Source organism: Lithobates pipiens, unplaced genomic scaffold (assembly GCF_037356315.1).
Source record: "Lithobates pipiens isolate NorthernLeopardFrog02 unplaced genomic scaffold, aLitPip1_a1.2 Scaffold_25, whole genome shotgun sequence".
Lineage (NCBI taxonomy): Eukaryota > Metazoa > Chordata > Amphibia > Anura > Ranidae > Lithobates > Lithobates pipiens.
The window spans coordinates 39,477,319-39,621,497 of NW_027507787.1; the positions used below are offsets into that span (position 1 = coordinate 39,477,319).

Below are 144,179 nucleotides of genomic sequence, written 5' to 3' on the forward strand. Positions count from 1 at the left end.
AACACTGGCACAGTTCTCTGTTTCTGAGCTTGGACCAATGTACAGTAGTATATTTAGGTTTTGTGCTGCCCTAGGCATGACTAAACTTGTGCACCCCCTAATTAAATTATGACCCACCCCTTCCTGTCAAGGCTACACCCCTTGCTGTTTAAGACCCGTCCTGAAATTTTTGAGTGGGGACACTAGTTCTGTGGGCCTGGCGGAGGGGGGGGGGGCAATGGATTCCCTTAATTTGCATAGATTTCCTCTCACTTTCTGATTGGCTATGGGGCAGGAAGTGAAAGGAAATCTCTGCAATGGGACAGGGATGGTAAAAAATAAACTGACAGGGGCTATAACCCTCCCTTTTTCTATCCAAAATGAAAAAAAAAAGAAGTGTTGCCTTACTGAAAATGTTATGGCGAGGACTAAGAAGATATAACCATGGCAACGGTGCAGCAGAAAACATACAGCACAGTGAGGAAGGTTTGTGGTCCAGGATGTAATTAGAAGCTCCCCCCTCCCCCACAGTTGCAGAATGCCAGCCGCCACATACCAGAAGCAGTTAAAGCGGTAGTAAACCCGCAAATTTTTTTTAATTTTTTTTTTAAACCTGCAAAGCAAAAGGCATAATGAGCTAGTATGCACCGCATACTAGCTCATTATGAAATACTTACCTTAGAACGAGGCCCCGACATCTGGCCCGATCCACGCCGAGGGAGCTGACATGCTCCCTCAGCATTTCTTCCGGGTATCGCGGCTCCGGCGCTGTGAGTGGCCGGAGCCGCGATGTCGTCACTCCCGCGCATGCGCGCGGGAGATTTCAGTCCGGCCGGTCGGCCGCTGCCGGATTTTCACGGCGAGAACCCCCTTGTGCGCATGCGCCGCTGCAGTCAGCGGCGCATACCGAGGGGAATATCTCCTAAACCGTACAGGTTTAGGAGATATTTTTTTTACCTACAGGTAAGCCTTATTATAGGCTTTCCTGTAGGTAAAAGTAAAAAAATTGAGCATACAACCACTTTAAAAACGAAGGAAAAAAGTTATTCCTGCGCCAACTCAAATGGTTATAGAACACGTACTGCTGCACACACTGGGGGAAATGTCTGAACCCAAAAGAGATAAATTTAAAGAGGTAGTGATGCGCTGTACATAGAGAATAAAGTGCTATAAGTCCTAGTGCAATAAAATAAATATACAAAGTAGGTGTTGGCAGTTACCAGACTTAGGCATGTAGAAAAAAAGTACATATATCCTAGATGTAAACTGCTGGTACACAAAGTTAAAATAATAATGGTGTAATAAAATTGATAAACAAAGCGAGTGCCAGAGAACAATTTCATATATCCCAGGTGTAAACTGATAGTAAAAAAAAAAAATTGATAATAGAAAATATTAGATCATACATATAAATTCTTAAAGTAGTACACACAGTAGTATACACAAGCATGTATCAGAGTGTCCATAAAAAAACCTCCTTCTAAAAAAATTCTATCTATCTATCTATATATATATATATATATATATATATATATAAAATATATATTATATATATATATTAGTGCAGTATATATAGTAAACCCAATAATAAAGTGCTATTGCTGGTAAACAAAATTCTTGCAAAGTGATGCTGGTGCTGGGTGACTTGTTAGATCCTCCATGCTTATTAACCACTTTCAGACCGGACCAATTTGCTGGTCAAAGACCAGACCACTTTTTGCGATTCGGCACTGTGTCGCTTTAACTGACAATTGCGCGGTCGTGCGACGTGGCTCCCAAACAAAATTAACGTCCTTTTTTTCCCACAAATAGAGCTTTCTTTTGGTGGTATTTGATCACCCCTGCGGTTTTTATTTTTTGCGCTATAAACAAAAATAGAGCGATCATTTTAAAAAAAACGCATTATTTTTTACTTTTTGTAATAATAAATATCCCCCAAAAATATATAAAAAAAACATTTTTTTCCCTCAGTTTAGGCCGATACGTATTCTTCTACATATTTTTGGTAAAAAAAATCGCAATAAGCGATTATTGATTGGTTTGCGCAAAAGTTATAGCGTTTACAAAATAGGGATAGTTTTATAGCATTTTTATTAATAATTTTTTATTATTTTTTTTTTACTAGTAATGGCGGCGATCTGCGATTTTTATTGTGACTGCGACATTGTGGGGGACCCATCAGACATTTTTGACACATTTTTGGGACCATTGTCATTTATACAGTAATCACTGCTATATAAATGCAGTGATTCCTGTGTAAATGACACTGGCAGTGAAAGGGTTAACCAGTGGGTGGCAGTGTAGGGGTTAAGTGTTCCTAGGGGTGTGTTACTAACTGTGGGGGGGTTGGGCTTTCATTTAGTGTACACTGATCTCTGCTCCAATCACATGGAGCAGAGATCAGCGTCACTAGTTGCTAGGCAGAATGGAAAAATGTTGTTTATACAGCATTTCCTCCATTCGGCCGCTCCGTGAGACGATCGCGGGGATGCCCGCGGCGATCGAGTCCGCGGGTCCCGCGACCGGACTCACGGGGGTCCCGACCAGCGCGGGAGCTCCCGATGGCACGGCGGCAACGAATATTGGACGTACATGTACGCCAATATGCCTGCCCGTGCCATTCTGTCGACGTACATCGTCGTGCGCTGGTCGGGAAGTGGTTAAATATATGAGTGTCCCCTTACCTCACAGCGTGTAAATATGTGTCTTTAAGGTCCTTGGTGACCGTCCTAGCGTGGTAGCCCAGGCTCTTGTTTGTAAAGGTGTCCTGCCTACAGTTAGCGTCCCCTTTAAAAGCAACCTGAGGGTGTCCGGGATGGATGGATCTCGCCAGTGGAACATAGGTGGAGATTAAGAACAGGAGGCATGCCCTATAGTGTAGTATATTTAAAACGTATTTTATTCAGTTCAAGTAAAAAAGACAGGTACTCACATAGACATGAATCAGAATATTGCAGTGTAAAAACGAGCAGCGAGCTCGATTTCGTCACTTCCGGTGTCTCAGTCCCGACGCATGTTCGTCACAATCACGTGACTTCATCAGGGAATCCCCAGTCAGGTTGTCCAATAATTATAACTAGCTATCTAACATTTGTGAGTGCGGTAAGTCTGTATACACTATAGGGAGTGCTGAAGGACATTACATTACACCAGCCCTGTACAGGCTAGGCAGGTATAGGGAGGCCTTTACATAACTGGTACACATTTATCCTTATAATTTGCAGCATATCAGCTGCCTACATTAGCAATCCTAATTTAAACAAATCTACAGGTATCCTTTAAATTATTATTGATTTATTTATATATTAAGTAAAGATTACGGTCGGCACAGCTGTTTGCACAGCAGATGAAAACCACCTGGCAAGAGCCCAGTGTAAATTCAAAATTTGTTTGGAAGTGAACAATCTGGTTTCCAGTCAATATTGTTTTAGGCTTCTGGGACATCTGACAAAAATAATATTTTGCTTACACAGTACTACTGAACATAATCTCATGAGAATAGATTGTAAAGTATACCGAAAGTATAAACTTTAATTTTCTTTGATTTAATGTATTTAAATTGATTAATTTGGTATGGATTTAAGACGTAATCAAGCAGAAGAGCATTTCATAAATCATACATACAGAACTGGCACCACTGTGGAAGTTTAGCTGAAGCAGATTATAATTAGCTTCCAAATGCCGTTCTGATCATTTTATAAAGTAAATGTTGGGCTTCATGACAGACAGATTGGGGTTGATTTAATAAAGGCAAATAGACAGTACATTTTGAAAAGTGTAGTTGAACTCTGTAAGTGCAGTTGCTCCAGAGTGCTTTTATTTCTGCATTGTAATTAATTCTTAGAAACCTTCTTTTAAATATAATATAAATAACTTGGTAGAATACCAAAATTAGGAGGAATCCAGACCTTATTCTGGTATACCCTATAGCCTAACTCTTTAATATCTCCTGCACTCCTCTATATGCATCTCCTACACTCCTTTATAAAAGTTTTTCTGCGCATTCAAATTCATGAACACTCAACTATAATTTTTAGATTTTCTTCCTTTTTTATTCCTTTTTATTAAATTTTAAGTTTATCTGTAATTTTACCTGTGTTTATCTGTGTTTTGTTGTGATTTTATGAATTTTGAGTCCCCGATATACAGAATGTATATATACAGTACAGAGTAGTGTCCAACTCTTCTTTCGGCAATAGATAACAGGCTTAACGCAGGCGCAGTAAGCAATCAACTGTTCTGCCTTGCGTGATTAACATCAACGCTAATAGAGGGCATTCCTTCAACAAAAATGGCGGCGAAGTTCCGCGCATGCGTGTTGGAACACTACACCCTATATAAAGGAAAAGTGTATGCAGATGGCCGCTCCAGATGACGTCTGAATGACGAAACGCGTAGGGCGTGGCCAGACAGCGTACACCTCTTGCTTAGACGGCGAGGCAGCCGAGCGGGACTTTTAAAACCGAGCAACATAAGAAAACGAATTTGTACTGAATGTTTGTGAGTAATTTTAAGTTCATATAAATAAAACCTCATTTTGCAAACGTACTACACCATGGATATGCCTCTTCCTTGTTGCATATAACGTGGCACGCTATACCAACGGAGGAACGAGGGACTCCCAGGACCACAGCAGAGAAAAGCCAGAAAGCAACACAGTGGCTTATACTGTGGAGGCTGATCCACTCCGGATGGGGCTATACCTCTGGTGAGAGCAATTACATAAGCAGTCACCGAGCACTGGGAGCAGCAGTTGAAGTCACCCCCCCCCCCCTCCCTTTTAAAGACACTCACAGAAGAATTTTTTCACAATTTTTTCACTGTTTTTTCACTATTTTTTATTACCATTGTTTTTTATTACCATTATTTTTTAATCAATTTTTATCACATTTTTACCTTTTTAATATTCATTATTAATTTTTATAACTTCCCAGTTTGTTCACCTTCTTAATTTTTCTTTTTATTCCATTTATTCACAGACTATTTGTCACATGGTATTTAATATGTGCACCAATTGATATATGACATGCAAAAAGGACAATTGATCGTATATTTATTTTATAATTGAATCTGTGCATTTAAACACTGGCACCTGCTTTTTTCACTGGCACTTGCACTTTAATATTTTAACTTAGGAGTTTTTTATGGCTTATTAATACTTATTAAGAAGCATATATATATATAGATAATTACTAGAGATCACTGTTAGGCATAACACAGATAGGTTTTTTTATTTATGTTTTTATTTATTTATTTACTTACCAGCACGCTGAAAAATGTATACAAACTATAATTATTTATTTATTTTGAATCTAAAACGGTATAGCGCCAAGTCTATTTCCCCTCTTATTTCAGTTGCTCCAGAGGTTAGTAAATGACGTAGTTTCACTTTGCAAAGAATACCCAATCACATGCAAGAAAAAAAAATGCATTTTTGCTTGGAGGTGATTGGATGGTGGAAGTCAGCAGAACTTCTGCTCATTTACTAAACTCTGGAGAGTTGCAGAGTGCAACTGCAAGTGTAGTCTATTTTTCTTTAGTAAATGGATCCCATTTTCCTTCTGACGAGGATCATTTTCAGTCTTCATGGAGTGCTAGAGAGATGCCCAACCTATTTCCCTAGTATTACATTGATTTGCTTGATCGTATATTTATTTTATAATTGAATCTGTGCATTTAAACACTGGCACCTGCTTTTTTCACTGGCACTTGCACTTTAATATTTTAACTTAGGAGTTTTTTATGGCTTATTAATACTTATTAAGAAGCATATATATATATAGATAATTACTAGAGATCACTGTTAGGCATAACACAGATAGGTTTTTTTATTTATGTTTTTATTTATTTATTTACTTACCAGCACGCTGAAAAATGTATACAAACTATAATTATTTATTTATTTTGAATCTAAAACGGTATAGCGCCAAGTCTATTTCCCCTCTTATTTCAGTTGCTCCAGAGGTTAGTAAATGACGTAGTTTCACTTTGCAAAGAATACCCAATCACATGCAAGAAAAAAAAATGCATTTTTGCTTGGAGGTGATTGGATGGTGGAAGTCAGCAGAACTTCTGCTCATTTACTAAACTCTGGAGAGTTGCAGAGTGCAACTGCAAGTGTAGTCTATTTTTCTTTAGTAAATGGATCCCATTTTCCTTCTGACGAGGATCATTTTCAGTCTTCATGGAGTGCTAGAGAGATGCCCAACCTATTTCCCTAGTATTACATTGATTTGCTTGCTCTGGAGTTTTACACTGCTTTGGGAACTAAAAAATTGTGTTAATAGAATCCAACTGGATTACCATCAGAAGTAATAGTCTGAGAAATCCAACTATTTTTTGAGGTATGTCATTTACTATCAGGACTGATTTGCAATAACTTAAAAAACAGAAGTATGGGTTTGGGGTTTTTTCCTCCAATATACTTATCTAGGTAGTTCGGTCCAATGCTACATCTGTCCCCCAGCTAATCTACACTGAGAATCAAGCGATCGAAACATCGCCGATGGCTCGGTTCTCACAGCTCCCCGAGCAGAGGGCTGCTGACTGTCAATCAGCAGCTCTCCGCTCTGCTCCTCCAAGGTCACTGGAGCGCTGAGCTGTGGTGGGGCGGGGACCGGCCATCTCAGCCTCTCCGCGGCTCGCTGTGAGACTGAGACAGGTATCAGTCCAGACACCTGGCAGATCTAGACTTTATTGTTGGGACGACGCGGTGCCTGGACTCACTTCTGTAATGTAAGCATAGAGCGTATTTCAGCTGAAAACAGGTCACAGGAGCACAAAACGAATTGCACTCCTGTGACCCATAGGAGAAGCCCAGCCAAACAAGCTCAGGCTGGACTTCTCCTTTAAGGTGGGCACTCTAAACCAAATTATCATGGCTTTTTCAGCAGTCACTGTAACAGAAAATGTCTACCTTTATATGTTTGTCTAAATTAAATTTTTCTTTAACTTCATCTTAAATTTTCTATCATCACTTCATTTATTTTTATTCTGATTTAATAAAATACAGACAGTAGTTCAAGCGGGTTTTAAAAAAAGAGGAAACAAATGATAAATTTAAAGTTTCCACTTTTGCAGTCTTTTTGACAAAACCCCACTTATATGTTTGTTATGTGTTCCCAGTCATACAGCATGCCTGAAAAAAAATATATCTTACAGTTTAGCTGTTTCTCAGAAGGAGGTGTCATGGCTGACTACAAGGTCTTTAGAACAATGTTATGCCACTTACAGACGATCGGACATTCCGACATTAAAATCCTGGATTTATTTCCAACAGATGTTGGCTCAAACTTGTCTTGCATATACATGGTCGCAAAATTGTTGTCAGAAATGCCAAACGTCAAGAACACGGTGACGTACAACACGTATGACGAACCGAGAAAAATTAAGTTCAATAGCCAGTGCGGCTCTTCTGCTTGATTCCAATTATGGAATTTTGTGCATCGGAATTGTGTACACATGATCGGAATTTATGACAGCGGATTTTGTTGTCGGAAAATTTGAGAACCAGCTCTCAAATTTTGCTTGTCGGAAATTCCGATGGCGTCTACACACAGTCGGAATTTCCGACAACAAGGTCACATCGAACATTTGTTGTCGGAAATTCCGACCGTGTGTACGTGGCATATGAGTGAGCCTGTCACAAACAGTGTTCAAATCTAGTAAAAAGTAATAATGAAGATCTGCCTGCACAGTACAGACAGGGTTAATTAAATATGGCAAACACAGCCTCCCAGCCCCAAACAAAGAGAAACTAGAAACAAAGGAACTTATGATTTTGTATTGATTGAGGGTCCAGCATAGTGCATCTAATACCTAGTACACAGTGGCGGAATTATAGGGGTCGCCAAGATCGCCATGGCGACCGGGCCCCTTGCTGCAGGGGGCTCGAGGGCCCCCTGTACTTCTGCGATAGGAGGGAAGGCTGAGAGGAGCTCACAATCATCAGCCGAACTGAAATCGGCACTGTGCAGCAGCTCCTCACATTAGGCTTAGTGAAAGCAGTGTGTGCTCTTTGTCTCCCCCTAGAGTGCAGTACCCGCCAGGAAGAGGTAAATGTCTGCTGTTTTTTTTTAATAAGCCTATCTACTGTATTTGTGATTGTATGTGTGTGTGTGAGCATGCTTGTATGAGTGAACATGCTTGTATGTGTGTGTGTGAGCATGCTTGTATGAGTGAACATGCTTTTATGTGTGTGTGTGTGAGCATGCTTGTATGAGTGAACATGCTTGTGTGTGTGTAAGCATGCTTGTATGAGTGAACATGCTTTTATGTGTGTGTGTGAGCATGCTTGTATCAGTGAACATGCTTGTGTGCGTGTGTGTGTGTGTGTGTGTGTGTGTGTGTGTGAACATGCTTTTATGTATGTGTGTGTGAGCATGCTCGTATGTGCGTGTGTGTGAGCATGCTTGTATGTATGTGTGTGAGCATGCTTGTATGTGTGTGTGAGCATGCTTGTATGTGCATGTGTGTGAGCATGCTTGTGTGTGCGTGAGCATGCTTGTGTGTGAGCATGCTTGTATGTGTGTGTGTGTGTGTGTGTGTGTGTGAGCATGCTTGTATGTGTGTGTGAGCATGTATGTGTGTGTGTGAGCATGCATGTGTGTGAGCATGCATGTATGTGTGTGAGCATGCATGTATGTGTGTGTGTGTGAGCATGCATGTATGTGTGTGTGTGAGCATGCATGTATGTGTGTGTGAGCATGCATGTATGTGTGTGAGCATGCATGTATGTGTGTGTGTGTGAGCATGCACGTATGTGTGTGTGTGAGCATGCATGTATGTGTGTGTGAGCATGCATGTATGTGTGTGTGTGCGAGCATGCTTGTATCTGTGTGCGTGCATGCTTATATCTGTGTGCGTGAGCATGCTTGTATGTATGTGTATGTGTGTGTGAGCATGTATGTGTGCGTGTGTGAGCATTAATGTATGTGTGTGTGTGTGAGCATGCTTGTGTGTGTGCGTGTGAGCATGCTTGTATGTGTGTGAGTGTGTGTGATCATGCTTATATGTGTGTGTGTGTGAACATGCTTGTATGTGTGTGTGAGAGCATGCATGTATGTATGTGTGTGTGTGTTCATATATGTATGTGTATGTATGCATGTGTGTGTGCATGTGTTTATCAGTGGCGGTGCATCCAAAAGGGTGCACAGGTTCCACCCCCTCTATGACCAATGGATAGATTCATGCATAGCATAGCATGAATCTATCCATGGCCACCGCTGCCACCCCCATATTTAGGTGTCTGGTTCCTTTTGGGGTGCCGGGTACCTGAATTACAGCGGCGGGGGGTGTTTTTGTAGCGCCTGATTAGAGCCATGGGCTATAATAGGCTTCAAAATAGGTGAACTGCGAGCGCCATGCTTGACGCTCACAGTCTACCCAGCCAGGTGTGTTAGAAAAGTGAATTAATATTCACTTTCCTAACACTGAACCGCCTCTCCACCAATCAGGTGTGCGGGTCTTTTACCCATCACTTGATTGGCTGAAACGATAGACACAGCTATTGGACGCCCATCAGGAGGAGAGGACGGGAGATGAGGATGGCAGTAGCTGCATGGAGGACCCCGCTCATGGCCGTTACCCGCTGCCCCACCAAGACAGGGTAAGTGGCGGGCAGACAGTGAGCGGGCAGTGGGGATTCACAGTGGCAGCATTTGATGGGCACAGTAGCAGCATTTGATGGGCACAGTAGCAGCATTTGATGGGCACAGTGGTAGCATTTGATGGGCACAGTGGCGGCATTTGATGGGCACAGCGGTGGCATTTGATGGGCACAGCGGTGGCATTTGGGCACAGCGGCAGAGTTTGATGGGCACAGTAGTGACATTTGATGGTACAGTGGTGGCATTAGATGGTACAGTGGTGGCGTTTGATGGGCACAGTGGCTGTAATTGATGTTTTTTAAATCGGTTCCTTTATATGCAGCCACCCACTTGGGACTGGGCCCTGGTGTTCCACCATCGGGCTCGGAGAAAAGAGCCCTGTCCGGAGGTCGGGGGGGGGGGGGGGCGCCATGGTTTCCTGCATCGGGGCCCTGAAGGTTCTAGTTACGCCACTGCTAGTACACACTATTCGTTTTTTTTGTTCAACCCAGCAGGCTGAACAAAAAAAACTGAAGTGCATGGGAGGAGCTGCTGTAACTATGCAATGTTAGTACAGTGATCTCCTCCTCGCTGAGCTATTGTGTTCTGACAGGAGGGCGGCCCCCCGCCAGTACACACTGGTCAACGCTCTGTGTAATGGTTTTGCACAGAGCAGCCCAGATCCTCCTTTTCTCTGGTCCCTCGCCGACGCTCATGGCCCCTCCCTCCTGCTGAGCGCCCCCCTAGCAAGCTGTTTGCTATGGGGCACCTGAGCTGAGCCGCTGCTCTGTGTGTCCATTCAGACATGGAGCCACAGCTCAGCCCCACCCTCTCTCTCCCTATTGTCTCACTGACTTTGATTGACAGCAGCGGGAGCCAATGAGGAGAGAGAGTCCTGGACAGCCGAGGAACATCGTGCAACATCGCTGGATCGATATAGGGCTCAGTTAAATATAAGGGGGGCTGAGGGGGACTGCTGCACTGCACACAGAAGTCTTGTTATCTTAATGCATAGAATGCATTAATATAAAAAGCCTTCTGCCTTTAGAACTATTTTAAGACATATTGAACAACTGCAGTGTATATCATTTGACAGTTGAGAAATTATGGTCTATTTCAGGGTTTCTCAACCAGGGATCTGTGGAACCCTAGTGTTCCTTCAGAGGTTGCTAGGGGTTCCTCTGGCAGTAAGTGATTTCTGCCTCTCAGATGAGTAACCACTGAAACCAATGATCTTTTAGCTATCTGTTAAGGGGGGATTCTTCCTAATGACCACAAATGTAAGGAGCATTCTTCACACTGACCACCACACTAATGTACTGGGAGCTGTAAATATAATAATTATTAGCAGGGGTTCCCTAAAAAGAAAAAAGTTATTTCAAGGGTTCCTTCTTGTTCAAAAGGATTGCAAAGGCTGGTCTGTAGGCATTGGCTGCAAGCTGGTCCCTATTACACACATCCTTGAGGAGCACCAATATTGTGGCAAGGTTAACGAGTATGTCAAGACAAAGTTAATTAAAAGAAAAAAAATATATATATGCAGTACATTTCTGTAATGCATGCACATTTCCCTGTGTGCTGTCAGCTTAGTATCTTTTGCCAAACTACTTATCCACTCCCACTCTTAGATTTCTACAAGATAAAGGCTAATCATTCTGTATTCCAATATAATAACTAGGAGGGCTCTTTCAGATAACACAGAAAGTTTCACACAAGACACAGGACAGCTCTGAATTTCTAACAATTTATTTGCACTTATCAAACGGACATAACAAAATGGTTCCAATGGTATGTTAAATAGACCAAAAGGAGCAAATAAGAGAAGTTTATTATTAGGGTTTACTTATACTTTAAGACAGTGGTGCCCAACCTTTTGAAGAGTGAGGACCACTTAAGTGACTTGATAACTGGTCGCAGGTCACAATGAGTGGACTCTGGTAGGCGAGTGTAAACGGACAGCAGTTTGTTTACATTTGCTGCTCCATAGAGGTGAATAGAGGGTCTAATTGGGTCGGATCGATTGTGTGAAAGGGGTCTAAGGCTACTTTCAAGCTGATGCGCTGGGTTTACCCCAGCGCAGTGCACCTGTGGCTTTCCTGCAGGTTAGCTGGACTTTGCCATAGGCTTCTATTATATCCTGCAGGTGAAGTGCTTTTTTTGAAAGTGCACCAAACCGGCAGGTAATAACAGAAGTCTATGGCTCAGTGCAGGTACCCTGAAGGTGCACTGCGCTGCACCTGCAAATCAGTTTAAAAGCAGCTCAGTAAGCACTGAAGAACAGATACGCCCTGATATACATTGTGATTTTAGTAATAAACTTAACTATAATAATAGTCTTCCATTCAGGTATCGCCAACTGTTGCTGTCCCAGACAGAGTGCATTTGGTATCACTTCACCTGTGACAGGAGGCGTTCCCTACCACCACCTTCATTCACAACGCTGATGCTCTGAGATTGCCGTCCAGCTATCCCAGAGCAGGAGGTCGCGGGCCACATCAGAGGGCTCCGCGGGCCACATGTGGCCCCCCGGGCCACTGGTTGGGCTCCCATGCTTTAAGAGATTTGAATGTTTCATTTGCAAAGTCTTTCTAAACATTATGTGATGGATTTAAAGCATTGATGTAGTTGTTGCTTGGTACGTGTATCCAAAGTAATTGTGAAGCTCTCCCATGTCTCAAAGAAACAATACGTAAAGGAGAGTTTTGAACTATCTGTTGCCAAAATCATTTATTGGTTGGCAACCACTCAAAAAAAAAAGGTCTGCCTGTGTTGTGTTGCGTTTAAAGGCAATAATTTAAGTTAGTGCAATTTTAATGGAGATATAGAGGTGCAACAAAAAAAAATAGAATATCATCAAAAAGTTAATTTATTTTGATAATTCAATTCAAAAAGTGAAACTCATATATTATATAGATTAATTAAACACAGTGATATATTTGAAGCAGTTCTTTCTTTTAATTTTGATGATTATGGCATACAGCTAGTGAAAACCCAAAATCTTGGGTATGCTACGTGATCCGTACCGCAGTCGAAGTCCGCACATCACTGATGTCAGTCGCAGGAATATCACAGAAATCACTTTCTGTGTCTGATGACAAACTTGAGTGATAGCCATGAATGGCTATCACTTAATTCTGCAAGTGATTCTGTATCGCTATCGCTGTTTTCCAGCATGTCATAAATTGAGCTAGAGGCGTGCTTTCTTGATGACATGGTCGTTCTGCAGTTTCCAGGCAGAAAGTACAGTAAAACTGCAGGCAAGGGCACTGGATAAAGCACTGGAGGCAAACTGAGGTCAATTTATTAGATACAGTAATGTAATCCAATAAGATTACAATGTATGGTGTGTGTTGTGGTTTATACCTTTTGAATCTGCCGCTGGTTCCACCCCTCTGCATTGCGACACTCGCAGGAAAGCCGGAACACACAGAGGATCGAGTGGAGGAACCGGCCGCCGTACACATCGGGAGTACATCGTGGGTTCCCAGGGACAAGGTAAGTAACCTCTTCCAGGATCCAGCAGAGAAATCCCGAGTGTGGCTCAGGGTTACCGCTAATGGTACTGAAATCTCACCCTGAGCCACACTCGGGAACACCGCCAAGGAGGTTAAGCAACTGACCCTCTTAGGCCGCGTACACACGCGGGGACTGTTCGCCCAACTTTGTCCGTCAAACAGTTTCGGCAAACAGTCCGCTCAAAATTAGCATGGACGGACATGGCCACACACGACGGACGAACAGTTTGCTGAAACCGTGCGCGATGACGTGAACGGCACGTACGACGGGGCGAAAAATACGACGTCCTATACACTGCATTATAACTTTCGGCGTGAAAATCCTTTCTGAGCATGCGCGCAACTTTGTTTGACGAACAAGCCTACACACGCGGGGACTGTCCGCTGAAACAAAGTTTCAGCGGACAGTTTTTCGGAATTTCCGAAAAACCTTGTTCAGCGGACTGTTCGCTGAAACTGTCCGCTGAAAGCCCACACACGAGCGGACTGTCCGCTGAAACTTGGTTTCAGCGGACAGTTTCAGCGAACAGTCCCCGCGTGTGTACGCGGCCTTACAGCTTTTTTCCAGATGAATTGACTAAACCAGTGTTTCTCAACTCCAGTCCTGAAGGCGCCCCAAGAAGTCATGTTATCAGGATTTCCATTATTTTGCACAGGTGATTTGATCAGTTTCACTGCCTTTTAGGAATTACCACAGCTGTTTCATCAGAGGGAAATCCTGAAAACATGTTGGGGCACCTTGAGGACTGGAGTTGAGAAACCCTGGACTAAACAACTCGTTAAAGTTGAAAAAGTAAACTTTCCCTTCAACCAGCAAATAAACCTCAAATCCAACAGATTTTTTAATGTAATTTTCTTCAGTAGGGAAATATTTGCCTATAATATTTTTATATTATCATACCCATAATAATAATTTAGCCCACACAGTCCCTGCTCCTCCTGAAGCCAGCATCATTTTGTATGTCCTTCATTTTGTATGTCCTAGTGTCTTCTTCCTCACCCATATTCCACCCACAATGGACATCATCCAAAATCCCTGCGTATGCGCAGAACAACAGAGCTAAGCCTTACTAAAGGCAAACTGTTAAGTGCACAAGAATGAGTGGTGATGCTGGAACTTGAGCTGATGCCACCCTGGCAAAGCTCTGTGAAGATTCTGACATAGCATTGAAAGGATAGAAAACTTCTCTGATAGAAAGGTGTCAGAACACACAGTGCATCTCGGTTTGTTGCATATGGGGGTGCTTAGCAGCAGACTGGACAGGGTGCCCACTCTGACCCATTTCCACAGCCAAAAGTGGCTACATTGGGCATGTGAGAAACAGAACTTGACATTGGACAATGTTCTGCTGGGAAACCTTGGGTCCTGCCATTCAAGGGGATGTTAATTTGACATGTACCACCTACCTAAACATTTTTTCTGACCAATTACAACTCTTCATTCAAACTGTATTCCCTAATAGCAGTGACTTCTTTCAGCAGTATAATGCACACTGCCACACTGCAAAAATGGTTCAAGGATGGTTTGAGGAACACAACAACAAATTTGAAGTGTTGACTTGGCCTCCAAAGTCTCCAGATCTCATTCCAATTGACCATCTGTTGTGCTGGAGAAACAAGTCTGATCCATGTAGGCCCCACCTTGCAACTTACCGAACTTAAAGGATCTGCTACTGAAGGCTTGGTTCCAGAGTTCATGCCTCGATGAGTCAGGGCTGTCTTGGCAACAGAAGGAGGACCTACTCAATAATATGTCGGAGGTCAAAAATGTATGGATGATCATTGTATGTATTTAAACAAAACCCTGTTTCATTGCTTTGCTAATAATAATAATAATAATAATAATAATAATAATAATAATAAAGTAAGACCTCATCTGGAATGTGCAGTTAAGTTTTGGGCACCAGTTCATAAAATGGATTATGGGGAACTGGAGAAAGTGGAGAGAAGAGCAACCAAACTGATATGAGGCATGGAGGAACTCAGCTATGAGGAAACTGAACTGAATTTATTCTCTCTGGAGAAGAGGAGATTAAGTGGGGATATGATCAACATGCATAAATACATAAGTGGTTCATATAGTTATCTTGGTAGTGAGTTATTCACTTTAAGGTCATCACATAGGACAAGGGGGCGCTCATTACGTCTGGAGGAAATGAAATTTCATCTCCAAATACGGAAAGGCTTCTGCACAGTAAGAGCTGTGGAAATTTGGAATAGACTCCCTCAAGAGCTGGTTCTGGCCAGCTCAGTAGATTGTTTTAAGAAAGGCTTGGATTCTTTCCTAAATGTTCATAACATAACTGGATACTATCATGTACAATGCCTTGCAAAAGTATTCACCCCCTTGGCTTTTTAACTATTTTGTTACATTACAGCTTTTAGTTCAATGTTTTTAATCTGAATTATATGTGATGGATCAGATCACAATAGTCTAAAATAGTCACAATAGTCTAAGTTGGTGAAGTAAAATTAGAAAAATATATACGTCAAACTATTTTTCAAATAAAAAATAGTTAAAAAACTGATAATTGGCATGTGAGTATGTATTTTACCCCCTTTGTTATGAAGCCCATAAAAAGCTATGGTACAACCAATTACCTTCAGAAGTCACATAATTAGTGAAATGATGTCCACCTGTGTGCAATCTAAGTGTCACATGATCTGTCATTACATATACACACTTTTTTGAAAGGCCCCAGAGGCTGCAACACTTAAGCAAGAGGCACCACTAACCAAATACTGCCATGAAGACCAAGGAACTCTCCAAAAAAGTAAGGGACAATGTTGTTGAGAAGTACAAGTCAGGGTTAGGTTATACAAAATATCCAAATCTTTGATGATCCCTAGGAGCATAATCAAATTTATCATAACCAAATAGAAAGAACATGACACAACAGCAAACCTGCCAAGAAATGGCTGCACACCAAAACTCACGGACTGGGCAAGGAGGGCATTAATCAGAGAGGAAGCACAGAGACCTAAGGTAACCCTGGAGGAGCTGCAAAGTTCCACAGCAGAAACTGGAGTATCTGTACATAGGATGACAATAAGCCGTACGCTTCATAGAGTTGGGCTTTATGGCAGAGCGGCCAGAGGAAAGCCATTACTTTCAGTAAAAAACAAAATGGCACATTTTGACTTTGCGAAAAGGCATGTGAGAGACTCCCAAAATGTATGGAGGAAGATGCTCTGGTCTGATGAGACTAAAATGTAAATTTATGGCCATCAAAGAAAACGCTATGTCTGGCGCAAACCCAACACATCACATCACTCAAAGAACACCATCTCCACAGTGAAACATGGTGGTGGCATCATGCTGTGGGGATGTTTTTCAGCAGTCGGGACTGAGAAACTGGTCAGAGTTGAGGGAAAGATGGATGGTACTAATTACAGGGATATTCTTGAGCAAAACCTGTACCACTCTGTGTGTGATTTGAGGCTAGGATGGAGGTTCACCTTCCAGTAGGACAATGACCCCAAACACATTGCTAAAGCAACACCTGAGTGGTTTAAGGGGAAACATGTAAATGTGTTGGGGTCAAAGCCCAGACCTCAATCCAATAGAAAATCTGTGCCCAGACTTTACTATTACTGTTCACAAGCGCAAACCATCCAACTTGAAGGATCTGTAGCAGTTCTGCAAAGAGTAATGGGCAAAAATCCATGTGGTAAGATGTGGCCAGCTCATAGAGACTTATCCAAAGTGACTTGGAGCTGTGATAGCTGCAAAAGGTGGCTCTACAAAGTATTGACTTTAGGGGGGTGAGTAGTTATGAACATACATTTTTTCTGTTATTTTGTCTTATTTGTTGTTTGCTTCACAATAAAAAAAACGGAAAATTGTATACTTACCTTTCCGTAATTTTCCTTTCCTGTCGTATCTTCATGGCAGCATACACTCTGGGTTGTGACTCCGCCCCCACAACCTGATAGGACCACATAGCTATAAGATGAAGATACTCCCCCCGCCCCGGTATTCTCTGTATATATGAATCACCTTTGTGGGTGGGATATTGTATGCTACCATGAAGATGCGACAGGAAAGGAAAATTACGGAAAGGTAAGTATACAATTTTCCGGTTTCCTGTCGCATCATGGCAGCATACACTCTGGGGATTAACTCGCAGACTGGGTGGGAGATGCAAAGGTAAACATTTATTAGCAAGGAATAGAAGAGTTGGCTTAAATAATGGACTTTCCCAATTCTACTGTTGATAGCTGAGCTGAGTCCACCTTGTAGTGAGAGATAAAGGTGTTCCTGGAGGACCAAGTGGCCGCTCTGCAGATGGTTTCTACTGAGACCCTACAATACGCTGCCCAGGAGGTGGCCACTGCTCTGGTGGAATGAGCCCTCAGGTCTTCAGGAATTTGCAACTCACTCAGCAAGTAGGCCTTCACCAACCAGGAGGCAATGGTTTGGGCTGACGCTGCTTGACCTCTCCTAAGGCCATAGGGAATGATGAAGAGGTTCTCCGATCTTTTAAAGGATTTGGACAGGGAAAGATATTTTATGATGTTGTCCCTTACATCCAGAGGATGAGGGTCACCCTGGTCTGTGTTAAGAGCTGGCAAGTTGATTTCCTGGTTGAAGTGACAAGAGGATGCCACCTTTGGGATAAAGTGATTCAAGGGTCTTAGAACTACCCTGTCCGGATGAATGATCAGATACGGCTCCTTAATCAGTAATGCTTACATCTCTGAAACTCTCTTCGCTTATGTGATTGCGACCAGGAAGGTGACTTTTAGTGTCAGGTGCCAGAGGGAGATGTTTTCCAGCGGAAAACAGGGTTCTTTGGATAGTACCTCTCAGATGACCGATAGGTCCCATGTTGGAAAGGAAGGCTTCCTAGGTGGTCTTAGTTTAAGACAGGCCTTCTGAAATTGCATAACAAGGGGATTGTGAGCCCATTTAACCCCTGTCAGGGCGGATAGAGCTGACACCTGAACTTTCAGAGTACTAGAGCTAAGACCTTTTTCTAAGCCTGATTGCAGGAACTCTAGGATCAGAGGAGCCGAAAGGGAGGACAGATCCCGGCCAAGGTTCTGAGAGAAGGCAACAAACTTCTCCCAGACCCTGCGGTAGGTGCAGTTGGTGGTAGGTTTTCTGGCCTGGAGCAGGGTATCAGCTACCTTCTGGGAGCAGCCTTGACATAGATACCTAGCCCTCTCAGCCCCCAAGCCATCAAGTGCAGCTTCCCAGAATCTGGATGTAGTAGCTGGCCCTGGGAGAGCAAGTCGGCTGACGGGGGAAGAGCAAGAGGGTCTGCCGTGCTCAGTTGTAGGAGGGTGGTGAACCATGGCCTCCTGGGCCAAAAAGGAATCACCAATGCCGTTGATCTCTTAAGCCTTAAGAGAAATCTCGCTATCAGGGGAGTCGGAGGGAAGATATACCCAAGATGGAAGTTCCAGGGTTGCTGGAGGCAATCTGTCCCCTCCGCTAAGTGAAAGGGAAACCTTGACAGGAACCTTCGGCATTTGGAGTTTGCCGGAGTCGCAGCAAGGTCTATGTCTGGTTGACCCCAGGTCTGGCAGATGAGGGAGAAGGCCTGAGAAATCTCGCTATCAGGGGAGTCGGAGGGAAGATATACCCAAGATGGAAGTTCCAGGGTTGCTGGAGGCAATCTGTCCCCTCCGCTAAGTGAAAGGGAAACCTTGACAGGAACCTTCGGCATTTGGAGTTTGCCGGAGTCGCAGCAAGGTCTATGTCTGGTTGACCCCAGGTCTGGCAGATGAGGGAGAAGGCCTGAGGGCTCAGGGACCACTCGTTGTTGGAGGTGAACTCCCTGCTGAGCGCGTCGGCTAAGATGTTCTCGACCCCCGGGATGTAGGTCGCCCTCAGGTCTGACAGGTTCAACTGTGCCCATTCAATCACAGGGAGAACTTCCCGCATCATGGAGGGACTCCTGGTCCCCCCCTGTCTGTTTATGTAGGCGAAAGCAACCTTGTTGTCCATCCTTAAGAGGACCTGCTTCCCCCTTAAAAGGGAGCTGAAGGCCAGGAGAGCCTGGAGGGCCGCCCTCATCTCCAGCACGTTCGATACCGAGTCCTGTACTTCGAAAGGCCAACGGCCCTGCGCTGCATGGGACTGGTAGTGGGCTCCCCAACCTTCTAGACTGGTGTCCATGGTCACTACCTCCTGAGGAGGGATGACTATGTGTTTGCAATTGTTTAAGTTGTGGGGACGAGTCCACCAACGCAATGAGCGCCTGACTGTCTCCGAGATCCGTATCGTCTGGGTCATGGATGAACCATCCCACTGATGTAGGAAGGAGTTCTGCAGAGGTCTGTGTGCCACTGAGCCCAACGGACCATAGGAATGGTCGCCGATGGGGAGCCTAGAAGGCTGAGGCATACTCTGGCCGACAGGGATCTTGCTAGAATGGCCTTCTTCACCTTCCGGACCAACAGGGAAGACTTCTCCGGAGGCAGCTGCACTGTATTCAACTGGGTATCTAGTTGGGCTCCTAAGAAGATCATTCTCTGGGTGGGCCGAGTCTGGCTCTTCCCCCAGTTTATGAGCCATCCCAGATTCTGCAGAGTGGAGACGAGGATCTTTCGATACTGTAACAGCGACTCCCGGCTGTCTGAGAGGAGGACAATATCGTCCAGATAATGGTGGATTCGCAGCCCCCTCTCCCTCAGATGCGTGATAACGGGAAGAAGGACCTTTGTAAAGGTCCTGGGAGCTGTAGAAATTCCAAACGGAAGACTTCAGAACTGAAAGTGTCTGTGGTTTAGCGAAAAACTGAGGAACTTTTGGAGTTCTGAATGGATAGGGATATGGAGGTAGGCATCCTGTAGATCTATGGAGAGCATCCAGTCTCCCAGATTTATGGTCTGGAGGATAGACTGGAGGCTCTCCATTTTGAATGCTTCTACCTGGATAGAGCGATTTAAGTTTAGATCCAGGACCGGACATAGGTCCCCTGATTTCTTTTTTACTAGAAATAGAGGGGAATAGAACCCCCCACCTCTTTGGGATGGGGCACCTCGGTAATTGCTTCCTTTTGGAGCAGATTCTGAACGTATCGGGTCAAGGCTAACCTCTTGCCGGGATGACGGGAGGTTTGTTGGGCAAAAATGGTCCCCCGGGGGAAGTCACCTGAATGACTATCTGTGCCCGACGCGAACGGTGGTTAACGTCCAGGGGTCGCTTATTGTTTCCGCCCAGACCAGCGTGAACTTTGAGAGTCTGGCCCCCACCACTGCTGGCTGGGTGAACGCACCTTCAAAAGGACTTCTGGTCAGTAGATGCCGGGGTCCTGGGCTTCTGGAACTTCAGGAAGAACGTTTGAGGGGCCTTCCAGTTCCTTCTGTACTCCCTACCAGGCCTGTAGGACTTGGCATCCCTGTACCTGTCCGGGAGGTTACGCTTAAAGGGAGGCCTCTGAAGCTTTGGCTTTCTATCCGAGGGGATAAGCCCTGATTTTCTGCCAGTGACCTTAGAAATAGCAGAGTCCAATTTTGCGCCGAAAAGGTTCTCGCCATCATACGGGATGCGGCACCAATTGGACTTGGAAGCAGGATCTGCCGCCCAGGGTTTGAGCCAGAGAGCCCGTCTGGCCATTACCGAGGACAACATAGCCCTGGATGCAGACTTAATAGCATCCACAGATGCCTCTGTCACAAAATCCCCTGCAAGGCTTAGTTCTTGCAGGGCCCTATCTATCTGGTCCTGATCAGCGCCTTGGATACAAGCTTTTCTGTGCTTGCTGACCAACTGGCAATAGCCTTACCCACAGCGGCAAGAACCACTGCTGGCCTGCATACGCCTCCTGCTGCTAGGTAAGCTCTTTTGAGATCAGTATCGATCTTCCTATCCAGGGCGTCCTTGAATGACACGGCGTCCTCGATAGGGAGTGTAACATGCCTGGCCAGGCGCATGAGGGATGCATCCACCACTGGCAGGGACACGAGAGATTTAATTTTAGCCTCCTTTAGAGGATATAGTTTGGCAAGCCGATTGTTGAGACTTGCTTTCTTCTCGGGTCTCTGCCACTCGTCTCTGATAAGTTTCTCCAACTCATCAATGAAGGTGAAGGCTTCAGGTTCTCTCAACAGGTTCGGGAAATATTTTCTCCTTTTGGGTTGGGCCTCCTGGGGTTCCTCCCAGCTAATGGCCCCCTTCACTGACCTCACAAAAGGCTCTATTAGGGAGAAGTCAAAGCCCGCTGAAGCCTCTAGTTCTTCCTCATCTGAAGGAGAATCATGCTCTCTGGAAGTACTTGGGGGAGCCGGCGAAGCACCACGTGGAGATAACTCCGTGTCCGGAGCGGCACGTGGGGCAGAAGACTCTGTGAGCTCTCTGTGTTCTTGCCCTTTCTCTCTGGTGGCTTCTTCAAAGCACCTGCAGCATGCCAACATATCTGGAAGGGCTATGGCCCTGCATACCCAGCAGGTATTTTCAGAAGGATGGGAGTGGCGTGCTGGTGAATGGCGCCTCCGGTCAGGGGATCTTCTTCGGCGGGAATGGCTGCGCCTTGAACGAGACCTGGAGCGACTTCCTTTCCCTGAGCGACTTCCTCCACCGAATGGATCCGCCTATAGCCAAAGCGGCTTCTTCTATGCGAGGAATCTCTGCGAGATGATCTTGCGGACCTGATGGGGCTAACCATTTAGGTAGCGCTAGTGCGTCCTGCTCTCTTTTTCAATCTTCTCTACTTACCAAACTCCTCCCCCCTTACCTATTATGCTGGTGGTGATCTGCTGGAGCAGTGGTCTCCATGGATAGGGAACAGAGGAAGCCTGAAGACACAGGTAACACAAAAATGGTAAGGAAGATAAAGCCATAACAGAAACAAGAGGGGAATAGAGAGAAGAAAAATACAGGGGAGATACCTACCAAACAGAGAGGCAACACTGGGAAAGAAAAAAACAGAAATGCAGCAGTCGTAAAAATCAGCTGAGCACAAAAAACAGGCAAAAAAGGCATCTGTGTTAAAAAAAGGCATCTTCCCCTTTTAAAATTGGAGCCAGGGTCATGTCCCGCCCGCACTTCCACTCAGGCGAGGCTAGAACCTGGCTGGGGCGAAGCGGTAAGAGGGCGATGATCCATGCGGTCCCAACAGGTGAGGAAAAATAAGAGAATACCGGGGCGGGGGGCGTATCTTCATCTTATAGCTATGTGGTCCTATCAGGTTGTGGGGGCAGAGTCACAACCCAGAGTGTATGTATGCTGCCATGATGCGACAGGAAAAAACATTTTCAAAGTTGTGGGCATGTTCCGTAAATTAAATGATGCAAATCCTCAAACAATCCATGTTAATTCCAGGTCGTGAGGCAATAAAACACGAAAAAAACCAAGGTGGTGAATACTTTATCAAGGCGCTGTATATATAGGACAATACATGTATGTATACATGTGTATATATATATATATATATATATTTATATATGTAATAAAAAGTGAAGTGTCATAATTATTACGCAATCCTTCTTGTACTGTAAATGAACCATTTTTACATTAAAATTGAAAGTCTTTATGATTTTTTCTAAATTATGAGATACTTTCAAAGATGTCTGACTACTAAATACATGCAGGAGCTGTCCTATTTCTTTTTACAGTAATGAGGTTGATCAGGTGGTAATCATGAAGGTAGACCCTTCCACCTAGCAGTCAGTTTCAGAATGTTTGTTTCTTTAGAAGGTAAGAATTTGCAATGCAGTTTGCTCAATTTCTGCAAACTATATATCTGACCTAGAGGCAATTATCTTCTTCTCAACAAAAGCCCAACTTCATTCAAAACTTTTTTTTTGTTTTAACAGAATGGGGAAGGGTTAGACCACCTAGCACTTTTTATATTGTTTTCTGTGACACCATGAAGGAAATTCCACCTTTAGTTTTTATGCACATGCCTATAGTTTCTAGAAATATCTTGCACAAGCAGTGTGCTCTCTTTATGAATACCACATGATCCTAAAGGGAGCTGTACATTAGCATATACTTTGCACATTAAAGAATGTAGAGAGAAAAAACTGCCCTTAGCTATGTTATGGAATCCCATGTTTTATTAATGAAGTCCCAGACAGCCAGTTAATGTTCAGCTACGTGACATTCAGCACCTTACAATGTGCTTTCTGTGACTGATTGTAACAAGGGTGAAACTATGACAATGATGGTGTTAAAACTCTTAAGATCAGTTAACGAATGAGATAAACCATCCACGGCTTGTGCAAAATTTTACTGGGCAGCAATAAACACACTCTAACGAGGAAATTAAAATGTTAACATTGATCTAAAATTGAAATTATATGCTGAGATGCATACAGGGAGCATTGGAAGCAAATCTGATTTCTTTTTATGAGGAGGTAAGCAAAACTTTAGACAAAGGAGTGGCTGTGGACGTGGTATAGTTGGATTTTGCAAAAGTGTTTGACACAGTTCCCCACAAACGGCCAATGTGTAAGGTAAAAAATCTACAGGCTTGGAAAAATCAGTTTGTAAATGGATAGAAAAATGGCTAAAAGACAGAATTCAGAGAGTCGTGGTTAATGATTTTTAATCTGAATGATCTAAGATTAATAGTGGTGTACCCCAAGGTTTAGTGTTGGGACACTTACATTTTAATATCTTTATAAATAATATTGGGTCTGGGATTAAAAGTACCATTTCAGTCTTTGCAGATCACACCAAACTATGCAGTGGAATAACGTCCTTATGGGATGTCTCCAACTTACAAGCCGCGACTTTTAAGCACTTTTAAGCACTTTTAACCACTAGACGACCAGCCTCTGCTGTTATACTGCAGCAGGTTGGCTCACCTGGGCAAATCGCCATAGGTATACGGCTGCTTTAATAGCACTAGGGGGTGCGCGGGTGCGATGATGAAGCCAATGCGCGTGGCCGGCGGCCATGATGGGCACCGGGCACTCGCTATCACTCCTGAGAAAGACAGAACAGAGATCTTTTAATGTAAACAGACATATCTCTGTGCTGTTAGGGGAGAGGAGATTGATCTGTTTTTCATACTAAGTATGAACAACGATCGGTCTCCTCCTCCAGTCATTCCCACCCCCCCCCACAGTTAGAAACACTCCCTAGCACACACAGTTAACCCCTTGATTGCCCCCTAGTGTTAAGCCGTTCCCTGCCAATGACATTTATACAGTAATCAGTGGCTACAGGCATACCCCACTTTTAAATACACAATGGGGTTTGTTTACTAATGCTGGAAAGTGCAAAATCAGGCTCACTTCTGCATAGAAACCAATGTGCTTCCAGGTTCTGTTATCAAAGCTTAACTGAACAAGCTGGGGTTACAAGCTCATTGCTTTCTATGCAGAAGTAAGCCTGATTTTGCACTTTCCAGCTTTAGTAAATAAACCCCATTGTGTACTTAAAAATGGGGTATGTCTGTATTTTTTAGCTCTAATTGCTGTATTAATGTCAATGGTCCCAAAAAAAGTGTCAAAAATGTCCGATCTGTCCGCCACAATATCACAGTCCCAATAAAAATCGCAGATCGCTGCCATTACTAGTAAAAAAAAAAAAATGAATAATAAAAATGCCATAAATCTATTCCCTATTTTGTAGAAGCTATAACTTTTGCGCAAACCAATCAATATACGCTTTGGCGATTTTTTTTTTTTTACCAAAAATATGTAGAAGAATACATATCAGCCTAAACTGAGGAAGAAATTTGTATTTTTTCATTTTTTGGGGGGATATTTATTAAAGCAAAAAGTAAAAAATATATATATTTTTTTTTTAAATTGTCACTCTTTTGTTTATAACGCAAAAAATAAAAACCGCAGAGGTGATCAAATACCACCAAAAGAAATCTCTATTTGTGTGAAAAAAAGGACGTCAATTTTATTTGGGTACAGCGTTGCATGACTGTGCAATTGTCAGCTAAAGCGACACACAGTGCCATATCGCAAAAAATGGCCTGGTCATTAAGGGGGAAAATCCTTTCTGGGGCTGAAGTGGTTAATTGAGCAACTGTGTGGCAAATGAGGTTTAATGTTGATAAATGTAAACGTATCCGCTTGCTGAATGCCCCAGACAGATATACTGCTGCGGGGCGGCCACTTTGTGCTGGATCACATATCTGACTCCTTACATAGGACTAGTCTGACATCTCAGATCTCTGTTTGGAATGGATCAGTGTCAATCTATGCTGCACAGTGAGACCAGACCGGGAGTCTGAGATGCTCAGATCCACCCATAGCAGTGAGCTGTGATGAAATCATGTCACCACTCGCTTTACTAGAACTACACAGGGGAATGTACAAGAGCGGTGGCCAAGGGGGTAAAGGACACAGAAGACCACTGGTCTTATGACCAGAGTGTAAGGGGAACACAGGGCTCATCATAGAGCAAACAAAGCTGGGTTTCTGACTTGCAAGGGGACTGTGCACTATAATAAGGAAAGGGATAGTTGGCACTCAGGATGACATCCAAAATTGTATTCCTTTATTAAATACATGTGCAGAGCTGTAAAACAGATGTTAGTCCTTAGTCATGGCCTGGACTGTGCACTATAACACCAATAAATTGTTTAAAGGTATGGAAGTACCTCTCTCTCTCTCTATATATATATATATATATATATATATATATATATATATATATATATATATATATACATATACATATACATATACATATACATATACATATACATATACATATATATATATATATATAGAGAGAGAGAGAGATCCATATATATATATATATATATATTTATTTATATTTATACAGTATATATACAGTAACTCACAAAAGTGAGTACACCCCTCACTTTTTTCTATTTTTTTTTTTTTATTATATCTTTTCATATGACAACACTGAAGAAATTACACTTTGCTACAATCTAAAGTAGTGAGTGTACATCTTGTATAACAGTGTACATTTGCTGCTCCCTCAAAATAACTCAACACACAGTCATTAATGTCTAAACTGCTGGCAACAAAAGTGAGTACACCTCTAAGTGAAAATGTCCAAATTGGGCCCAATTAGTAGTTTTCCCTCCCCGGTGTCATGTGACTCATTTGTGTCACAAGATCTCAGGTGTGAATGGGGAGCAGGTGTGTTAAATTTGGTGTTATCGCTCTCACTCTCTCGTACTGGTCACTGGAAGTTCAAAAGAGCACCTCATGGCAAAGAACTCTCTGAGGATCTGAAAAAAAGGATTTGTTGCTCTACATAAAGATGGCCTAGGCTATAAGAAGTGCCTGACCTCTAAAATGCTCTTCTGGAAGAATGGTTAAACATTCCCATAGACACACTCCTAAACCTTGTGAACAGCCTTCCCAGAAGAGTTGAAGCTGTTATAGCTGCAAAGAGTGGGCCAACTGCACCCTACCGACTAAAGCCCCATACACACTATCAGTTTTTCTGCTGAGTTTTTCCCTTCAGGTTTACCAAAACCATGTAGTGCAAGGACCTGCCTGATTGCATACAAATTGAAACTCCTAAGAGATATATATATATATATATATATATATATATATATATAGAGAGAGAGAGAGAGAGAGAGAGAGAGAGAGAGAGAGATAGCAAAATAATTCTGCTTTAGGCTCCATTCACACTTATACGACTCCACTTTGGAATGCAACTTTGACTCAACTTTGGATGGGTACAACTTGGATAAGACTTTTGGCTTTGACCAGTGATAATGGACAACTGTTGCACAACTGTTGCATTGTATAACATTCAGGTATGACTTTTGTGCAACTTTTAGTGTTAACATTGAAGTCTATAGCCCTCATGTTGCATAAAAGTCAGACCAAAGAAGTGCATGAACTTCTTTGAAGTTGCTGCAATTTTAATTCACACATATATGAATGGTTATTATTTGAAAAAATGGGGAACAACTTGTCATACCACTTTGATGTCCAACATTGCATGACAAGTCGCACAAGTATGAATGGAGCCTTAAGCCAGTGAAAATCTCTCTGAAATCTTACTGCAGAGGATTACACAGAGCTCAAATAAGATAAATGGAGTGGCAAGATTGCAGTAATTAATTGATAGCATTAGTAGCTCACTGATTGCTTTCACTTGACGCCTGCTTTTACATGCTGCTACACACTGGAAATTTAATATCCAGTGCAACCTAAATCTTTAATAAAAACACAAAAATATTTTCCTAATTAAACAAATATAATAAACAGGCTTTTACATTCACCTCAGTCATAAATTAATTTAGGGACAACTCCACAACATACACAAGAAAAATCACATATTATTATTTATTTGTAGATGTTTATTGAGCATTTTACATTTTTACATTTTGTAAAAATGAAAAGATGATACTTTTATAAATATACAAGTTGTATAATATTTGAATACATGTATAAACAGATTATGAGTAATTTTATAAAAATTATACATATGGAATCTGAGTATGTAACAAAGGTATTTTGAACAGTTTTTGAACCAGCAAAGATACACTATTCACAGAATAATCAGGGTAAACAATCTTTTCAGTCTTACTAAACTGACAAGATTTGTAACAAAAAAAAGAAAAAAATGATGCAATATGTTATTTACACTTTACAAATAAAATACATTTCCAGTTAACCCCAGAATGTTACTCCAGTGCAGGCTTTCCACCGCAGGAAGCCAGGATTTTATAGATAGGTTTTTAAACAGTCTAAATGTAAGTACTTTGCCTGGCCATACATTATACAATTTTCTTTTTCAATTTTTCTTTAGATTTACCAAAACCATATAATATGAGGTCAAACACTTTCAATGTGTATGCTATCAGGCAGGTACATGCAACTACATAGCTGAAGGTAAATCTAAAGGAAATTGAATAAGAAAATTGTATAGTGTATGGCCAGCCTAACTCTAAAGGCATTCGTATAGTTTTCTTTCTCTCAACTGATCCTAGAGGGAGCCCAGGTTTAATTGGTGGTATTACGCATATGGGCCTGAGTTTAACATTTGTCATAGACATCAGATCATCTATGACCAGTCCTGATTAAAGATAGCACCACAGGTTTCACATGCTCCCCCAAAAGCCTCTCTAGGCTAAGACATGCAAGCATGGGGTGATCCCGGCATGCATGTTTATGTACTGTCTGAGAAAAAAAATGAAATCAATAAATTGCCAGGCGATCAGATTATGCCCGCATATCTGACCTTCCTGTATTGTCATTGACCTGTTTTATTTTTTATTTTTGATCTTTAAAGTGTTTTTCTATATTTTTGGATGGATTAACTTGTAAATAGTCTAAACGTTCAACTACAATACGTATCCTTTGTGTGGCACATCATATAAAAGGTAATGGTTTTTGTACAAGCAACCAATTTTAGCCACTAACTATGCACACTGTCCTGTTCAACAAAAATGTACAACTGCTTATACTGTATATTGTGTTTATACTGTATGTATTGCTGTCTCTGGGTGGCTTTATTAACTACTGAGTGTGTGCTACCCTATTTATCACTATTTATCGCCTCCCATCATCAGACAGAGCAAAAAAAAAAAAAGGCATTCATAGATCCCTGAAGCCCATACTTGAGAATACAAGAGTGTTAATAGGCTCTTATGATTGAATATGAAATAATGGACAAATTAAGACTTTTTTAAAAGAATATATTCACTATCATTACTAACTTTCCTGCTCTTTTTGATCCTTGTTATTACCAGTAATTATTTTATTACTGGTGGTTTTTACAGCAAAAGTGTGACTAAAAAAGGATATTTTTTTTTGTCTTAAGAGTAGCAATGAGTGAATTTTTAATATGTGGATTAACTCATCTGAAACCTATTTATTGAGATTCATATACATCTTCATACAGTTCCCTCGCACAAGGTTCAGCTATTTACAGCTTTATTTACATTACTTTATTAATGTACAGATTAAAAAGGTATTTTCTCTAAATCAAAGTGCTATGTACAGTATAACAAAAATGCAAACCATAATTGTGGGAAGTTTAGTTAAACTATGCACAAAAAAGATGAAAAAAATAAACATAAAAGGGTGCAAATGGTGATGTTGGTTTCTTTTCACTACATGCAAGACACTGTTTATCCAAGCTAGTTTGGAAACTGAAATGGATAAATTAAATGGCTGAATTTTAACAATACAATAGTAGGACGTTAAATGCAATTCTGAAACTGAATGGAAAATTGTAAATATAAGCAGTGTTATACTATAGAGTATGGACCAACCAGGGGTACTCACCATGTGAGTCAGTGAGAGTGATTTACCAAACAAGCTGAGAATGTTTGATTATACTGGAACCAAATCTTGTTAAGGACTCATCAATAGGAAACTAATTTGTCTAAATTCCTTGTTAGGCTGGGTTCACACTGGTGAGCTGTTAGACATTGCATTTGATTCACACCGCACTGCTGTGCAGATCACATGCGACAACTGTGCGATGTGAATTCAGCCATACAGGTTGTATGGCTGAATTTGCATCGCATTCACATTAAAAAGAGTGCAGGACCCGTTTTTTGGTTCGCCCTGGAACCGGATCGCATGGGTGTTTGGATCCCTGCACCATTTAACAGTTCGCACTGCGAGGTTCACATATAGCAGTGTGAACTGCCTGCGAGTCCTAAGCGATGCGGGAACCGGTACTGAAATCGCACTGGTTCCCGCATCACACTAGTGTGAACCGGCAAAGGGATTTATGGTTTGAAAAGTGAATTTCCACTTAGCCTAGTGGATGGGGGAAAGCTGAGTGAAAATTCACTTTGCAAAAAATGGCTAATCACCTGCAAGGAGATAATAAAAAAAAAAAGATTCTTGCTTCCACATGATTGGACCATAGACATTAGTAAAGCTTTACTTCATTCATTAATCTAAGCAAAAATTCACTTTGCAAAGTAAAGTAAAGATTCATGCTGTACTCAGAAGGGACGGGGTTCCCCATCAATCAGGAAGTCTTATATAGCCTGATCCTTGCCCAGATGTTGCATTGAGCCATCTAATCAGCCTGACCTTATCTGGTGAAACTGTTAAAAATTGCACACCCTAAGCCCTTGTACACACCGTCAGAGATTTTGACGGAATGTGTCCTATCGGACTGTTTTGTCGGATATTCCGACTGTGTGTGGTCTCCATCGGACTGTTTCCGTCGGAATATCCGACGGACCAACTTTTCCAACTTGCCGGTAAAATTTTCTGACAAAATGCTCCGATCGGACATACTCCGATCATGTGTAGCCTACTCCGACGGACAAAGTGCCACGCATGCTCAGATCAAATTCCTAGACCAAAGCTATTGGCTACTAGCCTGAACGTAGTCCCATCATAACAAATTAACGTCATCACGTTATGTACAATCGGATTTTCCGACAACTTAGTCCGACCGTGTGTATGCAACATCACTTCCGGACCTCTTCCGGAATTAATCAGTCGGAATTACTCTGACGGATTTGGTTGTCGGAATCTCCGACCGTGTGTACAAGGGCTAAGAAGACCAAGGCTTGACAAGATAGGTCTCCTTTTACCCTATACAGTATATATATATACCGGTATATAGATATATAGATATATATCTATTGATATATATCTATATAGAGACTTTTAGGCTGGGTTTCGCCAGACTAGGTATGTGACTTAACCCGATTTTTAGCTGTTGGGAAACTGGATAATGAATATATGCAAATATTGAAAAAAATCTATTTAGCATGATGCACTATAAAATATGCACTATAATTAAACAGTAATGGTGCAATGACCAAAAATAATTGTAATTTACTTGTACATATAGTATTTTACATTTTGTTTTTGTTTTTTTATGTATTAATTCATTTATGATAAAAAAAATGTTAAGTGCTGCATGCATAATATACAATTTATTTTTTTTGCTTACATTTTACATTAAAGTACTGTATTTTTCAGTACTATGTCACCAAAGCCAGTGTTTTTAAATTAAAAATAATTTGGCGTGATAAAATATTGAAACAGGTATGTACATATATTTGATAAAGTGAAAGTGCACCCTGTGCTATAAAAGAGTTGTATAGCTAGGAATGACAATTACAAATGCTTTGGTCCCCCTTTTGATGAAATGGGCTTTAATAATTCATTGGGGGGTTATTTACAAATGGAAAATCCACTTTGCATTACAAGTGCACTGCTCTAAATCTCTAGATTGCTCTAAATCTAAGGGGTAGATCTGAAATGAGTGGAAGCTCTGCTGATTTTATCATCCAATCATGTGTAAGCTAAAATGCTGTTTTTTATTTTCCTTGCATGTCCCCCTCGGATCTACAGCGACTTTACTTTCAGTGTAATTTCAAGTGCACTTGCAGTGCAAAGTGGATTTGCCTTTAGTAAATAACCCCCATCACGCCTCTCATTCCAATAATGAATGGATGAAAATATACAGGAAATATTTGTTAAAACCCTATCTTTTTCATTACCTCAGATAGTGTCTAACAAGATCTATGCTTAATTCTAGAAGAACACAGGGGTCCACCCTTTGGTTCTTTTACACCAGTAAAATGCTGAAGAAATTGAAGGAATGAAGTTATAACTCCCGTGTTCTAACTGAATCAGAACGTGAGCTGCCTGGCAGCCGCCGACACTACAGCGTGGATCTGATTTCTAAGAACTATTCAAGATGTAATTAAAAAAATGATGTGCGATTTCCAAAGCCAAACCACAAATTTTGTTAGCTATAACTATTCTTTGAATGATTCTTTATTTCTGACAATATTTCAATGATGTGATTTTTGTGTTTCTCCTAAAATAGGGGCTATAGGTAATAAATAATAAGACTTTCACAGGAGCACAAAGATAGCAAGTGTGATGTAGTGTAAGAATATAATTATTTCAACAGGCCAGTATAATTTTACAATAAAATTTTCTCTCATCACTAACCTCATTACATACATTCTACGTACAGACCTACATAATCCAATCAAACTTTCCTGTACATTCTTTATCTGTCTTTTATTTCATCCTTTTTCTTTTTGTGTACCAACTGAATCTTCACATATCATCATCTTTTCTAAAGAAAAGAAAAAAAATAATAAATCAAATACACATAGTTTTTTTTTACATTGTAAATAATAAACTTATTAACTACCAATCTACATAAAAAGTTTTATTACAGATTGCAGTTTATATAAATAGTAATTTTGGTGTTGAGATTTCTGAAGCACAGTGATTGTCAATTTATATTGTAGAGGTTCCCCATCACAAATGCAATAGAATAAAGTGATTGTAAAGTCTTGTTTTAAAAAAACAAAACAAACCTGTTATACCTACCTGTTCTGTGTAGTGTTTTTTCACAAGGCAGCCCAGATCCTCTTTTTCTCTGGTCCCTCTTTGGCTCTCCTGGCCCCTCCCTCTTTCCACATGCCCCCATAGCAAGCAGCTTGCTATGGGGGCACCCAAGCCAAGACACAGTTCCCTGTTTTCTATTCAGACACAGAGCCGCAGCCTAGCCCTGCCCCCTCTCTCTCCTGATTGGCTAGCCGACTTTGATTCACAGCAGCAGTCACCAATGGCACCACTGTTGTATCTCTGCCAATCAGAAGGGAGATCCCGGATGGCCACGGAACTTGTGGAAATCGCTGGATAGAGAGGGGGCTAAGGTAAGTATTAGGAGGGCAGCTATGCACAAAAGGCTTTTTATCTTAATGCATAGAATGCATTAAAGTGGATGTAAACCCTCTCCTATACTCAGTGAAGTGAACAGCCTCAGATGATACACAGGGATGAAACAAATATCCCTATATAAGTTTTACATGTATAGCTGATGTCTTCAGCTTGCTATATTCTTTAGAATTCTTACATTGTGTTAGAATTTTTACTCCCTCATTTAACAGTAGGAGTGTAGTCTTGGCATACACTGTGTGACTGCTGATTGGAGGAAATTATAGGCAGAAGAACAAAGATACTTTCAGAGCTGTGCTGTGAAAAGACAAGCTCTCTGCTAATCTATTTATAGCACCCACCCGACACACATTTCAGGATGGTTTTTGTGCTAAAAGAGGAACGAAACAGCAGAAAGATACGGGACTCAGGGCTTTGGAGAGGGATAAGTAAACACTACAGATACTGCATATGTGCCTAGGTCAAAATTCATGAATCGGGTTTACATCCAAATTTAGATAAAAAACCCTTCTGACTTTACAACCCCTTCAATGACTATCAGAGGCTGCTGACATACTAGGGGGGATGATGGTCAGTGACTGTGGACATGTGGACATGCTACAGGTGTGGTTTGAGACTGGAGACATGCTGTAGAAGACAATGAGAGACTGGTGATGTGGTACATGAGTCTAGAAGAGATCACTGATATTACTCCTTTACAAATCAATGTTTCCACTACAGGCTGCTGCACTACCAAAGGGCTTCATGTGACCTTAAAGGCTGGTACAAATGAACTGGCTGACATTCAGCCCATGTGTACAGCAGCCTGTCCAACAGAAGCCGGTCTAACAGCTGGCTTTTACCAAACAAGCAAGCTGGAAAACCAGCATCTGATCAACGCTTGCAACCAATGGCTGTGAGCGCTGATCAGTGTGTTCTGGCGGGGGCAGTCCCCCTGTCAGATCACAATAGCTCAGTGGGGGAGATTGCCGCACTAACATCACTTAGTTAGTATGGTGATCTCTCTGATTTTTTTTCATTCAGACTGCTGGGATGCATAGTTTGTATTTGTGAACTATGGAGTATGTAGACAAGTGTAAATGGTACACAGAAAGCTGAAACTATAGTATGTGAACAGCCAGCCTGGTAGTATACCTGTGCAGGGGGTAGATATATTACTTCTCAGGTGTTGGGCGTGAAGGATCATTTTTTATTTCAATATAAACTTACATTTTAAGACATTTTTATATAATTGATCTTTTCCCAACAATGTGATATTGCATCGCCTTTGTGCCCTGCACAGCTGCCTTTTACCTAATTTATTCCCTGCAACACCCTTTAGGTTAGCAATATTAACCACCACTATAACGAAAAAAAGGTTTACCTATTTAAGACATACAAACTGGCCCATGCATGTTCTCTGTTGATATTCTGTCCAAGGGCGATCATTGAATTTCTGTCTCTTCTTTTAATGTCATTTTGCACAATATCTGGCCTATGGAAGCAAGGATATAATGGGGTTATAGCATAGCACTGTAGTGGTATAGTGATTCTGTAGTATCAGTATTTATATAAGTTCCCATGAAAGAAAACACAGAATTAGGATTGCATACATGATCATCAAAATTTTCTAGGAAACAAAATACGGAAGACTTTATATGTCAGGAACATATTTAGATATAGCGAAACTGATCACAGGTCTTATGAGTGGACTGCACAGAGGCTTGCTATCAGTTGATTGCATACCGGAGTTATGAAGATTTGGAGTTTTCTTTAATGCTGAATTCCAGACAAACAACTAAATAAATATATGAAATACATATCAGCCCGGCTGTTTTACCTGGCAAAGGATTTGTATTTCTGTCTGTATTTCACTCACATCAGTCCCTACTCTCAAGGAGCCCACAATCTAAGGCCCCCATTCATATACTAGGGCCAATTTTGGACAGCAGCCAATTAACCTACCTGCATGTCTTTGGAGTGTGGGAGGAAACCGGAGTACCCGGAGGAAACCCACGCAGGCACAGGGAGAACATGCAAACTCCAGGCAGGTAGTGTAGTGGTTGGGATCTGAACCAGCAAATCTTTTTACTGCTAGGTGACAGTGCTAACCACTACACCACTGTGCCGCCCTATTTTAGATGAAATCCAATAAAATCTAATTTTTCATAAATGTAAGCCAAAATGTATTCTGCTACATGTCTTTGGTAATAAAAATCCTGTTAAGTGTATAATAATTGGTTTGTGTGATCACGGACAGATGTACACAAATGATCATGTACAGATGTGCGCAGGGGATCACAGACATATGTGTGCAGATAATCATTGGGACATGTGATTTTACTGGGACATATGTTGCGGACATGTGTTTTGGGGACATGTATTGTGGGGGACATGTGTTTTGGGGACATGTGTTTTACACTGTGTGTAACTATGCTGATGATCAGTGTGTAAAAAACTGTAAAAAACAGCTCATATACACTGATCACCAGCCAGCTGCAATGATCCATTCTCCTCTCCTAACAGACAACTAATGTGTGAGGAGAGGAGAGCCAATCGCCTAGAAACCGGCTCTTTGTTTACATCACATGACGGCTGTGATTGGTCATGTGATCAAGAGGGCCAATCACAGAGCCCTCCTGCCGATCTGAGATGCGTTGTGTCTAGGTGACACGAGCGCATCGGGATTGTGCCACTGCATGGGCCCACGCGCAAGCGATCCCCCTCCTTCTGAGGGACATTCCTGAACGTCCACTCAGGAGAGAGCACCCACCCGGCCGTACATATGCAGTGGCTGGGTGGGCAGTGGTTAAATCTGAAGTTTTACTAAAAGGATTTTTAATCCTACAGCTTTAGTGACCTAACTTCCTTGCAATTAGGTATGGGCCACATTGTGTAGGCAGATAGATCCTGGAGAAATCCTCACTGCAGGGATGCCGGTTCCCCTCCTGGCTGTGAACTTCCGGCACTGCGAGGGTTAATAGCTTTGGATCTGCGAGCTGAATTCAATTGAGAAAGATCCTGACAGGAATCCACCCCCTTCCCCATTGACAAAAGTTATTTCATTGCATGTAACATGCAATGAAAAATGTCACCTGTCTCGAAAACAATGAAAAGAACTTTACACAATGGAGTAGGGGTAGAGGTAGCAGGTGCCTGTTGGGAACTTTTTCTATTGAATTCAGCCTGGAGACACAAAGCTACTAACCATTACAGTGCTGGAAATTCAGAGGAAGGAAGAGGCCCGGCATCCCTGCAGTGAAGATTTATCCCAGATCCAACATGGGACATGCTTAAAGCGGAATTTCAGTCATTTTTTTTATCTTTCTGTCTATTAAATCTTCAAACATTTTTTTTTCTGACAGTAAATACCTTATACAGCCCACTTTCTGTTTTTTGTCTGGTAAAAAGCCTAGGCTTATGACATCATGCACAGCTCTTTCTCTCCCTCTTGTGAGCGTTTGCCAGGAAGGGAGGGAGGATGAACCATAAAAGGGCCAATGAGAACTGCAGAGCTGGAGGTGTGCCTCCTGTGCCTCTGTGTAAATCCAGTAAGTGAACAGGCAGCAGCTTCAGCTGCCAACAGTTAAAATGATTGCAGCCAGACTCAGTGGAGGGAGATTTCTGCAGCATATTTGGCAAGTACAGAATCACAGTATATATAAAATAATATGGAGGGAAACTTCAGAATGGCAAAGATGTTTTTATTACAAATTATGTGAGCAGACTGCAGTTCCTCTTTAATTACAGGTAAGTTAGGTCACTAAAGCTGTAGGGCTAAACATTATTTCCTCAGCTTCAAGGAATACATGTTTTATCCCTTCCATAAATTGTGACTGGCTAGTAAAATCAGAAGCAGCACACTGAAGAGCTCATCTCTGCTCTTCTCCTATCATCATGGTCCTTGTTAGAACATGAGCACTGTACAACAACTGACTGGCTTCTTGTGCTGCTTCACCCTCTCTGAGCCCTGCTGTATAGAAGACTGCAAGCGGAAAGTCAAATTCAAGTATCTACAGTGCTTGCATTACAAATATATTTAACCACTTGCTTACTGGGCACTTAAACCCCCCTCAGTCCCAGACCAATTTTCAGCTTTCAGCGCTGATACACTTTGAATGACAATTGCGCGGGCATACAACACTGTACCCAAATGAAATTTTTATCATTTTTTTTCCCACAAATAGAGCTTTCTTTTGGTGGTATTTAGTTACAGCTCGGAGTTTTATTTTTTGCTAAACAAACAAAAAAAGATGCAAAAAAAAAAAATTAATGTTTTAATAGTTTGTTATAAAATTTTGCAAACGGGTCATTTTTCTCCTTCATTGAAGTGCGCTGATTAGGCGGCACTGATAGGCTGCACTGGTGGGCACTGATGGGCTGCATTGGTGGGCACTGATAGGCTGCATTGGTGGGCACTGATAGGCTGCACTGGTGGGCACTGATAGGCATAGTTAAGGCGGCACTAATAGGCACAGATAAGGCGGCACTGATGGGCACAGATAAGGCGGCACTGATGGGCACAGATAAGATGGCACGGATGGGTGGAACGGATGGGCACTGATAGGTACCACTGATAGATGGGACTGATGGGCACTGATAGGTGGCTCTGATAGGTGGCACTGCTGGGCACTGATGGGCGGCACTGCTGGGCACTGGTAGATGACACTGATGGGCACGGATATGTGGCACTGGGGTGCAGCACCTTTGAGGCAGATTGTGGGCACTGCTGGGTGGCACTGTGGGTGGCACTGCTGGGTGGCACTGTGGGCACTGCTGGGTGGCACTATGGGCACTGCTGGGTGGCACTGACGGGGGGCACTTACTTTTAGTACATGTGGCACTGCAGGGGGCAGGTGGGCACTGGCAGGGGGCAGGTAGGCATTAGCAGGGCTGGCTGTGATCGGGACTGATGTCCTGATCACGGCCGCCGGTGATCGGCTTTTTTTTTTCTCCTCGCGCTGTCAGCGCGAGGAGGAATAATAGCCGATTACCGGCTCCGTTATATCACATGATCAACTGTCATTGGCTGACAGCTGATCACGTGATAAGGGGTCGGGATCGACCCCTTGCATGGATCGGTGATCAGGCGAGTCTCATGGGCTCGCCGATCACAGAGCGCGCCGCGCGCGCCCCTCAGGGGGCGCGCAGGCCGCTCGTACACGGGACTACGTCTATTGATGTCGTCCCGGAAAAGGAGATCCGCGCTGTAGCCGTCATTTGGCTATAGCGCGGATCTCAAGTGGTTAATGAAGAACTAAAACCCACCGAACTACATTAATTTGTGTCTTTAATATCTGCCTGGAGTTCAGCTTTAAGTTGGATTCTAGTAGCTATTGCTTGGATAAGATTCCATCAAAGACAGATAAGATAATGAAATCAATACACGATATTTCTTTTATAAGCATGCCAGCAAGGAAACAATTTTCTGCAGCTGAAGGTAAAGCAATAAAACATTATGAGGCAGAGATATAAAAGTCCTTTTCTGTCAAGTGTGAGTTAACTAAGTGGGGTCAAAAGAACAGCTAAGGTCTTAAAAAGGCATGTTTAAACAAAAACATAAGGAAATGCACTGGACATGCTTCTGTCTGGGATTTCTTTAACACAGAACAATGGAAGGAAATTCAGATGTTTCTTCCAGCTGTAAATGTGACATTATGGATGTGTTTGACTATTTCCTCACTCACAATGTACAAAATGTCATTTATACTTTCCTCACTATTTACTGTATGTCCGTTAAATGATGTTTGGAATATAACATCACACCCTTCAAAGTTTAGGCAAAATAAATTGTGGATGGTGTTTAAGAAATTCTCTGTTTAGTAAGATTGCACATTTTAATTGTTTAAAGCAATAAGTTCTATTAAAAAAAAAGGGAATGTAAATTGGACGTTTCTTTCATACAAAAAAAAATGGTTGGCAAAAAGTGACAAAAATATCAATCTCCAAGCTCTAATTCTTTGTTTCTGGCATCCTCTATGCAAAACTGCAATGGATTTGACCACCCTGTCACAGAGTCACATAATGGATCATTTATTCTTTAGTGGAACAGGTGACTAGTTTTCTTTTAAGCAACTGGCTGAATGGGGGTATATGAGCTGGAGATAAAGAAAATGTTTAGATATACTTTGATGATATTATAAAAGAGCATATACAAGTTGACTACCCTCAGACACCATCATCACCTGGCAGGTCTACAAGCATAAAGACTGGACTTGTACAAAAGGTTTATGTCAATGTAGAGAGGAGGAAATGAGAGGTACCATCATTGCTTATTTCATGCAAAACCTGCCTAATTAACTATTCCCTCTTCTTCCAGTGGTGTTGGGGTTCTCCCTCCAGCTCAGAATATTCGCCCCATCCAGCAGGAGAAAACAAGCAACTGCCATCTCATGTCTAAGCTTCAAATTGCATCTGAAATGTTTCATGTCCTTACAATCCTAATACAGGTTACCTTCACATAAAATATACAAGAGATATTGCACAACAAAAAAAACTACTAAAACTTGCGTGATGATTAAGTGACTATATCAATAAACAGAGGAATTGCTCCTCCCTTCCTCCCTTTGTAGTAAAGTAAATGAAAAATACAGAAGCAAGTATGAGCCTTCTTTCAAATATCAGGAGCTGATCTGGAACCTTAATGGCCAAGTACTGATAAGTAAAATTGCTTTATTTCCACAATGCACATGAAAATAGCTTTCAAACAATGCTTCACTTGTGACAACCCATACTGTCCTGCAAAGAATCAGCACCTCTAATTTTAGGTAAATTGTTTTTCTAATATGATGTTATCTGATTCAGCTCTTACTCCTTGGGCACTCTCCACATCCAATATGACAGCACCGGGGCACAGTTGTCGAGGTCTGATATGTGCTGTTTTTTATGGAATGTATATTATACATAAATACCCAACTGTGCATTCGTCTTTAAGTTATCTTACTGGCTACAGGTTTGCTTTCAGTGGAACTTAAGCTTCATAGGATGGTTAAATTTGCAGGCATAATCTTCCAGTCTTTAGGCAAAATGCTTAGCCAGGGAGTGCATTAACAAAAATGCTTGGCTTAGACATGATGGTAGAAAAGGGCAGCGCAGATATGGAAATGTGGACAAGAGGTCATGATTTTGAAATGATGGTAATATTTCAGGTTACCTGTAGAGCTGAGGACAGGATCTCTTCAATGACGCTGAGGATAATCCTAATTTATTCTGATTCTTTTTAGTCTTCTTAAGAAGATCTCGGACACGTCCCCATGGATGGAGATCCAGCTAACAATTAAAAACAGAAGTTACTCCAACATCCTCACCACTTAAGCCTCATAGTTTGTATCTATATTGTTGTATGTATCACAATACACTGCATTTGACATAATGACTTTGGGGTTTACATAGTACAACAGTATTACATCTTTTACGCTACACATAATTATATTTGGTTTCACATGGTGCAGTGTTGCAGGATGTTCTGCCTTTAGTTCAGACCTGACCACTATAACACTTATTCAAGGCAAACAGGCTAATCCTGCCAGAGAATTCAAGCTGAGTTGAAAGGCAAATACTGCAGGTTTAGGCATGTTGTGACATAACGGAGGAATGTCTAAACTTGCAATAGGGAAAAAGACACATTCCTTTAGTCAGAAGCCATGGTTGACAACCCTTGTACTTCCCTTTCATTAATGTTAGTATAATGTATTAAAGAATCACCCACTCAAACTAATATTTAATTTTTTGTATATGTAAGGGGAGTTAAAAATATAGAAAATTTCTTATATCTCTTGGGGTTCTACTGGTCAGATATGGGCTTGAGATCTTGGGTCTGCAACCTGCTGTGCAAGTTCTGAGGGGTTATCATTTTCTACTGGATTTTGTACATATTTTATATTACTGTGACTGACATCCCATGAGCTTCCTTTGTATTGATGTTAGTGTCATAGGATCACCCACTTAAAGTGATATTTGAGATTTTGGTAGGTGCTGGGTAAATTAAAAACATGACAGTTTATTAGAACTCTTGGGGGTTTCACTGGTGAGATCTGGGCTTGAGTTCCTGAGTCTGCATACCTACTGTGCCAGTTTTAAGGGGTTTCCATTTTCTTCTGGATTTTATATGTATTTTATATTATAGAGAATGTAATAGGAGGTACAAGAGATGGATGTGAACACTTAACATTCCATACCTGCAGGCCATTTGTAACCTCTTGGAATCCCCGTGTCATACCTTGTTACCTTTAGGACATGAAAACTGTTGGTTTTTGCTCCTGCAAAGCAATCTTCCTTAATGGAAGATTTTTTTGACCAGACTTCCAAGGAGGCCTAAATGGTCTACAGGTATGAAAAAAAAAAATTGAATGAACACATCTACCTGGGCTCGTTGACTGCATTGGCTATTTTCTGGAAAAATGTGAATTTACCCCTTAAAAACAACAAAAAGAACCAGGATCTGCTTCAGAACACCCGACACCACCTGCACCTAAAATATCACTTTTAGGCGGGTTGACCCTTCAGATATGCATGCATACCTAATGGCTGCTGCTAAGACTTTGCTATGCATAAACTTTATATGCAAGCAAAAGTCACTGTTCTTCTACTGGAGAATCAATCCAGGTGATGGATTAACCATACTACAGACTGCCTGCTATCCCCCGAGAGGGACTTGCAATGAGTACAAGAAAATTCATGATGAGCTTACAGTTTCTATTGTCCACCACTACACTGGTTTAAAACATGCTACTGATCAGGTATAGGATGTGTGCCTATTTTAAGTAAAACATTTGAAAACCAAAAATGTCAAAGACATGGTGGCTATAATGATGTTGCCAAATTAAAGAAAAGTGAAAATCTATTGTGTTTTGTATTTTTGCAGTTGATAAATTTATATTATACAATTATATTCTGTTTTAGTAACTTCATCCTCTTGTTTTCCACTGACTTTACTGGATATTGCCTATACTTCTCTATATCGTGATAGACTCTGTGCGCTTTGTGCATCAAATCTAAAAGGAAAGTGCGTTTCTTTAGATTCCAGCCCTTAAAAAAAATACAAATAAAAACGCAGGGGTTGCTACAGGCAACTTGCTAGTTTAAACAGTTTTTGATAAATTGAGTCTGAGTTATTAAATTATGAAATTATGCAGTAGCTGAGCAAAGAGTGGTGGGGTGTGACAAAAGCCTGACGTTTTTGTCATAGAGATTTTCCAACATGCCATTCCAACTGATCAGGGAAAGTTACCAAGAAAAAAAAGTATAAATAAAAAGCAGATGGAAAAATGGCGTGAGTCAGGAAAAAGCAGATGGAAAAATGGCGTGAGTCAGGAGATAAGGATAATTGTTATAAGAGTGGACAGATCTATCACCTTAGTTGAAACTGATGAGGGATCTGTGTATTACTACCCAAAATTACAGTCAGCAGATGTTATAAGAATCAGGGAGTTTGGATTTCTTGGGTGACTTTTGTCACACTCCAATTTTTCGTTCTGTAGCTGCTGCATGTAGACTTGTGTGGACAGATCCTAATTGAAAAAGTAACCTTTCTACCGATATTTAGATTTTTTGTTTTTTAAATGTCTTTTAGGACAGCAGGTTAAAACCAGATGCAAGGCCTTAATCAATGAGAATTGAGAATATCTGATAATCATGTACTACGGATCTTGAAGTGTGATGATTAAAACATCATAAAAGCTTTTTAAAGGAAAAATTCAGAACATCAGCTGCATACACATCCCAGTTCCAGAATATTATTAGACCCATTTGAGAAAGTCACTTCAAAGACTATTTATCCAGCTGTGTGTTGTTTTATCTAAAAATACAGTTCCAGTTCCAGATGTCATCCGGTTCTAAATGCATCATTTAGTATCATTTTATTTTCCTTTGAAGATGTTAGAACAAATAAGTGTGTTAGGGTTTACTTGGGTTTATTCTAAAGTAATGCACCAATTTCAAGCATTGCTTTTGATAACTGGACCAAGTAGGGGCTATCATCAGAGCACTAATGATCACCAGAACGCATCAGAAATGCATGATTTCACACACAAGAGAAGAAGATTAGTGTTGAAGTGTTGATCCCATCAAGTCAGCACTTTGAGACAGATTTGTCACCACTCACTATTCTGAGAGACTTGAGTGTCTATGGCCAGCCTTGGAAGATTAGTATTTAAGATTGCAAGATATCAAAGTTTAAATAAGTTTATATATATATATATATATATATATATATATATATATTGAACAATTCCAAGGGTAGCCAGGGCACTCTATGTTTGAAGTAAATGTCCAGGTGCTCACCCGCAAAGAAATCCATATTAATCCATATTAATCCAAAACTGGTTTAGAGGCACTCACATATCTTGCAGATTAGGAAGATCAAACACAGCAATGTTTTTATCATCAGCTTTTCGATGAAGCTCATCTTTGACAAGACAAGAAAGATGGACTGAGCTTCATCGAAACATTGACAATAAAAACACTGCTGTGTTTGATCTTCCTCATCTGCAAGACCCGTGAGTGCCTCTGAACCAGTTTTGGATTTACAGGTATATATATATGTATATATATATGTATATATATTTACAGTGTTTTTCTTTACCATAATAATTTTTTTTTGTTAACTTGCAATGTGCTGGCCTAGCTCCTATGTCCCTCCTCTCACCTGTCTACGTAACCTTTTAAATATCAGTAGGTGGAGAAGTTGAACAGCATGCTATAGAGTGTCACTTGATTGACAGTTTTGAGTCTGATGGGGATGCTGACAACACATAAAAGATATCAACACCCAGCAGCAATCTCAGGGGATTGGAATGTCCACACAAGGGAGGCATTCACAGGTAAATAGTAACAGGTGCATCTGAGCCACTACCTCCCGTGCAATGCCTGGTGAGCCTCAAGAACACAACACTCAACTTGGGAAGTCTCTGCAAACCTCCATGTAATCCATGCAAAAAAGGGAGAAAGGCTGGTGCCATGAAAGTCGGATAAAACATAAATTATAGTAGTCAAAAATTAAAAATGTGTTCAGCCATCAGGACTTAATCATGGCTCAAGGTAAATAACATGCCTGAAATATGTAAATGTAGTAAGATGCACATATAGTCTTATGAGAAGATTTTTGTTAAAATGAATGGTCTCCTTGGCCTCTCCAGATACAGGCATAGCCTGGACCTGTGAGTGTATATTGTAGACATTATCCATGAGAGTGCTATTCAGAAATGAAGGATGTACAGTTTAGGTATATCTCCGGGGAATCTTATTAGGGATCCACAATCAAGTTTGTTTCTCCATTAACTGGGACATACAGTAGAATTTGTAAGGCAACACCATAAAATATGTTTTAAAAAATGATTTACCTTTTTCATATCTTGTTCCAGTGGTGCAAAAGCTTCATTGAAATTTCTGTCCCAGCCCAGCTTACTTTCTTTGTCGTCACATTTTAGTTTAGTGAAAGGCTTCCTGACTCCCAGTATGTTAGGACTTCTCCAACCATCTAACTGGACGTTGTTTCCTACAACAGTACACAGAGTTACAATGGTACAATATAATGTTGTAATTTTTACGTATATCATGGTCTACACATACAGCTGTAGGTTCAGTAACCAAACAAAATCTCACCTTTTTACTGATCTACAAAAATTAGCATATGCTTGTATTACATCTCTGTTCCATGTACTGTATACACCTGCAAAGTGGGCACTTTATATTTAAAATGAATAAATAATAAAATGTTGGTGCTGGTCCTTTCAGAATGGTATATTCTAGTCTGAATGTTAAACTGTAGAGGCCGGATACTTAGTGGAGTTAGAGCCAGACAGGCACTTGAGCAAAAGGAAACCACTGCCTGGCTTCGGTATAGGGACAACCGCCAGCCTCCTTTAGTTGTGCATTAAAATAGAACTGATCTTGTATTTCAAATTTTTCAGCCAAATCAGGATAACACCCACCTTATATTTGTTATGTGTTCCCATTCACATAGTACAGGCATACCCCACTTTTAAGTATGCAATGGGGTTTATTTACTAAAGCTGGAAAGTGCAAAATCAGGCTCACTGCTGCATAGAAACCAATGAGCTTCTGTCGGTTTTGAAGTGCGTCTCTTGAATGAAGGCGATGTCTATCTGAGATTTTTTCAGTTTGTGTAGGAGCATGTGTCTTTTCTCAGGCACGTTTAGCCCCTTAACATTAAAAGACATCACTCTAATGTTATCCATTGTCATTTTCCGGGGGGGTGCGGTTGGCGGGGTTGAGTAGGGATAGAGAAGTTTAAGAGGTTAGTAAGGGTTAGAAAGAAGGTAGGAAAGTAGAAAAAAGAGAGATCAGGAAAAGCAATATACTTTGGGCTGAGAGCCCAAGTTCCGCTTTAACTTGCGGTATCAGCATATAATGCACAGGGGATGAGAATTACACAAGCTATAATCTCACTCTCCCCTTATCTTGTGTAATACCCCGTTTCCCTCTCCCCTCCCCTCTTGGTTCATGTTTCGGCCACTTAGCTATTTGCCCCGGGCAGTTGATGTCAATGACATTCACTTAGATCCAGGCTACATTGTAGCGCAGAGTCAACATCGCCACTATGTTATTCACTGTTTAATACTTTAGCCTCAATAACATCTGGTGCACAGAGTAACTGTGAATCAACTTGCCTTCTGTTATATTACACATTTACCCCACATTTACCACAGTCCCCCTCCGAGGGGAAGATACTCGGCCCCTTCAGTGAGCACAGCCGGCACCCCTCCCAGACACCAGAGTAGCCGCTCCCCACGCCCACAACTCCCGGTAGGCAACAAGGATAAGTCTAGTGTCTGGTCTTGTGTTCCTCCTCTCATTTTATTTTGCTTATCTTACGCCTAGAGTTGTGTGTGTAGGGGGAGGCCAGGGCTCCCCATAGAGCTCCCCTCGTGTTCGGTAGTAACAATTGCACCGGGGGATTCCCTGTAAGAGTTCCGGTGTGAACAGCGGGAATGCAGGGGAGTAAAAACTCAGACCAAGCTGTGCTGCACGGTGGGTGGGCGGCAAGTGGGCGGGTCTCATCAGTGGCCACCGCCTTGTTGGGAACAAAAGTGTGTATGGGTTTCGCCCTCCTGTGCAGATTAACATGGTCACAGCCCTCTCCAGTGCATGGCTTAGGCATGGGGGGGAGGGGTCTCCTCCGGCACAGGCGGCAGGTGTTCCTGCAAGTTGATTCCGAGCTGCTGACAATACTGTAGTCTGTACATTTCCGCTACGGGGAAGGTCAGGGAGGTGGCGGGGACAACCAATCTTACACACCTAACAGCCTCAATTTCCAGGCTTTAAGGGGAGCGTACTCACATCTGAAAGGTGTCACAGCTCTCAGTTTGCTTCCAAGGATGGTGCTCTCGGTCAGCGGCGGCCTCTATGTTGCCCGGGCGGGGGGTCTCCCCTTCTCTGTGCCGGCGGGTGCTGGCGGTTGGGGGAACGAGGAAGGAGAGCTAGCCAGTTGGGTACCTCGATCGGCTGCGTACCAAGGAATCCAAATAGGGCAGGCAGAGATGCTGGTGACCGGAGGGTGAAGGATCCTTGGTTCTTCTGGAAAGTCACCGAAAGCGGGTATCCCCATCTGTATGTAACATCATGACGTCTGGAGAGGTCCAGTAATGGTTTCAGTAGAGCCCGCCGGTGCAGTGTGGCGCGGGAGAGATCCGGGAGTATTCTAATGGGAACTCCATCAAACTCCAATTCTCCTGCCTCCCAGGCTTTCCTGATAATGTGTCCCTTCTGTGTGTAGTGATGGAGTTTACAAATCATGTCTCTGGGTCTCGCTGGGTCTGCCGGCTTGGGACCCAGCGTTCTATGTATGCGGTCAATCCTCACATGCGTGGGTAGTTCCACTCCGTCAATGCTGCGGAAGATGGCAAGTGCCGTTGCAGCCAGATCCATAGCTCCGGTGGCCTCTGGTAGACCTCAGAGCCGGAGGTTATTCCTCTGGCTTCGGTCCTCCATATCTTCTTGGTGTAATTGTTGCTCCACCAGGGCTTCCATGTGAGACTCTTGTAGTTCTTCTAGTACTGGTATCAGTTTTTCTAGGGAGTTCACAGAGGATTCTCCGTTCGTCAGCCTGGACGTCAGTCCCTTTATCTCCGCTCTCACCTCCGCGATCTCCTTCCTGTGCACTGCTTCCACAGTGCCAATTAAGGTAACGATGTCCGCCTTTGTGGGGAGTGCTCGGAGCAGGGCGCACAACTCGAGGTCCGCTCGGCACATGAGAGATGAGGGTTGTGGTGAGCTGTCAGGGATAGGATGAGAGCTTGATGGTGCAGCTAGAATTGACTCCGGTATCTCCGGCTCTATAGCGAGGGTAGGTGTACTCTCCATCATTTGGGTCTCTAAGCCTGCACGTGCGTCCGCCATTTTAGGGTCCGGCAAGTTCACTTGGGAGAGCTGAATCAATCTCCTAATTTCGCTCGATGGCGCAGTTGGAGGAGTGGGTTTTGGATGCTTATTGTTCCTCTTGGTTGTCCTCTTCTTTGAGGAGTGCATGCTGTGTTGTATCCTGTTGGTATAGACGGGGTAGTCGGGAGATAGCCAGGAGCTCAAGGAAAGCACGTCTCTATTCAGCCATGACCAGGCCATGCCCCTCAATGAGCTTCTAACCCCAGCTTGTTCAATTGGTAATTTGGTAATAAAACCTGGAAGCTCATTGGTTTCTATGCAGAAGTGAGCCTGATTTTGCACTTTCCAGCTTTAGTAAATAAAATAAACCACATTGTGTAAATGTGCAGAACTGTCTGTCCTAACAAAGGGTTAACAATCTCAAGGACTGGGTAGTACACTGTATGTTGATGCACAAAACATACTCATTTATTTTAACATTGCCAACTATTCTAAGCAATGGAAGTATGTATGAACTTGCTCAAAAGAAACAACTAGAAAGGTAAGAAACATAAAAAAACACAAGCCCCCCCCCCCCCCCCAAAAAAAAAAAAAAACATATACAGTATTTGTAAGTATGCTACACATTATGCTGTGTGAATGGGAACACATAACAAACATATAGTTGGGGTGTCTTGAACCTAACAGCAAAGGTAGAACTCCATGTTTCTAAGCAGAAGAAACATTGTATGTGTCTTCTGTCTAGCAAATGTTTTCCTTGTGTACACTGCCTGTGATATATGCCCAGAGTACACCCCCAGCATCTGTAGGGTTGCCAGTAAGGGAGCATGAGCATAAGTTAGATCATTGCTGGCCACTCAATGTCTGAACATAAGGACATTAAAGTGGTTGTAAAGGCTGAAGGTTTTTTACCGTCATGCATTTTATGCATAATGGTAAAAAACCTTCAGCATGCAGCTTCTCCTGCTGCTCCCCCTAAATACTCGCCTGAGCCCGATCTCGATCCAGCAATGCGCATGAGAGCTGCTGTCCAGGCTCTCTGTATCCTTATTGGCTGAGACACAGCAGCAGGAGCTACTGGCCAGTGAGGAGGTCTTATAGAGACACAGAGCAGGGCTCGGGAACTAGCATGCATGAGTGCCCCCATAGCAAACGGCTTACTATAGGGGCATTCAGTGGTGGGAAAGAGCCAGGTGCACCAGTGGGGGAGGATGCACAGACCATTACACAGAGCAGTTAAGTATACATTGTTTGTTATTTTTAGTACCACTTTAAGCACTCTCTGGGAGAGATACTAAAAGTATACCAGCACATCAACAATAAATGTGTTCAAAAATGCTAAATGGTTTAATAAATGTAACATTAATGTTTATGGTATATTGGGCATACAATTGCTAATCTTCTACGGAAAATGCTAGTTGCCTGGTTGTGATACTAACCCGCTAGCTTTAATGATTTCTGACTCAAGTATGCAGTAGACATGTGCATTCGTTTTCGTCCGAAAGCATTTTCGTCCGAATTTCAGCTATTTTCGTTTTCGTTTTGACAAACGATAACGAAAGCACAAAATCCGAAAAACGAAAGATCCGACATAAATAAATGCTTTATTTTCGTTTTCATTGTTACAACAGTTCGATATAGAATAGGAGATTCGACATGACTCTGACAACAATCTGTGTCTATAGAACCTATGTTCGAATGTGCCTAACCTTACCTCTATTAGTCCAAGATTATATAGAGAAAATATTCGACAGAGAAAAAAGATTTGACAGAGAGAAAAGATTCTGCAAGATACTGTCCTAAAAAGTGTTTGGGGACCCAGGTCCTGCCCCAGGGGACATGTATCAATGCAAAAAAAAGTTTTAAAAACGGCCGTTTTTTCGGGAGCAGTGATTTTAATAATGATTAAAGTGAAACAATAAAAGTGTAATATTCCTTTAAATTTCGTAGGGGGGGGTTGTCTATAGTATGCCTGTGAAGGGGCGCATGTTTCCCGTGCTTAGAATTGTCCCTGCACAAAGTGTCATTTATGCAGGAAAAAAAGTCCTTTAAAATCACTCGCAGCTATAATGAATTGTCGGCTCCCGTAATACAGAGAACACTCATTGAAAGTCATTGATAAAAAAATAAATAAATAAATAAAAAAAAAAAAGCGTGGGGGTCCCCCAAATTCAATTACCAGGCCCTTCAGGTCTGGTATGGATATTAAGGGGAACCCTGCCTCAAATTTAAGAAAAAATTTGACGTGGGGTTCCCCCTAAATATCCATAACCAGACCCTTCAGGTCTGGTATGGATATTAAGGGGAATCCCGCGTCAAATTCAAAAAAAAATTGACGTGGGGTTCCCCCTAAAAATCCATACCAGACCCTTTATCCGAGCACGCAACCTGGCAGGCCGCAGGAAAAGAGGGGGGGGACGAGAGAGCGGCCCCCCCTCCCTCCTGAACCGTACCAGGCCACATGCCCTCAACATTGGGAGGATGCTTTGGGGGTCTGTGACCCCTCAAAGCACCTTGTCCCCATGTTGATGAGGACAAGGGCCTCTGCGGGCGGGGGGCTTATCAGAATCTGGAAGCCCCCTTTAATAAGGGGACCCCCAGATCCCGGCCCCCCCCCTGTTTGAAATGGTAAGGGGGTACAAAAGTACCCCTACCATTTCACAAAGAAAGTGTAAAAAATGTTTAAATAAAACAAACACACTTTTGAAAAATTCCTTTATTAAAAATAAAAAAATAAAAAAAAGATTCCAGCGGCGGTAATCCACTCTTGCTATCCATCGACGGACGGTCATCTCTCCAGCGATGTCTAATATCATCCAGCGCAGCGCAGCATCCTTCTTCTGTCTCCGTGGAGGAGACACTACAGACATTCCGGCGGCTGACGTTTGTTATATACGGAGGGCGGGGCCACCCGTCACCTGACCCCGCCCCCCTCTGACGCAAGGGGAAACCCGGGGTTCCCTGTGACGTAGGGGTGACCCGCACCCCTCTGATGTAACACAGGCAGGTTTCCGTTACATCAGAGACGTCAGCCGCCGGAATGTCTGTAGTGTCTCCTCCACGGAGACAGAAGAAGGATGCTGCGCTGCGCTGGATGATATTAGACATCGCTGGAGAGATGACCGTCCGTCGATGGATAGCAAGAGTGGATTACCGCCGCTGGAATCTTTTTTTTTTTTTTTTTTTTTTTTTTAATAAAGGAATTTTTCAAAAGTGTGTTTGTTTTATTTAAACATTTTTTACACTTTCTTTGTGAAATGGTAGGGGTACTTTTGTACCCCCTTACCATTTCAAACAGGGGGGGGGCCGGGATCTGGGGGTCCCCTTATTAAAGGGGGCTTCCAGATTCTGATAAGCCCCCCGCCCGCAGACCTCCACAACCACCGGCCAGGGTTGTGGGGATGAGGCCCTTGTCCTCATCAACATGGGGACAAGGTGCTTTGAGGGGTCACAGACCCCCAAAGCATCCTCCCAATGTTGAGGGCATGTGGCCTGGTACGGTTCAGGAGGGAGGGGGGGCCGCTCTCTCGTCCCCCCCTCTTTTCCTGCGGCCTGCCAGGTTGCGTGCTCGGATAAAGGGTCTGGTATGGATTTTTAGGGGGAACCCCACGTCAATTTTTTTTAAAATTTGACGCGGGGTTCCCCTTAATATCCATACCAGACCTGAAGGGTCTGGTTATGGATATTTAGGGGGAACCCCACGTCAAATTTTTTCTTAAATTTGAGGCAGGGTTCCCCTTAATATCCATACCAGACCTGAAGGGCCTGGTAATTGAATTTGGGGGACCCCCACGCTTTTTTTTTTATTTATTTATTTATTTTTTTATCAATGACTTTCAATGAGTGTTCTCTGTATTACGGGAGCCGACAATTCATAATAGCTGCGAGTGATTTTAAAGGACTTTTTTTCCTGCATAAATGACACTTTGTGCAGGGACAATTCTAAGCACGGGAAACATGCGCCCCTTCACAGGCATACTATAGACAACCCCCCCCCTACGAAATTTAAAGGAATATTACACTTTTATTGTTTCACTTTAATCATTATTAAAATCACTGCTCCCGAAAAAACGGCCGTTTTTAAAACTTTTTTTTGCATTGATCCATGTCCCCTGGGGCAGGACCCGGGTCCCCAAACACTTTTTAGGACAGTAACTTGCAAATTAGCCTTTAAAATGAGCACTTTAGATTTTGAACGTTGGAGTCCCATAGACTTTAATAGGGTTCTAAAGTATGCTATATACTAGCTCCGTCGAATCTTCTTTATACATTCGACAGACACCATAAGCCTTCAAAGACAGATTCGACCGTAATTCATGTGGATTTTCGGACGAATGCAATTTTTGAACGAAAAATGAAATAAATAAAAACGAATTTCGGGAGTAACTAAATAAATTAAGTTTTCAGACGAAAACGAAATTCCGAAACGAAATATTTTACTCTGCACATGTCTAGTATGCAGACCAAAAAAGTTGTAAGTAGTCTTTATCGGTCTACTTGTTCAATGTTAGTGATTCAAAATATTAAACCAGGCACAGGCAACTAGCATTACCAAGAGAACTCAGCAATGGTAACCTGTGTGACTACATTCTTTTAACTTGAATTTTCTTCTCCGATTATGGATTATATAATAAAACAATGATTAGGTATACCAGGAAAAGTATCTGTATAGCGGAAAGTAAAGACAGCCATGCGTGGAACAAAATTTGGCCAAATTCAGCAGGGACCGGCTGAGATTCTATTAGTGTATGGGCAGGCTGATTGCACTTAGGTACAAACAGCCGGTCACATTTTTTTACATTCGATTACGGCTAAACACGCTAGCAGTAATCGTGATCTGCTGGCCCGGAATGCTCCCCGCACCCCTTGCCAGCAGAACACAAAAGCGCTGTGGTAGGCATTTCCCCATCAACACAAACTGTGACGATGGAGGAATCAAGTGATTTTCTTGCGATTTTCTTTCCTTCCATCCGTGGTGGAAGGAAAGAAAATCTAGTCATCTATGGGCTGCTTTAAATTTAACAACCAACACAATTAATTCCGAAGCCCAGAAACTCAGCAGTGACTTTATTAGAAATTTCCAGGTTGTTACATCATTTTTAAATGCCTCAGGTATATCTAAGTGTACTTTTACCCCGGAAGAAATATTTATGTATGTATGTATGTATAGCTAGCTTTACAGAACTAGTTAAAGGATACGCAGGCTTATATTGTGCATATAAATGGTGTGCGAATCATCTTAAACAAAATATAGCGAAAACTACAGAGTATAAATGAAGCAGCCAGCATTTGTGGACTGTAACACAGTAAAAGAGTCTCATCTTTTTTTCTATTGTTCAGTTGCAATCTATCAGGGTGTGTGAAAGAAGACAAACTGATAAGAAACCAACCTTTGTAGCCAAACTTTTCATAGTTAATGCCAATTTCTGGGATCATGGAGAGGTCAGATTGGTTTCCACTTTGTACAAACATACTATGCGGCCGGTTCCTCCTCATAGGAAAATGCTTCTTAGTCTCCTGGTACGGGCTGAGCAAAATATTCGCTGCTCCACAGGAGCAGTGCTGTCCAAAGTACTCCTACACCAAGGAGAGAGGAGGCATGTGAGCTGTTACATCTCAGTTCTTCCAGTCAGGGTTATGATATCATGCTCACATTGCTAGCATTCCTAAACTAAGCCCCTTCTAATGGAATTCCTCGATCTTCTACATCACCAATTTCTTTATTCTCTTCTGGGAAGGCAGGCAACCTTGATTGATGATTTGACAGTGTGTATATGTTACCATACATTTATGAAGCTGAGGTATGTTTATGTGGAAGGTTATCTGGATTCTAGGCAATCTGCTCTTTACCTCCTGCCAGTAATCTAAGCATTTAATGTGATAAATAATAGATACACGCATTCTAGGCTTTCCACAGTGGCAGGTAAATAGGAAGGTTGGCAGTGTATGGGGGCAAATGCTTTCAAGGCCACTGGTGTAATTGCCCCCCAGGAACATTGCTAATAAATTAAGGTTTCCTGCATTGCTGTACATACCCCCTATCCATTCCGACCCTGCGTAATACTAACTACCTGCAGTACCGGGAAAAATGGCATTGTTCCAGCACGGCTTTTCAGCCAGTCAAGGATGGTGAACATAAATGCTTGAAGTTATATAACTGATTACTACCTACTACTATGTTCTTACCTACAGTAAACAGTTACTGAAGTTCACAGCAGCCATGCCTACACTGGGCATAACCCATATATATATATATATATATTATTATTTATTTATTTATTTATTTATATAGCATATGACAAGATGCTTTTCAATTTCTAAGGGGGTTAAACACATTATGAGGACAAAAGGGATTAAAAAGTGTTGCTTATCCTGAACCAACCTACTTAAAGCTTGAAATATGTTACACGGTGCTTAAAATGAAATGTATTGATAATTGCTGCTGAAAAGTAATCTGTCACAAAGAAAAGTATTTGTGTAAAAAACCTTAATGGGGGGCTTGGGTTAACAGGGGGCTTTTGCCCCACAGGCCAGTACTATTAGTATTCATTGGGTAGGAAAAGAGATATTATTCAGATCTCAGTCACTGTGGGATCTGCAGTCAGTGACAAACACATGGTAGTTTTATAGCTACCTGCTCCCCTTTCAAACTTGTGATCACAGGACCTGACATATGGAAGACTTCTAGCACCATTTTTTTTTTTTGTGGCTCTAAGATATCAAATGACTACATTCCGGTAGCTTCAAAGAAAGCTGATGCTGGAAGAGGTGAAAACGTTTGGTGAAATAAACCCTTTAAGAACACCCCCCTTTTCGCAAGACCTCCCAACCACCGCAGCACAAGGACACTTCCTGCATTGTCTACTTTCTTTAGCCCACAAAAATCTGTCCCTACCACTAAAGAGCTGGTTGGTCATTGTGTGGCATCCAGGCCAAAGGTTCCCAATCCTCCCCTAAAATGATTTTTGCCACTTTGCGCCTTCTGGACTGAATTTCTAGGCTAGTCAAGGGAAATCTGCTGTATTCAGCTTTACTGTGCATGTCGTCACTTATCTGAAATCTCTGCTAGACTTCTCATACAGATATTTTGCTTTGTGGCAGGTTCCCTTTGGTTAATCCAACAAATGTATTCTTAATTATTGCTAAATAACTATTTTTCATTTGCTGGCTAAGTAAATATTAAGCTAACAATAAAACATAATAGGACAGTGCACTGGAGAGCCTGACACTTTCAATTTCGTAATTAACTTTCATAGTGAACTTGGTATTCATGGTTCTCTTACCTCTTTCATTTGTTTCATTCTATCTTCCTTTTGCAACACAAAGATTTGTTTTTGCAGCTTTAAATTATGCTCCTGAAGCTGGCCAATTTTTTCTATAAGCTGGCAAATATGCTCCAAGTATCCAAGTCCTGAGCCGAGTGCCTTTGAGGCTCCCTGGTTTACCTGTATAAAAAGTAATATTTGATTAAATTCTCCCAAAAAAAAAACTACAAAAATCCTATTTAGAAGAAAATCTATTTTTCTCTTTGTTAAAAAAAAAAAAAAGCCTTTAGCACACTACTGAAAATGACAAAGAGGTGTTTCTGAAAGTTAAAAGGAAGGATCACAGCATTTAACCAGATAAAACGTGTTACAAGGTTACATCAACAAAAGATGTGTAATGATGCATGGCACAGCCGATCTAATGATAGAGTGCTTGAAATAGGCGAGGTTCACCTTTGCGTTGAAGGGTCAAACACACTACTTGTTGTCACCTTTGACCTACACACTGCAATTTCCAGCTAGGAGGATATTGCTAGGGAATGCCTAGTCATTTTATCTGTAGTCTAAGTCCATCATTTCTATGGAAATGTTCCCAGCAATAGAGATAACCTGGGATGTGGGTAACTGGTTTATCCTACTTTAAGTGAATCTGTCAACAGGAATTAACTCTGCCAGTCAAGTAGATGCATTAAAGGAATTGTAAAGGCAAACTTTTTTTATCTTAATGCATTCTACACATTGAGATAAAAAATATTCTGTGTGTAGCAGGCCCCATCAGTACCCCCCCAACACTTACCCTGAGAGCCTTTCCTGTCCAGTGATGTCCACGATTCATCTTGAGCATCCTAGAATCTACTCCTGATTGGCTGCAGCACAGCTGCAGTGCCATTGGCTTCCACGGCTGTCAATCAAAGTCAATTAGCCAATCAGGGGAGAGGGGGCGGGGCCGAACAGCAGCTGTTTGTCTGAATGGGCACACAGGGCTGCAGCTTGGTTCGGGTACCCCCACAGCAAGCTGCTGGTCTATGGGGGTACTCGTCAGGAGGGAGGGGTCAGGAGAAGCAAAGAGGGACCTTGAGTAGAGGAGGATCTGGGCTGCTCTGTGCAAAACCAATAATAAAGGTTTCTGTATGGCTTGTGGATACCACTGGCCAATCAGACAAGTTCAAGGGCAGACAATCATTTTTGTTATGTATTGATTGATATCTCTGTAAAGAGAATCACCTTTAAGTGTTACTAAAGCCACAACAGTAAAATCAGTATATGCAGTAAAGCATGCTTGTTATACTCACTGTGGAACCTCAACGGCTTAATCCTCCACATTGTGTAAAAAGGCTGCTTGACCCTGTTTTATTTGATCCTCCCCTACACTCCCCAAACCATCTCATGAGTCATGATTGAACAGACCCTTGGGGGCAAGCTGCACATGCTTGGTTTGATGTGTATTACTAGAGGTTTTTTTTGTCTTGGGAGAGTGCATGTGATAAGCACAGGGCCAATCAACAATGTCCAGACAGAGGGTAAGGGGTCCTGCAGCCTCATAGGACAATCAGGGGAGAACTGCTGATGAGAAAAGGTATTTAGCAGTTTATATTTACTAAAACTATAGCATTCCATGTTCTGTGTACTGTGGGAGACCAGATATAGTGAATGCAGGGTCCTGGCTTTAGTAACACTTTAGAGATGTATTGAGGTTCGCAATGTGCTAGTTTCCACGTTTGTCCACCACAGGAAATTTGTGCGTGCAATTTTAAATAATGCTTTTTACCAAAGAACCTATTACAACACTTTGGTAATGTGCTTTGTTTTTATTGTTCTTATAGAATGCATAGCATTTCTGCAGAGCTCCACACCCTACACCAGAAATTACACAGCTTTTTTTTTCTACAAAAGGCATACTAGTTCTTTCCTTGCTGCCAATGTCATCACTTTATAAAAATAACCAGGCTGATTTGTGGAAACAAGCTTTGCTCATTCTCTTTACACTCTTCATCTCCTTCTACAAAAGCAGGAAGTGAACTCAAAGCTTTCCCATAACAAGCACAGTATTAGGGAAATGCCAAACCAATGACTTTCCGTTCTGTCCATTATGAGTGGACCAGGGAGAAGATCAAATGTTCAGCAACAATATCACCCAGGGCACCCGATGACTGCACAGGATTTACACAAATTCTTCACCTGGGTGAAGTTACACAAGTTCCGTTCTGGATTATTTAGAATGTATAAAATAATGTTCTAAATATGTTGCGAGGTGGAAATATTTTCTTCCATAATTGGCAAGCTCTGGACAATAGGGTTTTTCACAGGGTTTACAGAGGTCACCCTTTTATAGTATTAATGCGTCTATATAGGACATGCAATGATAGGTACACTTTATGTAGATGCTGATTTTCGATGTAGTATGGCTTTGGTTAGGCCTATATATATATATATATATATATATATATATATATATATATATATATAAAGAAAATCGCGCTGGAAACAAACCTAACAATTGTGGCTGCAACTCAAAGTGAAACACACACAAAACAACAATGGATAAAAAGTAAGCTGTGCTCTTAAAGTGACATATTAACTAATTAAGTGAACACGAAACAAAAAAAGGAAAAACAAGAAGTGATTGAAAATGTTAAAGAAGTCCCAAACAGTGAAACAACTTATGTAGAGTCTTCCAATATCTATTGAAGATTCTGATGGTTCCTTCAATGAAGGACGAACCAGCCACCACAGGTTCAGAGAAAATCTTGTGACTTTATAATAAGAACACAGTGAATCCATCACCACGCAAAGTACACGCTTACCAGCTGCACAAGTTTAAGCACTTGGGGCTAATACCTGGCCAGGGCCTTTTTCTCCTAAGACTGCAGATGTTTGGTCTGGTCAGATGACATAATAAGCCGTTTTGGTCAGGAACGTAATTGATGGTAATTGGTGGTACAGCCTATGGGCCCATGCGTGGTTCAAGTAGCGATGAGGCGATGGCAGCTCAAAAAGAATGAGCAGGGAAAACTGCCATGGTATAACATGGTGACATCAGCACGTCGTTCCTCCCGATGCATTTCATCACTAATCAGACGTCGTGCTGGGGCACAATGTCAGATTAGTGAAGAAACACGCATTTGAAGGAAAAGGTCCTGGCTGGGTATTAGCCACAAGTGCTTAAACTTGTGCAGCTGGTAAGCGTGCACTTTGCGTGGTGGTGGATTGACTGTATTCATATTATAAAGTCACAAGATTTTCATTGAACCTGTGGTTGCTGGTTCGTCCTTCATTGAAGGTACCATCAGAATCTTCAATAGATATTGGAAGACTCTACATAAGATTTTCACTGAACCTGTGGTTGCTGGTTCGACCTTCACTGAAGGAACCATCAGAATCTTCAATAGATATTACATAAGTCACATGTTTCACTGTTTGGGACTTCCTTAACATTTTCAATCACTTTTTATTTTTATATATATCAGGCAGCATGGTTTGAATGGTAGCAATATGGAAAAAGAACTAAGAATAGAAGAATAGCTTTATTGTTTTTACCTTGTTAGATATAATATTAAAGTGTTTTTTAGCTTTCAACATAAAAGTAGAAATCCTTCTAAATGGGGAATAATTGTTTAGCAGTTCCCCAATATAATGCAGCACTTAAGCACTTAGATGTGCTGCAGCTCCCAGCAGGCATTATCTTTCTATGGAGGAGAAGACCAACACTTCAACCACCTTGCAAATTGATTAGTTCCAGTGCATTGTGAACTTTGTAGGAATGAATGCTAAGCAAACCCTTGTCTTGAATTACCCTATTCAACCAATGTCCTTAGCGTAAACCAAATCTATGTTCACTATCCCATAGTGCTTTGTTTAAGGTCCAACTCCAGGCATAGAGATTTTGAGATGAGAAGTTCTGAAGTGTAAATGAATGTTACTTATGCTCAGGTGTAATACACTGCGAGTTCACGGCACTGTACTTTAAAATCAATAAGTTTCTTTATACTAGCTCCCACGACATTTTAAGGCCACTCTGAATATAATAGCCTATCCACTTTGTAAGGGAATATGCCCCAGAGTTTAGTGAATGTGGTGAAGTTTTACTATGCAAAAAATAAAAAAAATCTGAAAGTTTGACCAATATGTATCTACTTGGATCGATATGAGGACTGACCACTCCAAAGGTCTATTGACAAATATCATATGGACTGAACTTGGGGTCCATCCCTCTCAGTGTCTACCCTACTCCCTTCCCTACCCTTGTTTATCCTCTTCTGCTCCATCTGTCTACAAATCTTCTCTCTGCTCTGTTTCTCTTTTCCATTCAGCTCCTCACTAGACCCTATTACACAGGATATTTGAATATTTATCCCCATACTCATACACAGATTTATCCTATGACTCAAAGAATCAATATACAGCATGGGTACCCTTCGGACCCCACACATCCTATTAACTTGGTTGTTGAAGTATCTTCCCAGTGATTGTGTATACTTTGACTGGCCAATTCCTGTACTGAAAATGTTCAATAACCTTTACTATTTAAAAAAAGAAAACTTACCTAAATCTCTGTGCCTGGAGTTTTGTTGTAAAAATACTGCATTTTGCAGCACATTGCATCAAAATTTTTAAACCAATCAATTTAATTCCTATCCTGTTTACTGTGTAATGTAGAGGCAGCTAGTGATCAAACCCAGTATTACCAGTTCTCCAGCTCTGAAGGCACCACATTCTATAAAACAAAAACATCAGTGCCCAAACCAGACAATGCTGCTAACCTACTGTCTGATATCAAATTAAGGTTTCATATCATTGTGGACTGGTAACATTTAATGGGCATCAATTCATTGCCAAAATAAAAGATTTTATAGGATCTGCAAGCCACTATCCTTGGGCCATATTAAAGTGTTACTAAAACCCAGGACACTGCATTTACTATATCTGGTCTCCCACAGTACGTAGAACATGGAAATGCAATTATTTTAGTAAATATAAACAGCTAAATACCTTTTTTCATCAGCAATTAGAGCAGTCTTGTCAGTGTCTGGTTAAAGCTTGTAGAAGGAGTTTTCATTCTCCCACGATTGTCCTATCAGGATGCAGGACCCCTGACTCTTTGTCTGGACAATGCTGATTGGCCCTGTGCTGATCATATGCACTGTCCCAAGGAAACAAACAAAACTCTCTAGCAATACACACCAAACTGAGCATGTGCAGACTGTCCCCTTGCTCTGTAAATATCAGGATTTATATTGGAGTCAGTGGAAGAAGGAGATGATCAGGGGAGACAGGATCAAACAGCCTTTTTACACAATGCAGAGGATTAACCCCTTAGGTTCCACAGTGAGTATAACAAGCATGCTTTACTGCATATACAGACTGATTTTATTCCCCATACACACGGCCAGACATTCCGAACACAAAATCCGTCTGATTTTTTTGACGGATTTTTGGCCAAACTTGTCTTGCATACACACGGTCGCCTCAAGTTGTCGGAAAATCCAATCGTTCGGAACGAGGTGACGTCAAACATGTACGTCGGGAGTATAAATGGGCCAATAGCCAATAGCTTTCATCTCTTAGTTTATTCTGAGCATGCGTGGTACTTTGTCCGTCGGAATTGTCTACACACGATCGGAATTTAAATGATTGGATTTTGTAGTCGGAAAATTTTAGACCCTGCTCTCAAACTTTGTGCATCAAAAAATCTAACGGAAAAAGCCTGATAGAGCCCACACACGATCGGATTTTCCAACAACATAATCCGATCGGACTTTTCCATTGGAATTTCAGACTGTGTGTATGGGGCTTTACTCTTGTGGGTTTAGTAACACTTTAAAGCGGAGGTCCACCCTAAAATGGACCTCCGCTCATCGGAATCCCCCCCCCCCTCCGGCGCCACAATCGGCACCTTTCAGGGGGGAGGGGGGTGCAGTTACCTGGATAATCCAGGTAACTGCACCCACTTCCGGGCTAGCTCTCTGCGGAACGGGGCGTACGTTACGCCCCCGTTCCGCAAGCGCCCGCCCCCTTCAGCAAGTGCCCCGCTGCCTGCTGGGAAACACACAGCTCCCAGAGGCAGCGGGGACCGTCCGGATTGCGCCGCGCGGCTCGCGCATGCGCAGTAGGGAACCGGGAAATGAAGCCGAAAGGCTCCATTTCCTGATTCCCATACCCAAGATGGCGGCGGGACCCGGCAGCCGAGCGAGCGATCGGCTTCGGGTGCCGACATCGCGGGCGCGCTGGACAGGTAAGTGTCACTATTTAAAAGTCAGCAGCTGCAGTATTTGTAGCTGCTGGCTTTTAAAAAAAAAAAAAAAAAACGCGGAGTCCCGGTGGACTCCCGCTTTAAGGTTCTCATAGAAATTATTCATTATCTGCAATTGTGAACAGTTGGTCAATAGCTGAGCTTGCTAAACATATAGAAGAACTTGTAGCCCAGTAGCACCCAGGCAATACATATTTGTAGGGTACACGTGTGTATGTGTATTAAGTATAAAATAATAAAATTATTGGTTACCTTATAATTTCCTTGTTTGATTATGGCCCTGTATCCATGTGCATGTTAGCTAATTACATCATTACTATGCTTCTAACTATGGGAAGCACTTCATATTTCCAGAAACAACATAAACACACATAAGGTGAACATATAAACTCCCATACTAAGCCCTGGACTCCAGTTTGCATCGCTTTGTGTTTGTGAATATCATCCCCGCCCACCACAGTTATAATACATGGCTTCACAGGTCAACACCTTATCTAAACAGTGGTATGCTAGCCTACACATGTCTTTTTTTCCACAGGGAATTAAACCTTTTATGCCGTTGCTGCTACTATTATGTCTTTTTGTGGACATGCAGCTGGCAGCACAGCTGTATGTTTTGCCCCAGGTCAATAAATAAGGGATCCTTTTGATGTGAATGGAGGGGTGTCATAATCATCTAGACATGAGGAATGGACTAGGAACTTTACAAAGTGTTAATTTATTTCTTTTCGGTCTGCCTGACAGTGTCATCCCCTCAGCTACATTAAACATTAAGTTAGCAAAGCCATTACATCGCTCATTCACTGCCAGGTATCTCTATGTTCCCTCCTATGCTTATCTAAGCAGAAAATGATGATAGAATTGAGAGGTTAGGCCTCTGCACTATTTCATTGTTGCTGTAGTGCTGAAGCAGCAACATGTACTGATAAATTATTACCTAACATACAGAGAAGTGTATCTTTTATTCTAGATTTGACTAATTATTGGCAGGGACATGCACATACCCAGTGAAGGCATGATATACAGACAGGGAATTACATGCAATGTCGTACTATATAATGCTGTTTTAATAAGCACAATGCTTAGCATTGTCTGCAAAATGTACTCTTTAAAATATTAATACTACAAGTCATATTCAAAGGAATTGTTAAATTCCATTATTTCAGGGGCTGATTATTTACATATTATTTGTGATTCAGTGCCCTTTCTGGCCAACAGTATTTTATTTATTTATTTATTTATTACAGGTACTTATATAGCGCCATCAATTTACGCAGGGCTTTACACATATATTGTGCATTTACATCAGTTCCTGCCCTCAAGGAGCTTACAATCTAAGTTCCCTAACTCACTGTAGCGGTCTCTCTGACTTCCAAGGGCCTGATGGTGACCCCCCCCCCAGAGCCAGGGACAACTGACATTCCTCCTCAGGGTGCAGGTTACCAGGCATAGTGGGTGTGTGCAGGGTGGAAAGATTGTTCGCCATTCACTTCATTCGTAAAAATTAACAAAGAGATTTTATTATCTCTTAACAGGAATGGTGGGAGAGGGGGACAGGACACCATTAGGCAAATGCAATAGCAACCAGGCAAACTCCGCAGACAAAAATAGAACTAGGCAGACAGCAATACAGAAAAATGGTCTTTAAGCTGAATGCAGCAATCTGCATCTTTAGCAACTGCTGTCTCCTATAGCAACAAACTTCTCTCACAGTTATCCCACTGTAGATCTTCCAGCTTAACTCAGAGTATCCCACTATAGATCCTCAAGCTTAGCTCGCCATCTCTCACTAGACTTCTTGGACAGTCAGCTACCTGCTGGATCCCTCGAGTTTCACCCATAGCTAACCGGTGTACTTATCTTCAAGCTTTACTCACAGCTACCCGCTGTATTTCTAGATGAGTCTCCACTGAAGCTTTCCCACTTGTTTCACCGTTCTCCAGCTAGTGAAGCGTCTGCTCTGGTACTCCTTCAGAACTTCATCCCTTCCAAACTTACCTCTGGTAAGAGGAGTGGTCGTCCCTTCGGCAACTGCTTCTCCTTTACCTCTGACAAAAAACAGGCTCCACTCGGGCTGAGCCTCCAACACACGCGGTTCTGTCCCAGGCTTCAGACTTAACCTTTGCTGCTCCTCCTTTGCAGAACCCTGAACTACTGGATAGGCCTCACATAGACCTAGCAATAGGACTCCCAGATATTCCTCAGGCTTCAGGCCTAGCAGCCAGGAGCTGTTTGACATTCATCCACTCCGGCCCTAGCCACCCAGGACTAGGGTGCTACATTACATTTATACATACAAATACTAGGGACAATTTAGACAGGAGCCAATTAACCTGCCAACATGTCTTTGGAGTGTGGGAGGAAACCAGGGGACCCCTGAGGAAACCCATGCAGGTCCAGGGAGAACATGCAAATTCTAGGCAGGTAGTAGCGTAACTGTGATTTGAACCACCTACCCTAGTGCTGCTAGGCAGAAGGGTCAATACAATTTCCTCTTGAGGCTGATGGCACATGGTGTATTTCAAGCATCAATTACCCCCCTTTTTGCTACAATACTTTGCTGCTAGGAAAACCATAATGATTTCCTGTAGGATCGTTAGCAGCGAATTTTTTAAAGCAATTTGCTGCTGAAGTGCTCAGTTATTGAGATTCATCTGCGTTTCAGCTCACCAGCAATAATGCTAGTAACAATCACTCCTAATGATTTTCTATGAAGTGTGAAGTGAAGTGCAATCATTATGCTAAGCTACAAATTGGTGAAGGAAAGTGTTTTGTAGCAGAGCACAACCCAATGCTGTAGGAAATCATCAGTAGTGATTTCATCCGCTGTTAATAAAAATATACTCATGTGCAAACCAATAACTATCAATGGTGAGTAGCTGCCAACATGAAATATGTTGCCACACAGTGATAAATAAAAATAGCTAAATGTGGCGCTCTCTCAGTGATCAAAGTACTAATGCTATATAAATCATCAAATGAAATGGTAACCAAATAAATAATTCATCAATGGCAAAAATAATAAAGTTCTAAGTGCAAATGATCCTCAATCCAGAAATTATTCATACATAAGTGTAAACATTCACAATGCAAAGTAATGATATATAATCAAATATAATGGTGCAATAATAATCAATAAATTAATAAATAAATACAAAATACTTAAAGTGCAATAATAACTTGTGACAAAAAGTTCAAAAAGTGTTCGGCGCAGTCAATCTTCAGTGCACAGGAATAGGTCATAGACAGTGTCAAATATCACAGTGCAAACCAATATATCAGATTCCTAAATAGTGCACTGAAGATTGACTGCACCAAGCACTTTTTGGACTTTTTGTCACAAGTTATTATTGTACTTTAAGTATATTATTTATGAATTTATTGATTATTATTGCACTATTATATTTGATTATATATCATTACTTTGCACTGTGAATGTTTACACTTGTTTATGAGTGTTGCTTTTTTTCCTCCTGGTCATGTGGCCACCGCTCCCAATGCCATCACAAACAGTGCAGGATCAGCGGCCACTGTTGACCCCACATTGTACATGATGGTGTTGAGATTCCACCCACATTCCAGGCCTGGAACAAGGAAGATTGCGGGAGCTTAGAATATGATAAGATAAAACAAACAGTAATTCAGAAATATATGGGGGTACACACCCTGATGACTTTTTTTTAATAGCCAATTAGAGATCCGCTTTGGACACATTGATAAATCTATTTACATTAAGGCTGGGTTCACATATGAGCATGCAGTGGCTCACAGCAGGAGTCCAGAGCGTCCTTGTTCACTGTTTCAGGTCTGATTTCAGCCCGAATTTTTGACTGAATTCGGACCTAAAACAGACCAAAAGATGCACAGAGCTCCTGTGCAAATTGCACCGGAGCCGCTGCAGAGATATGTGAACAGGCTCCATAGAGAGCCGGTCACAATCTCCTGCTGTGCGAACTGCCTTTTTCCAATTCGCACTTGTGTGAACCCAGCCTAAAGACTAACTCTAACCAGTCTGTGATCCCATAGGAGAGATTTCCCCTCATTTAATGTCAGGGCAGGAAGTGATGGAAAGTTTTTCTTCAGTGGGTACGCAGACTGCAACTAATTTTTTTTTGCAGTAAAGTGGTGAAGAGTTATCACCTCCTGCAGGTTATGTCTTCCCAAGCCAGTGCCATCTGTTTCCCTCTTTTCTTGTCCATATGTCACATATATCTATAAGATTGTAGTTACCCCTTAAGAACAAACACTATCCTTTACTAAGTCAAAGATTATAGGACATAGGCTCTTCCTTTCTTGTGTACATGCAGACAGGATATCCTCTGGCTGTCATGCAGACTGTGTTTGGGAACATTTCCTTTTATCGCAGTATATCTTCTAATCCTTAGCATCACTACCACATAAAAGATCACTTTTCCAGGTGCAATATAGTTCAAGAGCATACCTGTAGTTGTGTTTATAATACTCCTGTAACACAACCTATGTAGACTTGTGTTTGTGGTTTGGAAACAGTGCTGGGGCACAAGTCACCAGAGAAGGACCTTGCACCCAGAGCTTATGGTACACATTGCAATGTAAGATTCTTCATTCAGGCTTAGAATAACCCCTATTTGTGTTAGCTAGGCTAAAGCTAGCCAGACACTGATCGATTTCCATCTGGATTGTTTAGTAAATGACCCTCACATGCGATATCTCTTGACTGAAAAATCAAAAGAGCCAGGAAGAAAATTATTGGCCAAACAGTATCGTTATTGGTTGAACTAGATGGTCTTGTGTCTTTTTACAACCAGTCTAACTTTGTAACTATGTAAGTACCTGCAACCAATCAGATGCAACCGTTGTTAGGGTATTTTGACAGCTGACAGGGCCTGCTGTCAAAACACAATAGTGGGAATATAGTGGGAGAAATCAGTTAGTGTATGGCCAGCTCAGGTTTTCTCAACACATCCATGATAGATCAATTAAATCCTTAAATAACTCCAGTTTTTGGCGTTCATAGCAGACATAGTAGTTCAAAAGACAGTTGACAGAGTGCCAGATTCTTCACTCCCCTGTTGACTTTTCTTTAACAGGCTTGGCAAGTTGTATGGAATTTGCACTGTGGTCTTTTGTAGGTATTATATTTTTCAGTTTCGTTGAACCATGAAGTAAAAAGACAGCCAATACAGAATTTTAAACAATACAAATTACCTGAATGCCACAACATGAATGGAATTGTTTGTCATTGTTCTAGAATATATTTATGAAAATGTCAGGTGCTTTCCATCTTGAAATGTTTCTTAGAAGCCAAAAACTTCAGCGCTATGTGTTTAATACAACATAAAAAATGTGCACATGTACACACTACTAGAAATAATGGGCTGCCCCATGCGTGACACACGTTTCCGTCTGAGAAACAGCCGATACACGCAGTGTGAACAAGATTTTAGGGTGTTTTGGTATGTCAAAAGTTTATTGATTTCATTGGACGGTCTTAATTTAATGCATATTAATTTGTGCAATAATGTGCATTAATGCACATGCATTTACACAATGCATGAATGTAAATGAGATCCTAATCTGGGACATAGGTCTAAAAAACAGCTAAAATATAAGTAGACTTGTGTCCACACTGCTGTATATATGAGAAGTACCAACTCTTGGAGACACTGTCACTGTCTCAGTCTCAACATTCTCCCCAGGATCCCCGATCACACCTATAGCCATTAGTCTTTGGAAGGCGGATGTAGAGAAAGGAGCTTATGTAGAAATGAGGAGAAAGGCAAAATGAAATGTATATAAAGCTCCATATTGAGAAATGAGGTACAAACAGGCAAAAATAAAATGGTCATTGCTGGCATGTTCCATCAAGAGATAGGCTGTCTCTTGAAAAAGTCATTAAAAAACAAAAATGTTTTGAGAATACGATGTTGGATTTATTATTGCTTGTTTGTTGATTATTGCTCAACAAAGAGCTTTTTATACATTTACGTTTGCCAGTTATTCTTGTCTCTACGCAAGCTCCTTTTTCTACATACATCTTCCAAAGAATGGCTGCACAGTTATCTACAGTTTATGGTATATACTTAGAACACATGTCACATATTTTTTTGTTGTCTGTGCTCCCATTAGGGGGATTCGCGCTCTCTATTTGTTTTGTTTACCATTATCATTGAAAGTGAAAGAAAATTGCAAAGTTTGGGTTTTTACCAGAATAGTAATAGAAGGCAAATATTTCAATGGGGACATTAGTTCTGGCAACCCTGGTGACAACCAGGGATTTTCTCATTTAGGAGCAATTCTCTTCCACTTCCTGTTTTGGCTAAGGGACAGAAAGTGATGGAACTCTACCCAATGGGACACAGATGGCAGAAAAACCTGACCAGGGTTAAACTCCCCCCTCACACTACTCAAAATGAGCAAAAAAAGTTTGCATTTAGTTCTACTTTAACTTAAGTACGTGTTTATCAGTAGTTCACTTTTTTGTTCAGATGGGTTTTGACAAAGTTCTGCACAAAGGAGCTTAAAAAAATGTTTACCAGTGTATTGTATAGCTGCTTGTGATATTTGGATAGTTTTTTGGTGTTTATTCCTTTGTGCACGTTCCATTGCTAGCACGAGGATTGGTGTGTATATTTAAAATGTTTCCTGTCAATATTCTCCAGTAGCCAGTGGACATAAAATACATCATTCACTGCAAAAGTTTATTTACTGTCAATTTGCTGAAGGCCCAAGTTCGTACTCTGTATTATCTACCCTTTGTTTCACATACAATTCTATCTGCGCCTGTTTTAGTAATGTATCTATGCTTTGTTTCCCTTAACTAACAAACATGACGTAACAATGATAAATTTACCACGATTCCCCCTTGGTTTGTGTAGAACCCCAATTCCCTGCGGAAGGCACAAAGCATTGTTTAAGTTGGATTTCTTTCCATAACATCCTAGTAGTCAGGAATAAAAGGCACTGCTGGGAACAACATCACAGCAGGATTATCCCCTTCTTGTTTCTGGCTTCCTCTAAGATGAGGTTCAGGATATGCTCAAAGACCTGATGTTCTTACAGCCTTAGTACTGGATTATCTGGCCGAATAAAGAGGAAGTCACAACAGATTGTAAATTGAACATACTATGTTTCAGTCTGAATCTCACCTGTTTATCTCAGAGCAATGTGAAATAAGTAAATGGGTAGTGTATTAAAAATTAAAAGGTGCAAGATATTCCATGGATGATAACTTTTACCCTGTTTTTGCGCTAATAAAGATTTCATATGTGGTTATGAAGAAATGTGCTGGTTTTTCTACATTTTTTAAACGGAAACAATCGAGTACTGTCCTAGATACTTTTTTTAAATTTGCACTAATATCCAATTTTTTTAGGATAAGCTTTTGGGGTGTGCCCCCTTCTTCTCTACATTTTTTAAGACATTGATAATGAGAATCAAGCTTTTACTCATACATAGGCTGAAGACAAAAGACTGACAAGCCTGCCATTTTCCATAAGATTAGGTATAGCACAGTAAAAACCTTCTTAGGGGGCATGGTTCACCCTCCCTGGTCTGGTTTGTTTGTGTAATGTAGGTGCACTTGAAAGAGGTGGTCCCAGTCATGGTTCACTTGTGGTCCAGTACAGTTCCAATCACTGTGAGTGGACACCATGTCTGAATACAGAACTAGATAGATCACTATATAGAGTACAGAAGCAGGGATCCCTTTGGTCTAGTTGGCAGAGGTGATGATGTAAGTATTCCCAGGAACACTGGACTATAGTATAGTGTGAATGTGAACCAGTGAATTGGGAGAGGGGACAGTCAAACTCGGGCATGGTTTTGTTCATCCATGCCCAGTGTGAGTGCACTCTTAGAGCAGAAGGTATTTACATGTCCCATTCCATCACATACCCCAAAAAGAAAATGATTCCTTATTGCAGGACAGTAGGCGGGGCATGAAAATTGTTAATGCACCATCATCCAGATGCACATCCAGAAAAGCTGATGTATAGTGCAAATATAGTCTCATATTATGGAGACATTTATTTCAAACCTGGCTCTATAATATTATACTATATTTGCACCATGACCCAGTGTTTCTGGATGTGCATCTGGATGATGGGGCATAAAGGAATGATTTGGCTTCATCCACTGTCCTGAAATGAGGAATAATCCTATATACCTCTAGTTTTAAGGAGGGTTTACTGTTCTACAAACTGAGTAATTAAAGCCATGTATGGTTATACTGTCTCGTAAAGTTAGTTAGGTATAGTAGGAGTAAAAAGCACACACATACAGTATATGTTCAAAACTGGAAAGAGAAAAATGTTTATCTTTTCTAAGGCAAGTACACGGAGTCTCACAGAGAGTGAGCGGTAGTGGGACATTCTGTAAGAGCACTTCTGATAGTTAGAAAAAGCAGAAGAACCTAATACTGCCCCTCTCATGGTCAAATAATTGCTCAGATGTTGTACTCAAAATTGGTTATATGGCCTGCAATAATTACAAGCCATATATAGAGTATCCCTTTTTATAGAGTAAAAATTATATTTCCCCTTGTGCTCCTGTCCTGTTGATCAGTCAGTTTTGTGTCAGCCTACTCCTAGGTTTCCCCTAGAAGATGGAAAAGTAGAAATCTGCAGGAGATCACTGAATTCAGGAGATAAGAAGATGCAGTTCACAGAACTTTCAGTACATGGGGCAGGATTGGGCATTAATTGGGGTGAACATAATTTAACATTCTTTACTTGTATACCTCACTCCACCAATAAGGCCTCCAACAAGCTTTAACACAGACATGACTATAAGCCTAAACAGCAACAAAAGTACTGTACAAGAACATGGGTAATGTAAGGTGATTCAAGCTTATTTTATAATGAATTGCTATATGTTTTCATGGTTACGATTTTTAAAAACTCAAAACATGAATTCTGAATTTCATTCTATAAAGTATTGTCATTGTTTACAATGAGGTTTTGTGGTCTACCTAGTCTATCTTGAAACATAATGTGTTCATGCACGTTTAATATAATTCTGCAATAGATTTTTTTCCCTTTCATGCTGCTGGAATAACAATGTGCTTGCTATTTCCTACACAGGAAATGATGGGGTTTGAGAGAATACGAGTTACACGAAAAGATATAAAAATAAAAACTTAGTGTTGAATAAGTAAGCACTGTCCATGCCTTTGTGTCTAGATAGCCAGCTGGTAACCCCAGGCACAGTTTCACCATCTGCATTTTAAAGGATGAGTAATTAAACCTTGGGAAAATTGTTATAAACGACATTTTAGGCAGCCACTTAAAGCTGAATTTTAAAGTAGAAGTGTGGGATTGTAAAAAACATACATACTTACCTACCTGATTCAGCATCGGTTCGATGCTACAGCTGTTTCCTGCCGCCTCTAAGCCTGAGAACTGACTGATCACGTGTTGGAAAATCAAAGGGTATTGACTGTACAGTTTCATTCCTCTTAAAAAGTACAGTTCAAAAATATTTTCCCATGAAAACATTGGTTGAACTAGATGGACTTGTGTCTTTTTTCAACCAGACTAACTATGTACGGTAACTATGAAAAGGAAAACATTTTCTATTCAAAATGAAGTTCTTTGTACTTAGGCTAAACAGATGCATCTTCACAGAAATATTATCTTGCCTGCAGCAGTGACATATTTTTTATCCTCCCTACTACAAGCATACAGTCTGCATCGAAATCCAGGCAATACAAACAGCATGGGTCCCACCAACAGTATTTCTCTGCTGATGCAAGTTCCTGAGTCTGTGCCAACTGCTCACACATGTTCTACTCCTCTAACTTATACCCTGTGTGCACAAAGGTAAACGCAAGCAACTGTATATGCTTGCACTAATAAGCATCTAGAACAAGCTTTCTCAACAAAATGTCTGTGGAACTCTAGAGTTTTGTCAGAGGTTGCTAGTGGTTCTTTGAGCTGTAGTTTATTTACGTCCAACCCATCTGATCGGGCTTGAATAGTTGCATGTCCAAAGGCACTTGGCAGAGCCAGTGGAATGACACCAATGATCTTTTTAACTGTCTGTAAGAGGGGCATTCTTCCCATTAACAACCAGCATAAAGGGAGGAATTCTTCTCACTTACCACCTATGTAAGAGAGGAATTCTCCCCCTGACCACCAATGTAAAGAGGCATTCTTCATGCTGACCACTTATGTAAGGAAGGCATCCAAGGGTTCCTGTGGAGTATAAAGTTTGGCAAAGGTTCATCTAGAACACACTTAAACATTTTTGTTTTGGATAAAGTGAGGTACGGTTAGACTTTCTTGTGGTTTTATAGGTGTCCTCATTTCAATCGTTTTTCCAGGGTTCATGTACAGCAGTGTTCTTTTCATACCTGTGTTACCAGTGTACTCAAGAAGATGAGTACAGTTAATCTGTGGTTGAACAGTGCTCAGCCAGCCTACACAGAAAATACTGGTCAGCATACACAGGCTTTTAGAGTGAATGTCCTCACCTCCGCAACATCTCCAGAATATGCCCCTTTTTAACAAATGACACCACAAAGCTTTTTATTCACTCCCTGGTTATCTCTTGCCTTCACTACTGCAACTCTCTCCTCTTTGGATTACCTTTACATAGGAATGCTGCTGCCAGACTCATCCACCTTACCAACCATTCAGTGTCTAGTATGCCTCTCTGCCAATCCCTCCACTGGCTTCCGCTCACCCAACGAATAAGATTCAAAGTACTAACAACAACTTATAAAGTTATCCACAACTTTGCCGCCAGCTACATCACTAACCTGGTCTCAAAATATCAACCAAACCGCTCTCTTGGGTGCTCCCAAGACCCCCTGCTCTCTAATTCACTTGTCACCACTTCCCATGCTCGCCTCCAGGATTTCTCCCGAGCTTCTTCCATCCTTTGGTGCTCCCTACCCAAATCTGTCCAACTATCTCCTAATCTATCCAACTTTAGACGATCCCTGAAAACCCTTCTCTTTAAAGACGCCTATCCTGCTTCTAACACACTGTGTTTTTCCATCAGCTCATCCCTCACAGTTATTACCTTTTGTATCAATTTAGCCTCCCTCCTAGATTGTAAGCTCTAACAAGCAGGGCCCTCTGAATCCTCTTGTACCATATTGTATTGTAACTATAATGTCAGCCTTAATTTTGTATTGTGCTGCACAAACTGTTGCCGCTATTTAAATCCTGTATGGTATTAATAATAAAAACATCAAATGGAAGATGTTGAGAGTTCCTCTGTTGGCCACTCAACATTTTGAATGATTGCAAAGACAACTCTGCAATTTCACAGCACAATTCATCGTTCTGTTGAGGTAGATATATTTATTTGATGAATAAAAAACAAAACTGTTTGGTAAAACAACTAGATTACACAGACAGATTATTGCTTGCCTGTCTGATTTATTGTATGCATGTCTAATCGCCTAGGATCAAGCATAACGGGCATGGCACAGAACAAGTTACATGTTTTATTTTTCAACTGTCGTGAAGGATTACTTACGTAAAATAAAATGATAATTTTTTCAATGCATCACGGGTATTTTACCATGTCCCTGGAACGTATGTCACCTTAGAAATCTGCACATGTAGGGTCAGTATTACACAGAGGTTATCATCTGATCTACTATGAGTAAACTCAGAGAGTCACAGAGTAAACATATCATCCAATCCTTTAATACCGTTTAATTTCTTCAGTGATGTTTACTGTGTTCTCATGAGATTAATGTCATCTGAAAATAAATGTTTAACCAAATACAATAACTCCTGTCACAATTTACTTTTTTTCTTCTACAGATAAATTACAAGATTGCTTTAAAGGCTCAGCGACGGTACAGTTTGAACATTAAACAAGTGTTTGTCTGTCAGCATTTATTTCTCCAAACCTGAGCTTCTGAAGTATGGAAGCAAAAGGGGCTGGGCGGGCGCCAAACTGTTCCTAAAGCCCCATTCAACAATAATGTTTGTACTGACTTGAAACTTAAATTATTTACACATTGTTGAACCTGAGTTGAAAAAGTAGATTGATGTTTATTCAGAATAAAACAATGTAGGCACAAAGGTAATCAATTGACGCAGCAACGCATTCCCCATATATTTCAGTTATGCCATTTTTAAACCTTTACAGTGGTTTGTTTAAATATTACTAGCCAAATGTTCTTTGTGTATTGTGTCATATTGGTCTGTTCCATGTGACCTCCAATGGCCACTAATTAGGGACTGCTTAGAAAGGTGGAATGCTTTTGAGTTCTTAAATAGGAATGTATGGATTGAGGTACAATGCCCGATCTAGCCTAATGACGGAAGTCACTGCATTTACAAACCTACAATGTACATGACTCCAAAAGCTTTTTCTTGAAACATAATCCTTCCTGTTAAGATTAGGCACAGAGAAGCTCTAATTTGCTAATTTGTCATCTTCCTTCTTTAGACCTTATGCTTTAAGTGTGTGTATAGTCTAAACCTTTTTTTCCTAGTTTTGTGTAAAGTAGTGAAGGATTATAACCCCTATTAAGTTTGTATTGCTTCTGTGTTGTCACTGTAGAGAATAACGCTTAAAGCGGTTGTAAATGCTAAAAGTTTTTTTACCTTCAGTGTGCAGCTCCCCCTTCAGCCCTTCTAATATTTACCTAAGTCGGATCCTGATCCAGTGATGTGCATGAGAGCCGAGGCTCTGACGGGTCTCTCTCTTTTCATTGGATGAGATACAGCAGCAGGAGTCATTGGCTCCCACTGCTGTTAGTCGCAGCCAGTGATGCGGGAGCAGGGGGCAGGAACTAAGCTATTGTAACCAGTAGAATGTGGCAGAACGCTGTGCAGGGGGCAGGGGCTAAGCTCTGTGGACATAGAGAGCTTGCTCAGGAGCAAGCACACATAAGTGCCCCCCAAGCAGGCAGCACTCGGTAAGGGGGAGGGGCCCAGATTGCTGGCAGCGGACTCGAGTGGAGGAGGATCAGAGCTGCTATGTGCATAACCATTGCACATTGCAGGTAAGTATGACATGTTTGTTGTTGTTATTTAAATTTTTAAAAAAGACTAAAGCTGGATTTCAATCCATGTAAGGACGCTGTGGTTGTCTACCAATCAACTTCTGTTCAACTACCCTGTCGGTTTTCACTGCTCGATCAGTGCTAGAATGCAATGCTAGTCAGTGTATTGTGACAGTGGGGAGGTCTTAGTCTTACCACTGTCAGAATATAATAGCATAGCGGGGAGGATTGGATGTGGATGGGGGAATCAAATACATTTTTTTAATTCAATAGGCTGGTCAAGCAAAAAAATAAAAATAATCTATGTATGGCTTAACTACCTAATAAAATGTATATTAAATGTTTATTCAGCAAATTATTTTACACAGAGCAGCTTACTTTTTGTTTTTTACACAGATATCCCATTTATCAAGAGCAGTCCATGTTAGCTAAGGCCAGTCCATAATAGCTCACAGAGAGCTCAGTCCTAATGCCAGCCTTGCCAAATTGTAAGTCCAGGCCCAGGATGAGTATATTACGTAGGGCACTATGCCAACTTCATGATACTAAATCACTTTGTTTCTCTGAGCCAAAAAATTCAGGTTTACTTTACCAGTGGAGTAAGCTCCATAAAACACAGCGTTCTGCCACATTCTACTGGTTACAATAACTACAGTTATCCGAGAAGCTCAAATATTTTCTTTTGTCAAAAAGACATGGTTTGTCAGATGTCCAGAATGCACTTATTCAACAGGCCTAGCTGCCAATGATTAACTATTATCAACCTCTGTAGTGTTAGTTTGCCTCTTCGTACTGGGAAAAGGTTTCTTCTACCTTTCAGGACTGTACACAGATGCTCCTAGGTGAAATTGCTTTGTTAAAATCTTTCTTTACCACTCAGACCACACTAAAAGGCATTACGTGTGCCATGCTTGTTATGCTATGTAACCACTATTGTTAAATCACACTGCTGGCTGACTGTAATCATTAGAGGGGAAAGAGAGGTGCTTATTTCAACAACCTGCTAATTTGAAGGCAAGGTTTTACTGTACAAGACATTGAAAGACTCAGACAGCTGGCTAGAGATCCAAGCACTGGTTGATCAAAGAAATCTTTTGATTAGTCAGCAGCATTGTTTCCTTGATAGATATGGTGCTTATTACAGCAAACAGTCTAATACGATACTATCCTAAACCTGTAACTCATCTACCAGATATATAGAAAGCACAAGGGCTGCCAGTGGTACATTATCATTGTTTCTTAATCTTTACAGTGTCATAAAGAGATGGAACATATAATGACAGCGTGATGACCTATATTTTATCAAATAATGCCATTAATAAGTTCTGGTGCTGGGTGGCCAAAATAAAACAGAGATTACAGGAGGATATTTTACCTTGGGTGCCTCTGTTAAGCACATTATTTTGTGTTGTGTTGAGTACAGTATGGCCTTGCCCCAGCATTGTTAAAGCAAGAGTAGTTAAAACAGCAACATAAGCAACCAGTACAAGGGACATTACTTACCTTGTGTGTGTGTGATGTGTCCCTTGTGCTGCCTTCTGGTTTAGTTGAAATCTTCATACCACCCAACCCCTGCTGCCATAATCTTCCGGTGCAGCAGAGGTTAATAGACCCAAGGCAGCTATGACAGGCACTCATCAAGAGTGCCTGACTAAGCCTGCCCCTTTCACCCAGCTCCTCCATTCACAGAAGCTGTACTATGCTACTTACTAATAAAAACCTTTGTAAAAGAAAAGTGTCCCTCCCCATCTGTTCAGGTGACAACCATACATTTTGGATTTCCTCTGACTTTCTGTAAGAGTGTCTAAAACAATGAAATTATGTTTTGGCCCTAGATACACTTTAAGTTTGTATTCCTGAATATGAAATGACTTGGGGAAAAAAATTTAATTGTGCAGTATATGCAATTATCTGTCCCAGCAGAATCAAAGAGATCAGCAGCACCAACACCTAGACCTCATAGCAAAATCTAACAAAGGTCCAACCACTTATCACTCAAGTCAAGCAGCTGCAATTGCTGCATAGATACTTTATGATACACACTTTTCCACACCTGTACAGTCTAAGAAGTGATCTCAAGTTGAGTTCAAAAATCCATTCCCAGCCTTAGGCTATCTACTAAATGATATTTATGTCACTTTGTACAACAGGCTTCGTGTATGAACATGCCGCAAGTAAGAGCTATCACAGATTTCCCACAACTACCAATCTTATTCAGTTCCGCATCAAAAAAGAAAGAATAAGAGTTTTAATTTTAAGTGTTACTAAGAATCAGTACAGATAGTTTGATAGTTTGATAGTCTTTAGTTGACACTGAAAACAACAGATCCTAGGGCATTAACACACTAAACTAAACGATTTGAAAATGTTGACACAACAAAATGTGAGAAGATTTACTTTAATTATCCAATCATGGAAGAAAATCCCCGCCATCTCCACATGCTTGGATAACTGAAATAGAAATCCACACAATTTGTTGCAAGAACATTCCCAAATCCTTTAGTTAATCAACCTCAAGAAATCAACATCCCAAAACGATCAATTTGAGCATCACTAATTTTCTAACAGACATATCAACTTGGATGTCACACCAGTTCTTCAAACTCAATCTATCCAAAATTTATATCCAATTTATATATATATAAAAAAATATTAAAATTATTATTATTTTGGAAACTGCGTGTAGCACTTTGCCTTGTTGACCCGTATTTCTCAATTCGTTTTGAAATCCATAAACATATTCTAAGTTCACAAAATGTATACATATAGCAGGCAACAGCATAATCAGTTAGATATACATAATATAGATATCTTCTTACCTCACTCAGTCGACAACATTCATCCATATATTCATCTAGACTGTCACTTGTTTGGCATCTTTTCAACTGATGCAAACCCTGAATTTCATCAAATGTGTCCTTGTAAAAGTCATTCACAGCTTTTGTATCTTCCTCTATTGTGGATGAGAGTGCTGTACAGTACAATGTGTTGTCTGTGCAGTCATTTTCATCACTGCATGGTGGCAAATCCAATTCCTCCTCTTCCTGGCAGTCAATAAAATCTTCTATGGTGTTTTCTTGGTCTTCAGCATTGTCTTTGCCATTGTCATTATACTCCTTAGAGTGTTCAGTATTAGAGAGAAAGTTATTGGCGTTGTCTACATGTGTACCTGCATTAATTTCCATGTGGCCTACAGTTGGTGAAGATGATGCGCTGAGCACCCCTGAATCACAGGAGGAATCTCTACTATGCATCACAAAACTCTTCTCTGATCCTTTAGGTGTAGAGGGTGAGTTGGCTCCACTTGGCATCTCAACTCCAGAATCTTCTGACTCAAATTTATACAGTCTTTTGAACTGCTGAAGGGGATCAGATACCACCATCCCACATGTGCTGGATTCTTTAACTGGCACATCTGATGGACAGTCTGAAGCTGTGTCTGTGTGAGCTAAGGCATCTCCATTTAAACTCTGAGATCCAAATTGGTCACTGTCATAATCATGTATTAATTTCTTCATGTGAGTCAGAACTACCTCTCCATCTGAAGAAATGCCTTTCTTTCCTGACCAAAAAAAAAAGAAAAAACATATTCAGATTACAGCTACGTTAGGTTGCAGCAATAAAAGTTCATAGAATTTAGATGCTGGGCTTTACATTAAAGCAGGGGGCGGGTGGGGGCAGGAGATGGGCTTTAAACTTCAGGCTCTATGCTTTAAAGTTAGCAGTTAAGTTAAAATAGTCTTATCAAAATGTGTTCATATTTTTAGAAAGAAAAGGTACCGGTAATTCCATTACTGATTGGGCAGAGATGTGTTGACTCCAACAACTTCCCCCATCTCTCAAAGGTTCCATTGGCAAGCATTTAATTCAGCTTTCTAGCATGTAAATTTGAAACATTAACTTTAAGGTGGTGCTGGCAATAAAATTTAGCTGTGCACATTTTATAAACACAAAGATTTTCTGTATGTCCTCAAATGGAGTAGTCCAATTCGTTTTTTTTTTTACCTTTTCGTTTGATGTATATGTGATGAATTTGACTGTGTAGCTCCAATACTGCAAATGAAATTCTGTAGAGCCTCTGAGAAATTCCATCATCAGTAAATGGACATAGTCTATTGGCTTACTTTCATTAAATGTGCCATCTCACAACTTTTATAACGTGTGAATAAATATTCATGACATACAACCATTTCACACATTACAAACAAATTTTGTCCGCTGTTTCCTTGGAGGATCATTACAAATAGTAACATTGTTCATTATCAACCTTATAAAATCATATACAATCTTATACAAAACTCTATTCTGTACTTTGCCATCGTGCAAAAGAAAATATCCACATACATCATATCATTGCTGCACTGAACACATTCACAAATGCATACTAATACACTCTAATGCCTCAAAAACACTGGACTTTCTGCCAACAAAACCATGGAATTTTGTCCAAAAGGTGTTGGCCCAAACTTGTCATGCATACACAAGGCCACACAATTGTTAGCCAACAATAAAGAACATAGTGATATACTACGTTGTTTTTCAGCTCTTTAGCGCTAGCCTTTGGGCTCCTTCTGCTAATTTCGTGTTAGTAGAAGTTTGGTGAATGTTGATTCGCACTTTTAATTTTGCACTTTTAATTTTGCATTTGTTTCTGAGCGGCCGTTCGTCAACCAGCCATGTTTCAGAATCGGAGGAGATAACGTGTTATTTTTTATTGGCCTTGAAGTTATTGCTTTGACATTTTTCTTTGGTTGAATAATGATTTGATTATTTTTCTATATTTTTGGATGCATAGAATGCACTTTTTAGATAGCATGTCTAATTTAATTGTTTTCTTTTTTTTTAATGCACAATAAAAAAAAAAAATGTGTAGAATAACACTTGGCTATGTGTTTCACTTCAAATGACAGTTTGGGAGTAGGCAATTACATTTAAAAAAATACAAAGTAAAATTGACAAGGGACACCAACACAGTTGTATCTTTGAACTTAAAAACTACGGCATAAGGGTGTTGTGGTAACTTGCCCCCCCCCCCCCCCAAAGAAAAAGCATAATAATATTATTCTTGATATAACTATAAAAAAAAGCCTTTTAAAATTAGTTTGCAATAACTCCATCAGTATCACCAGCAAAGCAGCTTCATTATTACTCCATTAAAAAAAAAGGGAATATGCACTGCATTTGGAGATTTCATAATTTGCCACGTCATGAATGTGAATTCTCCATTACAAATGCTAGTTTACAAGACCGACCACTTCTGACTCGTCTTTGCTTCCGAGCATGCATGTTTGTACTTTGGACTTTTGTCCGATGGACTTGTGTACACACGCTCGGAAAATCCGACAACAGACATTTGCTGTCAAATAAGTTATCATTTTCACCCCCATTGTTATTGCAAAGTCAAAATGTATTTCTCGTGTCATATCACTGTTAGCAGAGGTATAGATTGATGTTAGTTGTTTGGCAGGAAGGTCCTTCATACAGGAAAGAGAGCACCAAACCTGTATTAGATCTAGGAAATGATTAACCCCTAAAAAATGTTATGGTATCCATGGGTTCTGAGGGGGTCCTCTTAATCAGGACTAAAATACTATATATATATATATATATATATATATATGTGTGTGTGTAGGGGTTGGGGTGGACATGGTGTCACAAATACTCCCGCATAGCCACCATCCCCTAAGACTATGCGACAAAAAACCCCAAAAAAACGAAAATTGAGAAAGGGAGAAAAGATTATTTAAGTGAAGATAAAAAACAACTTGTGAACAATTCTTACAGGATCACCATGTAACATAGCACCACCGAGCATCTAGGTCATACATTTAGGTTTCAACATAGCTGTATCTACATACTGTGACAAAACAGCCCAAATATATATAATATTTTGTATATCTGCAGAAAGTATCGTTTCATAAAATTTATGAATTCAAGAACAGTATTGAATGAAGAAGGAAGGGGGAGAGGGAAGGAGGAAAAAAAAAAAAACATGTGAAACAAATGCATTACTAAATTTATCTTCAATTTCTCATGCCAAACTATATTACTTATATATTGTTTATTAATATTTTTAGAATTCATGTGATATCCATTGGGCTACTCTCAAGGCCCTGACGAAGCGGATCTGTCTGCGAAACGCATAGGCCATATTTTCTCAAATTTTTCTGGGACTGGCACACCCTGACTTCAAAATTCCAAGACTGTAACTAATTTTAACTTGTCTATGCTCAGAAGTTACTGCCAGAAGGCAGATGAATAAAGTTTGTATATTTTTCTCTAATTTAAGTATGTGTTTCTTTTATTATACTCCTCTGAGGCACAATTAAAGTCCCATTCTGTCCCAAACTCCCTTTTTTTGAAACATAGTCGCATATATATATATATATATATATATATATATATATATATATATATCAATAGGAAAACAGTGTCATCAAGTGATGTTCAGACAGACTTTGCATGTAAATGTAAGGTCTCCTAGATGACAGCCCCCCAAATTACAAAAAAAATGTTACAGAGGGGTGCCAAAAATGAGGCATTGTAGAAAAAAATACTTTCCCCTGATCCCTGCTCGAATCCACTTCCTCTAGCAGTGGGCCATTGCTGTAAACATCTCCCGAAAAATCTAGGTCCTGAATATTCCATACAAGAATGTACTCTCAGTATTATTCTTTTTATTTATTTATTTTTTACAATGTCTCATTTTTGGCACCCTTTTATAGTTTTTCATTTTGGGTGTAGTGGGCTATCATTAAAGCAGATTTTTATGAAAGGTCTGCTTTAAGGTAACTTAGGGTGCATACGTATATTGTATTGTAACCCTGATGAAGACCCTTACTACCCCTGAAATAGATTGGCATTTTAAAGCCGACCTTCAGTCATTTTTTTCATCTTTCCATCTATTAAATCTTCTGCCCTTGTTGTTTTAACTTTGATTAGTAAAACATTTTTTTCTGCCAGTAAATACCTTATACAGCCCACTTCCTGTTTCTTGTCTGGTAAAAGGCCTAGGATTATGACATCATACACAGCTCTCTTTCTCACTCTGGTGAGTTTGCCAGGATGGGAGGGGGGATGAGTCATAAGAGGGCCAATGAAAGCTACACGGCTGCAGAGCAGGAGGTGTGACTCTGTGAGTCTGTGTAAAACCAGGAAGTGAAAAGTCAGCAGCTTCAGCTGCCCACAGTTAAAATGACTGCAGCCAGACTTAGTGGAGGGAGATTTCTGCAGCAAATTTGGCAAGTACAGAATCACAGTATATTGAAAAAAAATATGCAAAGTGGTTGGAGGGAAACTTCAGAATGGCAAATATGTTTTTATTACAAATTATGTGAGCAGACTGCAGTTCCTCTTTAAGATACATTGAACAATAATCATTCCTGGACTCTTCTGTTTGGTGTACTCTTACCTGTATTTCTGATACATTGATATAACAGCTTTTACTGGACAATACCCACCACAGGGGCATTTGAATTGTACTACTCTGAAACTCTTATGCCATGTACACACGGTCGGATTTTCAGGCAGAAAAAGTCAGACGGAATCTTTTCATCGGATATTCCAATCATGTGTGGGCCTCATTGGACTTTTTTTTATGAAAATTCAGACGGACCTAGAAATAGAACATGTTTTAAATCTTTTTGACGGAATCAATTCCTATCAGGAAAACCATTCATCTGTATGCTGTTCCGACGGACCAAAAACAACGCATGCTCGAAAGCAAGTACGAGACGGTAGCTATTGGCTACTGGCTATTTGAACTTCCTTTTCCTAGTCTCGTCGTACGTGCTGTACGTCACCACGTTCTTAACGATCGGACTTTGGTGTGATCGTATGTACACACGACAGTTTCACCGTCTGTCGGAACTCAATCGGAAAAACCTTTAGAGTTTATTTTGACGTGAAAACCGGTCATGTATACGCAGCATTACTTGTCAATACCCTTAAAAATAATTGGCAGAATCATAAGCAGGGCAGAGGGAGGAAAACTATTATTGCTTGATATAGGATACATCCAAGGTAACATTAAATACAGTTTATATTTTCCTTAGAGACGCTACTTTACAGGCTCTCACGTTTCTCTATAAACTTTTGCATGTGCCGTTATAATTAAAATGTCATGATAAATGGTGTGCAGCCAACTTATATGATCAATGAGTTAGAGGAAATGACATGCATTGTTCTTTTTTAGCCCTGAAGAAAAATTAAAAAAGTACTTCCGTAGATGTTCAGCAGTACACAATTGTGCTTTTTATACTTTATATCATCTATGTTGTGCAAATATCAGTATGCCCTGCTCTTTCAGCTAGAACAATACAGATATAGGAGCCAGAAATTGATGAATAGAGGGGCCCTACACAAGCCTTTTTTCATTTCTAAAGCACAGGAAAATAAGAATACTGTCACCCAGTATTACATCACCATTACCGTGAGCCAAGACTGAAGCTATATGCAGTCTTTGTTTCTTTTTTCTAATGATAGTTTATTCATTTTAATTAACAATTGTTTTTATAATATAATATGCTGTCCTTAAAAATTCAGTAAGCTGTAGGTCACATGTTAGACGAAAGTTACGATGTTATACTGGTGCAGTTAGCCTGCCATTTTGTCCTCATGCGTAATTTATTCTCTATTCTTCCCTTAAAGTGTATCTCCAGGCATTTTTTATGCATACACTTTAAATAAAATGTATCATTAGAATTTTTATTTTACAGTTCTGTACCCTTTGGAACAAAATACCAGTGCTTTCCAACCCTAGTTATGAGAACCGACCTGCAAGAGGAAGAAGGCAGTTGTTTCATAGCTGCAGCTTGTCTCAGCTTTGACTACTTTCCATGGACAGGCAACGGCAAGAGTAATGCAAAGAGGAGGCGGGGCTTGCCCTGTCTAGCTAGAAGCCACCACTGCAATTACCAATCAAATTAAAACTTTGATTCACTCCATGCTGGTATCTAAGAGATGGACTTATATAAGGCTAAGAGCAGTAGCACAAATAGGTTCCTGCTGATGGTGTATAATTCATCTGTTTTCTCCTTGTAGCTCCAATTGCATAGCTGCATATACATTCCAAAGTGGTATTTTTGGCACATTTGTACTACTTCAAAACAAAGGGGTTTAAACAGGAATTACCCTGAACAAAAAGTAGTAGTAGTTGTAGAGGCAACAAGAGGAGATTGTATGGTTGATTAGAGGAGTAGAACATGTTCTCTATTGAAAGTGGATTTTTAATTTGCCACGTGAACTTTCACTTATCTTAGTGAAAGGGGCAAAACAAGGTATAAATTAATTTTGCAAAGAATACCCAATTACATGCATGAAAAAAAAAAAAAAAAAAAAAACAGGATTTTTTCTTGCACACGCTTGGATGATTGAAGTCAGCAGAGCTTCACCTCATTCACTAAAGCCTGGTACACACTATCAGTATTTTCTTGTTCGAACAAAAAAATTATTGAGGAGCTCTGGTGTTAGTACAGCGATCTCCCCCATGAGCTATGATGTTCTGACAGGGGGATCCCCCCCCCCCCCCCCGTTACAACACACCGGTCAGTACTCACAGCCATTCAACAAATGTTTTTCTGGCATGCCCCTTCGACAGAAGCCAGATGTTCGGCCTGTTTCTGTCAGACAGTCTGCCGTACACATGGGCCGAATGTCGGCCGGTTTCTGTTGAACCAACCAATATTCAGCCAGTGTGTACCAGGCCTAAGCTGAGTGAATTTTCTCTTTTTGCTAAGTGAATATTTGTTTAGCTCAGTGAATGAAGTTTAATTATCCAATCATGTTTAACTAAAAATTAGGGCTGTTACTGATTAAAATTTTTGTGTTCGATTAATGGATTTTTTTAAAATCGATTAATCGACTAATTTCGATTAATTATAACGCACATACAGATCCAACTACTTTTAGCTGATCTCCTTGCATTGCAACTCTGCATTAGTCAGTGGTAAATGTGGTATACACTATATACAATCACCCGACACTAGTTAGTTTCTACAATCCATGACTTAACTTCACAGTTCACACAAATACGTTTTAAATTCAAACTGTAGCTCTGACGTAACAATTTTTTTTTTCACAGTAGCCTGACAATCCCTCCAACTCCGGTCTAACTAAGCACTCTCACCTTATGGCATGGACCCCTGTGCAAACAGGTGGTCATGCAAGCGTGTATCAAAAGGGTTAACACGGACCATAAACTTCACTCATGTCTCCTTAGATCTCAGCAAGAATGCCAGGTTATGGGTAGAAAGAAAAGATCTAAGTGCTCACCACTTAAGTATAAGATAACATTTTTGTGTATAAACACAAACTACTCACATAAAGATGATAAAAACACAGCATGTAAAGCTGACAATCATGTTAGTTCTGTAGGGTAGCAGTGGGTGATGTCATGAGTAGCTCCTCTCCTGTCCGCGTTACGTTCAATCAGAATTTCTACGTCACCGGACTTCTCCCCCCTTCCCTTCGTTAGCAGATGGAGGCACTCGGTGACGTCGATGTCCGTGACGTCAACGGATCTCTGACGGAACTCCTTGAAGATCCAGAAGCCGACGGAGAGGTGAAATTTTGATCGATCAAAAAAATTAACGATTAATCAAGGAATTAATCTTTAATTTCCACAGCCCTACTAAAAACCCTAGTTTTTTTTTTTATTGTACATGATTGGGTATTGTAACGTGAATTTTACTTAGCTTCTTCAATACCTAAGATAAGTGAAAATTCAATGTAATAAATCAACTACAATGTAACTTGGTTTAAAACTGGACCTTCTTTTTAAATCTAGCCAACTTTTTCATGTTTACCATATATTGCAGTAATGGTGGTTGTAGTGGCAATGATAATATCTGTGACAAGTCAGATATTTGGATATATGATGGATGATGTATATGATTGAAAATCTGTCTATTCATTTTAGCAAGACATCGGTCACGAATAAATACCCTAGCCAAATTTTAAATACATTAGTAGCACTTACATTTGGTACTGTGCTAAGGGAATAGTTATTACTCAACTTGTGTTATATACATAAGTTTTACTTTTAGAGTATCCATGTAACTATTTAAATAAAATTGTTTTTTTTTTTTTTTTTTTTGTAATGTATTAGTGAGAATTAAGTATTTTTCAACAGAATGAGCAGAAATAGCATGGCCATCGGCTAATGCCACAAGTGCTAAAATTTTATTATGCAGAGCAATGTATACACCTTTTAGATGAGAATTTGGGGAAATATGTTTATAGCCTATAGTTGTCCCACTGCATGCAGTGAATATGTTAACAGAAAACAGACAAAACAGTTCTCCCTTATGGTGTTTGTTTAGCTAAAACTCTCATTACATGATGACAGACATGAATGTGGTGTCTTTGTCTCCTTCTGTTTAAGGTCACTCCATGGATCATCTTCGGTACATGTTGATAACGTCTTACACAGTGTCGTACACTTATTCGCAGGTCAGTGAAAACAGCACAGGTTTGCATTGTGTGGGCAATCAATACAGGACAAGATTTCCTATGTGCCACTTGCATTGCTAAGTACCATACTAAATCCATTTCCCTTCTTGATGTAAACCTGTCAAACCCAAGAAATTCAAACTGAGCATATGAGGAAAAAAATGCAAACGCAGAAGTTACCAGTGAAAACTGCATGTCAAAGCAGTCAGTAGATCCAAAGACATTGGCTGCTGGAATTATTTGCAAATTTTGAGTTTTTCCTGTAAAAGAAAAGCTTGTCACCACGCACTCCTGAAACCTGCACATTCCTATTGATATTTTTATTTTATTTGCAGCTTCAATAGCCACTAATAATTTCTAGGATAAAGGGGGCAGGGACAATGTTGACATTTGCAGGAATATATAAAATTTGTATATAATTTCAGCTACTAATATCTACTAACTGTTCTGATGCGTGTTTTTTTAATGTAATCTCTGTTTATGTGGTCTTTACCAATCATATTCTCAGCCTAAATTGCCCAGATCCTAATAGGTTAATTTTAATGTTCTGCAAAAAAATAAAAATAAATTCTTGTTGCAATAAAAAAAAACTTTGCTAAAGACAAAAACAATTACATTAGCCATACAAAAATATAACATGCATTAAAAAGGCCACAGTGAGGAAATATTTATAGACCAATGGATTGGTGGTTTAACCAATGGGGTAACAGAGTTAAAGACCACTGGTGGGATTATGGCTCCTAAAACCACAACTCTCATACTATTTCAGAATGCTTATTCTAGGGTTGTCCCGATACCCATACCCATACTAGTATCTATATCGTGACCGATACTGAGCATTTGCGTGAATACTTGTGCTTCTGATGCCAGATCCGATACCTAAGAGAGATTAGATGACCGGAAGTCAGCGGGCGGAACAATGGAAGTGATGCTCCGTGTCGACATCAGTGGTTGGACATCCAGACACCCATCTTGGTACACCCTGCACTCGGCCACAGAAAGCCAGCAGCGGACATCTTGTAACACCCAGTCCATATGATTTGGGCTGGGTGTAACAAGATGGCCACTGCTGCTTTTATGCGGCCGAGTGCAAGAAGTACCAAGATGGGCGTCGCAGGCAGCCTTTCCTCATGGCATTTCAGTGCCGATAAATGCCACCTATCACTGCCAGCCACCTGTCAGTGCCTCCTATCAGTGTCAGCCATCTTTCAGTGCTCATTGGTGCTGCATATCAGTGCCACCTAATCCTATCACTGCTCATCAGTGCTGCTTAATCAGTGCCACCTATCAGTGCCCATCAGTGCTGCATATCAGTGCCACCTAATCTGTATTGTGCTTTGAAAACTGTCACATGACATTAAAAAAAGGTATCGGTAATTGGTATCGGCGAGTAATTGAAAAAAGTACCGGTACTTGTACTCGGTCTTAAAAAAGTGGTATCAGGACAACCCTAGCTTATTCCTTGTTCTGTCAGCGCACCACTACAAGCATTTTCTTTATGAGAAAAAAACACTACTATGCTCATAATTCTGTAATATTTTATATTTGAATCAGGGCATTTCTATACTATACAACCTGACCCTGAACTTTTTTTTTGTGGTATTAGAGACCACCATATTACAGCATACAAAAGAATTCTAATGCACAGATAGGTAGATGTCTCTAGAGCATAGCACAGGGAATGATTGGGAACATACTGGCAAACGCTATAAAAAGTACCGACAAGAGGCATCTACTTCTTCACATTAATGTTATTGATTCAACTTTTTTCATGTGCTAATAAATACACGTTTTCCCAGCATAGTCCACAGTTTACTGTTAGTTGTATAGCTATGAATAACAATAAATATTATAGGCAGTATAAGTCTTTACTTAACCCTCTACTCTGAAAACTAGGTAAAGTGGTAGCCTAAATAAAGGTGCAAGCACGCTCAAATGCTTACATTAACCTTTCAGTATTTCTCTTGGAAGCCCTGAGTCTAGAAAGCTTGCAACTCTTAATGCAAAGAACGAACTAGAGAAAGTAAAGTTGACTGCATAGGCTAGCTTCATCAACAACATATATGTGGATTAGCCAGCTAACCATTCTTATGATAACTTCAGGCTCGGGGTGGTTGCTGGCCAACCCTGCAGAATTTGGCAAAACAGGGATTCTTTTTAGATGCTTGCCACCTATGAAGAAGGATCTTGCTGCTGCTATAGGTATTTTTAGACCCAAGCATAAATTCATGTGATGATAAATTAGGTCTCAGCTTTGATTGCCGAGTGTTAGATGGAGAACAACACTGTACACTGAGCCCCCCATCAAACTAATCTTTCCTATAACCTAACACTAACCCTCTCTGTACCAAAGTTACCCATGCCCCAGTCCGCTGACACACACCTCTGCCCCCCACTGATTCAATTGCAAAAAAAATAAAAATTCAAAATTGGAGTTGAGCATTAGCTTTTTTTTTGCATTCCCGCCTCCCTTGGACCTACAGAATCATAGCTCCAGTCTCTTTCGTGTTAGACTTATTTGGTTTGATTGATTTTTTTTTTGCTCTGTGATATCAGTGTTGATTGCATCTGCTAAGCACATAAACACACCCTTGTAATCTAGTAAATGACTAAGCATGTGCACATCTATTTTATTACAACATTTGATCACTGACCTAGTTCTGATGTCTTAGGGTCATAGCTAATATTTTAGTTATTGATTAAAGTTTGGGGATTGTAGTGGTGAAATATCAGTTCCCAGATCTAGACTCCTGCAGCAATTATCAGAATTTGTCATTCTGTTAGAATTTTCTTGTTCTTTATATTATGGGGTATGCAACAGGTGGAGTGAAACTTTAAGGTGAGCGAGCAGAGCAGGGAATGCTGATGTCCTGGGATGTGGTGCAGCAGGTGGAGTGAGATTCTAAGGTTAGGTTAAGCTCCTTTAGGAAGAATCACAAGTTGGAAAATCCCACTGTGTCATAATGAACACCTCTCATTACCAAAGATTTCCATGATTGCTCACGGGGTTGGATGAAAAATATGAGCTTTCTTGCTTTTATTGGGTTATTTATGGCCACCCCAATGCAAACACAACAGTGGCATAATCTGATAGTACAAAAACCTTTGAAAATGTAGCGCTCCCATTTATGCTCTTCTGATATCTGATAACTCTTATATCCTCAGTCTTTGCTATATGTGTAGCATGAGTAAATCCCATCCTAACCCTTTAAATGTATAATCACACACCTTTACTATATCCACAGTGTGGAATTCAGTGGCTTAACACATGCACATAGTTAAAGTGTCTGGCCTGAAGAAGAGATAAGATAAGATGAGCATGTTGAGACCAGACCAGAAAGATTAAAGGATGACCTGTCAACGGTGTTTAGGACTTTAAAGGAAATAGGCAGTTTTAAAATCAGTGCTTTGGCAAAAACATCTTTGTCATGTTGTGCTATTTCCATTCTTCACTGTACAGACAACCATTACTTGTAACACGATTTAACCACGTTGAAAGGATTTCAACAGATTATTTTCCTAATTTTGTGGCTTCAGACAAAAGACTGTTTTTAAACTATATGGTTTATGATCTGACTGAGATAAGATAATTTATGACAGTACCGTGTTTGGACAGGCAGTGAGTCACTGTCATTAAACAGTTCCCAATGCTATTTAGACAGATGTTGTGGGGTTTAGGAGGCATAACATTTGTTCAATGGCACCTTGCTGATTCCAATGGCCCTTTGATCAAGCTCACCACTAAAATCATAAAAATACTGCTGTACAAACAGAGGTGATAGTGTTTAATCAGTGTGTATTCAGAAAATCAATTACCAACCATAGCTGGGTACTAATACATTATTTAATAATAATAACGTAAGTTTCATTGGCAAAATACAAATAAATTACAATATCTCCTGGAATTTTAAATGCCTAAATTGTTTTATTTTCCTTGTGTCAGAAATACATATCTGTTTCTTCATATTTAGGTTAGCCCTTCTGACCTCTTGTCTGAAAAATGCTAAAATGAAAAAAAATGATACTCACTTAGGTGGATGTGGTATTGTTTCAATTCTGCATCTATCCCACACCACCTCTAAGATTAAGAACTGAGTGATCAAATACAGCTGATCGCTCAGCTCTTGGTCTTCAGACTGCACAGAGCTGCCCCTCCACAGCTCACCGGAATGCTGGGCTGTGGAGGTGGCGGAAGCGGCTGAATCAGGCTCCCAGCGGCTAGCTAAAAGGCTGAGAAAGCTGCCGGTCCAGGTACCATAAGGTTGAGATTTTTTCAGAGCCTGGACCGTCTCTGTGACGTCAGAGGACAGCAGGTTTTAGCCTGCTGTCGGCTGAAAACGGGTCAGAGGAGTGCAGAACACACTGCATTCCTGTGATCCATAGGAGAAGTACAGCCAAAAAAAGCTTTGGCTATACTTCTCCTTTAAATTCTTAATCAACATGCTTATTCTCGGTTGGTGACTTAAAGTACTGAAGTTAGATACTGCCAGGCAACTAACTTTATTAAAAGGAGGCCATCAATGGCAGTCCTCATAATTCCCTCAGGGCAGGTTTCCTTTAAATGTTGGCCTCTTGTTTATGAGTCCTCCATGGGCCAAGATTCTTTGCTGGTCCTCCAAGGGCTCCACCTCTTGACTAGTCCTACATGGATTAAAAAGAATGGCTTTCCTTTAACCAAGAATATTATTTTTATGACCAGTGTCTAATGTCTATAGAGAGGTTAAATCTTGTTAATACTTAGGACCACCCTATTGTTGACAAAAACAGAATCCAGCCTGAGAAAGGGGAGCCTTTCTCCTAGCTGTCTATAGGCTCCCCTCTCTCAGGCTGGATTCTGTTTTTATCAACAATAGTATGAATAAGATGTAACCTCTATAGACATTAGACACTGGTCATAAAACAATATTCTTGGTTAAAGGAAATCCATTCTTTTTGATTACTAGCTCTCTTTCTAAAGATCTGCCAAGATCATTTAATACTTAGCTTTAAGCCATAAACAGATATCAGACTAAGGATAACAAGCTTTGAAAGACTTGCTTATCACTATTTTCAATAAACTCTGTATTGGAAACACTGCAATTATTTTTATCATCCACAGGTGAGGCAGGCCATACACGGTGCAAATTTCTTTCCTGCAACCATGGGTTGCAGGAAAGAAATTTGCACGATTCTCCCATCAACACAGACAGTGCTGACAGGGACATCTCTCCTGCTGAGCAATTGTCTACTCTGGGCGGGGGCAGGCAGGGGAAGCTGCTCTTGCCAGGGGAAGATAGTGATTGTTGCTAGCGGCTATACTAGCTGCTAGTCAGAATCGCAAGAGAATCCAGCAGGCTGGTTGAACTCAAGTTGATCGATCAATCAACTTGGTACATTCAGCCTGCCCATTAAAGGTTCAAATCTTGATGGGATCCTGCTAAACTGGCCAAGATTTGAACAGTGTATGGCCGGCCTAGTGCTTGGAAGCAACATTGAGTAGTAAAAACAACGGTTTTGTTTTCTATGCCATTAGCCTAAAGCTGCTGGCCGTACAAAGGAATTCTAACAGATTCCTCCATCTACCTTAAACAGCACAGATAGATTTTTCTCCCCTAATAGCTATTGTATTCTGACAGCCAGCATCCATGGTGGTCAAAATACACAAACAGTAGCTTCACCTGATTGCATGCAGTCACTGTTACCTGCACTGACATGTGTTGGGGCCCTGCTCCTTCATCACAGACTCCTGTCCATCTTGTCTTTTGCTGAGCTACTAAAACCATCCCCCTATTCTGTTCTGCACAACATGGACGCTAAATATTCTGTAGTCCAAAATACAGGTAAGAACTAAGAAGGCTAATTAGACCCCCTAATGTAACAGAGGAAGTGTGCAAAGGACAGCACTGAAATGTTGACATGGTCAACAGGTATTTTTTTGCACATATCAAAGAGAGACAACTCTAGCTAGGGCCCTAAACTTGAGTACCACTTGGAACAGCATTTGGACTCATCCAGGTGCAGCCTGCCATAGACTTTGATCAGCTGCAGGCATTGTGGCTAGAGATGCTAGACGTGCGCTAAAACGCCAGGAGGGACACACAGTAGCTACACACCCCTGTGTCCAGAGGGCTGTAATTCTGCATGAGTAAATCAATTAGTAAAAAAGAAAAGGATATGGATTAAAATTATGGAGCCTGCTCCTTCAGAAAGAAGTCAACAGTGGGTGCTCCTACATTTATATTTTGCCAGGTTTCCTTGAAGCATTCCAAGCCCTCCAGTGTTGGGCTTGACAGGTACATTTTCAGCATATGTGATATAAATATAGGTTTGGGACATACTACATTTTAAGTAACCTTTTTTATAAATGCAGAATAAATTATTGTCAGGTGTAAAATCATTATTAGTAGATTCTCTGTACAAGCATTGACTATACTGAATCCACCTTATGTCTCCAAATCCCCCAGTTTTATATATGTGTGCTTAATATGCAGGTTTCAGTAACGGACTGTGAAATCCTCAAGCTCTCATACAGTAGGCGAATAAGTGGAATATTCCAATTTCAGAGATTAGCGAGAGTATGCTAGATCACTTGGCTGCTTTTTCCAGAGGTCGCTGGTGTTATTGTTTTCCATTAGTCTGGCTCAGATCAGGTTGTAACTCTTATAATGAATACTGCTGTTCTATGGAGAATTTCACACCTTGCTAGAAGAGATGACATTTCAAAAAGCTGGATGGATAGGGTGAGCCGAGGCTCCATCTGATTTATCAGTTGTTACCCAGTTCTCTTCCTGCAATTCTCAGGATTTACAAAACCAAGTTGTACGCTTTCATGCAAAATTAAAAAAAATTAAAAAACAACCATCATTTAAATCACATTCGAATACTAAAGACTGGCATTAGACCCGGAGATAAGAGGAATGATGGACTACCAATAGATAAAAAAAAAGCAAAAGAAAAAATGGTCTGAGATAAAAAAAAAAAAAAAGTGTTGCCAAAAAGACACCAAAGCCCTGTTCCCACTCAATCATATCAGGTGATGATTAAATCTGAAGCATCATTTGGAAAGATCAGACCATGTAGGGCTACGCTATCATGACCCTAAATTCTCACGATCTACAAACCAACAGGACAGCCATGGGCATCACTAGGATACTTCAATCGCCCATCATTATGTTACAAAGTTACAGTACATGGATCGTCAGGTTTAAAAAAAGGCACAAGTTCATCAAGTTCAACAAATAATAATAATAAAAAAAACATACAATCCCATATACACAATCCTTCACCCACAGTTGGTTTGCACTTAGTAATAACACTGTGCCACTTTATAAAGAAGAGAATATGAGATGAATCGCTCCTTGGATTCTGCTCATCTGATGCACTGACCATTTATTAGTGGTGTTGCTTGAAAATCCATTAACTGCAGTAGCGTTTCTTGGCACAGCTAACATCAGGTTAACATTCAGAACATAGCGTTCTTACTTTTGTTATTAACAAGAAAAAAAGGAAAAAAGTCATTGAGATATAACGTCACTAATCTATCGTCCACCAGCAGTCCATAAGGTACCAGTAATGTACAGCAAACCTGCACGTTTGGCTCTGGATATGGAGAAATTCATAGCAGATGGTTCACTTGCTCTTACTTATCACATTGCCTTATAAACCAGCAGTGGACTTTTCAAAGTTCCTTGACATTTTTGCACTGCAATTTCCAATATGCAATGCAATGGGGGTTATTTACGAAAACGCAAATCCACTTTGGAATACGGGTGCAGACTACAAGTGCAAAGTGCACTTGAAATTGCACTGAAAGTGCACTTGGAAGTGCAGTCACTGTAGATCTGAAATGAGGGGAAGCTCTGCTGGTTTTATCATCCAATCATGTGCAAGCTAAAATGCTGTTTTTTATTTTCCTTGCATGTCCCCCTCAGATTCAGTGCAACTTCAGTGCATTTTCACTTGTAGGGATAAGTGGAGTTGCCTTTAGTAAATAACCCCCAATATATATACCATATGTTTCAGAATAAGAGCACATGATTCCTAAACAAACTTTTATATACCTTGAATATGGAACACCTATTTTAGGATTTGTAACTTGTGATTTAAAGGTTTACCAGACCGGTGAAGCTGATTAAAGATTTTCTTTAATTTTTATTTAAACAAACCTGTCTGTCAAACATTTAGTAACTCATCCACTTAGTCAGATCTTTTTTTTTTTTTTGTCCTATGTGACTTTTCACACATTCATACTGCACTCAGAACTGTAGTGGGATTTACAACAAGCAAGAGAACTGTCCTTTGTTCATATTACAGATGTATTTAGATAGGTATTTAAAATATAGGAGCTTCTGTGCATGGCTGGTTGTTTGAAACAAATACAGATTCACTTGACTTAATTATGTCCTCTGTGTACAAACTGTAAACTTAAGCTGGCCATACACATATTGATCTCTAAGGGAAGTCGAACGGATTCCTCCATCCACACTAAACAAAGCGAATGAAGGACTCTTCCCTAACAGCTGTTGTATGCAGACAGCCACAGCACCTGTGGCTATCTGAATACCCAAATAGTGACTACATCTGATTGGATGCAGCCACTGTTCAGCTGACAATTTTTTACCTGCTCTTTTGATTTTTCAATTGAAGTTTGTTGAGCCGATTGCTGCTGACAAGGCCACCCATGGCTGAAATTTTGGCCAATTCAGCCTTGTATGGTCAGCTATAATAGGGTTAATTTGCTAAAAAAGGTAGGTTGTGCACCTAAAAATATAAAAAATTAAAAAATGTAATGTTAGTAAATGAGATGAAGCTGTGTTCAATTTGAATATCCAATCAAATGGGAGAGAAATAAAAAAAAAAATATTTTTGGTAGAACATGATTAGGTATTCTAAGTCAAAACAACTTCACCTTATTTACTAACATTCACTTTTCAAAGTGAACGTACACCTTGCTAAGTGAACAGTCTGTATTTTTTTAGTAAGTCGACCGCACTGCCTATATGTAGCTGCTGTGACTTCTATCTGCTTTTCATACATATGCTAAATCAGTGCGCAGCTCATCCCCACAGTTATTACATTTTGTATCAATTGACCCTCCCTTTTAGATTGTAAGCTCCCAGGAGCAGGGTCCTCTGATTCCTCCTGGATTAAATTGTATTGTAACTGTACTGTCTGTCCTTATGTTGTGAACGCTGTGCAAACTGTTGGCGCTATATAAATCCTGCATAATAATAATAATAGTAATAATATTACAGTATTATGCCAAGTTGCAATTTTCCTGTTAAAACATAAAACTGTATAAATAAAAAGAGTGTAAAAACAAAAAAAACAGCAAATATATCCATCAACATGACAAACTCTTAAAGACATACCTCTCTTCCAATGTGGCAGAATAGCAAAGGTCTTATGCCAGTTAAACATTGTCTCGCTCCAACAAAGTCAATTTTGCGGTTTCTGCACTTCTCCAGAAGGTAGGGACTTAACGGGACCTGGATCTCCCCTGCACAATCTTACTTTTTTTTTCTAATGTAAAGCTTTCAATTCTCTTTTTTCTCTATCAGTATCCATGATTGTTAGCATTGCTGAGCTCTCTCTTTCTCTGCACAATCTGCACAGCCAGCTATGTAAAAAAGGAGCCAGTTTCCAGCTGTAAGGAGAACTTGAGGCTGGATTCTTGTCTCAGCTACAGAGGAAACTGAACTAAGAGCTCAATCAGTGCTTGGCTTTTTCAGAGGCTGTGTTTCTGAACTGTAGGTGGCTCCCAGCCAGGAGTGAGTAAAAAAAAAAAAAAGGGAGCAGCCCATAGGAATTTATCTCCCTTGCTTGATAAGCCAAGATGACTAGATGGGTTGAAACCAAGTCTGTTATGAGTGCACCCCTGAACATGCCTCAGATATTACACAATTATTAGCTGTACTGTTCAAATAACGTTAACATAAAAGAAGTAAAATATGCGCAGTAAAGGATGTGTCGTAATCGGCTGTAAAATCTCCTACAAACAGAGATGCCAGATAGGGTACCTGTGGCTAAATGTTCTTTTATTGTGTGGGTTGTGTATAAAGCGGGTAAAAAAAAAACGTTTGTGTTGCTTTTTTTTTTTTTTTAAGATCTGAACACCGGTGCATTTTTCATCTGGGATGGGACAATTCACACAGCTGCTGAACGATAATGCTGCAATGTATCCAGATCAGTAAAAAGAATAGACAATTTGTATGTTTGTGTGCAGTTATATGTGTAAATTGCAATACTGACAGCAAGAAGAGGATGAAGAAGAGTATAAGCAAGGTCATAGGTGTGCGCAGCCTATTGCATTAGGGTGTGCACCCCAACACACACACACACACACACACATATATATGTATATATATATATATATATATATATATATATATATATATATATATATACACTTCCAAGTGCACTTTCAGTGTAATTTCAAGTGCACTTTGCACTTGTAGTTTGCACTTGTAGTGCAAAGTGGATTTGCCTTTCGTAAATGACCCCCAATGCATCTTTTTCCTTTTGCATAGAATAGGAAATGAAAATGGGATTTTTTTTTTTTTTTTTGCTGTTTGTATGCAATTGACGAGCTTTCCCTTCACTTCCTGTCTCGGAGACACAACAGAAAGTAATAGGAAATCTCTCCAAAGTGAGAAAAAAATGATCTTTTAGCCAGATGTCACCAGAGAAAAAGTCTTGTAGATTGTATGATTTTACCTTTATTTCTTTGCAGGTAAAATCTCATCAGAAAAACAAAGGACACCAACAACAACAACATAGTATTGATTGGGGGTTTTAACTCTTTCAGGGTTTGTTCATACCTGGAAGTGCATCCAAGCATGCACACTTTTTTTGCGTGTTCCTCTTTGTCACATTTTAGGGCAATCTATTAATTTCAATGGGCTGCCCTAAGCATGAAAAAAGTGCAAAAAAGGTGTTGGTATGTTATGTTTTTTTTTTTTAATCACGATGCACCTAAGCGCATGGTACTACGGTACCATGCGTATTAGGATATGCAAACACACGCACATTTGCCAAATGCATGGGGTGCCATCAAGAAAAAAAGTGTCACCTGTATGTATCTGCAGAAGGACATTGATTTTTAGCGACGTGTGGGAAAATGCATGATTTTGCATGCATTCCCACACTGCACATGATGTGAGCAAGCCCTCAGACACAAAAAAAAAAAAGCTTTAGATGCACTTTAAGCCAGAAAGCAGTCTGAATCCAAAGAGCATCTCACATGGTCACTGTGAGTGTACATATTAAAACCTGCATTGTTTATTTTTCTTTCTACTACCTTTATCAGTCAGCAATCTCATTCATCCAAAGCAGAACTCAGTCTGGCTGGTGGCTGTAAAAAGAATGCTAGTACTTATTTTGTTCTTTGTTTTTTTTTTTTTGTTGCATTGGGCTTTCTATATGTGAGACACAGCAAGCTGTGAAAGTATTGGAAGTACAAACAAAAGGGACTGTGGTGGTCTGGTGCAATATGACAATGCCTGGAGGAAAAGCTGTAGTGTTGAGCAGTTGGCTGTGCTCTATCGATCACATATACTTCTCAACTAGGATTCCATTGAACCTAAGGGTTCCTCCAGATGTTGTGAGGGGTTCCTTGAGCTGTGACCTTCCATCTGATGGTACTTGCATAGTTCTGAGACCAGGGCTACTTGTTAGAGTCAATTGCATGACACCAATGATCTTTTTAGCTGTTCCTAAGAAGGGCATTCTTCCCACTGGCCACAAAAGTAAGGGGTATATTTCCCACTGGTTTCAGCAGGGGGTTCCCCAAGACAGAAATTATTTTATAGGGTTCCTTTGGGCTAAAACGTTTAAGAAAAGCTGCCATAAGTCATGTAGTGTCACATGTTGCCATGTGCTTTAACATGTTGCCATGCTGAAAAAGAATTAACTTTACTGTATTCTGACTTTATTCAAACTTGCTGATGTTCTCACTAGTTGCATGATTGTTCCAGGTCTGTAATTCAGGCATAGCTACCAAATGTCCCTGATTTTGAGGGACTATCTCTCTTTCCTCCTCATGCGTCCCTCATTTTGGTCTGATCTATATAGTTGTATATAAAAATACACTACTTATCTATCAAAAAGTGTTTTACCTTTAATCCAATTCCTAGATTTGTAAATTCCAAAAGCCAATATAAAGAAATAGTAGTGGTAAAAAAAGCACCAATCTTTTTTTGTACAATTCTCTTTAAAGCGGAGTTCCATCCTAAAGTGGAACTTCTGCTCATCGAAACCCTCCCCCCTCCAGTGTCACATTTGGCACCTTTCAGGGGGAAGGGGGGTGCAGATACCTGTCTAAGACAGGTATTTGCACCCACTTCCGGGCATAGTCTATGCCTCTTCCTGTCCCGTTGCGCTGTCTGCTGGGACACACACGGGTCCCAGAGACAGCGCGGACCATTCCCATTGCGCTGCGTGACTCGCGCATGCACAGTAGGGAACCGGGAAGTGAAGCCGCAACGCTTCACTTCCTGATTTCCTCACAGAGAATGGTGGCGGCAGCAGCCGAGTGCCAAGCGATCAATCGGACCAGGCTGCCGACATTGCTGGACCCCAGGCAAGGTAAGTGTCCATTTCTTAAAAGTCAGCAGCTGGAGTATTTATGATTTATGACTCCCTCTTTAAGGGGACGTGGCAGAGATGTATCCAATACCTACATACTTTTGCTAATAGGTGTCTGTCGTTCCCATCTCAGAAAGTTGGGAGGCATGTTTCAGGTACTGAAGACAGAGACAGCCAGGCAGCTAAACATTTCAGAAGAACGTTTTAAAATGTTGGCCTCTATACTTCTTTTCAGTACAGGTTTCTTTTAGAGTAAACCTTTCCCATAGAGAGCCATTGCTGAGCTCCTTCTGAAAATTCTAGTTGCCTGGCTACTATGCTGACATTCTGAATTGAACATATTTGGATCACTGATGTGAAACAAATGGACAGTTCAGGAAAAGTGCAAAGAGGAGAAGTGTCAGTGACTCAGAAAATGTATTTTGCACTAACTTAATTAGCGTGAGTAAATTATTTTTTTGTGGTGCCACAGTCACTTTCTGGCCTATTGGATAGTTTATGTATGCCTTCACACAACAAAAATGAAGGTATTGGGAGATTCTACAATTAAATTTTAACTTGTATGGTAAGTATCATAGCTGGGTAACATCCGATGAAAGATGCCAAGTGTGGGCATAGCAAAGTTATGTGTCCTTAGTGCAACCGATAACTGCACTGTGTATCATCAGGGCAAATAAGGTCATCAATGGAGCGTTTCTCCCTTGTTTGATTATTAAACAAAGTGTGATGTAATAAACAAATAAAAGCGTTCGCACAAACACCAGTAAAAACAATCGTGAGCATGATGAAGTAGTTGCTATGTAATATCACAGATTTCTTAAAATTATTTGTAATCATAACCAAGCATCTAAAGACAATAATAAAACAACATAACTGTCCAGTTATCCCAAATGTCACTATATATATAAATAAATATATATATATATATATATATATATATATATATATATATATATATATATATATATATATTATATATATTTATATATATATAGTGACATTTTGGATAACTGGACGATTGGTGTTTGTGTGTAATAATAGTGGTCTTTAGCAGTCTCATGTAATGTGTCTTCAGTCTATGAGTGTCTATTGAAGCATATCCCCCAGTCTCCAACAACTTTAATAGCGTATTCGCAGTCTCTGGTCATCTGCTCTAGTAAGTCTGCAGGCTCTGACCATCTCTTATAGACTACCTGTGGTATTTAACCATCTCCTGTTACATGTCTGCAGTCTCTAACAGCTTTCTATGGCATAACATTGACTGAATACCAAGTGTGACCCATCCTTGAAAACTTTGAAATACCAGGTAGATCCAAATCAGGGGTGGACTGACAACTTATGGGGCCCCTGGGCAACAGGAGATAATGGGGCCCCCTGTGTCCCTAAACACACTTCAGCCACCCCCAACAAAGCCCCACCTACATATTGCACTGCCCACATTACATGCGTTCCTCACAGAATTGCTCTACACTGTGTTGAAAATAAAGAAAAACACATTAACCACTTCAGCTCCGGACCAATAAACACCTTAAGGACCAGAGGTCTTTTTGCAATTTCGCACTGCGCTGCTTTAACTGGTAATTGCGCGGTCATGCAATATTGCACCCAAACGAAATTTGCGTCCTTTTCTTCCCACAAATAGAGCTTTCTTTTGATGGTATTTGATTGCCTCTGCGATTTTTTTTTTTTGCGATATAAATGGAAAAAGAGCGAAAATTTTGAAAAAAAAAGATATTTTCTTCTTTTTGTTATAAGAAAAATCGAATAAACTAAATTTTAGTCATACATTGAGGGCAAAATTTATTCAGCCACATGTCTTTAGTAAAAAAAATGTCAATAAGCGTATATTTTTTGGTTTGCGCAAAAGTTATAGCGTCTACAAACTAGAGTACATTTTCTGGAATTTACACAGCTTTTAATTTATGACTGCCGATCTCATTTCTTGAGGTGCTAAAATGGCAGGGCAGTACAAATCCCCCCCAAATGACCCCATTTTGGAAAGTAGACACCCCAAGGAAATTGCTGATGGGTATGTTGAGCCCATTGAATATTTATTTTTTTTGTCCTAAGGGATTGAATAATGACAAAAAAAATAAAAAATTTTTTTACAAAAAGTTGTCACTAAATGATATATTGCTCACACATGCCATGGTTATATGTGGAATTGCACCCCAAAATATATTCCGCTACTTCTCCCGAGTATGGGGATACCACATGTGTGGGACTTTTTGGGAGTCTAGTCGCGCACGGCACCCCGAAAACCAATCACCACCTTCAGGATTTCTAAGGGTGCAAATTTTTGATTTAACTCCTCACTACCTATCACAGTTTCGAAGGCCATAAAATGCCAAAATAGCACAAAACCCCCCCAAATGACCCCATTTTGGAAAGTAGACACCCCAAGCTATTTACTGAGAGGCATGTTGAGTCCATGGAATATTTTATATTTTGCCAAAAGTTGCGGGAATATTACAAACTTTTTTTTTTTTGCACAAAGTTGTCACTAAATGATATATTGCTCACACATGCTATGGGCAGAAGGCAAATTACACCCCAAAATAAATTCTGCTGCTTCTCCCGAGTATGGGGATACCACATGTGGGGGACTTTTTGGGAGCCTAGCCACGTACGGGACCCCGAAAACCAAGCACTGCCTTCCGGATTTGAATATAAAATGCTACCAAAAAACCTGTTAGCAATGGCAGGGATCAGGCCTGACTCTGCGATCGCTGCAGTTATGTGTTTAGTGTTTTGTAAGTGACAGTGATCGATCGATACTGCACTTGGGTGGGCTGGGCAGAGGGGCAAAACGCAGGTGCTAGCAGGTATTTGGGCTGATCCCGCTAACAATGCGTTTTTTTGGAACCCTAAACTGCTGGGGACGCTAGTATAGATCTGATCAGATCAGATATTGATCTGTTCAGATTCTATACCACTACGGGAGGTGTATGCTTTGCGTGTGGGTGTTAGCGTTACTGGCACTAACCTAGCGCTGCCTGGGGCGACGCAGACCCTGACCCTAAAACCTAATTGATATCACCCGCCGGGTGATCAGGGGGTTAAACCTTTATTGGGTAATAAATGGTGGGTGCCCTGATGCTATAAAAAACAAACTAACCAGAGTCACCCGTAACACTTATACGGTGATCAGTGGTGAAAGGGTTAACTAGGGGCAATCAGGGGGTTCAAATTTTTATTAGGTAGTATATGGGGGTCCCTGGCGCTATATAAAAACCTGACGGGGAACCTAAATAACTAACTGGCTAACCAGCGTCACCAGTGACACTTATACTGTGATCGCTGGTGAAAGGGGGTGAAAGGGTTAACTAGCAGCAATCAGGGGGTTAAAACCATTATTGGGTAGTATATCGGGGTACCTAGCGCTATAAAAACCTGGCGGTGAACCTAAAAAAATAACTAGCTACCTAGCGACACTAGCGACACTGATGCAGCGTTCAGAAAAATTATCGCTTAGTGACACTGGCAAAAGTGGGTGAAAGGGTTAACTAGCGGAAATCAGGGGGTTAAAACCATTATTGGGTAGTATATCGGGGTACCTAGCGCTATAAAAACCTGGCGGTGAACCTAAAAAAATAACTAGCTACCTATCGACTGTAGCGACACTAATGCAGCGATCAGAAAAACGATCGCTTAGTGACACTGGCAAAAGGGGGTGAAAGGGTTAACTAGCGGCAATCAGGGGGTTAAAACCATTATTGGGTAGTATATCGGGGTACCTAGCGCTATAAAAACCTGGCGGTGAACCTAAAAAAATAACTAGCTACCTAGCGACACATGCAGCGATCAGAAAAATGATCGCTTAGTGACACTGGCAAAAGGGGGTGAAAGGGTTAACTAGCGGCAATCAGGGGGTTAAAACCATTATTGGGTAGTATATCGGGGTACCTAGCGCTATAAAAACCTGGCGGTGAACCTAAAAAAATAACTAGCTACCTAGCGACTGTAGCGACACTAATGCAGCGATCAGAAAAACGATCGCTTAGTGACACTGGCAAAAGGGGGTGAAAGGGTTAACTAGCGGCAATCAGGGGGTTAAAACCATTATTGGGTAGTATATCGGGGTACCTAGCGATATAAAAACCTGGCGATGAACCTAAAAAAATAACTAGCTACCTAGCGACACATGCAGCGATCAGAAAAATGATCGCTTAGTGACACTGGCAAAAGGGGGTGAAAGGGTTAACTCTAGGGGCAATCAGGGGGTTAAATCTTTATTGGGGGGTGATAGGGGGCTACCCTGGACCTAACACTAACTGTCCTGACAGTTTTTACTGTCACAACTGACACTGAATGCATTGATCAGTAAAGAAATGATCAATGCAATCAGTGACACTGTGACTGGGGGGGGAGGGGGGATCGGGGGGCGATCGGGGGGGGGGATCGGGGGCGGGGTTTGTGTGCCTGTGTGTACCTACATGTCAGTGTAGTGTTGGTGCACACTTACTATTAGTCTTCTCCTCGTAGTCCGGTCAAAAAGACCGCCCCGAGGAGAATGACATCACTTCCTCCTTCCTGTGTAAACAATACACAGTGGGAGGAAGCTTCTCATTGGCCAAGAGCGATCCAGAGGGGGTGGCCGAAAACCAACGGCCATCCCCTCATCACGGAGCGCTCCTGGAGCGAACCGGACTGCCGTAACCAGCGGGAGGGGGTCCGATCGGACCCCCCACCCGCTGGAAGGCAGGCACGTACATCTACGTGATTGTGCCTGCCTGTGCCATTGTGTTGACGTACATTGGCAATACGGCGGTCCTGAAGTGGTTAAAGAAAGTGCAACAATGGTACATTTTCAAAATTAAGGTTTTCATAAATGAACACAATATAACAGTTGCAACAAATGTGTTCTTAGCGGAACAGTTTAATAAAAAATATACAAAAAATAAAATGCTCTGACCAACATGTTACAAAATGATGGCCCTAGAATTGCTCCTTCATTATGGCGTTCGACGATACCATACATGTGTGGTGTCATTATTGTTTACATGCATGTGCTCGTCCTACATAACGCTTTTTATACAGAGCGTGTGCCGGGTCATGGGTGTGATTTACATTTCTTTAAAATAATTTTGATTTACTTTATATCATTTTCACTGGCCACCAATCTAAGGGGCATTCTTTCCACTGACCACCAATGTAAGGGGCATTCCTCCCATCGACTACCATTGTCAGAAACATTCTTCCCACTGACCACCAATGTAAGGAACATTCTTCCCACTGACCACCAATGTAAAGGACATTTTACCTACTGACCACCAATGTAAGGGGCATTCCTCCAATTGACTACCATTATCAGAAACATTCTTCCCACTGACCACCAATGTAAGGAACATTCTTCCCACAGACCACCAATGTAAAGGACATTCTTCCCACTGACCACCAATGTAAGAAAAGTTCTTCCCACCAACCCCCAATGTAAGAAGCATTCTTCCCACTGATCACCAAAGTAAGGGGCATCCTTCCTATCAGTCACCAATGTAAGAGGCATTCCTGCCATCAACCACTAACATAAGGGGCATTCTTCCCAATGGCTACCAATGTAAAGAGGCCTTCTTTCCACTGACCACCAATGTAAAGAGACATTCTTCCCACTGACCACCAATGTAAAGATCATTCTTCTCACTGACCACCAATGTAAAGATCATTCTTCTCACTGACCACCAATGTAAAGATCATTCTTCTCACTGACCACCAATGTAAGGGATGTTCTTCCTGTCGAAGTGTACAGATGTCAGTGTTATATATAGGGAATATCACTCACTGTGTCACACAGTAAACTGATTCAATTGGTGTTTCAGACAACCTTATCTCTGGACCCGATCTGCTGCATGTTGGGTATCTTGGAGGAGGCGGTTCCCGGAGGAGGTGGTTAGGATTGCCTTCTCTCCGGCCTTGTTCCAGGCCAGAAAGGTTATACTTATAGGAGGGAAATTGTTGAATCCACCTGCAGTTACCTCTTGGATAACGCATATGGGAAATACCCTCATTATGGAGCAGTATATCTATCAGCATAGTTCGAAAAGTTTTGGACCCCTTGGTTTGATACACCAGGAATAAGTCCTAGGGAACTTGTCATGTCAAGAATTCTTCAATGTCCCACACGATAATGTACAACTTGTACAAATGCTTGTTGGACACGTATGTACACTTCTTTTCAATAAAACTATTTTCTGATTTAAAAAAAAATTACACACTGACCTGTTGCTACGCACAAGGCAGGTCAGGTGGCTATTTCCGAGAGGATATCGCTCTGTCTGCACTCTCAAGCCTCCAGCTACCTCACAATCTTTCTCTGAATGTTAAGCTGTGGGCACCTCCAGGGGCAGACAGAGTCTCTCATGGGCCCCCCCTGACCCTGGCCCTCAGGCAGTGCCCGAATGGTCAGTCTGCCCCTGATTCAAATACTCCTAACGTTCATGAAACCATTTCCCTCAGAATGATGTGCTTACCTACTGCAGGAATCCAGCTCTTTCCCAATTCACCTGTACAGAGCAGTACACTGTAATAAAACTGGCTCATTACAGATCTTATCAGCCATTGTGAATTTACACACAGACTCATTTACAGGAAACTGCTAAAAGTGTTTATGATATTACTTTAAATACCATTTCGGTATCCTTACTACTACCACCAATCCCCAAATTAACCTATGCCACAAAAACATTAAACACGATTGTCTACCCAGCGTGTTTTTTTAGGACATCGATCATCTATTAGTTTTTTCAGGTTAAATTTACCAATGATATTCATGATTAGACAAAGATAAATATCACCTAAATCAGTCCTGAAAATGTCCACTCCCCTGCTCGCACTAGGTGAGTAGAAGTAAGCTGAGGGCGAGTGTGGAGCAGGGGCCGACTGAGCCGGGGGAGCAGGGAGGCAATTATCCGCCGGGCCTGTCTGATGTCCTGTAGAAAAGGCCGTACCATTTCTGGCAGAAGCAAACAGCCAAGAAACTGTTCGGAGGAGAGCCGGCCGGATCACACAGAGAGAGAGAGGATCTCCTGCTGTGACACAGCATGAATCTGAAATGCCAGCCGCTGTCAAACAAAGTCCCGCCTCCTGTAGTGCCTGTGTACTGTCCTTCATAGGATCCGGTCCAGGAGACAGGACTTTGATAGCAGCCAACGTTTCAGATCTAACCTACATCACAGTGTTAGAGCTTTTCTCTCTGTGATGTGGCCAGCTCTCCTCCAAATTCCTCTCTGTGATCCCCATGCAATGATAGGCATTGATGGGCACTGAGGAGGGTGCACTGATGGGCACTGATGAGGCTGCACTGATGGGCACTGATGAGGCTGCACTGATGAGCACTGATAAGGCTGCACTTATGGGAACTGATAGGCTGCATTGATGGGAACTGATAAGGCTGCACTGATAGGCTGCATTGATGGGCACTGATGGGCACTGATGAGGCTGCACTGATGGGCACTGATGGGGTGGCACTGATGGCCACTGATGAGGCAGCACTGATAAGCTGCCCTGATGGAGCTGCACTGATAAGCTGCTATTATTGGGCACTGATGGCCACTGATGAGGCTACACTGATGGTCACTAATGAGGCGGCACTGATGATCACTGATGAGGTGGCACTGTAAGGCAGCACTGATGGGCACTGATAATTTACGAGGGCATGTTTTGGGGGAAGAACAAGGGGCAGGAAAAGGTAGGGGTTGGGTGTGGCAACTGGTGGTGAGTAACTCTTAAAGTGGTTGTAAACCCTTACAAACCACTTTGACCTACATGTAAGCCTAGATTAAGGCTTGCCTGTAGGTCCAAGAAATATCTCCTAAACCTACACGGTTTAGGAGATATTTACTAAAAGACAGTCACCGTTGTCTATGGCGCATGCGCCGTAGACAGCGGCGCACAGGCACACTGTCACCGTTAGCAGCATGCCACTGCTAACGGAGATATGCCGTTAGTGGCGGCCCCGTGTGCATGCACGGGAGTGACGTCCTCGCTGCTCCGGCGCTGTGAGTGGCCGGAGCAGCAGTACCCGGAAAAAAATTGGACGCACCATACTACAGGGGACATCAGTGACATCGCTGGCTCCTGTGTCAGGTAAGTGACATATGCATAGTAGTCCATTATGCTTTACCTTTGCAGGGAGACAAAGAAGAAGTAAACCCATCAGGGTTTACATCCTCTTTAAGTCCTGGCTATTAGCTCGCTAGTAGCTCACAACTTGAAATTTCGAGCATTGACCTAAAATGTTTAACTGAAAAATATCAGTTCAAAATTAGGATAAACTGGCGAGAGGATGCTATGAGCAGTGAAGACATGTGAGATTCCGTAACCTGCGGCATCCAGCGGTTGTATACCCGCACAGAATATTTTTTTTTTTAAAACAAAAAAACCTGTAAGGCATAATGAGCTAGTATGCAGCGCATACTAGCTCATTATGAAATACTCACCTTAGAAAGAAACGTCGGCATCTGATCCCGGTCCACGCTGAGGGAGCTGACATTTTGCCCTCTGCGCTTCTTCCGGGCATGGGCGTGGGAGTCTTCTTCCCTGGCCTTCTTCAGCAGGGCCTTCACAGCGCATGCGCCACTGACGTCAGCAGCTACATGCAAAGTGAATATCTCCTAAACCGTACAGATTTAGGAGATATTAATTTTACTTACAGGTAAGCCTTATTATAGGCTTATTTGTAGGTAAAAATAAATAATAAGGGTATACAACCGCTTTAAAGCGATGGTAAAGTCTGCTTTGTGATCTTTACCTACAGGTAAACCTATAAGAAGGCTTACCTATAGGTAGAATGAATATCTCCTAAATGTGCACCAGTTAGATATTCACCCTGTATGCAGCCGTTGACGTCACTGTATGCATGTGCTTTCAAGGTCCGGTATACTGTGCTGGACCTCCAGAGCTCCACGCTGTAACCGTAGGCTCCCACGCGCATGTGTGCGCCTGGAGGGCGTTTTAAGGTAAGTGCTATGCATACTAGCACATTATGTTATTATTTTGCAGGCAATTGTTTTTTTGCTGTTGTTTTTTTTTTTATTGCAGCAGTTTAATACTGCTTTAAAGTGGTTGTAAACCCTGACATATACTCAGTGAATAGCCTCACTTGATACACAGAGATTAAACAAATCCTCCTACATAAGTTGTAGCTGTTTATCTGCAGTCTTCTCTTCTCTACAGTCCTTCAAAGTCCGGAATTTATAAAGCTTGTCTGACCTGTCAGAAAAAGGGGGCGGAGAGCTGACGTTACGCTGCAGAGCTCCCTGAGGAGAGCTGAGAGCTAATTGGAGGGGAGGGACACACTCCTCTTCACACAGCACACAGGAACAGAGCTAAGCCTGTCAATCAGCTAGAGCTCCCTCCCCTGACACCTTTTTTCTCTTGGTACCTGAAAAACTTGTCAGAAGCGACTCATGCTAATAACAGAGGAATTAAGCAGCAGACAGAAATTAAACTCAGGGGGTTATTTACTAAATGCAAATCCACTTTGACTACAAGTGCACTGCAAGTGCAGACGCTGTAGGTTTGAGGGGAAGATCTGAAATGAGGGGAAGCTATGCTGATTTTATCATCCAATCATGTGCAATCTAAAATACTGTTTTTATTGTCCTTGCATGTCCCCCTCAGATCTACAGCGACTGCACTTGAAAGTGCAATTCCAGTGCACTTGTAGTGGAAAGTGGATTTGGCTTTCATAAATAACCACCTTAGTCCACATTATAGAAGGATATGCTTTGTTTATATTTCATGTCTGAGGTTTACAACAACTTTAGGTCAGGTTATCAAAAAGATGAACTTTCATTGGTGGCTCGGGTGATGGCATGTTTCGCTTTTTCTTATTCATATTGGCTTTAAAGGTTTGGTCTACAGCTTGGACCTCTGCAACTGATGACCAAAGTGTATTTAAAGCAATAGTTAGAACCGCAACCCCTGTCAGGTTTTTCTTTTGCTGTCTATGTCCATTTGTGGAGATTCCCTTTTAATTCCTGTTTGTGATGAGACAGATGTGCCTCGGTTTGGTTAAAGGGATGTTTCACTAATCTAAAAAAATAAAATTCAGAAATTGCGAATGGTAATCTCAATCCTCTTGAAGTCTATAAGAGGGTGAATCCTGAAAATCACTTTTTGGCCAATTTTCAATGCTAACAGGCAAGGGGTCGTCAAAAAAAGGGCATGGGGAGCTGGGGCATGGCGATAGGCCAAATGCACTGCTGTAAAAAATATTGTTCAAATGGGAGCAGCACTTTTAAAAAGGATAAGGGGCAGCATTAAAATTACGCAATTCCATCAAATAACATGCTTAAGGGATGTCTTAAACCTTCCTGTGAAGTGGCGCATCTGTACGATGTACAAAAGCAAAGGTGATCACCTATAATAGCTGACACCCCATACTCAAGGTAGAGTGGAGGAGAAAATGGTATTTTATTGTTCCATACAGAATAGACATAAATTGGCCTACCCTTTGCAGTTATAATAGCTTCAACTCTTCTGGGAAGGCTGCCCACAAGGTTTAGGAGTGTGTCTACGGGAATATTTGTCCATTCTTCCAAAAGCACATTTGTGAGGTCAGGCACTGATATCACCCCCCCCCCCTCAGTCCCCCCCCTCAGTCCATAGCTCTCCTTCTGTCTTATCTCACTAACTATGCTAGTTTTATTACCATTGCCATGTACATTTGTTTGTGCTTGTCTGTTTTTCTTTTTTTTCTCCTTTCCCTCAGAGGTTGTGTTTTTTAAACATTTTTTTTGCATTCTGCTAAAACTTTTGTAAATCAGTACCACTGGAACCTTGAAGAAGGGGGACCTCCCCCGAAAGCTTGTCCTGAAAAAGTGTATGTTAGTGAAAATAAAAAAAGTATAACGGACAGTACTCAATTGTCTCTGTCCCCAAGAGATAGTGTTGATGTAACTCCTACATAGTTTTAGCTGGAGTTCATTTCTTGCTCAAGTCCTTCTAAATCTGTTAGTACAGGCATACCCCACTTTTACGTACACAATGGGGTTTATTTACTAAAGCTGGAAAGTGCAAAATCAGGCTCACTTCTGCATAGAAACTAATGAGCTTATAACCCCAGCTTGTTCAAATAAGCTTTGGTAATAAAACCTGGAAGCTCATTGGTTTCTATGCAGAAGTGAGCCTGATTTTGCACTTTCCAGCTTTAGTAAATAAACCCCATTGAGTACTTAAAAGTGTGGCATACCTGTACTACTCTGTTGCTGTCCAAAGATGACTCTATTGCAGTTATGGCGAACCTTGGTACCCCAGATGTTTTGGAACTACATTTCCCATGATGCTCATGCACTCTGCAGTGTAGTTGAGCATCATGGGAAGTGTAGTTCCAAAACATCTGGGGTGCCAAGGTTTGCCATCACTGCTCTATTGTATCTATATCCAGAGTTTAGTTTCATCAAAGTTTATTTGAAAAAAAATTCAGGATAAGTAAAGTTGGAGTCGTAGCTCCAAATAGCAACACAATTCGTGAACAGTTAGATGTTGAACAACAGTCAAAGTTAAGTAAGATATATATGGTAATTTGGCAAAATGAATTATATCCAGAGTTTAGACACCCTAATATAGAAAGTGTTTTACAGGCCATATCACCAGGTAAAAAAGCCTAAAAAAATAAAATGAAGGAAGCCACCACACTTAAGGTTTGGTAACCTCCAATATAAAATAGTGCATTTTTGAGGTTTAATACAGCTGTAAGTTAGCCTTTCATGGCTAGATTTCTTTAATTCTGCCCTGGAAAATCAATAGAGTTCCCTGCCGGCAATTTTATAACCAAACAATAATTGCATCTGATCGGTTGGAGTTACTATTCGGGTGACAAATTTCTACTTTGCGCTAGACTTGTGCACAACGGAAAATTTTGTTTAGTTTCGGTTCGTTGTCATTCGTAAAATACATAATTTCGTTCTGTTATATTCGTTATGTTACATTAATAATTTTTCGGATAATTCGTTATCATTCATAGAGTGTCGAATTCATTCGTTCGTATTCGTTGAAATTCGCTATTTATGTATGTATGTATAGACATTCGTGATAATGATTTGTAATTTGGAAAGTCGTTTGTTTATTGAATCTTTTAAAACACACAATGACAACGTCTCTTCTCCTCGGCTCAAATACAATACAACACCCTTCTAACTCAGTTCTCAGGAATGCACTTTGCCAGTAATCCATCCTCCGGCACAAAATTAATTAGCTGATTGGACTATAAGATTTACTTTGAGCTGACCTTTTGTTTCATTAGATCTTTAAAGAATTACCGAATCATGTCGAATTCATTCGAATTCATTTGTTATATTTCTTTCGTATTCGTTGTTATTTGTTATTTTTTTATTCGGATGCATCCGAATGTCCGAAAGATGCAAAATTCGGCCGAATTTCGATTCGTTACGAAACGAATTGCACAAGCCTACTTTACGCCTTTGATTGAGTTTTGTCATGATAGGTGGTGTATTAGATTAGAAAGGCAAAGCAAATTAAAAATTACCTATTAACTATTAGGATCTTAGACCTTAGTATAGACTGTGCTAAAACACAATAGCAACAATAAATCTGTGTCACATGAAACCATATGGAAGAAAACGTCAAGTTATCAAATACATGACTCCAGTGCTCCTAATAACACTTACCATTCCAGAATGCAGCATGATACACAAAGCAAACATTTGTATAAGCTTAAAGAAACATGGAGCAAGCACTGATTCATTGGTACATTTAAACCCAGGTTAAAATATTTTATTTTAATAAGTATCCTCTGCTTCTTAAAAGCTGGGAAATCAGCTGCTTCCCAGTGTGTCTTCAGAAACGATTCAGGGAAACTTGTTTCCTTCTGGGAAGAAAACATTGCTGACTCATCAAAAGCCAAGCTGAGCAGAGATAAGGGGGTTGTGGAATCCAAAATTCTAGAAGTGATTTAGAAGACACTTGGGATATAAAAATATTCATGCTGCCAAATGTGCGGAAACAAAGAGCAAGAGGGAAGAATGTTATGGAAAATAGGTCATGTTATCCAATCTTGCTGTCATGCACACATAGAATTACATGTACAATATGGTAGAATTACCTGGCATTGCTGCTGTAGAACTTTCTGTATCCTAAGTTGTGGACTCTGAATTAGAAGAATTATGGACTGTAAGTAGCTTATTATGCGACTTAATGTACAATATCACAAGTTTCTATTTGCATAGTGCCTATCTACATACAGCTTGTACGTCATACCTGGCACGGCGCTAATACCGTAAAGGACAAGACCTTCAGAATGTCCAAATATTATCTTACTCTGGGAATAGTAAGATTGCCTTCAAGGGTTACATGTTGCAACAAGTGCTTGCTGTATAAATTGTTAAAAATGTAAAAAATTTACCAAATTTAGCAAGATATTTTGTTGCAGTTAATCTCCAAAAGGGAACACAATGCGCACTGTCATTGCTTGTTGTCCTAGAATTGTATCAAGCTTTCTTGCTGTCCTAGACATGTATCAGGTTGTATTGCTAAAAATTCACTGGCGTCAGCAAATTATTAAGGTCTTATTTGCACAGAAGGCAAAATCTTGTGCTAGCCACAGGTCTTTTATACGGTCAATGCCCCAGGCTGGTACACAAGCAGGCGCTTGCCTTCCATATTATCTACAGTGTGTACTACACTGTAAGGGTTATCCGATTTTAAATTGCTATTAAAAGAGGAGATCATAGCCAACAGTATAAATTATTATTAATGTAGAGTGGATACCTTTGGTGGCCAAAAATAGCCCAGTTTTTTCAAGCATTGCTCAATTGGTATTTTCTCATACCTGAACAGAATGTGGAGTGCAAGCTCTCAAGTGTCGGGGTCTGGCTGGATTGTAAATAGGTGGGTATAAAATTTGGGGACATGGACTGGGAGTGGGTTGGATTTACAAGTTTAGTGTTACTGCACTAGAAATGCAGTTACACTTTAGGATGAAATATGTCTGTTACTAGAGACAGAATATCTTCATTATTATTCAAAGACAATGATTAAAGGTCCAAAGGGCACCCACAGACATCCAAAGCCGTGGTTTAGTGACACAAATCAGACAGGTTAGAACACCTTGTACAATCACTGTTGCTTGATTCAGGGTAAGCTGGCTTTAAAAGGTGTCTACAGAGCATCTTACCACTCTTCTTGGAATTAAAGTGGAAGTTCAGTCAAAATCCAACTAAGGCTAAACCTATACCCCAACTCCCCCCCCATTTTAAGCCTATTTTATCTACCCAATGAAAGAAAAGATGCTTATACCTAACTATTCTGAAGTCACTCCGGTGCAGTCACATGATCAGGTCCCAGCTCCGGCTTCAGTGTAGTGGAAGGGCAGCTGACAATGGATGCCCCATAGTAAGCCTAAGGCCGCGTACACACGGGCGGACTGTTCGCCCAACTTTGTCCGCTGAACAGTGTTTCAGCGGACAATCCGCTTGTGTGTGGGCTTCAGCGGACTGTTTCAGCGGACAGTCTGACGAACAAAGTCTTTCGGAATTTCCGTAAGACAGTCCGTCCAAACTTGGTTTCAGCGGACAGTCCGCTCGTGTGTAGGCACGTTGGACGGACTAAGTATGACGCATGCCCAGAAAGGATTTACAGGGCGGACAGGGCGGAAGCGCTCGGTCTTGTAAAACTAGTGTTCGTATTGAAGCTAGCATATTCGCCATGCTGCTAATTTTGTGGTTTTTTAATATAGCCCGTTCTTTTCTTCTTCGTAATGCAAGAAAAGTGAAGTAGCTTTGCTGCTTATATTCACACAGAGTTATACCACATGTTTTTATTCATCCTCATCCTATGATTAATCTTCCAATTATAGAAAAAATATATATTCAAAATTATTTAAAACCCCCCCCCCCCCCCCCCAAAAAAAAAAAAAAAAAAAAATATATATATATATATATATATATATATATTTTTGGAACTACTATTGTCATTTTTTTTTTTTGTGGGGGGGGGGGGGGGGGGGGTTGAAACAAGATGGACTTGCATTTTTTTTGGCCAAGCAGGACTATGCAAGTAGAGATAGATAGATAGATAGATAGATAGATAGATAGATAGATAGATACCCAAACCAGCATTTTAGCTTACACATGATTGCATGTTCAAAATCAGCAGAGCTTCCCCTCATTTCAAATGTTAAGCCTCAAATTTACAGCGACTGCACTTCCAAGTGCACTTGCAGTGCTTTAAAAATTGCACTTGAAGTTAGCATATTTACATGAACGTGTGTTTTGTAAATAACCCCCAGAGTCTTTTGACATGTATCTGCCTACTCACAAATAAACTTTGTTTTTTAAGCCAAAATTAAAAAAAAAAAAAAAAAACATACAATATTTTTTGAAATAATAAATTTAAATTTTTCCTCAGAACAAAACTAAATCAAGAGGGAGGCAACACTGGAGACAATTTTGACGTTTGTGAAGCCTTTTGTCCCCCAGGCACACATCAAGTGAGTGGCCACCAAAATTCCGAACCTGTGTAGCATGTAAATAGGGAGCACAACCAGGTCCTAGAATCCCAAAGACCAGGAACAGCAGCAGATGAGATCTATGTCCCCAGACTGTGGTACTACAACAGCCTGCGTCTTCTTTCAGAGCAGACTGAAGCCAGGCAGTCACTTGCGACTCTTCCGTCTAGCCTTCCCTCCACGCATCGCTGGAGGCTGTGCCTCTGGTGGTGGACTTGTGGTAGGAGGAGGAGGAGGAGGAGGAGGAGGAGCAGTAGGGTCTGCGTTATAAAGCTTGGTGGTCGGTGTGAGCTCACCCTTCAGACCCCGTTGGATGGCATCAAAAAATATTGCTTCGCACAAGTTGCGCTGTGGTTTTTCCATTTCGAGTAGCTTACTAGCCAGATAAGTGCCATAGGCCTCCTCCGGATTGGGGGGTTTGGTCAGAACTTGGGTGGCTTGGCGTATAAGTGCCAAGGACTCCTCCTCTGTACGGGTCATCCTCCTGGGCCTTTTGCTGGCTAGGCGGAGGGGAGGGACCTGGCTTTCCGTCCGACTCCTGCTGGGCCCAGCTAGCTCCTGTGTGTGGCTGGTCCCGGCCTCCTCCTCCATACCACTGGTCCCGGCCTCCTCCTGGGTGAGCTCATCCTGTGTAAAAAACAAAGAAATCAATAAATAAAATATGTCTATATTTTGAAATCATCAATCACTAACAATTTTACAGTTCTCACTTGCAAATACATTTGTCTTGAAATACAAAAGGCTATCATTTTGACACCATAATTTTTCCATCAGTTCACCAAGATTTGAGCCACATTTGTGTAAACTACTGTATCCTTCTATCTAATTTAATTTGTGATGAAATCCTAGATTTGGAAGCAATTCAAACATTGAACTTTACATCATTAATATTTGAGCAATCCAAACTTCATAAACTAAAATATACCTGGCTCCAGCTGGGCGCATCAACTTCGTCCAGCAAGGAAGGGTCTGGATCTTCCAGGGATGGCTCACCTGAGGTGGAGGGAAGGGTGGAGGGACGGGTAGACGGAAGAGTAGAAAGTGACTGCCTGGCTTCTGACGTGTCATCCAGAAAACGCAGCCTGTCATAATACCACAGCCTAGGTATATAGACCTGACCTGCTGCTGATCCTGATGTTTGGGACTCTAGGATCTTTCTGCGCTCCCGCCTATACACGCTACGCAGGTTCTTAATTTTGGCGTTCACAAAGTCAGTGTCTGCCTGGGGGAGTCGGGTTTTCACAAACGTCAAAACTGTCTCCAGTGTCTTCTTCCGGGCATGGCGGTTAGAATATTGTGGGTGTTTTGAATCCCAAAGACTACTGTGCGACTCAATTAAATCAAGAAATGTGGAGAGGAAGGCCTCCTCCTTAAAGGGGTCTGGGGTATACCTTTGCATTTTCTGTTTATGTTGTTTTCTGAAAACCCCCCCCCCCCCCCCAAAAAAAATAAGTAAATAAATACAAAAAAAAAAGAAAAAAAAGTCAGACCAAATGCACACTATTTATATTGTGACAATGTAGGCGAGACACACACTACCACACACGCTACCCCCCCACACACACACACTACCCCCCACACACACACTACCCCCCACACACACACTACCCCCCACACACACAAACACTACCCCCCCCCCACACACACACACACACACTACCCCCCCACACACAAACACTACCCCCCTCCCCCCCCACACACACACACACACACACACACACACACACACACACACACACACACTACCCCCCCCATACACACACACACACACACACACACACTACCCCTCCCACACACACAAACACTACCCCCCCACACACACACTACACACACTACCCCCCCATACACATACACACACACACACACACACACACACACACACACACACACACACACTACCCCCCCCCACACACACACACACACACACACACACTACCCCCCCCTATACACCCACCCCCACCCCCACACTACCACACAAAACACCAACCCCACTCAACCACCAACCCACATAAAAATCAATTAAACATCAATAAGATTAAATTTCAATATACACATTCCTAACGCAGGCTTAAAATGAAACTAAAATAAAACGATAACTATCTTACCGTCGCGTGTAGCACTCGCTGCTTCCGTTCGGACAAGTGTACGGCCTCGCGGTAACGCTTTATATACAGCGCATGCGTTCAGGCTCCGCCTGCGTCGCCCGCCCCTGACGTTCCTTGTGACCGTATTTCCCCGCCCCTTTTACCCTCGTTCCGCTGTGGGTGAATGATAGGAGAAAATGGCGGACGCAAATTCAATGAGCAGCGTGAGCAGCGCGGAGGAAAGCCATGGACCCCATGCTTCCGGAGCAAGGAGGAGATATAAGGCCACCAATATGGCCTTTGAAGAGATGGTGGAGATGGTGGCTATATTAAGAAGGGAGGACTATGATGGGGAACATGGCCCGTACCCCAAACCCAATGTCCGGAAAAGCGGCATCTTGGATAAGGTCGTCACAACGTTGCATAACAAATTTGGGGTACAAAGAGGCAAGGACCAGCTCCGGAAACGATGGTCCGACATCAAGTCCAGGGAGCCGGACCAATATCATCGCATCAAAAAGGCCCTGAAAAAAAGTGAGTAAACTCCGCGTTTATCGTGACTGTCGGACATAATCGTTCGTATAGGTATTATATGTAAATCTGGCGGATTTGTTCGTAATCGTTCGTGTAGGTATTGTATGTAAATCTGGCGGATTTGATCGTTCATGTAGTTAATAGTTCATGTAATGAGCGCATATGGTTGTTCGTATATGTGGGCGTAAATAGCATGAATTTGTATATGGTGTAAATTTATCTGGTGTTGGATTAGATTTTAATTAGTTATTCATTTTTTTGTATTGTTCATGATAAACTGAATTGTCACACTCAGTTTCTAGGATATACATTTTTAATAAAGTTTCATAAATTTATTCAGTGCAATGTAGACTCAATAAAAAAAATGAGATAGATAGATAGATAGATAGATAGATAGATAAAATGCTGGTTCAACATCTGGACTGGGAAACATTTAGTGTAGTTTGGGACATCATAGAACATTTTTTGACATAATCACACACAGGTACTCCAGGGGATGATTCGAGTGTGTCCGTCTGTGAAACTTGGACAAAAGATATAAAGTATCACAGTTTGGTTAAAGGCTAGGTTCACATTGCTGCAATGTACGAGATCAAATGTGATTTGCACCGCACTACATGTGATCTCTGTGTGATGCGATTTCAGCCATACATATAGTATGGCTGAATTCGCATCGCATCCGGCCCAAACTTGTACATGGCCCTTTTTTTAGTCCATAGCCGAATCGGATCACATGGGTCTTCACACCATGTGGTCCGATTCCTGTCCGAGTTTAAAGATTGCACTGTGAAATGAGAACTAATTTGGAGGTGTCAATAAAACTTTACACTGATACTCCCAGCAGGTCACATAGGGCAGTGCGAACTGCCATTTGCGATGCGTGAAACCACAGTAGATTTGCAGCGTTCGCACATCGCAGCAGTCTGAACACAGCCTAACTAAAAAAATGTCATTTTAATGATGTATTAAACTATGAGCTTGTAATAACCAGCTAATAATTGTACACCACTTCAAACCAATGTTTCATATTCAAATTTCTGAACTCAAATATCACTATGCTTAAAAGTATCCTTTTTTTTTTTTTTTTCATTCTCATAGGGGAACAAAGACTCAGACAAGAGGCGGAGCAGCCCAGGACCCCCTGACCTCGCCAGCCTGATTGGGCAGTTAGCCCCAGCCCCGTGTCGGTATTGGAGCTGCCCAGCCCAGTGTCCGAGAGGGAGCAGCCAAGCTCCGTATCCTCCGCTGGACCAAGCTCCGTAGCTCCACTGGATCAGCCGAGCCCAGGGCTAGATGTGGAGGAGGAAGAGCAGGTGGAGATACACACCCCACAAAGTGAGTGTCTGACAACCCAGCTTAAGGTAAACAATTAATGGCTGTATATTTTAACCAATTTTTTATCTACACATGTTTTTAGGTGATGATCTGGTTGTGGTAGGACAAGCCGCGGAGCCATTTACCTCTGACAGTGCCCAGAGGCTGATTGGTGACATCATGGCCTGGAATGGGCAGATTGATCGTATGGAGAACCAAATTATCAACATACAAAGAGAACTGATCACTATGAGGCAGGGAATGAAGAACATGATCGATGTTTTAGGGAGAATCTAAGCCCCTTTTCCGTAAAACCCAATCGATCATGTTCTTCATTCCCTTGGAAAAACGTTTTTAATGTTTTTACAACATAGTTTTTAGAGGCCAAATTTTGAAGATGCACACGGTGTGTCAACATGTGCTATGTGCCATCAGAGGATCGCAATGGACGCATTTGGTGTTTGCAAACCCTTCCTCATTCTAATATGTGAGAGGAAGGGATTGCACACACCAAACACGTCCATTGATCACTCATGATGGTACATAGCACATGTTGACATTACCAATTTTTGGTGTGCATCTTCAAAATTTGGCTTTACCCCTTGTTTTATGTAAATAGTTAAAAATATGCTTTTATTTTTATTTTTTGTGATAATTGTATTTTAGATATAGATATATCTATATATTTCTATGTTTACAAAAAAAGAAAAAAAAAAAAAAAAAAAAACACAAAAAGAAAAATATCTAAAAAAGAGGCACTGGTTGGAATGTGCACTATTAAAAAATCAAAAAAAAAGATGTGTGTGTGTGTGTGTGTGTCTACTTCTTTCAATACTCAATACCAGTTTGGGAAGTCATTTTGTGTTTTCTGTCACAAAGGGCCTTATTTCCTATTGTCAAAAACCACTTTGCTATACAAATGCACTAGGACAGGAATATGCAATTAGTGGAAATCCAGCTGTTGCAGAACTACAAGTCCCATGAAGCATAGCAAGACTGACAGCCACAAGCATGAGACCCAGAGGCATGATTGACTTGTAGTTTTGCACCAGCTGGAGGTTGGCCAATTGCATATCCCTGAATTAGGACAATGTAGGAGACAAGCAACGTGAAAAGCAAACAAGAACCAAACTTAAAAATTTGAACAGACAATACATATTTCAAGAAAAATACATTTTTATTGCTCAGCTGGCATTGGAATAGCCCCCCTACCATTAAAATAGCTGACATAGCGGTCACGCACCTCACGTGCTGTTTGGGGGGCTAAGCCAGGAAGGGCATGATCCAGCCCTGTCAGTTCTGGAAATATTAGTCCGGCCTCAGGCCCAATAGGCTGCAGGTACTGGTTACCTGAAAATTTACGTAGAAAATTGTGGAGAATGCAGCAGCACAGAATCACATAGTTCAGTTTATATTCTGCAAGGTTGATCGCTGTCAGTAACAGACGGAACCGGCTGGCCATAATGCCAAAGGCACTCTCCACAACCCTTCTTGCTCTGGCCAGCCGGTAATTAAAAACCCTCCTCTCCGGGGTGAGGGTCCTTTGGGGGAAGGGTTTCATAAGATGTTCACTCAGACCGAACGCTTCATCAGCCAGAAACACAAACGGTAGACCCTCCACATTCTCGGCATCTGGTGGCAAGTCCAGGCCACCAGTGATAAGACAGTGGCAGAACTCGGTCTGCCTAAAGACTCCTCCGTCAGACATCCGGCCGTTCTTCCCCACATCCACATAAAGAAAGTCACATTGTGCCGACACCACCGCCATTAGCACCACACTATGGAACCCCTTATAATTCCAATAGTAGGACCCCGAATGGGGTGGGGGCACAATCCTCACATGTTTCCCATCGATCGCCCCTCCGCAGTTGGGAAAGTCCCAACGGGCAGCGAATTGGGAAGCCACAGTCTGCCATTCCTGTGGCGTGGAAGGACACTGGGGAGTCAAACACAGGAAAAAAAAATTAGTCATTAAATAAAAACAATTCATAACAAATAAAACTCAAAAACATTTTGGAACAACAGTTAAACAGAAATATTGCAAATTTGTTTTCTGCAAAAAAAAAAAAAAAAATAGGCGGACCAATTCACAGATTAATCAGCCCTCTGATGGACCAGGGGACATAAATTAGGTGGGTAAGTGGGGTGGGGGGACTAATTAATGAGTATCCAACACCTGCAAGCAATTTGATTGGGGTGGGGGGACTAATTAATGAGTATCCAACACCTGCAAGCAATTTGATTGGGGTGGGGGGACTAATTAATGAGTATCCAACACCTGCAAGCAATTTGAGTGGGGTGGGGGGACTAATTAATGAGTATCCAACACCTGCAACCAATTTGAGTGGGGGGACTAATTAATGAGTTGACAATCCATATATATCAATCCATATATATCTATATATCTATATATCTATATCTATCTCTATCTCTATCTCTATCTCTATATCTATCTATCTATCTATCTATCTATCTATCTATCTATCTATCTATCTATCTATATCTATATCTATATCTATCTATCTACACACACACACACACACACACACACACACACATACACACACACACACACACACACACACACACACACACACACACACACACACACACACACACACAGGGTGTATACAAAGAGTATACAAAGGGTGGGGGGGGGCAAGTAAAATAGTACAATGGAGCTGACAATATGAATTATAGAGAAAAACAGTCTCGGCTGTGGGTGTATATGGGGCCCAGGATTGAATGCTGAGGACGTTAATGAAAGCAAATATGCACGTGGGACACAAAAAGGTAAAAAGCTCAAAAAAATTACACAAAAAAAAAAAAAAAAAATGCATGCATTCATATAAAGGGGACATTCACATCATATTCCTGTCATGGATATTAAAAGTCATGATGAAATGAATACAAACATACAATGCATATAATGCATATAATGCAATATTAAAAGAACAAACTTACCTTCATATATTTCTTCTGCAGGACCCGAATAATGGCAGAACAGGTCTCTGGAATAATGATCCCCAGAGCCTGGAGGGAGATGCCTGTCGAGAACTTGAGGTCCTGAAGGCTTCTCCCTGTCGCCAAGTAGCGCAACGTGGCGACGAGCCTCTGCTCCGGAGTGATGGCTTGCCGCATGCAGGTATCCTGCCTGCTGATATAAGGGGTCAGCAAAGCCAGCAGACAGTGAAAAACGGGGTCCGTCATCCTGAGATAATTCCTGAAATCATCAGGATTATTCTCACGGATCTCACGGAGTAAAGGCATATGCGAGAATTGGTCACGCTGGCGCAACCAATTCTTTGTCCATGAACTCCTCCTCACCCTGTTCACAGACTGGGCTCGGGTCAAAGTATTAACCCCAACACCAAGCCCCAATATAGCACGAACTCGTTCCCGAGTACGTCCACTCTCCATGGCTTTGAAACGGTCGGCTGGACAGACAAGCTCAACTGAACGCACTGAAGAACAGCCAGACCTATGAAGAACGACCTGAAACCCAGAAACGAGCGGACCAGAAGCGCCTAATAACAGGTACAACTGATCCACGCGTACCGAAAGACAGATACAAACCTCACAGGTAGACTGCGCCGCAGTGAACGGACAAATTAAGCTGAAGTCTGAAAAGCGCGAATCGTCTCTAACCAAACTTCTACTAACGCAAAGTCAGCAGAAGGAGCCCAAAGGGTGCTTTGCTGTGTCTTGGACTTCCTATTTCTAGTCCCGTCGTACGTGACGTACGTCATCGCGCACGCTTTCAGCGGACTGTCTGCTCATCGTGTGTGGTCAAGTCCATTCATGCAAATTTTGAACGGACTGTTTGTCGGATTGTCTGATGAACTTAGTTGGGCGAACAGTCCGCCCGTGTGTACGCGGCCTAAGGGTGACATCATTTGCAGCCATTGTCAGCGATCTCTCTGCTACACTGAAGCCGCAAAAGGAGAGGACATGTAACCAGACCAGCTTCAGAATAGGGCAAATTAAAAAATAACAGATGAAAAGTGCCGCGCTATATTGAAGTAATCAATGTGATATAACACATAAATAAAGTGCATGAATGACTTAGTGCAAAACGTGCATGATATCAAACATATTAAATGTTTTTTTATAGCTGCTGACTTTTAATAAAACACAAATATAACTGGAGCTTATACTTGATGGGAAAAAAAATTACTTTATAAACTGACTATTATGGTACTGCAGGGGCTGATTTTTCAACATATTAGTATTGCCCCACAAATACCAACCAGATTGAGCCCTGGTTCACACTGACTGCGGGAATGAAATTGTGCAAAATCGTTCAGCTTAACTCACGCAATTTCATTCCGGCATGTCAGTGCCGACTTCGGGGGTGATTTCATCGACATCGGTCAATGGAAATTGCACCCCCAAATCACCAAAAGTAGTACAGAAACTACTTTTGGGAATTGGTGCGGCACCACAAATTTGGTGTCGCACTGATTCGGACGCTGCCACTGCCGGCAATTGCCATCGATTTGGCATGCGATTTGACATGTCAAAACGCATGCCAAATAGCATCAATGTGCTCTCATTTTTTGTTTACTCAATCATTCCCACACTTGTCATAATTTCCCTTTTAAAGGCCAAGGAATACACCAGACAGGTCAGGGATAAAGTTGTGGAGAAGTTTAACTGCTTCAGCTCTGGAAGATTTTACCCCCCTTCCTGACCAGAGCATTTTTTGCGATTCGGCACTGCGTCGATTTAACTGATGCACCCAAACAAAATTGACGTCTTTTTTTCCCACAAATAGAGCTTTCTTTTGGTGATATTTGATCGCCTGTGCGGTTTTTATTTTTTGCACTATAAACAAAAAAAGAGCGACAATTTTGAAAAAAATTAAAATTATGTATAATGGTGCGCTCTGGTCAACTTCCTTTTACACAATCTACAATGGAAAAAACAGGGATACTAGTCCTGCAACTATTATAGGAGATATACGCTGAACACCATGCCGTGCAAAAATGCAATAATAATATGTGAACAATAAGCAAAAAAGTTATATAAAGTGCTAACAAATTTATGTGCACTAACAAAAAAATACGAACAAATACTCTAATCACAAAATCATTGTATTGTTCGTATTTTTTGGCTAGTGCACATAAATTTGTTAGCACTTTATATAACTTTTTGATCCGCTCCCGAACCTGTTCGTATATTCCCTACCGGCAGGACCGTGAAATACAAACACAGATGTTACCTCACAGTGTTATACTTCTACTGTTACTGTCACACTACTATATATTGTCTTACGCATTATAGTGCACGCTTTATGTCGATGTGCCATGCCAGCTGTAACAGTTGTTTATCTCATGTTTCTTGTTATCATCCTTTATATTCAATAAAATTTGTTTGGAAAAAAAAAAAAAAAAAACTTTTTTTTCCATTGTAGATTGTGTAAAAGGAAGTTTACCAGAGCGCACCATTATACATAATTTAATTTTTTTTGGTGATAGAACACTGGCATGGTTGCAGCCATATTTATTAATATCAGCGCTAAGGCTTTTCCGTAATTAATAAAAAAAAAAAATCAATATTTTTTACTTTTTGCTATAATAAATATTGCCCAAAAATATATAAAAGTTTAGGACTATATGTAATCTTCTACATATTTTTGGTAAAAAGAAAAAATCACAATAAGCGTATATTGATTGATTTGTGCAAATGTTATCGTGTCTACAAACTAGGGGATTGTTTTATGGCTTTATTATTCTTTTTTTTTTTTACTAGTAATGGCAGCAAAATGCGATTTTTATCGGGACTGTGACATTATGGTGGACACGTCGGACAATTTTGACACATTTTTGGGACCATTAGTATTTTTACAGCGATCAATGCTATAAAATTGCATTGATTACTGTAAAAATGTCACTGGCAGTGAAGGGGTTAACCACTAGGGGCAAGCAAGGGGTTAAGTGTGTCATAGTGTGTGTTCTAGCTGAAGGGGAGATGGGACTGTGCAGGGGAGATGACAGATCACTGTTCATACTCTGTACTCTGATCAAATTAAATACATCATAGAAGGTTTACAATTGGCAATGAGTCATAATTATTTTTGGTACCAAGGCACATATTACACCCAAACAAAAGGGGTAGCTATGGGGGCCAAACACGCCCCCAGTGTAGCAAAGTAGAAAGTATATAGTGTACCCAGAAAAAAAACTCAAATACTATCGAAGATACATAGATGACATCATTATCATCTGGGGTGGCACACCAGATGAACTACAGAATTTCTTTGATGAAATCAGCCAAAATATATGATATCACCTTTACAGGGAATTGGAACAAACAAAGCATTGACTATCTAGACTTACAGATATTTAAACACGATGGATCTCTAAGCACGCACACTTTCTTTAAATCCACAGACCGCAATGGGTATATCCCAACCACTAGCTGCCATCACCCTCAATGGATAAGGAATATACCCAAGGAACAGCTCATGCGGCTGTACAGAAACTGCAGCAATAATACAGATTTTGATAAACAAGCCGAAGTGATCATAAAGGGGTTTAAAACGAAAGGGTATAAAGAAAGAGAGCTACTTGATTTAAAAGAAAAAGTAAAACAGATGGAAAGAAGCAGATTGATAGAAGGAACACTAGAAGACAGAAAGATAAAGAACAAAAAAATAGACGTTGCCTTCCTCACTGGGTATAATAGATAGCAGAAGGCCTTGGAACACATAATGAGAAAACATTGGCCCATTCTACAACCAGATAGTGTGCTGAAAACTTTGTTACCAAACAAACCTTCATTTATTTATAGAAAAGCACCAACTCTGAGGAACAAACTGGTGAAGAACGCTATAGATCCTCCGAAACAGATTAAAATATTTGAAAGTCTGAAAGGTTTTTTTAAATGCGGAAAATGTCATCCATGTAAGACAAGCAAGAAAACCAATAGAAAGAAATTAAATTTCACATCCACTACAAACGGAAATGAATACAAAATGAATGAATTGATCACTTGCAACAGCACTTATGTCACTCATGTTATTGAATGCCCTTGCCACAAACAATACGCGGGAAGAACCACACGACAATTACACGTCAGGATCAGAGAACATATTACTAATATAAAAAATGGGCTCAACAAACACAGTGTCTCTAGACATTTTAGGGACTTTCATGGCCGGGACCCAAAATGTATGACTTTTTACGCAATAGACAAAATCAAAGGACATTGGAGGGGGGAAGATAAAAGAGTCAAAGTGTCACAAAATTAAACAAAATGGATTTTTAATTTAGACACACTTCAGCCGGCAGGCCTAAACATTGACTTGGATCTTAATTGCTTTCTGACCAATTTTTAATTTTTAAATAAAAGATTTGCCCCCTTATCTCTCTTCCTGACATCCTCATATTTTTTCACTATTTTAATCTCATTAGGTTTCTTACCCCTTTTTTCCCTTCACTGGCGTATACCATATTTGAAAATGATAGCAGTATCTAAACATCTTCTAGTTGGAATATAATTTTTACAATTGGGTCGAATGTAACATATACTTAAAACATTCCCCTTTTTTTCTTATTTGGACTTTTTTTTCATTTGGATCTATCAATTTACCTTTTTAAGATCTGAACATAACAGTAGTATGTAAACATCTTTCACTGAGAAGGGACATAATTTTCCCCATTTAGGTCGAATGTAATATATACCTAAATCATTTTTTCTACATTTTTTTATTTTTATTTTTTCAATTTTTCCATTTTTGTTTGGCTATTCGAACATCATTATTTACAGACTTCCTCGTCACACTGGCCTTTTTGCAAGTAAGGTTTTGTGAAAAAATTTCCTCTCAAAAATATACATAAACGTATCCTTAACGTGTCGCTTATACCCGAACAAGTTGCTATGCTGAGAGCTAATTTTTCGTTTAAGATTTGCTCTTCAGCATTAAAATATTTAGGTGTTAAAATTCCCCCAGACCCAAACCACTTATATAAAATGAATTACGTACCTCTCCTGCAACGTACTCTACAAGACTTAAAAAAATACGATGTCAAGCAACATTCATGGTTTGGGAGGATCAATATAATAAAAATGGATATAATACCGAGATTTTTGTATTTTTTTCAAACTATTCCTGTCTGTGTCCCTAGATCATTTTTTTCTACTTTACAATCGGCCTTTACAAAATTTATCTGGGGCCATAAAAAACCAAGACTACAAAAGAAATGATTATCATTACCAAAAACAAAAGGAGGTGCGGGTGCACCTGACTTGTATTATTACTATGTTTCGGCAGTCCTGATTAGACTGGTGGATTGGTTTTACTGTTCGGAAACTAAACAGTGGGTAAAATTAGAACAAGGGTTGAACCAATTAGATTTAAAGGTGTTGCCATGGGTAGATTTATCTGGTAACAAGCTACATCGAGAATTATTAGAGAATATGCCCTCTCTTACATCTCATCTGTTGAATATATGGGTTAAAACAGTTATACAATTGAAACTTTCTTCGTATGAAGGACCTATGACACCCCTATTTGGCAACCCTTTTTTTTCCCCCGGCATTAAATTATATGGAATAGGGAAACTCATTATAGACTGAGCAATATTTTATGCCAGGGAACAGTTCCGTCTTTACTAAACCTATTTCCTATACAGCGACCATCTTTCGTGCAAATGCTGGAACACCGGCAGTTACTGTCGTTTTGGTCTTCTATTCGTTTGAGTAAAATCCCCGGGTAGAGATTTAACACAACTTGAAATTCTTCTGACACAAGATCAAAAACCAAAACACGTTCTATCAGCGCTTTACAAGATGTTTCTAATTAAAAATCATCCGGAGCCCCCGGAATATATAAATAAATGGGTTAATGAGATCAATGTTCAAATTGAGGTTGGGCAATGGGAGAAGGCATTTAAGCTATCCCACTGCTTATCACCAACAATTAAAGCACAAGAGACAAACTACAAGTTGCTCTCAAGATGGTACTGGAGCCCAGTGACACTACACCGTATATACCCAGAAAAACCAGATATATGCTGGCGGTGCCATACAGAGAGGGGCTCTTTGCTCCATATTTGGTGGAAATGTCCCCTAATTTTTTGTTTCTGGGAAAAGATTATGCAACTATACACATTAGTTACTGGGGAGATAATCCCAAATACGCCGCAAATTACCCTTCTCTCTATGTTACCAGGAACATATAAGAACAGAAGCTTCTTGGGCACTGGTTAATTGCAGCAAGAACTGTGATACCGCGTCACTGGCAATCAACCCAGTCCCCTACAATAAACAAATGGGCCTTAGAAATGGATAATATAGAGAGGATGGAGATATTTATAGCACAAGAATTAGATACGTACGAAAGATGCCTCCTGGTTTGGAACCCATGGAGGCAGTATAGGAAATTGGTAAAAAGCTGAAGGTAGAAGGAGAAAAGAAATGGTAGGAAAGACTATGCTGGAGGAGAGAAAAGGTGAAGGGATGGAGGGGAGGGAGGGAGGGGAGGGAAAGGGGGGTGGGGGCCCTCTTGTTTCACTTTTTTTGTGTTGTTTTTTTTCTCCTTTTTTTTTTTTCTTCTCTTTCTTTTTCTTTTTCTTATCTGTGTTAAAGTAGTTAAGATATGTATTTATTATGTATGTAAGTAAGGTATATGTCTGGAATTTGTTTAAATATGTGTAATGCTTTACAATAACTTGAAATAAAATTAGAATTAATAAAAAAATAAATAAAAAAAATATACATAAACAAATAATGTTATATATGCATACAAAAAAATATATAGTTTTTTCTCCTTTTAATAAATAAATAAAAACCACTGATCACTATAGCAACTCCTTTAATGGCCCTATTTATATAGCTTTCCGCGTAAAGAAACACATGTTTAAAATTGTTATCCATACTGGCAGTAAAAATAAGAGTTCCCTGTTTAACTTGATATTTTCATTTTTAATTCCATTGTTGTTGATTACCTAATTGATCAACTTTAAATAGCAATTTATTTAGGGATTCATGAAAAACCCACCAAAATTTTTCTTTAATTTTTCAAATTTTTATTTTAATTTAAAATTTGTATTCTATATCATTCTTAATTTTTTCATGTTTACTCTATTTATTTTTATTTTTAATTTTTTACTCACAATATTTTATATTTTCATGTATAAATTATGTATAAATTAATTGGAATGGATTTTTAATTAATTAATTAATTAATTAATTAATTAATTATGTAAATGTTATGCACATAACAGGATTGTTATACTTTACAATCCTGTTAGTAAACAATCGATTCTGGAACAGTAAAACAGGCAAACAGGACCGGAAGTATTGCTGTTGTAATGTAAAATTATGTATAGGACGCAGTGCCCAAATTTCACCAAATAGTATTTCAGATAGTGCTTTTTTGCACTCCACCAATCCATCGTTACAAATTTGAGGCAACTTAACTGTAAGAAATTGGATGTAAGTGTGAGTATTCCACTTGCCCCTAAATAAAATGGCAGCTTTAAACTTGCGCAGGCACAGCACGGACACTGCACCCTATATAAGACGAGAGGTGTAACAATATGGCTGCTCCGGATGACGTCTTGATGACGAAACGTGTAGGGCGTGGCCATAGGACACACTCTCTCTTCGTTAAAGCTGCAGCGAGCGGCGGCAGCCGTAATAGCATTGCTGTTTATAAACACTGGCAAATGTGAGTAGCTTTTAAAACTTAATAAACTGGTTATGCAAGAAATACTACACTATGGATTTTCCTCTCTTTTATGAAGGGGATGACTAGCCCATGCTGAGAAAAACAAAGCTCACAGGGAGATACCACAAAGCGACACAAGGGCTTACACTGTGAAGGCATACTTACCCCTGCAGGGGCAGGGTATCTGGTGAGTGCAAAACCATTACTTTGCACGGAAAAACACACTGGGAATTTTTTCAGCTATTAAGAAGCAGTCACATTAATTGTCAAATTGTGCACGAGTCACTTGTATCACGTCTTTGGACTATTAATTCAGCTGTTTATATGCATACTTACTTATTGTTCTAATATCACTGTTATTTGTAAAGGGTCTTTTTTTTTGCAATTACGAGATACTGATTTAGGCACGTAGATTGGTCATACATATATTTTTGTGTAAGTTTCAAATTTCCAATACCACACAGAGGGTCAAACACTAGATTTCACTTTATTTATTTATTTATTCACTTTATTTTAATTTTACCTCTGCCTTTCACTTCCACAAGTATACTTACTCACTTTTATATTTATCACTTTTTAGATCTGAATATGAGATCATACCTTAATATTTAATCATTGCACACCTATTTATTTCTATTTATATTCTTGATAGTAATTTTTAAAGGTATTGCACAGATTCTTTACACAGTAAACCCTGAGGTTGGCTTTTTAAAGGACCAAAGCCTTTTTTGGGGTAATCCAAAAAATCACCAGGGGGTCCAACACCACAATTGTAAAACTTTTTTAAAATTCTAAAATTTACCTCCCCTTATTTTATTGAAAGTAGACACATCCTGGTAAAAATAAACAGAAGTTTTTTCAACATATTTAGACAGTAAATCACTTCCTTTGGATTTATTAGGGAATAGCGCCACATCTACCTACTACTTTTTTACACATTTTTTATACTTTATGGAAGAGTGACAAGAAGAAAGCCATTATTGAAAGAAAACCATAGGAAGTCCCTTTTTCAGTTTGTGAGAAGTCATGTGGGGGACACAGCAAATGTGCAAGAAGGTGCTCTGCTCAGCTGAGACCAAAATTGAACTTTTTTGGCCTAAAAGCAAAACGCTATGTGTGGCAAAAAAACGAACACTGCACATCACCCTGACACACCATCCCCCCCGTGAAGCATGGTGGTGGCAGCATCATGTTGTGGGGATGCTTGTCTTCAGCAGGGACAGAGAAGCTGGTCAGAGTTGATGGGAAGATGGATGGAACCAAATACAGGGCAATCTTAGAAAAAAACCTGTTATGCCACGTACACACAACCGGACTTTCCGGCAGAAAAGGTCCGACGGTCTTCCCGACGGCGTTCCGACCGAACGGACTTGCCCACACACGATCACACCAAAGACTGTTAGTTTCGAACGCAATGACGTACGACGGGACTAGAAAAGGGAGTTCAATAGTCAGTAGCCAATAGCTGCCCTTGCCTAATATTTGGTCTGTCAGACCAGCATACAGACGAGTGGCTTTTCCGATAGAAATCGACTCCGTCGGAAAGATTTGAAACATGTTAGATTTCTAGGTCCGTCTGAATTTTTGAAGAAAAAAGTCAGATGAAGCCCACACACGATCGGAATATCCGACGTAATGATTCCGTCTGACCTTTTCTGGCGGAAAGTCCGGTCGTGTGTACGTTAGGGGCGGATCGGGGGGCAACAGGGCAATTCCCCCCCCCCCCGAAAATATGACACTGACATTGTCACACTGGTCCTCACTTGGCTGCAGCGCTGATCTGCCCGAGTCTCTCTCTCTGTCTCATCAACCAATCAGCGGTGCAGAGAGAGAGACTCTAGTGTTTAATTACGCAGGACGGACCAGGAGGAGCCTGGAGGTGGGTGGAGCTGCGCTGTTGGCTTGGCAACCCTGCACTCTTTGCTAGCGCCTGGGCCACCTGGAGTCTAGCAACGAGTGACGTCATTGAGTCAGTCACGTCAGACTCAGAGTCTCAGACTCAGAGCCGACGTGACCATGACAGGAGCTGCCTGGAGCGGTGGAGCCTGCCTAAGTGTATCTGTCTTTTCCGGGCTGATACTTAGGCATTAGTTGTTGCAGTCTGGCACTGTGTGGCAGAGGCCAGCAATCTTCCTCCTCCGTGCCCATGAGTGTATTGGCCCTCCCACCGGCAGCACCTCCTCCATCTTGTCCATACAGACACTCACACTGACTGCAGGACTCCGCCCCTGGTGAGTGCTAGCTCCACCCACCTCCTCCCTCCATCTTGTCCACCTTGCAATCTGCAGAGCGGCATGGATACAAGAAGTAGAAGGCTGCGGACACTGACCGTGAAATTACTGGACCCAACCAACTGGACTCCATTGCTCCTGCATGGGAGCCCCTCTCCCCACCAGAGCACCAAATTAATTGACTAAAAGTGAGTAAAAAAAAGAATGAATTCATGTGTCAAGTCAAAAAGCAAAATACATGTGTGCCATTATGCGTGAAAAAAAATGCCTTGAAAGTGCAGTCGCTTTAAATCTGATGGGTAGATCTGAAATTAGGGGAAGCTCTGCTGATTTGATTATCCAATCATGTGCAAGCTAAAATGCTGTTTTATTTTCCTTGCATATCCCCCTCGGATCTACAGTGATTGCACTTCCAAGTGTATTTTCAGTGTAGTGCAAAGTAGTCTTGCCTTTAGTAAATAACCCCCTTTGCTACAATGTACAGTAGTGAGTGTACAGCTTGTATAACAGTGTAAATATGGGGGGTTATTTACTAAAGGAAAATCCACTTTGCACTGAAAGTGCACTTGGAAGTAAAGTCACTGTCGATCTGAGGGGACATGCAAGGAAAATAAAAAACAGCATTTTAGCTTGCATATGATCGGATGATAAAATCAGCAGAGCTTCCACTCATTTCAGATCTACCCCTTAGATTTAGGCCGACTACACTTCCAAGTACACTTTCAGTGCACTTTCACTTTCATATATATACTCAAATTATATATGCACTCGCTGGCATGTGTTGGTGCAGGTGTGGCATGTGTTGTGTTTTTGCTAGTGACATGCTGGCTGTACCTCCACCATGGGTCTGTCCATAAATTAGGCTTCAGTCTAGGGTGCAGCTACAACCAGCACTGACAGAACAAATTTTATTCAAAAGCCATTGCACACACTTTATCCAGACCAAGGTTTATGTGTACTTGGTGCACTAAGGGCTTCAAAATGAATTTTTCTGGTGAAATAATAAGCAGGTTGGGGATGTGTTCATGACAAATCTTGATTCTGCTTTGGAGGTTAAATTCCTAGCTGTGGTGTCTGGCATTGGTGCCTGGAACACATGGGTGACTGTGTGTGAATTGTAGGCAATGAACAGATGAAACAAAAGGCTATACAAGTAGTATGTAGCAGTTACATCATCACACATTGCTTCAATTGTGTGTGACTGATCAAAAGTGCTTTCTATCTGTGTAGTTTATACCAAAGGGAGCTATTTATTCCAACTGTTAAAATGGATGTTGCACCTAATATTTAGGTTTTGTTTTTTAGATGGACTCCCTCTCCCCTTGCTGATAGCATCCAGCAGGTCTCCCCTTTCTGTTCAAGCTAAGCAGCTCCACCTATCAAATGTTGACAGTGTTTTAGTGCAGTTTTTTCATGAGGTTTCCACACTCAGTGGGCATTTGATGGTGAAGGGGCTCAATGCTTTGCTTACGTTTACAGAGCTACCTATGCCCATGGCAGGTCCCATCTCTGCCTTTGGGATAGTGCTGTTTAGCAGTCTTGTTTCACTCAGACTTTTTTTCCGATTTTCGTTTTTAATGCCTTAATAATTCAAAGCCAGCAGGCCTGACCTTAAACTCCGTGAGTCATATTTTCTGACCGGTGTTTCAACCCAAATCATGATTCCACCTCCATACCCTACATTTATTCGTTCTTCCTAATCGTCATCTGTGGTCTGCTTTTGGCATGTTAGACAGTTCCTTGTTCATACCTAAAATATGTGTAGCACTGACCCCCGAAGGAGCTGCTAATTTGAGTTGGGCCTGCACTCTTCTGAGAAATCCCCTTTCTGTGTAACTTGGCACAGCTGTGGTGCAATAATAATACAGTACAATATAAACAGTATATGGTACCTGTATCAATCCCTCAGGATCCTCTGGCTCCGCCTGGTGGGCAAAGACAATAGACCACACACTTGTACTCTTAACCAGAAATACTTTCACTGAAAGTATAACGAATAAGTGATTACAGGAATTGCACTGTCATCCCAACGTAGAACGTCAGTACAGCATGAATCAACAGTCAGATACAACAATGTGCAAGTAGGATATTATCTAGATCTGGGAGCTCCCCTTACTTAAAGTCTACGTGAGGCCTCATTTAAAGTATTTCCTCCTTTATCTTCTTTCTTCGCTATCTTAAATGGTTCCTCAGGTAATTGTAATCCAAAGGGGTAAGTGGAGAAAGTTAACTCAGAATACTTCAGGTATAACTCCAAGAACTTGTAATCACACTTGGGCTCTAAAGTGTACAGGTTCCAGCGAAGCCTGTGAGTAAGTTTAACTACGTGCAATAGTATTAAACGGTGGACCGTAACCCGCTTACCAACTGGATCAGAGTTCGGGGTGATGGCTTTGGTCCAATAACTGCAGCTTGCTCCCGCTCAGGCTGGGCCAGATGCTCTGTGTCGCTCCACCAACTAGATCCAGTCCTCCGCTACTCCTACAAGTGTCTCCAAACCTCGTCAATCCGATCACCAGCTCTCAGGATCTGTCAAGTCACCGCGCAAACAGTCCGGTTTGCACTCTGTGGTGACTGTCTGCCAATGTGTCCGAGAACCTTCCACACAGTTCCACACAGGCAGGCAGCGTGGTCCCAAGAGGCCAAATATGGCCGCTGCAGCTCCTTTTATCCCCTACCCAGCATGCACTGCATATCAGAGTGTTCATGGGTAGGTCACACAGACTCCTGGGTAACAAAGGTCAAACCTCTTACTAAAACAAACATCACTTCCTATGAAAGTCTTTGTGTTTTAATATCACCATATCTGTGCATTACCAGAATGTGTCAGTAGATGGCTCCAAACACTGAGCCATCGCAATGTCCACAAATTTAACATTGATATGAAGATAACTACATTAATACACAATTATGTCCCCGCTACATATGAATTCATGTAAATGCACATTTTCTGAGCTGAATATACTAGGTCACTTCAAATATGTTCAGAAAAATTAGAACATATGTAACTGCTGGGTCCATCAACTCTAAATAATCTTGTTGCATGAAGGTTAAATAATTTTGTATTGTAAAGGAGCAGTTAATATTGAGGTTACAGATCAGGTTTAGAGACAATGGGCAAGCCTCGTGGTGAATTAGCTGGCTACCAAAAAGCCACATATATAGACTGGGGTGTAGGTTCCGTTCTTAGAATCATGCATTTTAATCTCTAACAATTGTGAAGTGGAACAAAATCTATTGGATTTTGGGATTTTTGAAAAATTTTTAACTAATAAAAAAATGAAAAGTGAGGCGTGCAAAATTATTCGGCCCCCTTGCGTTAATACTTTGTAGAGCCACCTTTTGCTGCGATTACAGCTGCAAGTCGCTTGGGGTATGTCTCTATCAGTTTTGCACATCGAGAGACTGAAATTCTTGCCCATTCTTCCTTGCAAAACAGCTCGAGTACAGTGAGGTTGGATGGAGAGCGTTTGTGAACAGCAGTTTTCAGCTCTTTCCACAGATTCTCGATTGGATTCAGGTCTGGACTTTGACTTGGCCATTCTAACACCTGGATACGTTTATTCGTGAACCATTCCTTTGTAGATTTTGCTGTATGTTTGGGATCATTGTCTTGTTGGAAGATAAATCTCCGTCCCAGTTTCAGGTCTTTTGCAGACTCCAACAGGTTTTCATCCAGAATGGTCCTGTATTTGGCTGCATCCATCTTCCCCTCAATTTTAACCATCTTCCCTGTCCCTGCTGAAGAAAAGCAGGCCCAAACCATGATGCTGCCACCACCATGTTTGACAGTGGGGATGGTGTGTTGAGGGTGATGAGCTGTGTTGCTTTTACGCCAAACATATCGTTTTGCATTGTGGGCAAAAAGTTGGATTTTGGTTTCATCTGACCAAAGCACCTTCTTCCACATGTTTGGTGTGTCTCCCAGGTGGCTTGTGGCAAACTTTAGACGAGACTTTTTATGGATATCTTTGAGAAATGGCTTTCTTCTTGCCACTCGTCCATAAAGGCCAGATTTGTGCAGTGTACAACTGATTGTTGTCCTATGGACAGACTCTCCCACCTCAGCTGTAGTTCTCTGCAGTTCATCCAGAGTGATCATGGGCCTCTTGGCTGCATCTCAGATCAGTCTTCTCCTTGTCTGAGCTGAAAGTTTAGAGGGACGGCCAGGTCTTGGTAGATTTGCAGTGGTCTGATACTCCTTCCATTTCAAAATGATCGCTTGCACAGTGCTCCTTGGGATGTGTAAAGCTTGGGAAATCTTTTTGTATCCAAATCCGGCTTTAAACTTCTCCACAACAGTATTACGGACCTGCCTGGTGTGTTCCTTGGTCTTCATGATGCTCTCTGCGCTTTCAACAGAACCCTGAGACTATCACAGAGCAGGTGCATTTATACAGAGACTTGATTACACACAGGTGGATTCTATTTATCACCATCAGTCATTTAGGACAACATTGGATCATTCAGAGATCCTTGCTGAACTTCTGGAGTGAGTTTGCTGCACTGAAAGTAAAGGGGCTGAATAATTTTGCACGCACCACTTTTCAGTTTTTTATTTGCTAAAAAAGTTTAAAATATCCAATAGATTTCATTCATCTTCACAAGTGGGACACACCCACTTGTTGGTGATTCTTCACAAAAAATTTAAATTTTATATCTTTATGTTTGAAGTCTGAAATGTGGCAAAAGGTTGAAAAGTTCAAGGGGCCGAATACTTTCGCAAGGCACTGTATGTTTTTGCATTTTGCACATTTCTTTTGAACCGGTAAAGCTAGAAATATGGTTGTCATCCTGAGTAATAGTACGCTGCTGCCCTTGAACAAGTATCTAGGACAGATGTTTGGGCTTTACAGATTTAACTGGATGCATGTTTGGCTCAAGTCAATGACTCATCAGCTAGTACAATCAGGATCTGAATGAGAGCCCTGGTACTTAAAACAACTTAGCAGTGGCATTTCCTCTTTTTTCTTTCCTCAGAGGTTCCCTTAAACCCGGGTTCACACTGCCAGTGACTTCAAAGTCATGCGAATTCCGCGCAACTTTGAAGTCGAACTTCAGCGTGACTTCGGCACGACTTGCATGTGACTTCTTTAACAGAAGTCAATGCAAGACTTACCAAAGTCAGACCGAAAGTAGTGCATGAACCCTCAAGTCGCACCGATTAGAACCGTCCTATTGCACAGAATGGAGTCCAACTGGGGTCCGACTTCTGATGCGACAAGTGCTTCAAAGTCAGAGCAATTGTCACACCAGTGTGAACTGAGCCTTAAATCTGATTTTTTTTTCTCTTTGATTTTCATCTTTTCATGAGTTTATTTATACCACGGAAAATTTGGATAACCCAAACTGGGACTTTAAATTGGCAACAACACTAATGGAATGAGTAAAAAAATAGTTTTATTAATACAAATAGAAACTAAAAAATCATCACACAATGATTGCGAAAACATACATAAACATCAGACACAAAAACACATAATAAAGTCCTTTCATCAGAGCTATTTGTATAGGAGAGTTTAAATTGGAGATATGTTGAATGGCACCACAATCAAGCACACAGAGTATTAAGGCAAGAGTAAAATTAACATTGAATGAATGAATAATTTGTATAGCGCACAATGCGAACTGAATCGCCTCAAGGTGCTGTGCGGAGCTTTGTTGTCCAGCTTCTAGAAAGGGAAAGTCTTGAGTTTTTTCCTGGAGACCTGGAGGTTTTCTTCGAAGCGGATGTTGGTTGGTAGAGCGTTCTATAGCCGTGGTCCTTGGACAGCGAATCTCTGCTCCCCCTTTGATTTGTACTGAGATTTGGGAACGAGGAGGAGGTTTTGGTTAGAGGATCGAAGACTGCGGTTGGGAGTGTAGTATTTTATTTTCTCGAATAGGTATTGAGGAGCGTCTCCATGCATGCATTTGTGGGTGAGGCAGAGGGTCTTGAATGTGATTCGATTCTTTACGGTTAGCCAGTGCAGGCTCCTCAGGGTAGGGGAGATTGATTCCCAGGGTTTTTTTCCCTGTTATCAGCTTTGCTGCCGTATTTTGGATAAGTTGTAAGCGCGCAAGTTGATATTGGGGTAATCCTAAGTAAAGGGAGTTTGCGTAGTCAAGTCATGAATTAATGACTGTTCCAACTACCACTGCTTTGTCCTTCTTTGGGATGAACGGGATTAGTCTGCGTAGCAGGTGGAGCATATGGTGAGAGCCACTGACTACTGCTCCTATTTGGGCATCCATTGACATTTGCGAGTCAAAGATGACCTTGAGACTCTTTGCCTTGGTCTTTGGGGGGATGGTCTGCCCAAAAATGGTGGGTGGTGTCCATTGTCAGTGGATGGTGTATGTAGAGGTCTAGTTCAACCTATAGATTTAAAGTATCATGGCTCAGAAGAAAAGAGTGTGTCACTGGTCCTAAGGCAAGGGGATGTGCAGCTGGGAACGAAAACTTTAAAGCTCTTATGGAGATCTCACAGTAGTGGTCAGGTAGGACTTTGGTCAAGGTTCTGCATCAATGATCAAACTGCATTGGAATGATCTCTATCGTTCAAATTGTTCTATCAGCAAACTTTGCCAGATCGGATGGCATTCTCCATGGACCCACTTTACACAGCCTAAGGAATGATAGAGATCATTCCAATACAGTTTGATCATTGATGCAGGACCTTGACCAAAGTCCTACCTGACCCCTACTGTGAGATCTCCATATGAGTTTTTGTCCACCACTGGACCACATTGAGTGTTCTTTATGAAGCTTTAAGTTATGAGAACCCTCATTAAGCGTGCATTCACACCTGAAAATTCACCTTGCCTGTGATTAGGTAGAAAAACCCCAGCAGCAGTTCCTGAGATTGGCTTCAAGTAGGCGGCCCCATTAAAAACAATGGGAGGCTGTCGTCTTTCACAACTAATCGTGCCCACTCACAAGTAATCTCTCAAGCATATATCACATGCAAGTGATTAGCCCTGGATGCATATTCTGTGGTCTAAAGATCTTTATTTTCAGTCATGTGACTGGTATATTCAAATCTCCTTGGACGCAGCTAAAAATAACTGCCATTTAAAAAAAAAATAAGGATGCTTATCCTGGTCTTAAAGCTTGTGAATTGAAGTGTTAGTATGAGCATCATGCGTATTGGTAAACCAGTTTGTGCATGTAGTCTAATAAAGAAACAATACAGATGGATAAACCATTTGAGCTATATATAGGTTTAAACAGTTCAAAAACAGACCTATTTATGTTAAACATAGGCACACAGGGAGTATGGAGGATAAGTGCGTATGCACTCTGAATGACAATAACAGTAGAACAATACGGCTAGATGTCTGCAATTCTAACCTAAAAATATCAATTCAGTTTAGAATAATAGTATGCTGCCATATATACATCTTTTACTAAACTTTATAATTGTGGTATAGTGAACTTATTATGCAATTCTTAAAATATGTGTATAAACCGATTTTTGCTACATGGATTTATATATATATATATATATATATATATATATATATATATATATATATACAGGAAATCATTTTGATTTTTGACATGTGCTTAAATTCCTACAACCCATTTAGCCCTCGGTCACACTATAACCTGAATGTGAATCCCACAGGAACCGCAAGGCATTCCTGTGTAATTAACATGCGATTCAGTTCAGTGCAATTTGAGCCCATTCATTTTCAAAAATCACAGAGCATCGTACCAAAGAAAATGCAGCCGCCTTTTTTGGAGCTGCACCGTAAGCGCAACACATTGTCATTTTGTACCATGCGATCCGGTACAGACAAACCACACCGCTTTGCATTGCTTTTGGGGTATCATTAACATTGTTTTGGCAGCTGTAGTGGATCGTAAACACAGTGTGATTGCAATGCAGAGCAGGAAACACGCAAGGATCGCTGCATTTCCTGCACCACATACAGTATGTGTGAACCTAGGCTTATGTATTTACGGAGCCTTGAAAAAGTATTCACACCCCTTGAAATTTTCCATATTTTGTCATGTTATTGGGATTTTATGTGATAGACCAACACAGAGTGGCACATAATTGTGAAATGGAAGGAAAATTATAAATGGTTTTCCAAATCTTTTACAAATAAATATCTGACACAGCAATAATTTGTCATACCTTCCAACTTTTTGAGATGGGAGAGAGGAACACCTATTAGCAAATGTATGTAGGCATAGGACACACTCCCTGCCATGGACCCCTTAAAGGAGCATTGTACAAAAAAATTATTAGATAAACCCACAAGTTCTTTATTTTTACCACTACTATTCCTTTATATTGGCTTTTGAAGTTTGCAGATGCAGCAATTTACTAATTGGATGAAATATTTAGTGTTTCTGGGAAACAATTTTTTTATTTTATATACAACTATATAGATCAGACAAAAATGAGGGACAAACAAGGAGGAATGGGGGACAGAGGGACATTGCTCCAAATCAGGGACAGTCCCTTGAAATCAGGAACAGTTGGGAGATATGCTTTGTAGATCCACCTTTCACTGCAATTACAGCTGCAAATCTTTTTGGGGATGTCTTTACCAGCTTTACAGATCTACAGAGTGACATTTTTGCCCATTCTTTGCAAAATAGTGCAAGCTCTGTCAGATTGGACGGAGAGCGTCTGTGAACAGCAATTTTCAAGTCTTGCCACTGATTCTCAATTGAATTTAGGTCTGGGCCATTCTAACACATATGCTTTGATCTAAACCATTCCATTGTAGCTCTGGTTGTATGTTTAGGGTCCTTGTCCTACTGGAAGGTGGTCTTTTCCAACAAGTCTCAAGTCTTTTGCAGACTCTAACAGCTTTCCTTCGAAGATTGCCCTGTATTTGGCTCCATTCATCTTCCCATCAACTGTGAGCAGCTTCTCTGTCTCTGCCGAAAAAGAAAAGAATGGTGTGTTCAGGGTAATGTGCAATGTTAGTTTTCCACCATACATAGCGTTTTGCATTTAAACCAAAAAGTTAAATTTTGGTCTCATCGGACTAAAGCACCTTCTTCCACACGGCTTCTCGCAAACTGCAAACTGGACTTTTTATGGCTTTCTTTCAACAATGGCTTTCTTCTTGCCACTCTTCTATAAAGGCCAGATTTGTGAAGTGCATGACTAATAGTTGTCCTGTGGGCAGATTCTCCCACCTGAGCCCTGGATCTCTGCAGTTCCTCCAGAGTTATCACGGGCCTCTTGGCTGCTTCTCTGATTAACGCTCTTCTGTCAGTTTAGGTGGACGGCCATGTCTTGGTAGGTTTTCAGCTGTGCCATACTCTTTCCATTTTCAGGTGATGGATTGAACAGTGCTCCGTGAGATGTTCACAGCTTGGGGTATTTTTTTCATAACCTAGCCCTGCTTTAAACTTCTCCACAACTTTATCCCTGACCTGTCTGGTGTGTTCCTTGGCCTTCATGATGCTGTTTGTTCAGTGAGGTTTTCTAACAAACCTTAGTGAAAAGGTAACATACAGAACAGCTGTATTTATACTGATGAAATTACACACAGGTGAACTCTATTTACCCTGTTTACTAATTAGGTGACTTCTGAAGGAAATTGGCTCCACTAAATTTTAGTTAGGGGTAACAGAGTAAAGGGGGCTGAATACAAATGGACGCCACACTTTTCAGATATTTATTTGCAAAAAATTTGGAAAACCATTTATAATTTTTCTTCCACTTCACAATTATGTGCCACTTTGTGTTGGTCTATCACATAAAAACCCAATAAAATACATTTACATTTATGGTTGTGACATGACAAAATGTAGAAAATGTCAAGGGGTATGATGGATACTTTTTCAAGGCACTGTATTTAAGTACAGGTTTCTTTCAAGCACTAACTTTGAGAAATAGCTGACTGGAAAGATTGAGCAATACCACACATCAAAGTTTGCATCCGCCAGCACTGATCTGTCTTGTGCCAAGCTACCATGGGTTTTGATAGACTCATTCAAGTATCAATGAAATAGGTCAGTTGACTAGAGGACTAAATTAATAGGACATCGCCACTGAAAGAAACCAGAGTAACAAAATAATGTTGGATTATGTGATATTTAAAGAGGAAGTAAACCCTGATGGGTTTACTTCCTCTTTTTTTCCCTGCAAAGGTAAAGCATAATGGACTACTATGCATCGCATAGTAGCTCATTATGTGTCACTTACCTGACACAGGAGCCAGCGAAGTCGCCGCTGATCCCTGTAGTCCGCCGCATCCATGTTGCTGGTGGCGTCTCGCAGCTCCGACGAATCACAGCGGCGAAGCCGCGATGACGTCACTCCCGCGCATGCGCACGGGAGTCGCGTCTCGCAGCTCCGCCGCTGCCACTCGGCGAAGCCGCGATGACGTCACTCCCGCGCATGCGCACGGGAGTCAACAAATTTGGCAAATCCATTCATGGATTTGCCGCATTTAGTGCGCCTGCGCGCCGCTGTCTACGGCTCATGCGCCGTAGACAGCGGTGCCCATTTTCGGGCAAATATCTCCTAAACCATATAGGTTTAGGAGATATTGCTTGGACCTACAGGTAAGCCTTAATCTAGGCTTACCTGTAGGTCCAAGTTGTTTGGAAGGGTTTACTTCCTCTTTAAGGTCATTACAATATAATAAGGTAGACCATATAAAACATGTCAAAAGAATCCTGAGAGAACCCAATAGACGTATTGCCTCTGTTGACCTCCTTCTAAAAATGCTAGTTGCTTGGCTGCTTTAGTGTTCAGTACTTTCTGAACTGCAGATCTAAAAGTTTATTCCAGGTCAGGTATTAAAGTTATTGAATCAACATGACAGCCAGACAAATAGCATTTTCAGAAGGATTTGTTAGCAACGGCAGCTCAAACACTGCCCTGATAAGGCAGATGTTTAAAATGATAGTGTTGCTGTATGTTATGACATGTCCAGAGTGTATTGATGCAGACTTATAATGTTATTAAAAGCTCCACTTTCACAGAGAATGTCCAGTGTTTTTGTGTATAGAGCATTTCCTTTCTTTGTGTTACACACAATATTGTGCCAGTTACACATTTTTATTAAATCCTTGTTGCAACAGCACAAAAACGTCAGCTTACATTTCAACACATTAATATGGGGTCAACTGTTTAAATAGAGTCCCGATTAGTATATTGTATGCATCGTTTTGTATGGCTTATTCGCAGGCGCCTGGTAGACTTAAAATATGAATGGAACAACTGAGATGGGATATAGTCCAGTGTGTGACCCTACATAAAAAGGGTCTGTTCATTACACAAATAAAAAAAAAATGTTTTCTTAGATTAGCTAGGTACATATTAAACATTAAATAACACTCTTGCACATAAGTATGATGGCCCGGTTCAGGTGAGAGTGGTGGTCCACTTCACTAGAGGTATTGCTTAAAGGGATTGTAAAGCAAAATGTTTTATTTTTTTAAAATAACAAACATGTTATACTTACCTCCACTGTGCAGCTCGTTTTGCACAGAGTGGCCCCGAACCTGCTCTTCTGGGGTCCCTCGGCGGCTGTCTCTGCTTCCTCCCGCAGGTGCTTCTCACGTTCATGCGAGCTCCCTCGCATTGGTGAGAAGCACCTGCGGGCGCGCTCCCGTGATACAGCCGGCGGCTATAGCCGCTCGCTGTATCACAAGGCCCCGCCCCCGGCGCGCTGCGTCATTGGATGTGATTGACAGCAGCGTGAGCCAATGGCTGCGCTGCTTTCAATCCATCTACTCCAGCCAATCAGCGGCCAGGCTGAGCGGCAAAGAGGACGGCGGGGGCGAGCGCGGGATTTTCGAGGGGTCAGGTAAGTAAAACGGGGGGACTGGGGGCGCCGGCAGTGTCAAATGTTTTTTCACCTTAATGCATAGAATGCATTAAGGTGAAAAAACATTTACCTTTACAACCCCTTTAAGGCTTTGCTGCCCTCTGGGGTGGGGGTGTCCTTGATATTTCTAGAAAGAAAAGAAAAGAGGGCACACCAGCCTAGTGCATTATCCTACATATATTTATTGAAGATAAAAATAATAAAAACTGAAAAGCCCCGGAATTTACAGTCTCCAGATCCTAGGGGACCATGCAGGGGCTCCTGCTGGCTGAAGCCTCAGGCTCTAAAGAAGAAGGTCAATCCTTCGAAACATGTCAGTCAGCAGGGGTCCCTGCATGGTCCCCCCAGGATCTGGAGATTGTAGATTGCAGGGCTTTTTAAGCTGCAGAAGGTCTACTGTTTTAGGCGTACTTTTATCTCATGCTTGTGAGGTTTTTTTCTTTTTATCTTCAATAAATATATGTGAGATAACGAACTTGGCTGGTGCATTCTCTTTGCTTTTCATTCCATTTTCTAGAAATATATTAAATATTGCATTATAATACTTGACATTCTTACTTCTATCCAGCAGGTGGAGCTTTAGGCTTCTTTTTACATTTTCCAGTTTCTCTTTTGCTCTTATTTTAACCACTTGGCGCCCATACTACGTCATATGACGTTGTGGGCTTTGTGGTGTCATCTGAATGATGCCTGAGGCCACAGACATCATTCAGATATCGTCATTTTCAACCGGTGATTCTCTGCACCATAAAATGATCATAGCGGCTGTTCCGCTGCTTGATAGTTCTTACGGGCGGCGGGAGGGGACGCCCCCCTCCCGCCACCCTCCGGTGCTTCACGCCCGGCCTCTGCATTCAAATTAACGGCGCCGTTTTAGATGGGAAGCCAGGATCGTTTTTTAATTTTTTTTTTATTTTAGGCTTCCCAGCCTAGAGGTGAGATATGGGGTCTATATGAAAACGGTGTTCAAACCACACATGTTAGGTATCGTCGTGAATGTTAGAGCGAGAGCAATAATTCTAGCCCTAGACCTCTATTTACTCTGCGTATCTTCCTCTTTCACAATATGCAAAAAAATTGGGCTAACTTTAGTTTTTAGTTTTTTAAAGCATGAAACTGTTTTTTTTTTCTGAAAAAAAGTGTTCGAAAAATTGCTGCACAAATACGGTGCGAGATAAAAAGTTGCAATGACCGCCATTGTCTTCTCTAGGGTCTTTGCTAAAAAAAAATATATAATTGGTTGTAATTTTCTAGCAAAAAAATTATGAATTTTACATGTAGGAGAGAAATGACAGAATTGGCCTGGATGTGAAGTGGTTAATATAACTGTCACCGACAGAGCTCAGTAGCTCAAATCCAATTTTAAACACACAAGTAAATAAGTTGAAGCATAGTTCACTCTCAAATGAAGTTTTGGACAATGTCACTCAGACAGTGCAAGCCTTAAGGAAGGAATTTTCTGCTATGCTGTTTCTTTAGATAGGACTGAAAATCCATTGTATTACATGATTATATGTAAAACAAAGAACGTGCATAGTAATTATAACAGATACAAAGTGTCAGTGAAAACTTTACAGTGCTTGTCACTCCACTTAAAAAAAATTACATTGCCTTCATAAAGAATTCAGCATGAGATGAATCAGAGAGGCTGGAATGCAATGTAACATATTAGAGTAACCAGTGGCATTGTCTATCTAAGTATTGATCCATTAATCCATCTAAATTATAAAGAGGTGGGGATTAAGTCACCATACAATAGTACACTATGATGGTGGAATTTAGGAAATTAATAATGCCTTTAACAATGGGCCTGGTCTGCACGAAGTGCACAATTAAGTCTACAACAAGCATTTCAAAGTAAACGATAGGAAATGCCTTTATTGTCTATACCGTATGACTTATTTCCATAGGAAGTGTGATTCCTGGGTGGACTTTGTGGGAAAATGAATGAGATCATAAATACAACCTAGTTTTGGGAAAGACAGAATGAAACATGAATTTGATCCATGAAAACTACAGGTAGTGTCTAATCTTTAGTAACTAACAAGTTATGCCGCGTACACACGAGCGGAATGTCCAACAGAAAAGGTCAGACGGAAGCATTTCATTGTATATTCCGATCGTGTCTGCCTCATCAGACTTTTTTTTAACGAAAATTCTGATGGACCTAGAAATAGAACATGTTTTAAATATTTCTGACGGAACCAATTCCTATCGGGAAAACCGTTCTTCTGTATGGTCTTCTGACGGACCAAAAATGACGCATGCTCTGAAGCATGTACGAGACAGAAGCTATTGGCTACTGGCTATTGAACTTCCTTTTTCTAGTCCCATCGTACGTGCTGTACGTCACTGCGCTCTTAGCGATCGGACTTTGGTGTGATCGTGTGTACGCACGACAGTTTCAGTGGAACTCCGTCAGAACTCCATCGGAGAAACCTTCGGAGTTTATTCCAACGGGAAAACCGGTCGTGTGTACGCGGCATTAGAAGAAAATGTCACTTTTGATATTGCAGATAAATTATTGCACCACAGGCCAATTTAAAATGTAAAAGTACAGAAAATAACTGAGCATTTCTATTTGGAAGTAATCAATTTCTAATACTGGTAAAAAAACGTATTTTTTTTTTGGAAATCCCAGCGCTGTCA

At 40.9% G+C, this 144,179-nt stretch overlaps 1 protein-coding gene across 2 annotated transcripts; it reads right to left on the minus strand.

The window, feature by feature from the left end:
- Nucleotides 1-27,738: 27,738 nt before the first annotated feature.
- On the minus strand, nucleotides 27,739-110,580 carry LOC143930218 (uncharacterized). Of its 2 annotated transcripts, none has more exons than XM_077454292.1 (8): nucleotides 110,494-110,580; nucleotides 76,235-76,977; nucleotides 54,229-54,390; nucleotides 52,336-52,522; nucleotides 43,945-44,099; nucleotides 39,759-39,874; nucleotides 33,990-34,100; nucleotides 27,739-32,015 (listed from the first exon to the last, which is right to left on the minus strand). In XM_077454292.1, exons 1-8 carry the CDS (start codon nucleotides 110,498-110,500, stop codon nucleotides 31,997-31,999), a joined length of 1,500 nt encoding a protein of 499 aa, XP_077310418.1. In that variant the 5' UTR covers nucleotides 110,501-110,580; the 3' UTR covers nucleotides 27,739-31,996. The 2 variants fall into 2 exon arrangements, with proteins under 2 accessions (XP_077310418.1, XP_077310417.1); XM_077454291.1 differs by lacking the exon at nucleotides 110,494-110,580 and adding an exon at nucleotides 94,217-94,594.
- Between the last annotated feature and the right edge of the window lie 33,599 nt (nucleotides 110,581-144,179).

Excerpts from the sequence above, each read along its gene's own strand:
- LOC143930218 (XM_077454291.1), bottom strand. The coding sequence starts at position 94,265 with ATGTTTAACTGGCATAAGACCTTTGCTATTCTGCCACATTGGAAGAGA. Across the intron at positions 76,978-94,216 it reads TCTGCCACATTGGAAGAGAG|GAAAGAAAGGCATTTCTTCA; the intron begins GTATGTCTTTAA and ends TTTTTTGGTCAG. Across the intron at positions 34,101-39,758 it reads TCCTGTCCTCAGCTCTACAG|GCCAGATATTGTGCAAAATG; the intron begins GTAACCTGAAAT and ends TTGCTTCCATAG.